The sequence below is a fragment of the Phalacrocorax carbo genome, chromosome 7 (assembly GCF_963921805.1).
Source record: "Phalacrocorax carbo chromosome 7, bPhaCar2.1, whole genome shotgun sequence".
Lineage (NCBI taxonomy): Eukaryota > Metazoa > Chordata > Aves > Suliformes > Phalacrocoracidae > Phalacrocorax > Phalacrocorax carbo.
In genome coordinates this window covers 42,464,271-42,608,449 of record NC_087519.1, presented here as the reverse complement: position 1 = coordinate 42,608,449, position 144,179 = coordinate 42,464,271, and the positions used below count along the sequence as shown (strand labels likewise).

At 38.9% G+C, this 144,179-nt stretch overlaps 1 protein-coding gene and 1 long non-coding RNA gene across 3 annotated transcripts; one reads left to right on the top strand and one right to left on the bottom strand.

Moving 5' to 3' along the window:
- Positions 1-24,633: 24,633 nt before the first annotated feature.
- Positions 24,634-45,944, top strand: DIPK2A (divergent protein kinase domain 2A). 2 transcript variants are annotated; one of them, XM_064457665.1, is made up of 4 exons: positions 25,759-25,864; positions 29,103-29,199; positions 39,940-40,243; positions 43,059-45,944. In XM_064457665.1, exons 2-4 carry the CDS (start codon positions 29,164-29,166, stop codon positions 43,388-43,390), a joined length of 672 nt encoding a protein of 223 aa, XP_064313735.1. In that variant the 5' UTR covers positions 25,759-25,864; positions 29,103-29,163; the 3' UTR covers positions 43,391-45,944. The 2 variants fall into 2 exon arrangements, with proteins under 2 accessions (XP_064313734.1, XP_064313735.1); XM_064457664.1 differs by lacking the exon at positions 29,103-29,199 and having other exon boundaries at positions 24,634-25,864.
- Positions 45,945-55,788: 9,844 nt separating this feature from the next.
- Positions 55,789-108,225, bottom strand: LOC135314384 (uncharacterized). The gene is made up of 3 exons (XR_010373884.1): positions 108,163-108,225; positions 58,035-58,094; positions 55,789-57,502 (listed from the first exon to the last, which is right to left on the bottom strand). It is a non-coding gene; the product is annotated as an uncharacterized LOC135314384 (long non-coding RNA).
- Between the last annotated feature and the right edge of the window lie 35,954 nt (positions 108,226-144,179).

The window sequence follows — 144,179 nt, the reverse complement described above, 5'->3', positions numbered from 1 at the left end:
TCCAAGGAAAGAGCCAGTGCTTTAGCAACACTGGCAATTATGCAAACATAGGAAAAGTACAGCCAAAAGTAAAAACAAACATTGAAAACAGGTGCATTTATATATGTAAATTAAAACCCAAGCAAAACCAACTCTGAAACTGAGAAATCGACCACATTGCCAGTGCACAGATAACAAATGTTCTGTCACAGTTCACTTGCCTAAAATCCCCAGACAGACTGGAACAGGATTAGTGGGATCACAACTGGTTATCCTTCTCTAATCCATTCCAGCCGAGAAGATCTGCCTTGCTAGCTCCTGTTCTGATACACAACTGCCTATGAAATACTGTGCGCTAAGGCCACTTAAGGCCACTAAGCCCACAGTGGTGGGCTAAGTGTCAGTTTATAACTGCCAGGCCTCAGTGTATTTTGAAATCTGTTCTGCTTAGAAGAGCCTTCCTATGAAATCAGTTTATTTGCTGGTTGCTGTTCATCTTGTCCTCTCTTTTTTATTGAGGTCAGACTGGTTTTATTCGGTATTGCTGATATTCTATCTACATGGCTCACAGAGTCTCTAGTGACAGAATGAAGTCCACATAATCTATATATCTAGTACGTTACAGCTATTACTCTTAGCTGAAAAATAGCTTTAAAAATAATTTCTGCTTACTAGAATACATCTTTCCATCCAGAAGGCAAAGCTGGTTCGGAGTCTGTTTTACTGACTAATCAAAATACTATACTAATTATGATGAATATACATTGAGTGGAGTGGAATTGGACTTTGAATCTCCCAAGAGAGTTGTGATATTTCTGCTCATACATCCCTGTCTCCAGACATTGAATCAACACAGGAAAAACTTTTCTCCCTTTTGAGCCCTAGTGAATTCAATGCACCCTGGGATGTAATGACCAGCTCAACACACTGTAATCATCATGCTGGAACCAACATTTACAGACCAGTTTCAATTGAGAGAGAGCTGAAATGCTTATGTGCATTTTTTTCTCTGAGAAGACAAGTGCCAGCACTTCTGGAGAAATTAATGCCCCGAAAGAGAGAACAGTTTGCTTCTATGAGTTATCAAGGTAGAGTTGATCTGCTCTGTTTTAGACAGTTTTAGCCAATAGGTTTAGCGCTAAGATGAATTCTAATGAAATTCTGAGAAACTGATATTACCTATTCGTACAGTTTAAATTAATCAACATTGTTAAATGTCAGGATCATGAAGGAGATATTTCCAAGTTTACTTCTGTGTGTTTAATGTTCATTTTCAGCTTGAACTGCTGCTCTGTGGTATTTTTTTAAAATATTTTAATAAACTAAAAAACAGTCTAGCTGGCAAGATTTAACTCAAAGATGCCAATTGTAAAGATAATTTTAAAATTATAGTTTCCTGGTGGGAGACTACTATGGGGAGCTAAAAAGGGGGCAGCGGTTCGCTATGAAATGTAACGTTCATCCACTGAAATCTCAGCATACATAAGCAGCAAATCAACCTTTATCTGAGGCAGCCCATTTTTGGAAGGACTGGAGCTCACTGACTCATGTTCAACTTGTGGAGCCATGGATTTAGGCATATCCACTGGTTTACGATTACCTATAAAGCAGGTGATGCATCAGTCCCACGACTCTGCTGCAGGCTGGGAGGTGTGAAGGCAAACCTTACCTATAAAAACTGAGGCAAAAAGGTCACTAAATACCTTTGTCTTTTCCAAGTCCTATGTCGCTGGTTTCTCTGCCCCATTGAGCCATGGGTCCACATTTTCAATAGCCACTTTTGCTGCCAATGTACTCATAGAAGCCCCTTTCCATATATCCCTAGTGAGTTTCAACTCCAATTGTTTAAGCATTTCTCAGTGTGCTCTGGCAATGTCTCCATATTCCTCCTGGAGTGCCTATTCCCGTTTCACCTTCTTTGTGCTTCCTTTTCCCATTCAAGCTCAGCCAGGTGTTCCTTCTTCATCCAGGCTGGTCTTCTGCCATGCCTCTTTGACTTCCTGCATGTTAGGACGTTCTTGTGCTTTGAGGAAGCTGTCTTTGAAGATCAACCAGCTCTACTGGGCTGTTGACATTAATAATACCCCACCCTTCCATATGAACAGTGATATCACATCACTAATTCAATTGTGCTGGGTATGCAGCAACTACAGAAATGCAGCTGAATCCATGACTGCCACACAGCAGCAAGCATCGTGACTGTGGCTGACATGTAAATTAAAAAAAAAAACCAAAAGTTGCCTGACAGTATATTGCTGCATTGTTATTTTGTTTTTCTCAGGTAAATTTTCAAATGTATGTCATTTGGTCACTTCTGTTTCAGATAAAAATTATATTACATTTTACTGTGCACAACTAAGGAAAGTGGAGAGAAATACCTGATTTAACTGGCTGTTACATGACAAGCTGTTCTTTCTCGTGAGTCGACTCTGAAAGTATATGCCACAAGAGGGCTCTCTTTACACGTGAAATGAAAATCTGACTTTTAACAGTACTGGATCTTCTATCAGTTCTTCAGGTTAAAGACGGGGGTTTGGTTTATGCAAGAAACGTACTGTAGTGCAGCAGTATACTGGATAAGACCCCATTTGGAATCTATATACTTAGTTTTGTGACTTCATTTTCAGAGGAAGCATGATGGTCCAACTGAATTATTTTTAGTTTGTGAACATGAACATTTTGGATAACTCCTAATTAAGTAAACATCTCACCAAAATTCATATCTCCCTGAGGTCAGCAGGAATCAGATTAGGCCAAAATTGTTATTTTATAGGTTCTGCCAATATAATTATTTTTTTGGCAGGGGTTTATGTTTAGATATGCTGGCCTTTCTTATGTGAATATAACCCTGTTATCTTCCTACTTGAGAGCCTAAAGCCATATTTTACTAAAATAGATATATGATGAGCAATGCTGTTTTCACCTCTATCAGTATCCAAACAGCAGCTGTTCCTTTTTTCACTTGAACACTGTTTAAAAACTTGTAAGTAAGAAACATTAAGGACAGTTAACCATTGTTTCTACATAATTGCACTGTGCTATCAGCAGCAGCATTTCAAGAACACAGGTTGTGTTCTTCCATACTGAAGAGAAAGAGGGCTATGTTTGTAAAGAAAAGCAGGCACAAGAAGTGAAAAATCCCGGTGGGTTTGAAAATCCCAGTGGATTTAAACTCCTCTTGCAGACAAGGTTTATCCTTACTTCTCTCCTGTAGTAAGCAGTCTTTCTTTAAGAGAATTATGTCCAAAACATAACTAATTTAGATCGGAGAATATCTGCCTGGAGTGCCATATTGCTTCCCTTACCCAAGGGAAAGCCTGAACCGCTCCCTCTCTCATCTCTAGGCTAGCCCTTGGCCTGTCCTCTCTCTTCCTTCGCCATTGTCTGCATAGGTTCTGGACAATCATTTTGCTACACTCTGAGCCATGTTTTGCCCTTATGTCGCTTTTGGTTCCAACCTTCTTATTCACAGACCTCTTTTCTTCCAACTGACAGTTTTCAAATATTTTTCTCTTGTTCTCTGGAAACTCCAGTTGCTATAGAGACACCTGATGATTACAGAGACAGTGACTACCTTTGTTAGACTCTCAGTTGCTATAGCAATGACTGTTGGCTATGGGTTCAATGAAATCTGCTACATGGTTCATGCCCTTTTACACAGCAATACAGCTTGTAAAAGCTTCTTTTAATTGTTATGCTCAGTAATGAGACTGTGAGCCAAATTCTGTTCTAATTGAAGTCAGTGGGAGTTTTGCCATTTACTTCAGTGAGACCATAGTTTGGTCCTAAACTCCCATGTGCATAAATAATAAAAGAAACCCCACTTTCAGCACAGCGGGAAACAGAGTTTGGTTTCATTCAGTTAGTAACATCTGAACGTGGTAACAAAACTTGGATTTTTGTGACTGTATTTTAGTGAAGACTGACTTTAATGACAGTTTCTTTTGGAATATTATAGAAATAGCCAATTTTCAGATCAAAAATATTCTGGTCCTTGGGGTGTGTGTGTATTCTTTTAGAGAAATCACGAAACAAAAATGTTATCTTTAAATTCTTACATCACTTGTTTTTCTTCAAGGAGAAATGTTTCCCTATTGTTGCTTTGTGGAAATAGTGACAAAAGAGTAAACATTTTGAAGGAAATATCTTCACATCACAGAAGGGGTATCCCTACTGAAAAGGCAGATACAATGCTGTTCTTCCAAAGGCCCTTATTTCTTGGCAGTTTCCCTGAATTATTTTTGACACTACGGGAATGACCTCTGAAGAATGCTGAAGAATGTCTTAAAGCCAACTTTGCCTATGAACTATTTCTCTTCTATTTAAGGTATCCTGGAGATAGTTTTAAAGCTGCAGGAATCCAGTTCAAGTACAAGTTGAGATTGGAAAGTGCTATATTTGATGTGTGCTTCCACTTACATTTGTTTTGTTAGGTTATACCCAAATTACGATATATTATCTCTGTTGTAGTCACTTGTTCTTTATCTGTCTCCCTTTTCAGGAACTCATTACTGTTCTCCTGTTTATCCATTGTTTTTGTGAAGCTATGTGGAAATCTGCTGTGAGTTTGTGTCAGAGGAACAGAATTTCCTCCTCTTGATCCCCTCGATAAGGTCTAAGTTATGGGCAAGATTATAAAATGTCTAATTTTCAGCATGCTCAGAATAAGAACTCTGACATGCCCACTTCAGCAGCAGGTGCAAAATTAAAACACACTTGGAAACCCTCTTACAGACTTCTACCATGCATATTTTGTATGAAAACCTGCTCATTTTAAGCGGCTAGGAATAGATGAAAGAAAATCATGAAAGTACCTGAAATAACTATTATTGATCCCTTTCTAAAGATCTAGGCCAAAATGATCACAGTAGAGCTCTTAATTTGCTAAGGGAGAAGTATGAAATGGAGAAACATTGCCATTACCACAGAAAAACTAAAGTCTTTAGTAAATCATACCTTCTATCAGCACATATTTTGTATAGATTTTCTACTACAGTCACTCCCCAGGTACTGCCAATTACATGCAGAACATTAGAACTCTGTATGTACTCCTATGGTTTTGGTGTGCTTACTGCTCTGTAACAGTTTTTTTTGGTCCAGGCCAAGATTCTGAGGGAATCCAGGCTTACTACTTTTTCCTTCCCCTTCATATAATTTCCTCAAAATCTGGCATTTCTTCTTCTTGCAGCAGTCATTTATGTTTCTTTTTCTTCTCCTGCTCTCCAAAGATAAGCTGTGGAAGACTCCTGAAATAAATAATGAAAAAAAATTGTCTCTTATGCATTCTGCTCTTCTCTGGTGATCAGTCTCATCTGATGATCAAAGTCCATATTAGGCATTTCTTTGTTTTGATACGAGCCTGTTGGGCAAACTGGTTGTTCTTGCTATTTATGCATGCTAGATTTTCTGTGAATAGAGGCTCATGAATTGTTAACTGCTGTCTATTATGAATCCTGTGCAATTATCTCTTGGAATTTCTGATTGATTTAGCATCATAAAATGAAAATGAAAGGATAATTCAGGTTTGAAGGTACTTCTGAGGGTCATCTGGTCCAAAGTCTGAGCCAGCTTAGAACAGGCTCCAAATTGCCCAATGCTTTGCCTGGGTTTTTTTGATTTTTCTTTTTTGTTTGTTGTCCCCCATCCCCACCCCAGGTCTTTAACTTGCAGGTAGAGAAGAGAGGAAGCAAACAAGGACTGCATTCAAATTAGGCTAGCAGTCTGAAGAAGTTACATATAAAAACCCATTTATACTGTAAAGCTGAAATTCAAAAGTTATACATAAATTCCATCATACTCAAAGCATCATATAGTGCCTCCTGCGTTTCATTCCATTTGGTCATGGAATAAAAATAGAACTATTGTTTTTGTTGCTGAAGTTTCACTTTTAGGCATTACATGGACATTTTCCACCAATCTGTTATGGGAGTCACAGGAGACAGAAGTGCTGAAAATTCCTGGGGACAACTAATTTTGGTGAGATTTTCCCCTACTCTGCTTTGCAGGAAAAAGCTTTATGAATTATGTACTGACTAATCTGTGCTATTTCTGAGGCACATGAAGAATTCTGTCTTGTCTTCTAAAATGCATGCCCAATGTATTTTAGATTATTCACGTACTCTGATTGGATGCCTAGTGCCATCTTGTATGATTTATGGACAAAATATATTCTGGTATTTGAAAGAGTGTATTCTTACTATAAGGATATGGCAAATAATATATCTATCTGAAATGGGCACCAAACAACTTAAAGCTGTGTCTGTTGCTATCTGAGGGAGAACAGATACAAATTCCCTGCATGAGGATACTCTTCCCATCCATGCCGGAAGTTAAAACTTACAGCAGTTCTCCAACACTGGTAGGGAGAGGAACTACAGGACCTCACCATCCCAGTTTACTAAAGGTTTGGAAAACAGATTTGTGTGTCTTCATATCATAAAAGTTCTTCTGGCAAGTGCTCCTTAAGTGCATAACAATGCGCTTCCAGGACACTGAGGCTTCTGTGGATGTTCATGTCTCTCACAGCTTAGGTGCTTCTTAGGAAAAACAGAGTATCTGCTTAACCTCCTTAAAAGTAAAAGGAAATAATTCTAGGAGAAATCAGCTAAGTATCACAAATAGAAAGTGGTAGAGTGTTACTCAATCCGAGCCCACACTTGTGGTGTTCCTGCTTTCACAGAATCACAGAATCACAGAATGGTGGGGGTTGGAAGGCACCTCTGGAGATCATCTTGTCCAAACCCCTGCTTGAGCAGGCCCACCCAGGGCAGGGGGCACAGGAATGCATCCAGGCAGGTTTTGAATGTCTCCGGGGAAGGAGATTCCACAGCCTCTCTGGGCAGCCTGTGCCACTGCTCTGGCACCCGCACAGGGAAGGAGTTTTTTCTCATATTGAGGTAGAACTTCCTGTGTTCCAACTTGTGCCCCTTGCCCCTTGTTCTGTCATTGGGCACTATTGAAAAGAGCCTAGTCCCATCCTCCTGACACCCACCCTTTAGATATTTATAGGTATTTATGAAATCCCCCCTCAGTCTTCTCTTCTCCAGGCTAAACAAACCCAGGTCTCTCAGCCTTTCCTCATAAGGGAGATGTTCCAGCCCCCTGATCATATTGGTAGCTCTCTGCTGGACTTGCTCAAGCAGTTCCCTGTCCTTCTTAAACTGGGGGGCCCAAAACTGGACACAGCACTCCAGATGTGGTCTCCCTAGGGCAGAGTACTAGGGGAGGATAACCTCTCTTGACCTGCTGGCCACACTCCTTCTAATGCACCCCAGGATACCGTTGGCCTTCTTGGCCCCAAGGGCATGGTGCTGGCTCATGGTCAACTTCCTGTCCACCAGCACTCCCAGGTCCTTCTCAACAGAGCTGCTTTCCAGTAGTTCAGCCCCCAGCCTGTACTGGTGCGTGGGGTTGTTCCTCCCCAGGTGCAGGACCTTGCACTTGCTATCATTGAATTTCATCAGGTTCCTCTCGGCCCAGCTCTCCAGCCTGTCCAGGTCTCGTTGGATGGCAGCACAGCCTTCTGGTGTATCAGCAACTCCTCCCAGCTTGGTATCATCAGCAAACTTGCTGAGGTTACACTCTATCCCATCATCCAGGTCATTGATGAATGTGTTGAACAGGACTGGACCCAGCACAGACCTCTGGGGAACACCACTAGCGACAGGCCTCCATCCAGACTCTGCTGCATTGATCACGACCCTCAGAGTTCTGTTGTTGAGCCAGTTCTCTGTCCACCTCCCTGTCCCCTCATCCAACCCACACTTACTTAGCTTGCCTGTGAGGAGGCTATGGGAGACAGCGTCGAATGCCTTACTGAGGTCGAGATAGACAACATCCACTGCTCTCCCTTCATTGACCCAGACAGTAATGCCATCATAGAAGGCTATCAGGTTGGTCAAGCATGAGCTTCCCTTGGTGAATGCATGTTGACAACTTCTGATAACCTTCTTTTCTTCTACATGCCTGGAGATGACCTCCAGGATCAACTGCTCCATCACCTTTCTGGGGACGGAGGTGAGGCTGACTGACCTATACTTTCCCAGGTCTTCCTTCTTGCCCTTTTTGAAAATTGGAGTGACATTTGCTTTCCTCCAGTCCTTGGGCACCTCTCCTGTGCTCCATGACCTTTCAAAGATGATGCTTTGTTCTCAGACTTGCTGTTAACAGTGTTGTTTATCCACCTTGTTGTCCCCTCTCTTGCCAGTCTTCTTCCATCTCCATTGGGTGCAAGCCAGGAGAAACAGTTGTTTCTTATAAGGCAACGTCAAGCAAAAAGAAAGGAAAAGGGTGTTGAACTTAGATTTATATATTTGTTGTGGCATTAATGGAGCACAGCCTGAATTCTTCCATGAAGAATGTTCTGTCCACCATGTCTGACAGTCTAAAACTGGCAATATTCTACCTGCTGAGTACAGTCCTCCAGGTGTACAGAAGTTAGCGGAATAGGTCCTCACCTACCAGAACCAAGATTCTCTAAATTGAGAAGAGACGTAAATAAGTGATTGTTAGATCAATGTCTCACAGCAGTCCTTTTCTGTTTGTTTCAGTAGCAGCAAAACCCAGAACTTGTGTGCATCTGCATGTTCTGCCACTCCAAAGTGGAGTGAATTGAACTGATCTTGGAAATGAGGAAAAGTTGCAGCTTCCTAACAAGCTGGATTTTACTGGATTTGGAGAACCAACACTCCTAAAGATTCAGTATTCCTCTTGTTGCTTCCATCTTCTTCCCACCTCCTAAATGTATAGAAAAATAGCCTTTGAATGTAGTTCTTTATATATTCCACATGGAAAAAAATAGGGTTTTTTGGGGGTGTTAAATGGGGTATATTACATCATGAAACTTGTCTCCCAGGTTGAGTTAATGTGCAGGCTTAAAGGTTTTCTTTGTGACTCTGTAAGACTCTTCCAGCGAAGCACAGGCTATTTTGTTTGAGTATTTATTAAGTCTGGTTTTGAATCTGGCCTTTAGTTGAAAGAAACATTATGGGTGAGCAAAAGGTCAGTTATTGGCTCTGAAAGAAAGTAATTTCTTGGCTTACATTTGCATCTTGCATACTAATTAATTTTTAGGGGTTTTAAAAGAAGTAAAACTGAAAATACCATTATCTGGCTTCATGAGTTGTTCCTTTATCTAGGAATTATGCATTTCAAAAAATAACATTAAATATTTGGAATGTGGATATTGTAATGTTTTATAATGATCCATATTTTTCATGTCTTAAGATAGTAGAAGAAAAGAGAGAATATGTTAACATTCTGATAATACAATGGGTTGCATTTTTCCCAAAGAAAATTCAGATTTCAAAGTCTCCTCCTAAATCCCTCACAGAAATAATTTTCATGGAATTTAATAATTCACATCTCACGTAAGAGCTAGACTTTTTAGAAAAAAGTCAGTAAAAATGTTTTAATATATTATTTAAAGTTACTGACTAATATATGTCATTCAGCATATCCCCAAAACGGAATATTGTATACGGAGCAATAGCTTTTACTGTGCTGCTTTTTAAGAAAAAAGTGGGTCACCTAAGTTTTCATGTGATATTTAAAAAGATATGTGGCATTTTAAAAGATATAAGAGCACATCTTAAGCCGAATTGTAGTCATAGGCAAATAGAGGAATACTTACATACCAAATGGGAATTGGCAAATTTCTAAGTCCTTCCTTAACATTTTTAGAATTTCTATTAAAATTACTACTTTGTGAAGGAAAATAGTATGATTTTTGATATTGAAAATACCCCTTTAAGACAATCCTTCTCAAATTTATTACTCATTTGAAATGGATAGGAGGGACCATAAGAATAGCTGGCCAGATAAACAATGTATTTTAAACAGAACTTTTGCTCTGGAATCAAATCTAGGATCGGCCTGATTAGTCACCTGCTCAGCCACAAATTATTGTTATTCTGCTTCAGCTTGGCTTTTTCTCTCTGTGCAATCTAAATCCAATGCAGACACATTTGTTTTGCAGTTCATAAAGGTGATATTGCCATAAAAAGAAGCAATTCACTACTCGTTACTTGTGTTCTGCCATTCTGCCTGGACTCATTACAAAAATGAATCCCATTTCAGATTTTTAAGTATGAATTTAGACACTTTAGGCTGCTCTTTCTGAAAATACTAAGTAAAATGATTAAATAGAGTATATACTTTGTCCTAAGGAAGCACTGAAATTACTTTAAACTGTCCAAACATCTTCATGTAACTGAGATAAAATTTTTTCAAAAGTACTGCAAAAAATGGATTTTGTTTCCAGCATTCATGTCGGTAAGCAAAAGTTGCTAGCAATACCATTCTTCGAGCTTCTGTTGAAAAGCAAATAGAAGTCAATACAGTGTTATTTAATGGGGGAAAAAGAGATTTATTTCTTAAATAATACTAAAGATGTTGGTATTTGTAAATAGAGTATGGTATTGAAGAAAAGCTGCCAATAGCTATACAGAGGATGCATCTTTTCTTTCAACTCTGCCCTCCATTTCAATCCCACTTGCCGAAAACTAATGTCTTTGCTCCCTATGCACTGAAGTATGGAGTGGAGCTCACGGGCCTCCATTTTCCACAGGGCATAGAGGTTTCCATGGGAGAATGGCATTTCTAAACTGCAGAATCACAGGAAGCTGGGATCTTGCCAGTCCTGCAGCCTAAACAGTAAAGTATTACAGTGGCATACCAAAAACTATCTGTACAGATATGGTACTTGTCACTTCTGCAAAACTATGATATATGTTTGGAATCTTCTGGGAAATTAGAAAATCCCATGCTGTAATCAGTGCTTTGGGTGATGTTTTCATTTGTCCTGTAAATCTGCAGTAACAACTGCCTTTGCTTCCAGAGTATGTAAATCAGAAACACATGAAATAGCTTTCTCTAATTTTTCAGAAGTGTTTTATATACTCCTATAGTTGGCCTGTAGGAGGACAAAATTATGGTTGTTAAATGTGAGCGTACACATTTTTTTGTGTACCTCTACAGTGTGAAATGTATATTGACTCCACTGAACAATAATATATCATAAATAGGTTGAAGGAAAACGTTCAGTTAACTTGAACACTGAATAGTGTACTGAGGAAGATGAAATCAACACCATGTAGTGCCATGCGTAAAGAAGTGCGGAAAAAATATGATAGAATTTTTGTGTTAGGAGGTATTTTTCAGAACTGCAGACCTAGGTATTCAGCATACCTGAATACATTATGCTGTTACTATAAACCCTGCAGTCTTTTTTATTTGTAGCATTAATGGCTAGGAAACAAGATTTTCATCAGTAACAGCAGCATTTAGCCAGACTTAAAAATTTCATTGAAAGAAAAAAAAAACCTGTCACAGTGAGTTGGTTTGCTGTCCTTTCCCTGCTGGACACCTAAGGTTGAATTCTGAGTTGGGTCACAAATGAAAGAGTAATTTTATGCTAGTCACCATCTGTGCAGCATCACAACATTACCACACAGTCCAGCATCATTCAGAACGCTACGAAATCAAAGTTGCAAAGACACGCATCCTTGCCTCAGTAGTGAGATGTACTGAAAGCGCTGCTTGGGAACACTTAAGCAGCACTACTGCATGATGGTTCATTCTGTTACTGCTTCACTTATTAAAAGCAGATCCTCATCCCTCTTGCATCTGAGGAAATGAGATCACAATTTGGCCCCATAACAATGAAATAACTCATTTGCAACCTAATGTGTTACTCCATTAGGCACGAATACACCAACCAGTCACACATATAATTCCCGACTTCTTGTTTTAATCCTGCTATGCTTTCAAGTGTAGTTCTAATGTTGGAGAATTTTTCTGCATGGGAGTATAATTACATCTTTAAGTTGGGCCCATGAAACATTGCATCTGGAAAGAGTGATTTTGATACCTACAGATAGATTGCTTTAAGCTAACTTTGCTACTGGAAACTGACAGGGCTTACAATTATGCCATCAGTAGATCTGCAAAGAGCAGGGAAGCAGCATTTGTAAGACTGCTTTGTGCCAGATGGCACACCATGTCAGAAAAAGCTATTTGAGCCCTTGTGTTCTTGCATTATAACCAGCAGATTGTCAGCTGGGGTAAAGTACAGAAAGTATGTAATTCAGCTGACCTTGTCTCTGCAGGAATTGATTCAGAATCAGAGGATGAAACTATTGATGTTTTGACTTGGGAAGGCAACATTTCCTTTTTTGCTTCTCCCTCTCTCATACAAGATGTATTGGTGATTGATAAGGGATGCTGCAAAACTTGCTCTGAAATGTGAATGATTTCTGAACCTCAGAGACATACCATTTTAATAAACTAACGGTCTCCCATGACCTCAGATACACAAGTAAGTTTCTTTAGATTGCAAATCACAGCTCTATTAATTTTCATGGTTACATGCTAGAAACCATGTATTTTATGATTGTGATCCTGAAGTAAAAGTTCAGACACAAAATCAGGCTGCTCTGTAATTGATCTGCAAACTTCCCCGGATAAACCACTCTGAAGACCCAAAGCGCACTGTCTCCTAACACCGTGTGGCCACTAAACACCAGCCTTTGTTACCTTCAGGTTCTTCCATTATCTTTCAGTCAATTACAAAACACCCATCGTGCACTCACAGGGGAACTGTTTGAGAACCCTCCTGACTGGATATGTAGGGAGGAGAAAAAGCAGCGCTCCCTCTCCCCACCAGCACAGCTTGTGTGGGTGCGTGCTCTTTATCTTGTAAGAGGGAAAGATGCTCAGACTGTCCATTACTATCATGGCTGCACCCTGGTAGTTCTGAGCGTGCCCTACCTTGGATTCAGTGAAAGTTCATTGAACCCAAGAGATTTAAAATTAAATACTTCAGAATCAACGAAGCAATGTTTTCTAACTATGTAACCAGCAACATATAATGGTCTTTTATGGAACGCAGTTAAAAAAATGTGGAGTCATCTGTCAAACCAGTCACTAATGTTTGTTCCTGTGAACTACTCATTTTTCGACCAAACCCAGGGAAAATAAAATTTTAAAGAAATGAAAATCTAATAAATAGTGCTACCTTGATTGTATCCCCTCATTTCTTCCAGTGCTTTACTTTAAAAGAATTAGGCAGGTTGTTGCTTTCCAGGAAACATAGGGTACCTTTTTTTTAAAATCTTACTGTTTATGACTACAGAAACATTGGAAACAATTTTAAGCTGCCTTTGAGCCTGGCAAACGTTCAAGGCTAAAGCAACTTATAAAATCAAACTGGAAGTATAGCTGTTTCCTGAACAGGAGGCAGGTAAATAGAAAAAATGCAGCCTTAAACTTACATCTTTTTGAGTGCTTTACAGTACAAACAAGAAAAAGTGTTTATTACGATAGTCAGGAACTTCAAAATAGATATTACTGGTAATGCTGACTTCATTGTTGTCCAAAGGTTTCACCTTGTCAAGCAATTTTCCTTTCATTTTTGTTTTAGTAAGCAGTTAAACAATAAGTGAATAATGGCATTTTAAAATATATTTGTTTGTCTTAGGTCTCTAGACCTTTTCCAGTTAATGAAAGTCTAGATCATGCAGTGAATTAATGAGTAGAAAAAAAAGAAACCAACCTCCACCTCTGCACATTGTTATCCTGCAGGCAAAGCCAGACTGAAGAATATTAATTTTAACTAGCTTTGGGTTAAGTTTATACTTTCTGTTTGTAATATTTAAACTGTAGTAAGTAAAATGATTTTAATGGGAGTTCTGAACATGGTGCACTTGCACGCCAAACCTTTCTTTGAACACAGGTGATCCCACTTTGCTCACCGTCATAGTGCCAAGGTGATTAATAGATATGATACCAAAATTCTGTGTATCATTTTGCGTTGCCTTTGTTTACTGTTGTCTAATTTATGTTCCGAAACTTGTATGTAAAAAGTCATTAACTTTTCTGTCTGTGATATCCCTAATCTTTTAGTTCCCATTTACTATAAGTGTGTTAAAATGAAATCGTTTTTTTCTTTTTCATTCTATCTGTGGATTTTTTTTTATCTTTAGATCTGTGTTGTGATTACTGAATCTAAGCTTACTCACTTCTCCTTCCCACTATGGTATATCTCTAATTTGATCCATATGCCGGTTTTTCCGCTTTTAGACTACTGTTTCTATTTCTATAAGAGTACATCTTAACACTCTTGCTTATTTTTGAATATGCTACTGTATCCATGTTATCCAAGAGTAAACTATGCCCATGTAGCACTTTAGAGGTCCATTTACAAAATATTTCTAGTTATACAAACCAAAACTGAGTATTGCTTCTGTAGACAAGTACATGTTGAAAGTCATAAAGGTACTGTGGGCCACTATAACAACACTTACAGGCAGAAGAGATAATTTCTAATATCACTGAATTCCAAGCTTGACCAAAATCTTGCACTGGGGTTCTACACATCCTTTCCAGATGTTAATCTCCCAAGTTTTTTCTGACCATTCCAGCTCCAACAATGGTTGTGGTTTTGCTCCATATTTTTTAAAAGTACAAATTCAATACTTTCCCCCTTTTTGGTATCTTTGCCTGTTAACTTTCTGTGATTAGAAAATCTTAATTAGCTGTCAGTTAACAGATAAATCAGTGGACTTTAATTACTGAGTGGTTAAACCCATTTCTCTCATTCTTAATGATTTTTCTGATTATTTTTAATGATTTTTTCTCTCAATTTTTTTTACTAGGTTTTTTTTTCCATTTTAATTCTCTGCTCCCTATTCATTAATTTTTATCTCACTTAGGTCTGTAGCCACCTTGCTAAGCACTGAAGCCATACCTTTTTACTTAGTTATGCTTCTTATATTAAGAGCAACATATCCTTCCAGACTATTTAAGCTGAATTTGATGTGGTTGTGATGTCTATGAACCTCAGTTGTGTGGACATAACCAACTTCCCTGAAAGTTTGGGGTATGATTAACTATGATATTCCTTATTCTAGTTGTCTTTATTATGAGCTCTGCAAACATGTAGGCCTTGTTACAGCGTTCACCTGCAAAGCAAGGTAAGCACTGTGTGTTTTTCCAAATGCAAAACTGTTGGCTGGAGCAAAAGCTAGATAGAACTGACTTTTAAGTTATGCTGACTACACAGTAACCTGTTACTTTTTATTTCTTAACAAAGCTTCTGTAGAAGTGCTAAGCAGGTGACCGTATATATCAAATGCATTTTTCTATTTTGTGGTATAGCTAACATTGTAACATTAAAAAAATGGGTTACATTTTTATGAGCTTCATAGTTTCCCAGACCAGAAAAGACAATTAAAATCATTAAGATCAATAGAAAAGACTATTAAATCATCTAGTCTGGTGTCTTACAAATTGCATACAATTAAATTTCAGTCAGTTACTCCTTTATCAAGCTAAATCCATTGCTTAATCAACCAAGAGTTTATTCTGTAATTCTGAATTGGAAGAATAACAGGAAGAACCCAGAGAGGTTGTGGAGTCTCCTTCCCCGGAGACATTCAAACCCCGCCTGGACGCGTTCCTGTGCCCCCTGCTCTGGGTGTGCCTGCTCAAGCAAGGGGGTTGGACAAGATGTTCTCCAGAGGTCCCTTCCAACTCCCGCCATTCTGTGATTCTGTGAAAGCAGGAATCACAGATTAATTTAGGTTGCAAAGGATGTCTGGAAGATCATCTAGTCCATTTCCCTGATGAAAGTATGTCCAGCTTGGGCTGCTTTCAGGGCCTCAGTCTTGTCCTTCTGGCCTTGTCACCAACTTGTTGTAAGACCTTGGGACAGTAGTGGTATGGCTCTGTGCTACTTTACCAGTAGATGGGAACAAACTATGCCTCCATGCCGAGAGCTGATACCAGACCAGTGTTTGACGAGAGTTACTAGGTGCTGACTGTGACACAGTGTATTCTTGCCTCTCAGCGAGATTTCTTCCAAAATCAGCCTGCAACATTGTTAGAGAGTTCTGCTTCCAAGACAGTTTGGTTGTTTTATTGAATTTTTAGGAACTCTCAGTTGTTGCTTGACTAAGAAGAAAGAAGAGAATGCATAAGCCAATGTAAAAATTGTTCTAGAGAATTATTTCCTTGCTGGAGATAAGAATCTCTCAACTCTCTTTAGTAGTCCTTCTCTCATTGAGGCAGTGAGCCTTCCACGCCTGTATAAAACCCTCTACTGTTTCTTGCTTTAACATACACTTCCTTGATGCTCTCACTTAATCGATATACTTGTGTTTAAAATGAGTGGTTCATTCATCATTTATACTTGAACCTGTAAGGAAATCATACTGGCGCTCTGGAACACTGTGGTAGTTCTCATAACGGAGACATCTGTGACTTCAGTTCTGACTGAAGTGGGAGAAAACAAGGTGGGAAGAGTCCTCACAGGAAAAAAAGTATCCTTAGTTATGGAGGGGCAGGTAGGCAATTAGGGGATCAGGGTAATGTTTTCAGTGTTTAATCCTTTACTTAGAAAGCCTAATCTTGACTGCAACCTTTTTCTAATTAAAAGGCAATTTCAGATCTGCACTTCCTTAGCAAAAATTCTTCAAATGGTGCAGTCCCTTGATTATAATTATTCATTCAGTCCCTTGATTATAATAATTTACAATAGTTTGCAGTGTATTACAGAAGCTCTGCTTAAAGACACAGTTATATTGGCAGCCTTATTAAAACCATTTTAAGACAAAAAGATAAGTGGTACCCTTTTTTTACCTTGTTTAAGGCTTTTAAAAATTATTATTATTTTGATAAACTTCTGGAGGTTTCAGAGATTCTTGTAGGTTAAGCCTTCATTTAGGAAACAAAGGAAAACAAAAAAAAAATGCTGGGCCAACTTCCCAGACTTTTGATAGAATCATTATGGTTGGAAACGACCTCTAAGATCATCAAGTCCAAACGTAAAATTTCAGTTTGGCAGACTGCAAAGGAAGAAGGTCTCTGGGTTGCTGTGGCTGTATTCACAAAGGGCATCGCAACAGGGAATGCTGCATACTGCTTTTGAGCTCTTGACCCTCAAAGTGGAATCCAAAATCCTTTGTTATCGCCTATACAATGCAAAGACAGAATGACAGGTAAGTAGCTTTAACGATAGATGTCATACAATTGGTAGATGTGTCCTTCATCCTATTGAATTAAGCCATTAGGTGACACTGGCAAAGGATTGCTTACTGTTGTTTTCAATTCTGAAGGGACTGAAGCTTGTAAGAGATTCTCAGCCTTCATGAGCACAGCAGAACTATTTTTGCTAGCAAAATGTGTCTCCATGGTTAGATGGCATCGGAATATTTTAAGACTTTGAGATGCTAAGGCTTGAACTTATTCCTGTGTTCTACATTTAACCTCAATTTTTAAACCTGTTTATTGCCATACAGTATGTTCTGTCTTTATTCATTATATTTATCTGTCCTTACTAAAACTTAATTTGTAACATAGTTTAGAATTTAGTTTTATATTTCTCATTACTACCATTCTCATTAGCTGTCACAAACTGTTCTAGCACATACTTTGTATGACAGTAAAATTTATTTCATTTCTCTTTTCCTTTTGAATAGTTATTTATTCATCTGCCAGGTAGAGCTTTAAGATTGTTTGGCCGGTACAGCATATTGAAAATATTTAGTTTCCTCCGAGATTCTGTATTGGGTTTATGTGGCAAGGTTTTGGAAGCAGGGGGGCTGCAGGGTTGGTATGAACATACCATAAGCTATATTCATAAAGGAATAGGAAAAAACTCAACTATTAAAAAAGTAGCGCCCTTCGTGGCAGCAGTTTCTAAGTCAAGTTCTACATTTCATTACTGTGGTAAGAACTTTCAGAGGCAGCAACTTTTTCTTTGTTTCTTCCAGTGTGACTTAATTTTAATGAGTTCAGTGATTTCATATCATGTTCCCTATTCTTGAAAGTTTGCAAAATGCAGTTAAGAGAACTCCTACATCCTTTAGAAGATTCATCCCAGTGGCAGGAAACTTTCAATTATGTTTAAAAAAATATGTCAATAAATGGACATGAAAGCAAGCGTTTGAGCCCTTCAGCTTACACTGAAGATCAAGCTTTTAAAAAAAGCAGTGTTTTAGAAACAGAATAATAATGGACCTACCATCAAACATTTGATCTGCCAAAAACTTTCAAATATTTGCATTTGTTTCATGTCTGAAAACCAAATATAGTAAGACTAAAAGTCTTATTGTTGTTTTATATTTTAAAAGGCAGTGCTGTTTACACGGTATGGACATTTAAAGACAAGCCTACTGGGCCAAATCAAATACCCATGTAGACCAATATCTTGTCATTAACTGCATCCATGAAGTGGATGCCTAAGAAGAAGTAGGAATAGGGTGAACATGTACTTCTGCCTAATAATTTTGCAGACTTTGCACCTGAGCCACCCTTTTTAGCTCAGGGACTTCCAAAGACAGATACAGTTTCTGTGTCCTCAGCCTCAATGTGCTTTCTGTTGTGAACCTGCCCTGTCTTCCTTAGAACCAATATAAACTCTGAGCGCCTGTAATGCGCTTTGGCAAGGAGCTCCACAGCTCTGGTACCCGTTGTGGTACTCATTTTATTGCTCTGAAACAGGATCCCACTAGCTTCATTTGTGGTTTTTTTAATTGGTTCTTGTTGTTCATGCAGTAGAAAAGATGATGGACATCTGAGACATACCCATCCTTTCCATCTTGTACTTTTTATCATATCCCTCCATGATATCTTTATCTCAAACTGAACAGTCCTAGTTTATTTAATTGCTCCTAGTAAGGAAGGTTTTTGATCACCTCTCAGCTCTTCTCTGAACTTTCCCAGTCTGAGTTTACATTTTTCGATATAGCAGATAGCAGGACTAGGACAGCGAACCGTAACACGGGATTTTAATTCTTTTGACCCTTTCCTACGCCAAGTAATATTCTATTTCTATAAGTAATACTAGAGATTTCAATCTGACTTGTAATCTTTCTGTGATATATTTTCCTCATCTTTAAAGCAGGGATAACAGAAAATACTTCTTTACCAAGATTGTTAAGAAGATTAACGGGATTATTTTACTCTTTCGTACTTCCTCTGCTGCTAGACCGAGACACACACTGTTTAGGAAGTATCTAAAAGGCATAGCTTAGATCTAAACACATTGCTGAAAATGTATAGTGTAGAATTGGAGGACAGAGTACAGTGTAGAACTGGAGGACAGCTGACTGGATTTTAGTTCTTAGAGTATGGTACATTTAAGAAAAAAAAGCCCCCCAAAACCCAAAACTCTACTGGAACAGAAGCCCCAATTATACATTCCTCCTGGAAAGGCTGGCAAGGAAGGAAAACGTCTTCATAACTATTGACTATAATTACTATAAGAATTAAGAAGTATTGATAATAAAGACATTTTCTGAAACTGAATTACTGGAAAATCTTCTCATCTTTTGGATTTGTCAAAACAGTATGGAAGGGACTTTGTTGTGTTACCCTTTGTGCAGTGATTTTTCACAGCACGAAATCACATTAAAGCTAAGGCTTTAGCTAATCTTCAACAACTCTAAGACTGAAACTGGAAGACTTAATAAACCTAACTCATGGATTGGCTTCATTTGACGTTAGATGTGTAGCTATTGAAATGCTGATGTCTTTTTTTTCAGGTTTAACACATTAAAATTGAAAGAAGCGACATTATAATCTTTAATGTATATATGCAACAGCAATGAAAAGCAAGCAGCTGCTGTTGTGAATCATAGTTACCATAGCAATGCATTCCCATAGTCACTTGGAGGTTCATTTATAATAATAGCGGCTTTAGTAAAGAAGAATGCGAAAGTTGCCAATAGCATTCATATGGTTTCCTGTATTAAAGATTTTCACTGTTTACAGTAAGATAAATTTATTAAGAAATGGACAGTCACCACTGAAGGAACATGACAAAGTAAATCAGAGAGTTGGTTTTCAGTTGCTTTCTTCCATTCTGAATAATTACTTGTAAATAATCATTTGAAATCAGTAACATCAGACCCAGGACAACTCACTAAAAGTCCAAGCCAATGTCCAGTCAATGATCTTCTATTGATTTTGGTGCAGTCTTATCAGGTTCATACTTATATAAAAGAATACAAAAAGAGGAATAACTTTCAGGGCCCACAATTTCCATGCCATGAAAATTCTGATTACTGTAAAATAGACTTTGCAGACTGATCATTGAGTGGTATACAGAAAGAAAGGAAAAAAAAAAACAAAACCCAAACCCTAAACCTGCCCAGCACACAAACCTGAAAATCCGTATTAAGCAATGGCATGTTTATTTAAACAGATGTATCAAATGCTCTGTAAGACTTATACAAAGAACTAATTGAACAAAATCAAGCTACACATAAAAGTAGCAAAATTCTGCACTGAAAGAAAAGATCTTATATGTTTATGGTAAAACTATTGTGTAAAGTTTGAAGATGAAAACAAATCATTGTCAAAATTTCTATGAGAAACAAACTTCACACAATAACATAAGCACTGTCACCTTATTGTTACACCAATATAAAGAACATATACACCAATATAAAGAACATACTGCATGAAATCAGAATAAAAATAGATGTTGACTTTAAAGGACAAAACCAATGATATCCTTAATCTATACTTGAAGATGTGAGGAAAGAGAAAGGAGAACTTAAACATCCTTTTGCAGATTTTGATATTCAGGTTCAGTGCTCTACTCAGCAAATGCGTATATCATGATGACAAAGCACATTTGCTAGGATGTTGATTCAGCAAAATAACTTGTAACATTATTATTCAGCTGTTCAAAGCATGTATTACTTGGACAGCAATTAAAAGGAAGAAGAAATTGAGGAAAAATGCCGAATTAGTCAAGGCAAAAATTCTAGAGAGCCAGTATTTCTATGTTATGCTGCTGCATGTACAGTATGTTATGTGCATGAAATTCAACCCAATTAAAAATTTGATGATTATTTATAAAAGATGTAGCCTTCTTGTTTTTTTTTTTTCATTTTTGCTTGCACTTTAAGCAGGAATTAGTATTGTACATAGACAATTAAAACACCAATTTACTGCAGTTGTTTATTGGTTAAAGGACACTCCCTCCCACTTCTCATATGACCTAAACCACCTTTTAGGTGTTATTTTTCCAGAACCACAATACTAATCTCATTTTGCTGTACATTAAGTGGTACAAAATAGTAAACCAGATTTTGAATCTGCAGAAGGTAGAACACAGAACAAAGGCTATGCTACACATCCTCAGACAACTGCAGACAGTGTCCCTCCCTCTTGGTCTCTAGGATGACTGGGATAGATGGTTAGCTGGGTGGATAGTTTACACAGCCCAGCCATATATCCAGATTTCTTTAGATATATTCTCTTTTCTGCCAAGAGATCGAATTTGAAAGATGTCTGAGGATATTGAACATTTTGTCCCAATCTGTGGATATCCCCCAACATAAAAAGGCAAAATATTCAGAAATCTCAGGCATGCCCACTGCAGCCATTTCTGTAACACAGGCTTCTGAACGATGTGTATGCAGTCAGTCTGATCCCTGTGAAGAGAAATATGTAAACCCTTGAGTATAAAGGTGCAGAAATCTTTCAGATATGCCTGGTTAAAACGACAATGATCCCTATTTTTAAGTGGCAAGGTGATTCTGTGATTGAATGTGGGAATGAGTCTCTAGACAATCTAAAAAAAGAAAAGAAGGATACTCCAGGCTACTTTGCAGTATCTGCAAGGATTCTGAGATAGCTGTCATTTTGGACAGCTGCTTATTCTGTAGTTTGAAATAGAAGAGCTCAGAGTGAAGTGCCCTACTAAGCCAGAGCATGTTATCAGACCTTTACATAGAGTTGCTGGATTATCTTTTCATTCTAAACTGTTTAAGTTCTCAGTGATTGTTTGCTTTCTCGTTAGGGAGACAAAAGGGCTGGATCTATTCAAGTCTTCTTTCAAATCAATATACTAGATAATTTAATGTTGTCTAAGATGTCTCTGTAGCCATACAGTCTGTGATTTTCATGAAGTCTCTTGATGTCTCTGAAAACAGTGGGAGTATATTATGTCCACTTACATTAAAGGTCTGTGCATAACTCCAACACAACTTTGTTATGGGAGATGTAAAAAATCCATATGTGGAGCCAGCAATAATAGGTGACTGTTAGAATGACACTTCATAACATACAGCAAACTGAGACCCTATTGCTGAGCTATTGCAACTAAACTAACCATCTGTAACTAAACTAACCTGCTATACATCAGAGAACTTCATGCACTTGCACTCCACTGACAGTCCGTATTTTCATTGCAGTCACTGGAATCTTTCATGAATTACATTGTCGTATATAATGAAGTCTTCACAGGGAAAGTACTGTAGTTTATTTTGAAGCTTAGTCAGAAGGCGGCAACTCTAGAAAAACAGGAAATGCATATATTATATAGTGCCTTACCTAGTTTGTTTTGCATTCCCCTTTCTCTTGAAATGGACTGTTCACAAATCATGCTTTTTAAAAGTTACAAGATATATCTGTCATTCTCACAGAATTAACCATTTTTACTCACTTGCTCTCCCTCCTTTGCTTTTACTTACCAACTCTGTCTTGACCTTTCTTTTTTTTTTTTTTACTTTCAGTCTTCCAAATGGAATCAGTTTTATCTTCCTCTCAGTCTCCTTCATTTCCTTAGGCAAAATTCGTAAATCTGTGAAACCAAGTTACAGCAACATTGTATAAAAAGGCAGCCTCCACCTTCCTTTATCCCTCAGAAACACCCCCCAGTCTCCAGTGAATACCAATGAAACTAGAAATAATAGCAACTTCTGTGTAAATCAGCGCAAGTTTTCTGATCTGTTTGGAAACAGCAGATTTATTTATTTGTTTATGGATTTGCAATGTCAAATGCTTTAAGAACACTACCTTGTTGTTGGAAAAGCGTATTAGTTAAACTATTTAAAAGATTCTTTGTACTTTAAAATTATGTTTTCATCTAGTAAAGATTATTCTGTTCATAGTCAGAAGGATCAAACTGTTTCCCTATAACTGAGCAAATGAGAATGCTTGAGAAATAAGCAATATAGAAAATAAACGTTAATATATTTGTTTATATTTGGATTCCTTAGTGACTTAATAAGTTACAGACTAAATATTGTTAGATGCAAAAAAACCTGCCAGCAGGTAAAGACAACCAAACATGCCTGGCTAGTGAGTTTGGAGCTTACATCCAGCAAACCTCCCCCCACCAGTTCAGCTTTCAGGATCTATCATTATATGAAACGTGGCATCAGTGGTTCACAAATGAAAACTTGAGTTAATGAAGACTATATGTATTTATTTTTTATGTATATATATTTATTTTCTAATAAAACCAGTGGTTTGTGGACTAGAACTTGCTGATTGGATGACTTGCTCCTATGAACAGCATTTAATGTATAGTTGGTAAGGTATAATAAGGCATGTTGAATGAGATACAGTCATGCACAACATACACCAAGAGGTGCAAGTTCACTCTACACATTCAACAGGGACAATACTAAGTATGCTGCAGTGACAATACTCAGTATGGATTCTTTAAGCTGTTTTTAGACATATAAATGTCAAAACACAGTACGTAAGGAGGTAAGTACCTGCCAATAGAAAAAAAATGTATTTCCAGTGTTGTAGATACTAAGCACTTGAATTTATATATCATGGAAATGAAATAACTGGAAATTATCCAGTCTGCTACGCTTCTTCCCCCAATGATCACACCCCTACTGCATTTTTGAGACCGAGCAGGCAGCGTGAAGGTTGCCTTTAACTTGGGAGAGTACAGGCTCACTTTAAGAAAAGCAGTTTTGAAAGGACCAAGACTTTCACCTTTTTTTTCCTTCTTACTCTCTTTTCCTCTGTTCTGCGCTAGTTTTCAGAATGGTTTTTAACCTGTGGCCAGTAACATCTACAGGGAGATTATGAAGGCAGTCTGCGTAGCGCGCTGCATCCTTCGTTCAGCTGACGAGATGGCTGCAACCTGTAGGCTCTTCCCTCCGGATTCGGGATGGGATGAGCGCATTCCAAAGGATCGGGCGTAGGGGTCCCACGAGAAACCCGAGACATGATCAAACACACCAGCTGCCCGTGCCAGCACTGGAACTTGAACTGGAAAACCTGTCCCGTGGCCCCAGCAAACCGAACTGGTTTGTGCAGCTGGGTTTACTCTATCGATTGTTTGTAAAGCAGAGTTGTATGAAGTGTTTTGCACGAAACTCAGTTCCGTGCTTCTTTCCTGATGAAAAGCACCGTAAACCGGGCAGGGAAGGCAGGGCTCCAGCCCCCGCAGGCGGCCGGGCACGGCCGGGCAGGCGGGCCGGACCGCGGGGCCGCGCCTTCCCCGAGGGCGGGCGCTCCCCGACGGGTGCGCGGCGGCCGCGGCACCGCGATGCCTGTCAGCGAGCAGCCGCTTAGCGGCAGGTCTGAGCCGCGCCGGGCGACAGCGACGGGACCGCCGCGGCGACGCCTGAGGGCGGGCGGCGGCAACGCGGAGAGGGGCGGGCGGAGCCGGGCCGTGAGGGGCGGGCGGAGCCGCGCGGGGTGGCACAAACCGCGCTGGCAGCGGCAAGGTCGGGTCCCGCCGGTCGCGTAGCGCCGCTGCCCGGCGCCAGCCTCTGGCAGGCCGCCTCCCGCCGGGTGGCCACCGGGCGCCTCCGCCCGCCGACAATATGGCGGCGGCCGCGGCGGACCCGTCCGCCCCGCAGCCAGGCGGTGCGCGAGCCCGCCAGGGGCCGGGGGCGAGGGGCGGGAAGGGCGCGGCGCCCCGCCCCCCGACTGCCCGCCCCTCACCCCGCCCCTTAGCGCGCGCGCACGGACCTACCCGCCCCGCTCCCGCCCCGCGCGCGTGGCGGCTCCTCCCTCCGGCTCCGAGGGGGCCGACCCGCACGCGTCCGCACCGCGCCTCGTGCAACCAACCGCCGCGGCCGCCGGCGGCGCTCGCGCGAGGCCCCGCCCCGGCTGGGCGGGGGGCGGCAGGAGGAGGCGACCCCTCCCGGGGTTGGGGGGCGGGCGGCTCGCGCCCACCTCGGCGGCGGCGGGAGCTGCTAGAGCGGCGGCGGCGGCCGCGGCGGCGGCGGGGCCCCTCCCCCGGGGGCGGGGCCGCCCGGGCCGGCGGGCTGCTGGCACCTCCCCCCCTCCCCTCCCCTCCCCCTCCCCGCCGTCCCCTCAGTAACTTGGCCGCCTTTTATCGGGAGAGCGGCGAGGCGCGGAGTTTATTGGTGCCGGAGCTGCGGCGCGGCCGGGGCGGGGAGCGAGCGCGGCGGAGGGCGGGGGGGGGGGGTGTCACCCCGGGCCGGCCCGGTCCGGGACGATGCTGCGGCTGGTGTCGCTGAAGTTGGGGCGGCTGTACCGCTACGTGAAGCTGGCGGTGCTGGGCAGCCTGGCGGCGGCGCTGGTGCTGAACACGCACTCGCTGCTGGCCTCGCTGCAGCGCAACGAGCTGTCGGAGCGGCGCTTCCTGCAGCTCAATAAGTGCCCGGCCTGCTGGGGCACCAGCTGGTGCCGCAAGTTCCTCAACGGGCAGCTGCGGCTGGAGAGCTGGGGCCGCCTGCGCCTCTTCGACTTCTTCAACGTCAAGAACGTCTACTTCGCGCGCTACGGGGAGCCCCGCGAGGGCAGCCGCCGCGTCGTCCTCAAGCGCCTCGGCTCCGCGCAGGAGCTCGCCGACATCGACACCAAGATCTGCCGCCGCGCCACCGGCAGGGGCCGCTGCGACCTCCTGCAGGCCCTGCACGCCACCGAGTTCGCCAGCCTCAACGGCGACGTGCGGCTCCTCACCCCCGACGCCGTGGAGGGCTGGTCGGACCTGGTGCACTGCCCCTCGCAGCGCCTGCTCGACCGCCTGGTCCGCCGCTACGCCGAGACCAAGGACTCGGGCAGCTTCCTGCTGCGCAACCTGAAGGACTCGGAGCGCATGCAGCTCCTCATCACCCTCGCCTTCAACCCCGAGCCGCTGGTGCTGCAGGTAAGCGCGCCCGACGGCGCCCGGCTGGCCGGGAGGGCCCGGGTGGCCGCCCGCCCCCGCCTGCTCTCCTTGGTGCTGCACAGCCGCCCCCGCCTGCCCGGGGAGCCCGCGGGGCCCTGGCTGGAAGCCCTGGCCCAGACCGGCGCCCTGCGCGGCCCGTTCCCTGTCCCCCCCGTTCCCCGCCGTGGCCGGGGTCTCCTTCGCCCGCCGCGCCGGGCACCCGCAGTTCTGAGGCGGGAGAGCGGGGGGGGGAAGCAGGGGGGGAGAAAGGGGAGCAGGGCTCCCGGGGAGCCGGCCTCGAACGGCGGCGAAACGCTGGGGCCATCAGTCCTCTCGGTCTTTGCGCTCACAGTGACTCCAGTGCAAAGACAGCAGCGGGGTGCGCTGAGGAGGGGGTCTCTGATTCCCAGGCTGGGCGCGAGGCGCTTCCTTATCTCACTCGGTCTCTTAGTTTTTCTTTCTCCCTCAAAGGCTTATGTGCGTTTTCCCGATTTGCCTTCCTCCTCGGTGCTACCGCGCCTGGAGTCTTTAACTCGTTCTCCATCCTGCTTGCCTTTCTCGTCTAGGCAGGGAGCTTCCCCTTCTGTTAGGTAGCGAACGGTGAAAGCAGGCAGCTATTCTGCAGGAAGCAGGCGGGGTGGCACGCTGTAAGGCAGATGTTTTCTGGTGGATTTATGCCTTTTTTACAGTTAAGTGTTAGACTTTAATCCTATGGTATCTCCCATAATACGTGTATTCCTAGGCAGCTATGGGAATCTGTCATTAGTCTCTTAGGGTCTAGTTTAATAGACAGTGGGTAGAGACTTTACTGTAGTGCTGTTGCGCTTTCCTTGTCAAAAACTGATGTGCATGATATCGTGTTCTTATGTGAATTAAATATAATTTTTGTTTTCTGCTGGTAAAAATGAGAAATAGGTACTTCTTAGCCCGTAAATGGTGCAACAAATAAATGAACAGTATTCTCTTTTCACCACCGGCTACTTATTTTATATTCTTTAGGTAGGAGGTCTATGGGTGCAGACCAGAAATTTGTGCTTTAACATGTCATGTAAATTTTAGGTGAAAAATTTGTAGGAAACCTTTTTATTCTGCGGCACTACTCAGTTGCTTCTGTTGCATATTTATTTAGATTGGGAGCTTTGCATTTTGGCTCTTAACACTGCCAAGGGAACTCCAAGTATGCCTTTAGTGTGTAAGTTTGGACTCAGAATTGTTTCATCTAACTGCTGGACTGTCCTTGCCTTTATCCAATATATGACAAAAATATTTGCAAATATGTTTGAAAGCATCGCTGCATGATTACTGTTGTAAACATCTGCTGTTTCCCTAATAAGAGGCCAAGAAATATCTAATGCTCAAAAAGCAGTGCTGCAGGCTTTACCCTCCAGCAAATTCACCTACTGATTAATTTCTAGAGAATGCATTTTTCAACTCTACTTAATTAAAAATATGTTCTTGGGTAGTATGCCTTCTGCTCTTCAGCCTCTCCATATACAGCTCTTGGGTTTTGTTTTCAAATTTTCCAGTTTGCTTCTCAGCAGTCTTAGGGTACAGTACGTCTCTTCCATTTTGCCGTAAAGTTGCTCCTGAGCATGGTGAAAAAGGAAACTCCACTGAAGTAAGAAAATCAAAACTTTGCTTTGCTGAGTGTATTTGGCTGCATTTCATACAACTGACAGTTTTGGTGTGGAACACTGGTTCCAACATGCTGAGCTTGGACCTAGATGGCCAGAAAACACCTGTGTACATTTCTTCATAATATGTGGGCCAACGTATTCTTTACAGACAAAGGGTATGGCACAGCTGCAGCATTCCCTGTTGTGGGGTGGATCAAAGGCAGTGGGCAGCACTGGTTGATTTACGAGCCTTGATTCCTGTCAGCCTCTTGATAAGCTGTGGATGAGCCTTGAGGCTGCCAAGCAAATCTGCTGAAGAGATGAAAACCTTTGGACATGAACTTAACAAGCACTTTGTTCACCATTTATCATAGCGAAGGTGCTGCTGAGAGCAGAGCAGGTCGAATTGGTGGGAAGCAAGGCAGCATTTACCAGTCCAGAGTTGTCTGTCACCTCTTGTCAGATAAAAAGTGTTTTGCAGACTGTTGTAAATTTTGAGTAATAGGTATATCCTGGAAAATATTTCTGGGGAACTTCAGGCCAGCTTTGTGTGTTGAAACATTCTTAATATATTCTCCAGAAGAGCATTCATCAACTTTGGTAATGGGTACTGAAGGTATGAATACCTTCCCTCAGCTGGGAATGAAATATCTTAAATATATGAATGTGAATGAACTCTTCTCGTTCCATAACATGTCAGATACTGCCCCATTCTCAGCCTGTACCCAAGAAACATGTAAGGAATGGATAATTCTGTGTTACGCAGCTGTTGCAACAGCAAGATGCAAGGCACTCTTTATGAGAGGGGTATAGTTACTTTCCAGAAGTGATAACTGACAGCTGAGAAGTTTGCTTGTATTTATACATCAGATATGTAAAACATCTTATGGTAGAGTTTCTGCGGTATTGATGAGGGCAGGTATTAGCTCAGGAATGAGACCTGTAGGCTTGTTCTAAAAATCAGCTGCTTCCAAGAAAGGAAACCTGCATGACGTCATGTGAAGAATCAGATTTTAATTACAAACAAATAAATAAATTAAAGCTTGATGCATTTAACTGATGCTGTCTGTTTGTGACTGGAAGGCACAAGGAGAAGTATTGCTACTTTTTGCCTTGATCTTTCCATGAAACACAACGGTACCTGTTTAAAACACTGTCATGAATATCAGTTTTGGTTTAGAAGCAGAGATAACATCTACATTCTTGGTGTTCAGTGGAGTTCTGCATTCTTTAATTAAGTTGTAGGAGCAGCCAAATGTAAATAGGCAAAAAGGTCGATCTTTGATTTATAACAGAAAATTCACTTTAATCATCTACGAGAGCTAGTAATTTGTGGATTATAAGACTTTCTGTCAGAGATTGGGATGTTAGCTTGAAGCCTGTGTGGAGTATGGATTATTCCTAAAGTGGTGTTGCTTGCAAACTGCATATTGTCACAACTGACTTATAGCTTTTGCTGTGGGAAGGTTTCAGGTGGGGCTTTAACCCATAGCATGATATCCTTCTGTTACAAGTCTCCAAACAGTAGTAAACCAGCAGAGTTTTGTGGAGATTACTTACTCTAATCCTAACTCAGTATTTGTATTTGTTATAGCTTTCTTGTTAACCTCCTTTATCCACAGTTGTTAAACAGTTGCATAGGTGTACTTGGTGAAGAGTTCAGCCCCTTTGTCATTTCACTTCATGAAGCAAATTGGAGGACAGCTGCATTATTATTCGGTACAGTGTACGCCTTTTCTGGATTTTAAAATATTATTTTTACTTTTGTAGAATTTTGCTAAACTGGTCAGTAATTTTCACATTTTTTTAATCTGAGTTCACATTTGAATGAAACAACCTGTATGCAAGGGCTGAGGAAAGAATTTTTTAAACTGAAGTGTAAATGTTTAAGATTTAACTTCTAATAGGTTTGGGTTTTTTCCCTTCCTCTTTCTAGTATTCCTCTCCTACAATAAAAGCAAATACTTTTTACTAAAAAGTAAGTTCTGATCTGTAATCAAAATGTGATACGTCTACACCAGACTTTATGTAAACATGAGCAGCTTATTCAGACAAAAGCAATAACAAAACTTGCTGCTGTTCCCTTCAACTCATTTTGTGGAAACCAGAGTATTTTAAATAGGAATTACCTGGTGGATAGGATCTACATGTGGCATCTGATTCATAATTGAATATGATGACTATGTGTGTCAAACACTTGCAAAGATAGGTTGGCCAAGGTTGCCATGTGAAGAAATAGCAAAATTTTAAAAATAAATGGGATTAGGCTGAGTGCAGTGTGAATATTCACTTCTTGCAGAATTCATAGGACCAGCATGGATGTAAGTAGATTTATCCTCACCCTATGACTTTTTATAAACCACCTACCTTCTAGTTTGTCTTTTAAAAATAACTGTAATGGAGAAGCTTTTCTTCATTTTTTTTAACCATGAGGTGCGTTCAAATAATGGATGTTATTCAACTTGATGAAGCAACATGATTAATTTTTATCTTCACTGGCAAATAGAAACATAAACTTACTGTTATACAACCAAAACCGTTTGCTGCCTATTGTTAATTTCCATAGAAGCCAAGTCTGTTGTTCAGTCTTTGACTCTTACAAAAATTCTTCTTTTTTTCCCTAATTCCTAACAAGACTTTTTCTAAAACCAAGGCAGTTCAACAGAAAGATTTGAGGAAGTAGTTAAACTTTCTCTAGACATACCTATGTTTTCCATAGAGCTCCTGCACTGAGCTCTGTCAGCCTCCAGATTTCCTATTTAGAGCCACTGTGGCTGTCATCTAACAGCTTTTGAGCTGCTGGTGTTGTGCCACCGTAGCTGCCATGCTGCGAGCCGTGCTATGCAACCATGTATTGTCCGTGGAGCAACCATGCAACCATGAAGGCCTGGGGCAAAGTTTTAAGTTTTGTACTTCAAGACATCCAAAACCAACAACGCCCAAAAGCCAGGGGCAAAGTGGAGAATCCCTCATTCTGGGAGTTGGGGAAACTACAGTATAACTCACTACTGCTGAAGTAAGAACTTGTTTCTAGATACAGAAAAAACCCACAATTTTCTTAAAGTGGTTGTATTCGTCCTAAAATCTTGTGGTTAGCTATGAAAGACAGATTATGTCTGTCCCGGTGAAAATGAAGCAAAGGTTCTCTCAACTGTTTTGGCGAAAGTGCAGCCACAGCTGGTCTTGCAATACTGAGTCTTGCCTTTGTGCTGGCTGTTGTATTGGTGTATAGTGCTGCCAGGTGCACTATTACAATGACAGTGCATTTGCCTTGTTTTCAAACCAAACTTAAAGTTTGCACACGAACTTTGCTATTAAAATAAAAATAAATAAAATGCTTGCAAGTAATGTGGGTTTTTTTCAATCTATCAAAGGTGCCTGTGAATTACATCCAGACTGCATTAATGCAACTTTGTCTTGAGCTCTAGCTTTTTACATGTTTAAAATGGAGATTCTTTAAAGAATGATGGTGAACGTTTATGTCTTGTAGGTAAATTAAAAGTCTCAAAGACTTATTTTTCTAATAAAAGTGCCAATATGTATATGGAAAATAGCAGTACTTCTGCATTTTTTTAATAGATTGTATAAATCATTGCCCTTCCCTCAGGTATGTATTTAGCTTTCAGAATACTTAAGCTTAATTACTCTATTCTTCTCACAACTTCTGATGATTGTTCCTTGGGAAAAAAAAAACCAAACAAAACAAACCAACAACAGCTGTATCTCTATTCCTAGTATAATTACTCTGCATGAACAGTCTGTTGCCATATAACCTAAAGTTTGCTTGGTTTCTCTTCATGTCATTATTGGAGTTTCTGTTTTGGTTCTGTTACAGGAAGAACAATAATTGACATCTGGTAAACAAATATTAAAACATTAACTCTGATCTCTTTGAAACAATTTCTTGCACTGAAGTCACACAAAGTAGCAATTTAGCCAAATGTTTTACAGAATTATTTTACTGATCGATACATAACTCAGTAAGAAGTAAATGGGCAACTTTACTTGCCTGGGATTTCTTTCTTTCTTCTTTTATCCTACACACTGTTCTAGTCATAGGTTATTTTCTGTAGTTCTAAATACATTGGTTGAATGCCATCCACTTTTATTACTTGGTGCCTTTTAAACTTTCTTAATTACTCAACTTGGTGTTATCGATACATAATTCCTATGTTAAATACCAAGTAGTGGATTTAAGGCAGTTATCCACACTACCTCGTGTGCCCTCCAATGGACTTTCATTAAGTCCTGGCTCATACAGATGCTGGCATTTTGACATACGAAGTACTATTTGGTGTGTAGTTTTTTAAAATGTTGAATATTTTCCTCTGATCTTTATAAAAATGTTAAAACATAGTTGTTTGAGATCAGTTGTTAATAACGTTACCTCCAGTTGATCTGAGGCTTTTTAATAAAAAATTGGTTATCTGCAATTTGATATATTAATCAGTTTTAAAGATTCACCATAGTCTGCTGCAGATGATTATAAATCATGACTTTTCCCCCCTACCCTGCCAAATTACTCCCATGCAGTTGGACTATTTTTTTTAAACCTATATTTCCTTTTTGTGGTAAACATAAACTAGGCTAAAGGAATGTCTAGTGCTGCTTTTTGGGTAAATTTGTTTTTTTCTTTTCTTTTAAGTTTTCTTAAAATTCCTTTTTTGCATACAACTGTTGACTGACACCTATAGAAAAGATAATTCAGAAAGCAAGGGTTTTAAATTTCAGATGTTAAAGTGAGGCTTTAGTCTTTCTTGATTCCTGTTTTACATACTTGTAAGTGTTGCGGAGAAAAGAGATGAATGTGTTGTCCAATCCTGAATTGCCATTATGTGTAATAAAAAAAGAAATAAAAAAATATTGTTTTGTTGAATTAAAATTGAGTTGCCTCATGTTACAAGAATATTCCACTGATTTGATTGTATTAAAAATTGAAGAGTTATTTTTTGCAGTGACATATAGTATATGTATTAGGCCAGAACCGGCTCGTAGTTGTCTTGTTACCGTACTTAAGTATGGTCCTTAAATGATTAAAACTATTTTCATCTTTATGGTGAAACTTCCCTAAAGTGATGACATGTAAGTAAAGTAAAAGGAATGTTTTAGAATAGTGTAGAAATTCTTCAAGTTATTGTGGGGTATGTATTAAGATGAATGTCTGTCTTAATCTAGAGGCTGCTGAGAAATCACTGTACAGACTTAAATAGAAATTCTCCTGATCAAGATGTAACTCTGAGCAGTTTTCAGTAACACACAAAGAGTGTCACCCCGTATTCCAAACCTTGAAATACCAACGTTGTCCATTTGCTTCTGGTATGTCTGATGTAGACAGGCAGCTGTATTTTACTTTCCTAAGTTCAGTAATTGATTAGTCTCTTTGATTTTGCAAATTAACTTTCAGAAATAAGAGTAGGCCACCTCTGCTAGGACTTCTTCATAGTCATATATTCCAAACCCATAACCGATGAGGAGTAGATAGCGGTCGTTTTCATCTGTTGCAAATCTAATTTTAATGAACTTTTGTGAACTATAAACTAATTTGACCAGGTAACAACTAATAGAACATGAAATTTTCTATACTATGGTTCTTGCATTTAATCATTATTCATTAATTTGTTTGGAGACATGCCATACCTCTGCTAAAATTATGAAATATAACTTTTACAGTCCAAGTGTTCAGCTTAAACATTGGGCAACTTCTGAGTGGGTTTGTACTTAGAGTTGACTCTAATTTTGTCCTAGAATGTGTCATTTAAGCCTGATATGCACCTCTTGTTGGCATGAATTGTATGTAGTGACTGCTTGAAATGTAATAAAACTGAATAAAAGTCAAATAAATGCAAGAAACATAGTTTCAATGGGAATACCAATATTTGGGATATTCAATGAAATCCACTCTCCAGTGTGTGTGTAGGCTATATATATGTATATGCTTAACTTCTGTGGGAGTTTTAGTTGAATGTCAAATGATTTAGCACGTAGTTGAGAATTAAATTGTTTTTGTTACGCTCACTAGCATTCACAAGTACATTTGAATACATATCTTCTGGAATGCAGATCAATTCCTGACAAAAGAAGGCATCTGCATTTAGACTCTGCTTTTTAACCTCCTTTGATTTGAAAAGTTTCATTGTAAAATCTGATCTTCAGGTCTGCGTGGTTCCAGAGCTTTACTTACTTGCCTTGGTGACTAATGCAAGTGCTACTTCTGTTTACACTGCAGAACCAACAGTACTCTGTGAGAGCAAACTGGTTTTTTTCCTTTTGAGGAAGAATATATTATTTAAATTCTGCTTGCCATGGCAGTTTTTGCCTGGGCAAACACAATTTAGTTGGGTGACTTCAGCAAAGGCATCACAAAGAGAGTAATTTTGCCTTGAAGGTCTTCAGAATCATAAGGAATAAACGTAGAAGTCCTCTGTTTTCAATAGGTTTTTTAGTTCCATCATATTTGAGTTGTAGCTCTTTGGTTTTTTGGGTGTTTTTTTTTTTTTCAGATGGAACTCACTTTATACAAAAATTGGTAGTGATACGTAGCATCTTCCATACTAGTTTTGAAAATGACAAGCATATTATTTTAATGGTATAGTGGAACATTAGCTCAAAGATATCAGTTGTCACTTAGACTGTTCTGCTGTTTTTGGACTTGATTATTAGGATGAATTATATGCTTGATTATGATAAACTAATATTCTTTTACGTGTTTAATTCAAAGGGGATTTGTGTTATTGCAGACTACAATAGGCCTTATCAGCTTCAAGCTGGTGAGTCTTTACTGCATGATCTAATTCACAGCTCTGAACATTGAAAACCAGTGGCAGATTTGTATATCGTCTCATATTTAGACAGATGGAAGCGAGGAAGATGCGTGCATGGATAGTGTGTTTTATGTTTCAGTGAAATGATAGATTCACCCTATTAATTCTCTATTTATTTTGAGTCTGGTTTTTTTTTTTTTTTAAGACAGAAGTGCAGTGTTATTCTTTCAGGCACAAAGTGTCCTTTGTCCATTTGACAGCATTGGCTTTGGTTTTTAACCCTTGCTTAGAGAGATATCGTGAGATATGCTAATAAGGGCAACTAAAATATTTTTTTTGATTTATGTGTCACTGGGAATGGAAGTAGCAGGAGTTTTTGTCATATTTATTGTTTTCCATCTTTCCGTTAGAAGATTATACAGACTTCTCTGTGAACAGAGAAAGATAACAACTTTAATGAGGGAAAACTTACTAAGCTACCTGTTTGTAGTTTTTCATATGCATTACTGTATTTTAAAACACTTTTAAAAGCTTAATTGTCTGTGGTTTCCATGGCATTTTTGGGTCTATTCACAGATAAAATGTGAGTGGGTGCATCAGAATTGCAGATTCTTTTGTCAGATAGCTGTTTCTGGTTTTGAACAAGAGCTTAGTTTTTATCTTAATTGTCACATGCACATTTTAAAGTCTCCGTATAGCATATTCAAGTACAAAATTATCTAATTAAATATTTATACTACTAATAATTTGAAAATTAAAATAAAAACTATGTTATGTGTTACTGTACGGAAATCTGAGATTTTTGACATCTATCTACTAAGCCTTTTGTTTCTAAATGCAAGTTATTAATGGAAAACATGTTTAATGACGGTATGAATTTGTGTTCATGTCTTACTGGCTTTCAGAATTTTAATCCATGAAGGAAGAAAAATCCCCATGTTAAGTTAGCTGCAATTTCATCTAGAAAAAATGCTTTCAAAATAGAATAGTACAAAAAGTTACAAATCTCTGCTTGTAAAGACAACAGATCTTCACTTCAATTAATATTCTTGGCAGACTCACCAAGTGAATATAAAACTCCTGAATAGGGCACTTGCACATATTTTTATCCCCTTCTTCTGCTACTCACTTGAGTAATGAAACATAGATGTGGCTGTTACATGCTAGTTGGAAGGGAGCCAAAATGGAAATGCTGTTTGTACATGTGCAGATGTTGGCAGGATTCCCTGCACTCCTGTTATCAAAAGATCTTTTTATTGCCACAGAGCTGTAAATATCTGTGTTACAGTATGGCATGCAGGTATTTTACTAGTACTGTTTGGGTTGTTCACTTCTTAATAAACCAAACTGCTCCTAGAATTTCTTGTGTGAAATGAAATTCAGTGTACACAATGCAGGAAGCATAATAGATGTGTTTTGAAGATCAGTGTGCTGTTGTGACTAATGCTGTACTTTCAAAATCAGTTTAATCCATTGCATAAATCCCTGCTCCTGCTGGAAAGGAAAGGTCCTCTGAGCTCCTTTCCTCTCTTCTGCGCCTGGCTATTCAGGCATTCTCCCTTCCTTTTGTCAGTACTAGCATGATGTGGTGGTGTGATGAGCTGGATCAGGCCACTGATCCAACTGAACACCAGCCCAGTAAGTACCAGCTGCATTACTTTGCTAATGACATGAAGGATAGGATTGAAATGAGTGTGCTTGATGGTTTGGGAGGGACGGACAACTTCGCTTCAAATGGTAGCGTGACCTTTGCCAGGTTCAACTGTTTGTGGTTGAATTTGTGTTTGGAAAGGGAGGCAAAGGCATAAGCAGAGCAGGACTGGAATATAGGAAAGGAGAGAGGTGCAAAAGAAAACGAGTGCAGTGGTCCAAAGTCATACTTACATAAAAATGTTTAGGTATCATTGCTGCAGCAATTGAATTGAATATATTGCATCGAGTGCTGGTAAAATGCAGCAATATGAAAAGGCTATGCACAGCTGGTGAGATCAGTAAAACCTGTGTTTATCAGAAAATGTAATCAGGTAAACTTTCTCCAATTTAACATATAAGTTTGGTTTTATAAGATATGCATAAAGTAGACTTGCATGGGTACCGAACTGATAGATACACCCATTCGGACTTCCTCAATACTAAGGTGTATGACCTCTCGATGCCACTCACTGGAATGAAAGATTTTTGCTTGCCCAGAGTTTTCTGGAGGTTATGCCTCAACACCATCTCCTGCTTGCTTCTTTTAGCATGAAATGAGTTGTTCCTTTGTAAATAACTAATTTCATTTGATGGACAATGGCTATTTGCTTATTGGTTTGTTTTGATCCAAGACTGAATATAGTAATGATAAATGTGAATTAAATTTCATTTTGGTGGTGTGTGGTGCCACAGGCATGTTTGCAGAATAAGTAAGGAACACTGAATAAGCACACACCTCAGTTGTTGGATGGTTATTTTGCTAACCACAAAACAAGCAAAAAAAATCCCAGCCAACTTCTTAATTGTGGAATGTATCACTTGACTTACCCTGAACTAGTGGATATTTACCCCTAGTTACCATCTTCATAAATTGCCTTGAAGCCTACAGATAAAAACTGAAAGCTGGATAACGTCATCCTTATTGCATAGTAGATTCAGGCAGTGAGAGAGGTTTAGTTCTCAATTATATGGTACCACAGCTTGAAAATGCTGGTCTCAGAACTATCAAATTAGTTCTGTATCATCCTTAAGGATTTTTCATGATCAGATTCACCTATGTGGGTAGATCAAAATAGAAGTCACCCCCAAAACTTTGAGCTTATTCTGTTACTGATATGGGTCTTATGCTCTTTTGACCAGCCAAGAAAGTTTCTTCTCTGCAATGGTAAACAGTTATTTTCCCTAAAATTGTCTTCTATGCTCACCATGTTAGAGGTTAGCTTAATGGCTTTTACCATAAAGATGGCAAACTTAGGCAACAGTATACATTCATTTTCTTCACATGTATCATAAAGACAAGATTGGCTATGTAGAAACTTTGAACAGTCCTTGAAAATTCCACAGAGGACATCTTGAGCCAGAATAGGCTGGGATGGCTGCTCAGTTTCCAGTAGGATCCAATTATCAAATAGTGTTAACACACAAATGCATATTTTTACTGTCTCAAAATTATATTTAAAATATGCAATAATTTAAAAACTGTAGATGAACAAATTGCAATGCTCTTAGGTGTTCTAAGCAAGGACTGCTGGATGCTAGGTAGAAGGCAGCCTGGTACTCAGCCTTCATTTTAGATATGGGTTCAATTAGGGCCTCCATAACATTTTATTAAATGCTCCTATGACAAGGAGTGTGGTTCCAGAGCATCAACTTTGACCCTGAATCTTCTTTCCCTGGCTGAAAGGCCTTTAGAAGAAGGATGGAAGTGAGCATGCTGTAGGTAGGTGAATTGGTTTGCTGGGCTGGAGGTTCTCCAGTTCTGTTCTGGAGATTTAAAGTGAGAGCCATATGGAGCATTAGAGTGACTCTCTCCAGTATCAGCAGCACAGCAATGAAAAGGAATGCCCAAACCTTTTCTTTACCTTGTTGGTTTTTTTTTTTCTGGGAGTGGAGAAAGTATGGTCTGGACTCTCAGTACAGTAATACAGTAATAACTGTTCCTTCTGTATAGTTCTGTACTTCTTCAGATAATGATTCAGAGCGGGTGAGAAAGGAATTATAGCTGCCTATGAATTGCTGGGAGAAGTTGCACCATGGAAGCACTTGTGTTGCCCATCTACAAGAGGGGCTTTAATGTGCTTCAGTAAACCTTTTCATCAGTAGCATTTGTACTTAAAAATTATGTAACTGAGATTCCATTTTTGTACTGAAGTAACTTAGTAGATGGAGGCAACCTGTCCTCAGGATTTTGTTTTTTACCTCCTGAAATCTGCAGCCATAGTGGAATCCTGAAAATTTTATATAATCCAGAGAAACTATTGTTGCAGTGCCAAGCAAGTGTTCCTGTTTTGGATATTGCTAGAGGATTCACTGATCAAATGATCATTTGGGTCAGAGACCAGTCTTTTTATGAAACTTGGTTCCTGCCATGGAAGCATGCTTACACAGAAAACGACTAGTGAAATATGCAAGCAAGTTTTGTGGGTAAAGATTGGAGTATCTATTGGTAATTTATATTATTGCATTGACTATCATGATCTAAGCAAATCTATTTTCTTTTTTTCAGGGCCCTTTTAATACTAAATTTGAAGTCTTAGTGTGTGAATTGAGTATAGCTTTAACTCAGCTGTTTGCATTTCAAGAATAAGGATTAATTCTTGGGGGTGGGTGTGGCTTGCAGTTCCTTGTATATTACAGCGCTTCTAGTGTTCCTGACCAACATCAGTATTCTAACCTTGGCTTAGCGTCAGCTGATGCCTGGTGGTTAAGATAAAATGATCAAAACTTTGTTATCAAAGGAAGCAAAAAACATAGGTAAAATTAAGGATTGTTGTAGGGGAGGTATGGGTTCTAAGGCACTCTTAAATTTTCTAAATTTTTTAAGTTGGTGAGTGCTGGGCACCTCTTCCCTGACTGGTCTTGTAGTTCAGATCTGTTCTACACGATCTATTTCCTTCCAGTGTCTCTTTTCTCAATTTACCATAAACATTGTCTGCCGTCATGGATTCCAGGAGGTGTAAAGCTTCCATTCAGACTGAAACCCATCATGCCATTCAACCCAAGTTTGGTAAAACCTTTGCTGCATCATCCTTGCAGAATTGATTACGATTCACTTCTGGTGACATGATAGCAAGGTGGTGTACAAGGAAGGAGCATGTGCACACAGTGGTATCTCCTAATTGTTAAAATTAGTGTACATTATATTCTTAGAGAGTGCTAACTTCTACACATTTGGGACTTCTTAATTTAACATCTTAATGGCTTCTTCCTGATACATAGTATGGAGGATATCTTTTAAATGCTTGTCTGTTCATATTGAAGTCTTAGGGCAAATTCAGCACAACTGAAGTAGGAAAAATATGCTGCTGGGTTTTTTTTTTTGTAATTGCTTGTAGTATGTTATTACTATTCAGTCTCTTATGTTAACTCCCATGAAAGCAAGTATTGTAGACAGACTTTACTTTTGATAAAAATGTTATGTGGCTGTGTGTAATAAACAGAGTATGTGCGTAGTAATTAATCAGGAGGTAGACAGGGAGTACTAGATGCATAAGAAAGTCTAAGCTTTCTTTTATACCTTAATCTGTTCTGTAAACCCTTCTGTGAGAGATCTTCAAGTGAGAGGATCCTCAAAGGAATCCAGTCAACTGGGGAAAATGGGAAGGGGGGTTGGTGGGAAGAAGGAGGTGTCACTTTTTGAAGGTTTTTCCTTTAGGTTATCAAAAAAATTGGTTTTAGTTAAAAACTTCAAATGCAAAATTATCTTGGTGGGAAGTACACTTGTGTTAGTACAGCAGATGTGTATAAAACACCAATAGAAAAAGATAGTTGATGGAATTGTGCATGTGTATGTGAAAATATGTATTTTCCCTTAAGTAGTTCAGCAGTGCCTCTTCCTCACATAAATATATTTTGTGTTGTTTTTTTCTTTCCCTTCAAAACTTAGAAGTATATAGAAATGTCATGTTGATGGGTATTTACAGTTGTCTCTCCTGAATTTTATTGAACAGCCTTTTAAGATCTGTCTTTTATTAATAAAAGTTTAAAAAATTCTTTTCATATACAGAGTTTTCCGTCTGATGAGGGTTGGCCGTTCGCAAAGTACTTAGGAGCATGTGGAAGAATGGTGGCTGTCAATTACGTTGGAGAAGAGCTGTGGAGTTACTTTAATGCACCATGGGAGAAACGAGTGGATCTGGCCTGGCAATTAATGGAAATAGCTGAGCAGCTGACAAATAATGACTTTGAATTTGCACTCTACCTCCTTGATGTTAGCTTTGACAACTTTGCAGTTGGACCGAGAGATGGGAAAGTTATCATTGTAGATGCAGAAAACGTTCTGGTAGCAGACAAAAGGTTAATCAGACAGAGTAAGTCTCTTCTTTCTCTCTCCTCCCCTCACCCCTTGTCTCTTGCTTCTTTCTTTGCAAGCACAATATTTAAAGTATGTGTAATTGCTAAATACCCATTTTGTTGGCTTTATAACTAGACTACTAATTAACAAACTAATTAGCTTTCTTCTGCAATTAGACTACTAATTAACTTGACCAATTTGTCAACTTTATGAAGCGTTGATCTTACCTGAACTTAATTTACATATAATTTTGATCTCCGTAATCCTGCTTAAATGGAGAGATGGAAGTGGGAGGAGAGGGTTTGGTTGTTTGATGAGTTTGTACGAATGGATGGACAGATGGGCTGGCTGACTGACTGGTCTACCTTAGCTAAAAGAGAGAGGTTCCTTTTGTCTTTCCCAGACATCTGTAGGGATGGAAATCTTGGCATTCTATTTTCTGTGAATGACAAGACAGTCTTACTGCCTGCTTTGCCTTAGTTACACAGCCTGCCTCTGGTTCAGTTGTTCACGTAGATGCTCTGTAATAATGGAACTGAAGGAATGAGTAATTTTAGTGCTGTTTCCAAATGGGAATAGTGAAAATTCATTCATCTTTCTGTCAACTGTGAAAGCTCAAAGCAGTGGCAGCAGGAGAGATGTCTGACAAAGTGGCATTACATGGGTTTATATTCCTTTTGAGCTTATAAGGAAAACTTCATAGACCTAAGGGTTAGAGACATTGAACTTGAGAACCTAGATTCTGCAGAAGTTTGTGGCAGTAGGCCAAGTGATTCCAGTTTGCTTTGGGTGAAGGGATTTATTTAAGCTGTGCAAATAGACTTCATATGCTCTGCTGCTGAATTAACTTTGAGACTATATTTTCTATCCGCACACTTTTCTACGAAGAAGTATGGTTTTCTGGGGCCTTTTTTTGGTTTGGGGCCTTTTTTTGGTTTGGGGCCATTTTTTGTGTTTATTAGATTTATATACATTCTCAGGGAGCTTAGATTAAAATTGTTGTGTTGGATATCCAGTACATTTACTTTAATACTTACGGGCCACACAAATAAACTTTATTTTTCTTCTATTTTTTTCTTTTTCTACCCTCCTGAAAGAATATTACTCAAGATTTTGACTTTTGGAGCATGTCTGAATTGCTTAGTCACAAAGATGACCAAATGAACTCTGAAAAAGTGATGGAATAGAAGCAAGTAGCATCTTGCAGAAGCTGAATGCTGAAAGTGTCATGCTTACATCTGTTATCTATAGTTCTCAGACTAATTTGTATCTAACTAGGATTTTGCTGCACGATTTTTAACGTAACAATTGATCAAGAGCACAGAACAAATGAGGACACAAGCAAGTTCTCAGTCTTTGCATAAATTTGACATTTAATACTGATTTCATTAATCTTCTGGAAAGTTCCATTAAACAATCTCTGTCTAGAGTGATTAATATGCCTGTTGAGATATTTGGATATGTACGTTCTGTCCAATTGCACTGTACAGTAATACCCAGTTTTACACTATGTGGGATATCATAGTTGAGTTTGCTGAAGTGTTTTTTTCCCATTCCCCGTTGCTGGCTTTTTTTCCATTTTGAGTTCATTGTCCAAATTTTACATCATATCTTTATAGGTGTAACAGTCATCCTTCAGTACACTTTTGTTTCTAGTCCAGCTTGCAGTGTACCACACACGAGTAGACTGGTAGTCAGCTCAGAGAATACCAAACAAAGAAAAATTTTTCTTCGTACACCATGGTGCTAAGAGAGATCTGCAAAACTATGAGACTCCATGATAAGAAGCTCTTCTCAAAGCTGGCAGTAATCTAGAAACTTAAGATGAAAGTTTTCTAAGAAGTAGTAAGAACTCAGGAGATCTCACACTTAGCAACCTTTTATGTATTATTGTATAAGGTATTTTCTGTAAATTAGGTTTTAAGTTAAACAAAGCTTTGTGACAAGGCCACTACTTATGCCTTCAAATTTTTGATAACTTTATATATATATATAAAAAGAAGGGTTTATACATGTACATAAATGCCATTTGTTGAATTTTTTCTTTCTTCAGATATAACACATCTGCTTTTCCATATGCACTTCTTAGTTACTACCGTGTCTCAAGTAAGAGGCTGGAAGATAATGTTTCAGAAGTTTATCGCAATTACTTTGCAATGGCTTTTTTTGTTCTTTGGTAGACCACTTGACAGTGTTAGTTCTCAGGGCAACTGGAGAAGCGTAATCTACATTGCTAAAAGAAATCACTTTGATTTTCCCTGAACTTCACCTGTGAATCATTCTCTCGTACTTGTTTGTGCTACGGTTTTTCCTCTCGGTATGTGCATGAATGTAGATGTCATATGTTTAATGTGCTATTTTTTCTGCTTCCCTCCCGTTGCTATCTATTTTAGCCCTTTTCCCTCTCCCCTCTCCCCTCTCCCCTCTCCCCTCTCCCCTCTCCCCTCTCCCCTCTCCCCTCTCCCCTCTCCCCTCTCCCCTCTCCCCTCTCCCCTCTCCCCTCTCCCCTCTCCCCTCTCCCCTCTCCCCTCTCCCCTCTCCCCTCTCCCCTCTCCCCTCTCCCCTCTCCCCTCTCCCCTCTCCCCTCTCCCCTCTCCCCTCTCCCCTTTCCTTTCCATTTTTTGTATTGCCAGGACCATTTCAGCAGAAGGGTATATCAAACTGTCAGATGCAATCTTAGACTAGAACATTTAAGAGTTCATCTAAACTGAGTTGGTTTATAGTTTAAATAATAGCAGTTTGCAATTTATTGAGCTTCTGATTGTATTCACATGCACATGTGCTCTTTCCTCCTCTCACTTTTTTTTTTACTGTCTCCTTATATTTCGTAGATAAACCTGAAAACTGGGATGTATGGTATGAAAGCAAATTTGATGACTGTGATAAAGAAGCTTGTTTGTCTTTCTCAAAAGAGATTCTTTGTGCTCGTGTCACTGTGGACCACAATTATTATGCTATTTGTCAGAACCTTTTATCAAGACACGCCACATGGCGTGGCACTTCTGGAGGACTACTTCATGACCCACCAGCTGAAATTGCCAAAGATGGTCGACTTGAGGCCTTGCTGGATGAGTGTGCCAACCCAAAGAAGCGATATGGTAGATTCCAAGCTGCAAAAGAACTGCGTGAATACCTTGCACAATTGAGTAACAATGTGAGGTAGTCCACGGTGAAAATCTTTTTGGAACACTGGCTAAAACACTATTACAAAGACACACAGAAAATGAAGTTTTGAACTTATGTATTAAAAAGAGAAAAAAAAAAAGAAACTAGTTCATCGATTTTCTAAATACCATAAAAATATTATTTTATGGTGTTATAATGTTCCTTTGCAAACAGAGAAGGTACTTACTGAATTAAAACTTGAGCTACTATTGACTCTTCTCCCTAACTACTTAAAAGGGAGTAGGTCAAAAAAGACTGTGATAGCTTAATTGACAGCTCGTGTGTCAAAGGGTACTTTACATAAAACTGCATTAGTGTCACAGTTTTGTGAAGCTGATGTTTTTACTTGGAAAGTCAAGTTAGACTGATGGCCTGTTTTAAAGGCCTTTTTTCCTGGCATCATTGTCTCATTTTTGTGTTTGTTTAAACACCTTGAAGTGGCATTTACATACAGGTAAATCTAGCTGTCTGCATCGTTTCAAATTTAACGGGCTTTCATGTTAATGCTGTGCAGTACATTCCTACTGTGAGTGCAGGATTCCCACATTTACTGTCTAATTTTAGGGGGTTTTACACTGTATTTTACTATGCTTAGACATTGTGTTTGTTTTTTTTAAGATCATCATAAACTCAAATGTCATTTGAACTAACATTCATTTGATGTCTTTTGTAGTTCTGCCATTAGAAATATCACTTGATGTAATTACTGTACAAAAGTTTTACCCTTCATGCCAGTATATACACATGACTGTTTAGCAAGAAATCATGGTATGAGCAAACTCTTATTTTTTATAGAGATAATTTGAGAATTGGAGAGAGACTACAATAAAAAGATCTGTAATCTCAATTGGGGATAGAAGCTTGACTAAAAATAAAAATTCTGTAGTCCACTGTAGTTAAGTATAAACCAAAGAAAATGGTTTTGTTCATTAGTTTCTAAAAAAGTAGTAAAGAAAAAATGCTATACTGCAGTGAAGCTAATAATTCTCAAAATTCAAATTTCAGTGGTCCTTGGTTACTCTTTGAAGAACTTCTAAAACTATGTGCTTATACAAAAAGAAAACCCTGTTATGAATAATAATGTCTAGAAAGTTAGCAGTTTGTTTTAGATCATTCCCGATTCTGTTGAATTCAAGTGTAATGGAGTTTACTGAATATTTGTCTTTTGGTTTACCAGCTAAACTGATTAAGCTGTATTCACTCTGGATACCTTTTCTTGAGCTAAGTTTGACTATTCCCAGTGCAGTTAAAATTGACTTGTTGAGGTTTGTGTAAATCTAGGGTTGTTCTCATAAATTACATTTTTTATAAAAACCTCAGTTCTGCTACAAAAGCTCACTTCAAAGCTTGCTCCTCTTTTTTTTTTTTTTTTTTAAAAACAACTACTATCATGTTTCATTTTCCTAAAGTCTTATTCATAAAAAGATACTCTTAGGAAATGTATACATATTACTTCTTGTGACAGTAATGAAGGAAACTAATATTACTTAAAGGCGTGTATGAAACAATATTTTGTACAAGCTAAAAAGAATTCTGAGCAAGGAAGTATGTGCTACTTTCAAGAGCAGAATTGGTATGCCTCTCATACTGCATCAAAAGACTGATGGAAACTGTTGCTTTACCGAATTGCTGCAAATGCAAGGTGAGGAAAATAGTAAACTCACTTACTGACCCATCTGTCTCAAAACTCAAAAAGTGGAGTCATATAAAGATGTAGCGTGCTTTTTGATTTCTCAGATGACTTTATTAAGGATATTTTAGTATTTGAAGTTCTCACTTTGTCATCTTTGCCTACGTAGTCCTAATTTGCTCCCAATCCCTTGTCTCATTTTCTGAAGTTAGAATGCCCAGTGCAGCTTTTAATTTGCACTTCTCCCGTCCCCTTATTTGAAAACTGCTTTACATGCTTGCTCTGGCACAAGCTGTCAGACAAGGTTTGTGTTATTTTTGATCATAAAATCAACTTATTTGAAGAAAATAGACTGACTTTCAGACTAGGTAATACTAGCCTACCATAAAAGCATTGATTTATCACTAAAATTGATTTTTAAACATCTACCACATTTCCCGGTGAGAGAGTGGAGTATGTTTGTTAAAGTTGTAAAAGCAACAAACACTGCCAGTTCTGGTTGCTACTCGAGACAGTTCTGTGACTGTCAGAATGTCCTTTCAGATTTGGTTTGGGGTTTAGTTCCCTCAGAAATAATTTACTAAAGCCGATTATAAAAGGAATTTGGAACTTTAAGAAAAACCCAACACTACAGGGAGAACATTGTGGAGAGCAATAAACCTTGTTCCGTTTGCACCTATCAGATATTTATTGTACAATAACAATTTATATTTTTAGTCATTGCCCATTATTATTGATGAACACGGTGAACTATTTTTGAATGAGATGTTTGGGGTTTGTATGTGCATTACGATTGTCCTTTTGTACTGTAAGTTACTGTTTGATTGGAATATTTTATCAAAACTGTCTCCCTGTGCCTTTATATTACAAGAAGGTTGTTTCTGCAACTTCTAATGATATTAATAAAGAATACTTTAAGAACCTCATCTCAGATACTTATTTTCAGATCAGTCAGTCTTTTGGCTTAGTCTGGGATGCATTTAAATAGACGTAGAACTGGTTTTTGTGATATTGCAGAATGCACTGTTGTCAAAAGTGACAGATAGGAACTTTGTTTTCCCCTCCTTCTTTCTAGTAGACTGTGAGATCCAAAGTGTGAATGATCTGTCAGGAATCTCTCTTTTTTGCATATTATAAGTAAGACTCATGTTAAAAACAACTTGATCAAGCCATATCTTTCTGTACTATTAACTGAAAGAAAATATTTTCAAATTAAGTTGATATTTTCTCTCTTTATTGTTTGAGAAACTTATTTTTCTGTGTATTTAGAGTCATTTTTATTGCTAGTACCACTGTCTCTTTAGTACAATATTCTAGCAGTTAATGTAATATAAATACATAATGACTTTTGGTATTTCTCCTTTACTCTGGGTTTTTCAGTGAGCGTTTGCATTTGAAGCTAAGTGCTGCAGTTATACTAGGACATACATTCCCTCCTAACTTTCTGAGCCTGTGAAAATAATAGGAACAACATGACTCAAAAACACTTGGATTTTTTTAGTTGCACTCCTGCTGCCTCAACTTACATCTCCAGGAACTGCAAACGTGCATACTGAAACTTGTAAACTTTCCCGCGTGCCTTAGAAGTCAAGTTTATTTGGTCTTAAGAAGAAACTAGCATGAATCACTGCCGCATCTTTTCTTTGAACAGTTTCCAGAGTATAGCATAGTCTGATCTGGGCTGCCTTGAACTTCAAGACATGGTGTATCTGTTACTTTCTTACCAGGTACTTTTTCATTGCGAGATATTCTCTCATGAGACACTTCAAATATGTTAAACTGTATGCTACCCTAATTTGCCACAAAGACTAGGTTAAATATGATTTTTTTCACATTTATTAGAACGGAGACCTTGGCTACCCTTAAAAGGCAGTTGAATGTTTTGGTTCTCTACAGTCTGTCTAATGTTTTTGCTGAAACCACCCATGGTGCTTTCATGGATTCCTGTTTTTCCATATGACATGTCTGAGTTCAGTACTAACTTCTAAGCTCTTTTGTTAGTTATCGATGTTGTTTGAAAACTGTGATTTGGAGGTTAGGACAGGTTGGACTGCGAAACCTCTGTCAGATGCACGTGTCTAGTGAGTATCAGAGAAAAGTGCCATTAAGGAAGTATATTGCTCAGTTTGAATATTTGGTGTGCAGCCTGCTTAAACTGCTCTTGAAATTCCTCCTGGTTTCTTTCTGTTTCACAGTCCTCCCAAGCCTTTCAAAATCCATCAGATGGAAACTTCCTTAGTGTTGATTTCACCTTTTTTTTTTTTTTTTTGAAGTTGCAATATACAGACCTGCTAATTTATTTGATAGCCTTCAGCTGACCAGTTCACTCATTATTAGCATTGCTGTTATTTCTACTTTAAAATTCTGCCAGTTTTTTGTTTTCTGTTTTGTTACATCCAGATCATGTTCAAAGATGTAAAACTAGTTTAAATGGACCTTTGTCTCCTTCTAGTTTCATTTTAGGGTGTTTTAAAGAAGTTTTTCCTGTGCTGATTTGCCTTTTTTTTTTTTTTTTTTATGTGACTCCCCAGGTCTGACAAGTGTCAGTTTGCCTGGGGTACTTTGAAGCATCAAATTCTTTTTCTATTTCTTCCTGAGCTTTATGAATACATCTCCCTGTTCTCCCAGGCAAAAGTCTTTGGGACTCTGACTTGTATGGTACACCACAGTAATGAGCTTTTGCTAGATGCAGAAAGGGCCTGTGGCTGCTCGATGTCTTCGCAGAGTGTGCATGTGATGTGAGGACACTGAGGAGTCTGTTGTTTTGGCAGCAAGATGAGTCTTGTTGCCATGCTGGGAGTATGAGAATATACCTGTTTTGTGTGGTTCAAAAGCTAGACAAATTTCAGGAGCATTAGTAATGAACATTTGCCATGAATACCGACTTGCATGTTCAGGTCAGAGCAGGAAAGTTGTGACTTTAAAAGAAAAAATATCTAAGCCTGATTTTACTATTTGGTGGGTTCACAGAAATGTGAAAGCAGAATATACTTCAAAGCAAAACAGACTGTTTAATATACAGCTTGTATTCAGATATTTTTTTAGGTCAGAGTTTTAAATAGCTTGTCTATTAGTCAAATAATTTTAATACAAATCTTTTTATTCTGAACATGGTGCTTTTGTATATGTTTAACTTTTACTATGGATTCGAGTTTTTGATATTACTAATGGAGGCTTAGTGCATCCATTTAATGTGCCCTTGGTATAACTGCAGATTCCCAAAGAGATGTCCTATATCTTTTTAACGGAATGGGGTTTTCAAAATTTAGTACCTTTTTATTTTTTGCTTTTATTCCTCCAAAAATAATTCTGAAACTCCTAAAAAGAGTCGAGCAGCTGATTTCATTGCTGCCAACCATTAATGCAGTTTAATTTTGAATTGAAAGTTCTCATCCGCTTTGGTTGTTCAGGCTGGGGTAGTAACATCTGGTTTTCTGTAAAATCTAGCATTTCTTGGTGTGCAGCTACATCACCTGGACCTTAGCAGAGGTTTTTTCCTTACAAGAAAACTTAGTTTTCTTATTTTGTGGGGATTTTTGGCAGTTTCGTATATTAAAAATTTTTCTTAGTGTTGCAGATCAACTTAAGGGTTCGCTGTGGGAAGAAGGACCTACCTCCATCTGGAGAGAGCTCAAAGAAATAATGATCAGAATTCTGAGGAAATAAAAAAAATTGTGAATATTTTGAACTTGCTGACTTCAGTGCCTCACAGTAGAAAATTAGGATACCAGTAATGGGCCTAATTATTTAACTTCTTGTAGAATATCAGGAGCAGTTCCAGTTGTTTATTTAGATACATTTTAGAAACTATATGTTGAGATGGTTGAGCTTAACATGCTCATGCTTGCTTTCCTACGGGTAAATTTAGAGCTCTGGCAGAAAGCAGATGTAGTTGTCAACAACTTTGAAGAACTGCTCTCTTTAAGGGAGCTCTTTCTTTATCAACAGCCAGCACACTCAGTGAATGAGCAGAGAATATTTGTACAGTGAGTGCACAAAGTTACATGAATATACAAAGCATGCTTTGGGTTTTACTTTCTTGAAACTCATCTCCTGCTTGTTATCTAGTTCTAATATGGAGCATTAATCAACATACTTCTTTAAAAATATGTAGATTTCCCTTTTTAATTTGCTTACTGTTTTATTAAAGCATGCATGTGAACACCTGACTTCTTTTTTAAAGTCTGGCAGCTGTCACTTCATTTGTTTTAGCGGAACATCAGACTTGACCCAGGGTGGAAAAACATGTTTCTTTCTCAGACTGCAGCCTTACATTCCTTGACTTAGATGTTGTTGGTTGTGTTTGTTTTTGTTGGTGGTGATGTTTTGTTTAAAAACTTCCTAGTTTACAAAGGAGGAGAACTTGACAGGGAGGATAAAACCAGTTTAATAGCTATCCCTGCAGCTGTTCACCTTCCAGTCCTCAGCTGTACACGTTGTTACAGTTCTCCCCAGTCGTTTTTGCAGCTACTGTCAGGCATTCCATTACAATATTTTTCTAATTCCTTCGAACACTGTAGGTTTTTTCCAAAGGTGCTATGCAAAACTTTATTATTAGAGTTTTTGTTAATATCTTTGTTAGAAGCGGTATTTTTGTCCCTGCCAAATAGTAAAATTATGTATACATATGATATTAAATGATGTTTCTTCTTTTTTTAACCTGCTTATTTTCAGCATAATCATTAAGCACAACTGTAGTATAAACAGATCGGATTTGCTTTCTTCTAATGTTATTTTTTTTTCCTTAATAATTAATTGGCAGTCGAACCAAAGGGTCATCTCATTCTGCATTCGTTTCAGGAAGGTGGGGATTGGGTAAAAAGAAACTGGCTAATAGAAGCATGGTGGTGTTTAAAACATGAAAAATTGTGTTATGCTACAAAAGTGTGGACCAATATCTAGTTTTATAGGGCATCATGTACTGGCTATGATGTACGCCTACCCCCCCACCAAATACATACGCTGTCAGAAACCGTTTTTATCAGTTTTGTAGAAATTCTTTGCTTCTAGAAACAGCTGTCTGAATTTACAAATGTTGATTGTGTATATGACTGCAATATCTAGATACTTTAACAGCACATACAATAGGAAGAAAATGAAAACTTGGGAGGTCTTTGTTCCCTGAGCATAGCCATTCTTTCCCTAGTGCTTCTGTGTCTGGTAGCACGGGGTTATGTCTCTCCTACCGAGTAGTTCAGTGCAGTAGGAGCTGAGCAGCCACTGCAGCATCAGTGCCAAAGCCCCTACATCTTTGCTGTGCATATGTCTGAGGTTTTGCTTCAGCCTAAATTGAGACTTGTCTCCTTGACTGAACAGCTTCAGTACGTTTATGCTCAATTAGCAGTTTGAAGTTGTATGTATCTGCTAGGGCTTGGAAGACATTTGGTGTGCACGTGGATGAGAGCTTCTGGCTTAATTTTCTCTGCCGGGAACCTGGTTCACGTGCATCAGCACCGCTCTGCCACCAAACCAACACCTGGAAGTGGGAAGGTGATTGAGAGATTCAATTCAAATCTTCCTTACTTCTCTGAAACACAATGTTAATGTAAACCCAGACTCTAATAGCTAAATGTGTTCTTCACCAGACAGAACGAGGATGCTGCAATGACAGAACTTCCTCTGAGTTCTTAGTTTTATATGTCAGTTACCTATTATTTTTTACAAACGTCACATTTGGCTTTTACCTATATATTCAAATGTATATACATGTTTGTACACATATAAACAAATTTTACTTATATAAATATATAATGAAATTTGTATCTATCTACACACATACAGCACGTGTATACACACACGTAGCATAAGCTGCTGTTACAAAATTCTGTTTGGACTCCAAGCTGTCAGCTAAGGCTGATGTTTAACTTAATGGAGGTGTTTTACTCGTTAAAAGGCTGATAACCTCGTTTCCCTGCTTTGTTTCTTTTTTTAATCTAAGTCACTTTGATCAACAGATCTGATGTCATAAATACCTAAAAACTGATCTTATACCGGTGTTAATCTATAACCAGCTACTGTTTGGAACAGACTAATGATCTTCCTATTCACATTTTAAATCATTCTTAAGTAATTTTTTTTGATTTCTAATGTGATAACTGAGCTTACATGCCACTTATGTTTATATTTTAGTGCCTTACTGATAAGGAACTGTGGTTAATGATTGTTTTGATAATTATGAAGTGGTTTATGTTGTCTTTATTTGGAATACTAGTTCATACACTTTTAGATGTTTTCTCAGTAATTTCAGAGAAGGATTGCAACTCTGACTGTTAGATGTCCAGTGCTCCTCAACAGAGCCCGTCGTAGGAATTCTGGAATGCACCCACAAGGACCCCATCTCTTGTCATTCACTACGTGCAGAATTGAGGCAGACTGTTTCTTCTAATGCCTGTATTTTGGAAACAGGAGAATATTCCTGTGTGTTGGAGCAACTGTACTCGCCCCTTAAAGCTATAACCTTGTGAAAATATATTCTTGTAGAGGATTTTTTTTCCTTCTGCATTCCATAGCTGTCTGGAGTTTTATCTGATTACACTTCATGAGATTATCTTATTATGCTGTCTTTATAATGTTAAAATCTTGCAAGGGTCACCTTTAGAAATTTATATTGGTGCTTTTTAAAGTAGAATTTTGTATTTTTAATGTGATTTATTTCCACAAATAAGCAGTAATTGCAAACACTTTGCCAAGTGTAACCACATTTTTGTATTATGAGTATTTTGAGACACTTTTTTCTGTATTTGGGCTAGCAGTCTATTTTGTACATCAAACTTTGGCTGCCCGCTAGAACCATCCCTAGTATCGGGCTTGGATTTACCCAGGAGGCACTGTCTTTCCTGTCTGTTATCACTAAAATTAGTGTGTGGGATGTATACAATTGCAGTTACATTTTTCCTATCCTGGCTGGAGTAACACCTGTCCTTGGTCTCTAGCACCACACTTTATTAGTAGATTATCAGAACTTCTCTATTGTGCAAACAAATACACAGAAGTGTTCTATTACTTAGGTACCATTACATTAGCCACAATATGAGGTGTATTTGTGTGAATTAAAATTTCCTGGGACTGCAAACAGTAGCTGTGTTAGAAGTTTCCATAGATGCATTGCCATCAGTCTCGTTTTTAGCAAATATTAAAATTCATATGCTAGCTGATTTGGAGAGACTTCAGTTCACCAGCCTTAGACTACAATGTAGCAGAAGTCCAGAAATTAGAGGTTTGAGGACTGAAACAAAGAATCCCATCACTGCGTGGAAGAAGCAAGCACAACTTGGCTAAAGCATCATAAATTACATCGGAATTCACCGAGTACACAGTTTTTTCCTTACTGAAAAAAAAATGCTGTGATTGGGATTTCTGTGTCTCAGCAGAAAAGGAGCATTGCAGGAGTTCAGGCACCGAACAGCAGTGCTATAACCTGGCCCTGGCTCAGCAGAAGAGAAGCCATCACCACCAGGGCTCCTATGGACTTCATTGCTAGTCCAGATTTATTACTATTCCTGCGAGATACCAAGCCCCAACCGTGCTAGAGTTTGTATCTAAGCAATGAGCCATTCTGTTGCTAAATCTGCTGTTGATGTACAGCAAACTGCTTGGGTGTGTTTTAGCTGTGATGGATGGTTTTCTGTTAGCAGAATCATATAGGTCACTGAAGTAATATTAATAGTGGACTTCTGAGTCAAGGAGGATAACTTGCAAAATAAATATGGACTGTTTTCACTTGAAGACCATCCCTAACAAGATTTCAGTTTTGTAGTGGTTAAAGAGTCATTCCAGCAAGAGACAGACCTTGCTGTTCTTTGGCTTACAATTAATCTTTCTTAATTTGTAAGTCTACATTTTGAAAAATGAGGTACCTGTAAGCAGGGAGTTCAGATGATGGAAGCATAGCCTTAAATGGCCATTTATGCCATTAGTTTTTAAAGCAGCTTTTAAAGCTTTTTTTTTTTTTAAAAAAGCTGGCTCAGATTGCTGTTTTACTTATTTTTCTTTGGAGCCCACGTGGACAACTGAATTAGATTACCAGATGCACTAGTCTGTAGCATTTCACAATAATTTTAAACACAGGATTTAAGCACAGGATTTAAAACATGCTTTTGGTCTCATCATGTGATTTGCCTTACCTTTTTATGTGTTTTAGAATGAACAAATGTATTGAAACAGCTCTAAATTTTGCTTTTGATGGCTAAAATGAAGTGTTAGGAGAGAACATTTGATTTTGAAGAGAAAAGAAAGTGTGTCTTTCCTTCCTACTTAATATTCTTAAGGAAAGCCTCTGATAAAAATACATGAAGGACACAGGATCTCATTAGCAATATTTTCCTTTTCCTATGTTTTTTTGTTAAGAATATATAAAAATCCTACCTAATACTTGGAGATGTAGGAGATAAGGGTTTAAAGGGGAACTGTAGATGACTACAAATGCTGGTACAAGCACACTGGGGACACTATGAGCAGCTCTGATCAGGACTGTGACAGTTACAGTCTCTGAGTGCCTAAAGTCTAAGGCTTCGCATATTTTTAAAAGTTGCCATGATAAAAATTTAAATCGGGCATGGGCGAGTTGCTCACAGGATAGAGGTGCCTTCTGCAGAAGCACTTTGCCTTGCTAATGATGTCCCTTTCAAAGGGCAGGGAAAAGAGCCTCAGAAACCATTTTGCGTCTGCTTACATTTGGTGGTCTTAGATATTTAAAGTTTTTATTTTCTGTTATCATTTCCCATCTTCCCTTCCAGAGAAAGTAAAACCTTCAAAATACATATATGATTAATGCAAGGCTATTTCTTGACTTTACATTGGGTTTGGCAAGGTAAAGGAGGGAACCTATGTTACTGCTTAGACACCAGATCAGTCACAGAGTGGGCAGGAAAACTTGGGCTGCATAAAAACTGCAATTAAATCAATTACCTATGACAATGTCTTAATCATCAATAATTCAGAAGTAGTCATAATTCATAGTCTTCCAGGTAGAGAGGTTTTTATTAGAATTTAACATTCTTTGGCCAGTTCTAACTTGTAGGATGAAATGTCAAGGCATGTGGGGAACTGTACTCCAACTCCAGGGGTATAGGCAAGTGACTGGAAGATGTGTGAAAAAACAGGACTTGACTGTCTGCTAAAGACATCTAGGAGATTTACATACTTAAAAAAGACCTTTTGGTAATTCATTATGACCATGTTATGGTGAGCTTAAGCGTCTTTTCATGTACCAGAGGTATGTGTTACAGTAAGTAGCTATTAAAAACCTCATTCCTGATGTAGTTTTATATTAATATTGAAAACATTTCTCAAGTCATTTCTCCTTTTACAGCTCTCTGGTGGATTCCCTACAGGCAGTGTGCGTGGGGAAGAAGGTGCTGCACAGTCCAAACACGGTACCGTCTTAAATCCACCCATTTCTGTGATGTGTTCTGTCTCTATAAAAATGCTGGGAATAAGTTGAAATGGTATTAATAGTATGGTATCTGAGTGATAAATGGTTTCTAAGTGCATATGGTGATTTAGGAAGTATTACAATAAGCTAAATGTAGTTGCTTAGGACAGAGAAAGTGGGATGATTGTAAACAAACCATAGCAGTGGGCTTGTAAGTCAAACTGTTCTTACTTCATAAGCATTGTAGGGAGAGTGAACCATGTCTAAAAAAAACCCCACACTGGGAAGTCCTCCAGAGAGAAAAGATTACATTTAGGAGAGCTTTTGTTCCCAGTGAGCTACAAGTGGTAATTTGCTTCTGGTATACAATTATATCAGCATACTGAATCACAGGAAAAGCAGGTATTGGAGGGGTGAGGATCTGTTTTTAAGGTTTACTTGTGCTCAATATTTCACAAGAAGGAAAGAAATATAATTAGAAGACCATGAACCAGGGTAAGAGTTGTTTCTTCCAAAGAAGAAACAATGAGGGGAGGATGTCTGCTGAAATAGACCCTCACTCCAGGCAGCTGAGAGATGTCCACGGAAGGAAGTCTGTTCAGCAGCCCATAATATTTCCAGGTAGATGTTGATCTTTTGTTCTGCTGATTTCCTTTTGGTAACTGTTTTCTGCTTCCCAATCAGGAGACAGAATAAATTTGACCTATGCTTTTCCTTACCTAGTGACAAAGGAGTCTAAGGCCAAGTGTTGGTGGACACTGCTCTTCAGGGAACAAAAATGTTAGTGCAGCAGCATGCAGGTAGAGGCGGAATGCTTCACCTCCACAGTGTTTCAGTTCAAAGGGCTTGGGATATATTATTTCCTGGTTCAGTTTGCTGCAAAGTGGCAGCTTGCAAAAGGAAGCCTACAGTGGCAGGTATTAGCCAGTGAGCCTTTGCCCGGTTCCAGCTGAAAACATTGTTTAACTCTGGGAATAGCCATATATTCAAAAGGGCTGAAATGTATGGTCAGATGAAGGGATTGGGAGCAGCCCTGTGGAGAAGGACTTGGGGGCACTGGTGGACAAAAAGCTGGGCATGAGCCAACAATGTGTGCTTGCAGCCCAGAAAGCCAACCATATCCTGGCGTGCGTCAAAAGCAGCGCGGCCAGCAGGTCGAGGGAGGTGATTCTGCCCCTCTACTCTGCTCTGGTGAGACCCCACCTACAGTGCTGCGTCCAGCTCTGGAGCCCTCAGCATGAGAAGGACTTGTTGGAGCGGGTCCAGAGGAGGCCACAAAAATGATCCGAGGCTGAAGCACCTCTCCTGTGAGGACAGGCTGAGAGAGTTGGGGTTGTTCAGCCTGGAGAAGAGAAGGCTGCAGGGAGACCTTATTGTGGCCTTTCAGTACTTAAAGGGGGACTATAGGAAGGATGGGGGCAACCTTTTTAGCAAGGCCTCTTGTGACAGGACAAGGGGTGATGGCTTTAAACTAAAGGACGGTAGATTTAGACTGGATATAAGGAAAAAATTTTTTAAAAATGAGGGTGGTGACACACTGGCACAGGTTGCCCAGAGAGGTGGTAGATGCCCCATCCCTGGAAACATTCCAGGTCAGGCTGGACGGGGCTCTGAGCAACCTGATCTAGTTGAAGATGTCCCTGTTATTGCTGGGAGGGGTTGGACTAGATGAACCTTTAAAGGTTCCTTCCAACCTAAACCATTCTATGATTCTATGATTCCCCTACAAGAAACCTACTTAACAGAGTATTCAGATCATAAGTTTGCAATTCTAAGATCTATGTTATTTAATGATATATTTAGTTGAGGCCTATTCTTCTCTAGGCTTTGCTAAGGCCTCTATGTCCTTGCTAGTTGTCTTATTTACAGATAACTGTAAGCAGCCCTTGATGTTTGTAGCACTTTGACAAACCATGGAGGGAAATGAGAGAACAGTCTACAAATGCCTTCTGGCTTCTGTAATTTTGAATAGATGTCCAAGATGTCAGAAATGCTTTGAAGTAATTTGGTCTATTAAGAAAAATGTTGCATGCATTTAAGGGCATAAAAATCAGGCAGTGGTGCTAAAATGTGCATATTTTATATATCGGGTAAAATTTTGCAGTCAAAATACAGGTATTCTTTTGATTCATCCCAGTATGTACATCTGCAGGTTTTTTTCCCAGTGTGTTTGGAAATGTTTTAACACTTACAGACCACATTTTCAAAGCTGAGTGTGGAAAGTGGAAAGCATTTATCTTGCTAAATATGCTAAAACCCAGTAATATTTAACCATTTTAATAGTGTAAATTCTAGACTATAACCTCTTAACTGCCAACTTGTTTTCCTAGTGAAAAAAGAAGGAATAAAATAATAAGTGTGTTAATTGCCAGTTAAATAGTACAGCAGACTATGGCAACCCTCTCACTTCCCCTGTTTGCTGTGCATAAGGTGTCCTCTAAAAGATGGAGGATCTTTTCATTACAGTTAATGAATGTGTAACAGTAAGATTTCTGTAAAAAATGATATTTTGATGGCACCTTGGTTTTCAGTAGAACAAAACAATGCCTGGAGAAATTAAAAAGGAAAAAAGAAAAAAGAAAGAAAATACTCTGAGACCCTCTCACCAACCCACCCTCATGGACAGTTAGTAACATGTAGAATATTTAAAGGTTTTGCCCTGTTATAGGAACCTGGGGGACATTCTTGCTCTGAGTCAAGTTGAGCATTGACGTGACCATGAATCCTTGAAAATCCTTGAAGAGATCTCTCAGAATAAGTATTGAATTAATTCACTTCCTGACCTGCTATTCCACTCTGTCCCAGAGAAGTCCTTCCTCCAAAAGTCCTTGGAAGATAATGCTGTGCTTTGAAGACAGATAGTCCAGAAAAGCAGGGGAAGGGTTCTGTGAACTCTTCTACCAAAAATATGGTAAACATACCTAGTTCCTGTCACCTTTCCCCTAGGCAGCGCTTTCCTTTTGCTACTAGCATGTACCACGTTGAAGTGCGGTGCAGGTCACCATGGCTTAGCTGGAGACAGGCGAGTCTGTCACATGTTTATCTCCACTGAAACGACATCTACAGCTGGGCTCTCTGTGAAGTAATGTTTGAGCACTAGAACAAAACTGAAGGCATATGGTGTGTCAAGGTTTGTGCAAAGTTTTAAAATCAGAGGATTGGCTTTCCCTTACTGTTGTACTACCATTAGGAGCAGTATGTTACCAGAGACTCTACCAGTTTTTGAAGACTGGTATTTGTAGAGAGCTGTTTCAGAAAGGGGAATATTGATTGCCTCTGCACTGAGATCATAAATAGAGGATGCATATAATGTTTAAGTGCTAAGGTTGTACTTTAGTATTGTTATTCAAGAACAGGCTCACATACATCAAAGAAAAGCCTGGACTTGTTTATGATGCTGTTAGAAATCTTTCTCTGTATGACATATGTGGTAGCATTAATAATGATATAACTGTTAGTAGAAGTAATTTATATTATGGTAATGGCTAGGCACTGCAAGGACCGACCCCCTCCATGAAAGATCTCTGTGAAACAGAGAAGCAAGGAGACAATCTTGACCCAGAAAGTAACAATTTAGGCATTAGTTTACATGTAGATGGATCAGCAAAAAGTGCGGGAGGAGGTAACAGTAAAACAAACCTGGTCAGCACTGTAAGCTCCTGTCAGAGTTCACCAGCCTAACTGGTTTCTGGTTCTGTCCTGGAAAGAAGAAAAAGATTTCTTTATGCTCTTGATTCTGTTTACTCTGATGCTTTCCTGTCAGCTTGAAAGGATCAGAACAAGTCTGTTGTAATAAAAACTGTTTTTGAAAGATCAGCATTTAAACACTCTAATCTTCTCCATATCACAATGCTGAATGGATTCAGCAAAGCACTTAAACACTCACTTTAAACTGAAGTTTAAGTGAAATTGCACAGAATCAAGTTTATATTTGTGTTATTTTAAAACATGTTTGAGGACTATTAAGTGCATGCATCCTTTCAGGAAACCTTTATTAGACACCAGAGGAAATTAATTGTGTCTAGATTTGATGTAACCTTAATATGGACTGAGTTTGCTGTCCATTAGTTTTTGTTTTTAATGACCGGAATAGAAAATTAAAAACAAATGAAATATTTAGGAAACTATTATGATGACTACATCAAGCTGATCATACAACTAAAAGGCTGTAATAACAGTGAAAAGAATACGTTCTGTAAATTTTAGACGTATGTCTGTATATGTTTCATTTCCAGCTGTTGAATAACAAGTGTGGAAACTGATGGTTCCATTTAATTTTGCTTCTCTGCTAACTTACAGCTATAATCAGACAAACATTTTAAAAGCAGGTTGATCTCTTCAACTTCCTCTTACACTTGGAATAATATTTGACTGAAGAAGGGCAGTAAATTGAGTAGACTGATTTAATAAAACACATTATCCTTTTCACATATCTCTAGTACTTTTTCAGTTAGGAAAAAGCTAATGTATGTATTAAATATACTTGCAAAGGAGGAAAATACCTCCTTAGTGGGCAGTGTAGCACTGTTTTTCCTTGGTTTGCAAAAGGGACACAAAGGTAGTCAGTTTTGCTACTTCGAATATTTGAAACTGTCTTTTGAGTAGGTATTTTAAAATTTTAACCTTAGTGAAACCAAAATTTGTTTTAACATGGTGTGATAACAGAGGAAATTTTGTTTAAGTATTGGCTTCATTGAGAGGGAGTCTGAATATCACCTCTTAAGTGCCTAAGTTCTTATACTTTTGTCCTTCTATAATTAATGGAGAGGCTTTTTCAGACAGTGATTTAAAACCTACTTTTAGAAATATGAATTTTACAATATTACCTAAAAAGAGGCAACAAAAAAGAAAAATATAATATTCAGGAACTTCTGCTAAAGAAACAGACAAAGGAAAATGCTCGTATCAGATTTATTGGAATAGATTTTCTAATACAAGAGGCATATATGAATGTTGGACTGTCATTTAGTATTTCCCAAATGAGATTAAAAGGTAAAAATTAAAGTTGTTGTTCCAGTAGTGTGTGCATAGGAGAGCTGGTTAAAACTGTAAAAGGTTCTTCTTCAGTATTTTGAACCTGAGAGATGAATGTTTCCTGAAATGTCACACTCCCATTACATATGGCTCATAACCTTTAAATGTGGTTACAGTAAAACAAAACGTATTTCAGATTCCACACATTAATCCTTGATGAGAGATGTGCAGAGCTGTCATCTTCACCAAGCATTCATATACGGTCACTGGGGTTTCCCTTGGGTCTATTCCACAGAGACACTTTGCCTTTTAGCAGGGCAACACAGATTTTTTTCCTAGGAAAACTGGGAAGATCTATCCTCAAGAAAAGCAGCTCTATACAATCTGTAGTACTAGCCTCTTTTTTCTGTAAAATCTTGAAGAGCTAAGAAAACCATTTTCACAATGCTGCCATAACGCTGTCCTTTTATTTGCAATTTCTTTTAAAACATCTCTAGTAACATTGTCAATGAAGCTGCATATTATCACCTGCGTGCCATCTGGAACAATTAGTCTTTAAACCTGACTATTTAAAAATCAGGTGATTAAGCCAATAACGCTGAATAATATATGGTTTCTCTATTTTCTGTTTTGTTTTGCAAATCCATTAATAATATGTGCTAGCACGGGTACCCCCAGCTGTATTCGGTCTTTTGGAAGAGTGGCTTTTCTCATTAGTTTATTTTTTATTTGCCAAACATTATATGTGCAAAGGGTCGTTAAGTAACATGGCACTGAAGGTGTATTGTTTATGGCGGATAGAGCATTTCCAGAAATATTTTTAAAAGAACAAAGGCAAATTGTTCAGAGACAGAAAGTCAATGGTGGTTGGACGCCTCTGCCCCTCTGACTTTTATTCCATATATTATGACAGAGTCATTTCTGAGGGAGGAAGGAAGTTGACTGCAGAAACATCTGTGCTAAATGTGTGGTAACTTTGGCACCTGAACAGTGAATGCTCGTAACGTCGAACAGGCCCAGGCTAGCGGCTGGTGGGATGGGGGAGAAAACATGAAGAGCAAAAGTGAGAAAACTCCTGGGTCGACATAAAGACTTTTAATAAGCAAAGGGAAAAAACCCCTAAGTGATGAAAAAGCAATCACTCACCACCTCCCACCAGCAGAGCAATGCCCAGCCAGTCTCTGAGCAACAGCCACCTTGGCAAGACAACCTGCTACTTCTTCCTCTACCACCAGTTTTACTGCTGAGCATGGCGCTAGGTGCCATGGGGTGGCCCTTTGGGGTCCCGACTGTGTCCCGTCCCAGCCTCTTGCCCACCACCAGCATGCTCCTGGGGGGCAGAGTGGGAAACAGGGACCACCTTGGCAGGGTGCAAGCACTGTCCAGCAATAGTCAGAACACTGGTGCGTGGTCAAGCCTGTTTTAGCCACAAATCCGAACCTCAGCACTATACAGGCTGCTGGAAGTTTACCCATACCCGGCCAGAGCCAGTACAAAAACAATCTAGGTGAAACCACGAAAGAGAGACTCACAAAGGCTGCTGTTATAAAGAAAAATATGTAAGGATGGTATTTCAACTGTTTATTTCAACAATTTATATTTAGTTCAGGTCTCTTGGATTTTGGGGGTTATATTGTCTTGTTAGGAGAGATGATAAACTGATCTCAAATGACTAGTGGTTCATTGAACATGACCTAATTATAATGAGGTAAATGGGAAATATTTTCTGACTGGCTGAGAAAAGCTCTGTGGGAAAGAGCTATGCAAGGTTGTCTTAACTGTGGCAGGAGGGGATGAATGGAAGTTAACTCTTGAGAGACTGCTCCAGGCACTTAGCTAATTGGATGAGAGGAGCTATACTGGAACCCATATAAAATAATTCAGATTTGTTTGAAGTTATTAAAAGGACTAAATCCACTTCAGAGCAGCAGTATGATTTTTGAGTACAGTTTCTTTGGAGAGCCCTGCAGTGAGTGATCTTATGTCTCTCAAAGACAGACAAATTAGTGCCCACAGTACTTTTCTCAAATGGATTTGAATTTTTAGCAGTTAAAATTCTCCCCGTAGAAATTAATGATTAACTGTTACCTCAGCAGCACCACAGGACTGGGCTATTTTTTTGAACGTGAGGTTCTGTGGGCTGCACAGCTTAACATATATTTCAAATTGTCTGAAATATGTCTGTAAACACTGGTGGAAACGGTAATCTCATACTTCAAGTCCCACAGATGATACAGATTTCCAACTAGTTGAATGGTAATAAAAATGACGGCAAATGGCCCCAAAGATCTGGAAGCTGGACCAAGAGAACAGTGAAGAGCAGTGACTGTGGTGGGCTGTGTTTGCTGCCAAGTCTGCGTGTTGTTGCGAGAGATAACACAGCAGAGGAGCTGCAGGAACGGGGCACAAATGAGTTTCAGTAAAAGCGTTGCTTGATTTTTCTGGCCTGTATTGTTTATCAGTTAAAGTTGAAAAATGTATTATCGCCCAAAGGAATTACAGTCTTTGTCTGAAGCTCTTGAGATCTCTCATCTTAGAAGTTTTTAAATTGATTTCAAGAACGTGGCCTGGGAGAAATAATATAATGCATGAGAGCAGCATCATTTTGGAGTCATTGGAGGGAGAGAATATAGAGAAATTGGTTGCAAATGCTCACCCCCTCCTTTTTGTTAAGAATACAACGTTCATAATACTTAGACATTTAACCTGTAAAATTACTATTACCGTAAACATCACTAACATGGCAAACAAATTATTTTTTTCTCTTTTTGTTCTGGTTTTATAATAATGGTATAGATACAAAGATAAAAGTCAATAGTGCAGAATAACTGCACTTTCTGGAAAGAATTTTGATCATTATTAATATTTTGAAAAACAAAAATTGGAATTGCTGGAAAAAATGAATGTGCACTGTAAATTCTCACAAAAATGAGTTTAGTTTAGCAATTATGGATAACTTAAAGCATCTATATACTTATATTTGAATGATCTGCTAGAACCTATTGTATTACCATTATCATTATAATTTTGTTGTGGTGGTTTGATTTCAGTGTCATAAAACTTTGGTTTCAATTGTTATGCATGTAAGGTCATATTAAATTAAATGGTAATCTAAAAATAAATTCCCATCATTTCAAATATGGATATGAAAAAGTAAGGCTGGAAGAGGTGCTAGATACAGAATTTTGAAAGCATTCTTATTGTGATTTACAACATTTTCTCTTTTTCAAATTTTTTTATATGGTATTTGCAGAGTGGAAAATATATTTTCTTTTCTTTAGCTAAGAGAAACAGGTGGTTTCTTAAGGTATTAAGTGAATTAAACTTGTTTGCTGTGGACTTTGTGTGCAATAAGTCCCCAGAAGAAGCTGTTTTCCCTGGCTCTCCATCCCACTGCAGGACAGGGACAGCAGTGCTATGGTTCGGAGAGAAAAGTGCTGAAGAGTCCAATAGCTGCTGACAAGCAAAAATCTTTAATACTTGAATTCTGCTAATCTTCCCTCTTGGGCTGTATTAATTTGGGTCTCTCTTCTCAATAAACGCAAGTTGACAAGAAACCTTGAGGAGTACAATTATGTTTGAAGCCACAGCTCCTTTTTCAGAATTTCCTGAAATCAGCCTAAGGATTAAAACCTGTCTTGACAGGCAGCGTGGCTGTGTAAGCACTGCCTTTGCAGGAAAACAGGTAAACCCTAACCCCTCCACAGGCCTCCTTCCTGAACCACCCGCTGCCAATCAAAACCTTGTTTTCTCTGTGATTTTTGTTTCCTAATTATTTTTTTTACATATACATGTCATACACAAGTCTTTAAGTCTTTGCCAGGTCTGAAGCCAGGTGTGATAGCTTGCTCTTTTATGAAATGAAAATAAAAATAAAAAATCACTGTTCTCCCACAAAGTGCTGATTGAAGATACAATGGCTCAGTACTCTATGTGGTTGATAGTTTATATTTGGTTTGAGTTTTAGATGTCTTATGGCATCTGGGGAAGGAAACGTGATCCTATGTTATTTTAGTGAACTGACTTAAAATGTATCTTTTTAGCCTCATGAAGATATATAAAGCTAAGTGTGTTTTATAAACTGGACATTGTTTCTAGTCAAAAGAACGAAAGCCCTAATACTCTAGTTAGCATTCAGGACAATATTTTTGCCTTTTCTTGCTTTACTTTGATTTCTTTCTCACCGTAGATCTGTAAATATTTTTTTGCTCTGAACAGGAAAGTTGTTTCTGGTAATGTGTTGGAATATATTTGTCTCCCCTAGCGTCTAAAATGAGCGCTCCCTTATCCTGTATTAGAAGTATTACAACCTCTCCTCTGCAAAAAGCACATTCTGTAAGAAGTTAAAACCAGTAGGAAATCAAGCTAAGAAGCAGGTGCCAAATAACCTGACTGTACTTTTCACAGTTATGAGTAATCTGCACTTCTCTTTCCTAATGCCTTGGCTAAAAAGGCTTATTTAGTGTGTGTGCTTCAAACTGTAATATAGTGCTTCATTTCCCTCATAATTTCTGAAGCTGGGAGCTAAAATAATGTTTTTCTGGGCCTTAGCACATTGCTTGATCTTGCAAAGTCTATTTCATGGTCTGCTAGATCCTAATGGAGATTGTTGGTAATGAGATAACATTTATTTCTATAAAAGTAAATTTACTGCCAGCTGCCTAAAACTTACAAGCAATTGAAGTAACAGGTTATTTTAAGTTTTTGGTTCATTTTATCGGTATGTAAGAAAGTACACAGAGGTCAGAATTTCAACTCCCTAAAAACATCCCCCAAAATACTATGTTTATATGTCGTGGTGTCAAGATGTGTTGTCTTTGCAGACTTTTAAGTGAGGCTGTATATTAATGTTTCTGTTGGAGATGCATTTATGTTTGGAACTTCTGCTTCTCAAGCCATTACAATAATTTGGCAATAAGAGTTACACCTCATTCAGTGAAGTCGGATCTTATGTGCATCTGTTAATGTAATTAACCAAAAGCTTAACCATATGCAAAAAGATGGGGTACTTCTATAGGTGCTCTTGACAGGCTTTGAGAATGACCTTGATATTAGCTGCGTTAATAGCATTTCTAACAGAGACGCTGCAATAGGCTTTTTGCCTAGAGCCACATTTTAAATTATTGCTGCAGTGCAGATTACAGTTTAATTGTTCAAGGGAAGTGGGGGAAGAAATTACCATTCTAAATTCCCAAGTGGGATCTACAGCACATCGGTGAAGGCCAGGCTGAAAAGTCTAGTATGACAATATAGGTGCTGTACAAACCAAAGAGAATCAAAAGATTTTTCTTCCCCCAAGAGCTCATTGTGCTGTATACACCATCTAGGCTTTAACTTACAGGATGTGTCCTTTCAGTACGCACATGGCTCTATTTTCAAGTGGTGGTGGTGATGTGAATGCCCCATTTCTGATGTTCTGAGGATGTTTTGTTTGCTGTTGCCAGTGTTTGGGTGGTGAGTGGTTTCTAAAATGGGATTTCTTATTTGAGGTCATCAAAATCACATTCCTTTTGAAAATGTGAAATACATTATAAAGCACTAGATGTCCAAAAATCTTTATATCAGCCCATGTATGCATTTACAGTAGGGGGAAAACGAAGATTGGGAAAGACCGCTCTGTTGTTCACAAGGTTTGTAATTGGATTATATATTGATTTTAAGTTCAATTCTGTATCTATAGAACAGAGTGATAATGTAATGAGTTCAAAGGTTTCATGAGTTCAAGCCTGAAATAGTGAAGCTATGGCTTAATTTGTAGGTCATCAAATCTGTGCCAATAATTCTTTAGGTGATGGCACATTATGTGTGCACCAACCACTTTTAAAGGGGTAGAGACTCTTAAAAATGTCTATTAGCTCTGTTTTATTAAAACCTTCATATGCAGAGTGCAGGGCGCACTGATGATTAAGTAGTGGCCTCAGGCAAAAGGAACATTTGTACCTAACTTTCAGAAACCTTTCCAAGTCATCTAATATAATAACTTTTCCACTTATTTTATTTTTTAAAGAATCAGGATCACAGGGCTTTCCAAGGCTATGAAGCTGGCAGTCTTTGCTGCACAGGAAGGTTTACTGAGAGATTTAAGTTTTACAATCAAAGCATATTAGATGGCTTAAAATAGGTATGCTACCTTTTCATGTGAATTTATACAAAGCACAAGTAATGTGGAAAAAAATATTTTTGAAGGGTTGCAAGAGAAAGTTTATAACAATAAGGCAGTGGAGGTAGAAAAGGCAAGCTTTGCCAACACTGTGGGAGGTGGGATTTTAGGTTTTGCAGTGGCATGCTTCATCTTCTTTTCTTGCTCTTTTAAATGGTGTCAGGTTGAAATTATACAATTTTTGCTAGTGTTTTTTTTTTTTTTTTTTTCCTGGAGAGAGCATGTGTTACTTTTTTCCTGCTTGATTAGTTAAGATATAGCATTTGAGAGAAATTGTGCTTTCATTTATACCACTCTGAATCTGGAATAAGTAATCTGGAATTTGGAATAACAAATTGCATTCATATGCAGTTAGTCTAGAACTAGATGGTCAGAAAAAAAGAACCTAGCTACAGTATTCATTAATGAGCAGGGTAGAGATGAGACTTTAAAGAGGGAGATTTTAATTTGTCCAAATTAAATATAATAATAATTAATGTCCAAATACTTGTATTAAATTCAGGTTTATTTTTTAGGAAAAGGCTTAAAATATAGGTTCAGGAAATAAGTTTAAGGGAAAACTTCTCTTTGATTTGCACGTATACTGCTGGGGAGATACCTTGTGCTCTTTTCCTGCCTTTCTAGTAGTGAGAGGCCAACATAATACACAAGAAAGTTTCAAGAGAGCAGCTGAGCCTGCAGTTCAACTGTTCACTGCTGCACCCGCAGATCTGTATTCCTGCCATTGGCCTCATTTCAGTACTGGCAAACCTGCAGTTGTTTGCTTAGCCTGTTCATGCAGATGAACTAAAAACTCATGAGAACAAACCCATGCTTTTCAGCTCCTGGATTTCTGAATCGGCTCTGTGAACTTTGCAGTCGCATTCTAGTTCACTCTCCATCACTGGGGAAAAAGATAGGAGGGGTTGGGTGAGACACCGGTCCTGCACTCCCGGAGCCAGCCTGAGGGAGCACAGATGGTTGGCTAGGAGTTATAATTAGGTCTCTTCTGGCCAGTGAGTTTTATGTTATCTGTGATTGAGGAGATGCTAGTCATTCCTGAAATAAGTAGCAGCGTGTGCCTCTGTGCTCAGAACGGCTGGCTGCCTCGCCTAGGATGGCAGGGCGGGTCTTGAAACAACATGTGGTTGGCGCTCTGCCTGTTCCCCAGAGTGGCTTCTTCCACCAAGGATAAGATTTTGTCCTGCATCAGGAAAAGCACAGTTAAAGCTGCAAATCAGCTAAATAGTTCACTTTTCTTGAATATATGTTAATGCTAGAGCAGATTTATTTTGTATTATTTTTGTATTTTTCTTCTGAATTTATGAAAGGACCAGAACTATCTGTTCTCCAGGCACTTCAGTCAACCAAATTAAAGCACAGAAAACTGGTGTATAAACACTATAATCAGTGTAGAAAGAAATCAACAATTTAATCACAAAACACCTAACTGAGTAGCTCTGCAGAGCCAGTGATTAATAATAATACCACTGCATCTGTGGCATGGCTGCCCTTCAGCACTTCTAAAACACAATACCAAAAAGCCTCACAGCACATCCTAGGGGTCGGGCAACTGCCTATTTCAAGTCAGTAAGGCAGGAGCATAGTAAAGGTGCTGAAGTAGCTTTTTTTTTTTTCAGAGTAGGGCTGGCCTTAGAGCATTAGCTGATTTCAGCTGCCACATTGCATTTGGGGGCCAGCAGCAGTCTTCTCAGCTAGACAGGTAGCAGATCTGACAGGGCTTAGGCCACAAATTGGACCTTGGAAAACTGCAGGTTACTTCTACATGCTATGAAACACTCACTGAATGTGTTCATGGTCACTTGCTCTACTTCAGACTTTACATAAATTCCTTCCGAGCTGCCATCTTGTCTTATTTCTTTCTTAAGATGACTATATGTCCTGCCTTGAGGCTTGTAGCAAGCTGACCAAACACTGACTGAAGAAGATAATGTGGGCAGGAGTTAATAAGAAATATGAAGAAGAGATGTCACTGTGCTTACCAAAAACATGCATAACAGACTAAGCATCTGGGATCATAATTAGAAGAAATACCACGTATACTGTCTAAGAGGTATAGCAGTACCACTGACATCATGAAATCATTTAGGCTGTGTCATTTCCTGAGTTGAAGCCCAGCCTGGCATTATATCAGCCAAGGCTCTCATCCATGGTTGTGGTTTTTGGAACAAGAAATGACATTTCAGATTTTGAGTTTGTTTTTCAGTAGAGCCATCATCACCATGATAGCCAGCTCCAAATAGCAGCACAAACCTGTCAATAGCAGCAGAGACTGTGCAGACACAATTTGGTATGCCTGAGGGTGAGTGCTTTCCCAGAGGTTAGTTGTGAGGCTCTCCCCATCCCAGTATCAGCCAGTGCCCCAGTGTGGATATACGGTACTACCCTGACATTAAATTATTGAATTTCTAACTTCAGCTGGATAAATTACTCTTTACTTTCTGTGGAAGGTTGCTATCTATTATTAAATGATTCAACATCTGAAGCGCTGCTTTGCAGTACTGCTTTGCAGTAACACGCAAACTAGCTCCTGTACAATCTATAAAATTCTTAATTTTTCTGGATGAAAGGTATTAAAAAATGTAAATGATTAATGATTTCTCAGCATATAACTGGATCTTTTTTTATTTTATGCAAGTGGCTTAAATATTTAGAGTGTGAAATTAATATGTCAGATCATAGTGAAATGTTAGACTGACAGTTCTAGAAATAAAGAATTTGCTGCATTGTTTAAAATGTTAAGTATATATTTTATATCTGAAATAGGTGCTTTTCAAAGTAACAGAAGTTCATATTTTAATTGAAAGGAAAGAAGATGACCTTTATCTGAAAAGAGTATATTCTAGGAACTGCAGTACTTTACTCTGACCATTAAATCTTTTACTAAAATATTGTGTAATTCAAGATTCTTTAAAAAGATAATGCAATTTTTAAAATAGTTTAATCAGTTTAGGTTGATTTTTGAGCTCAGAAAAACACATCAATGCCGAGAGGCAGGTGGAATAACAGAGCTGTATTAGAATAGAGCTAGTATGGTAAAATATTAATAGGAATGATTTTAATCCACTATGCATTGCCAAGAACCATCAGCTTGAGAGAAAGCTGTCACAAAGATGTGATGTAGTACAAGTGGTAGGTGGAACTGAGAATGCTAAACAAAATTATATGCAAAGCAGAACTGAAATGACAATTCTACAATCGTATCTATGTGTGTGAAACCCAAATTGAAGGTTATGGCTGAAATTCAAAACAACAGATCTGCGACTGCTGTAATTATTGTGCTGAGCTATTATTGTAAACTCTTCTTTCAGCTGATCCTTCCAGGGTACCACATATAATGAAGTTTAGATGTTCTTACTTAATTTAAAACTGCTTGTTCATATAGGTCAATTCCTCTTGGCAATGCTGCCCAGTCTTGTCAAATTTTAAACAGGAGCAGCAGACTTCAGGAAGGTGAGGTGTTAGGTGTGAGTAACTTCTGTGGATCTTGATGGGTTTAGAGGGTTTTTGTGAAGTGTAGAAGGAAGGCAGAGAACACTGTGTCTCATGATTCCTGGGAATGGGAGAGGATGAGGTATGCACAGCCCTCAGATGTGTAAAGAAATTTGAAAGTGTGTGCATCTGAGTACAGCACCTGGCCAGGATGCAGCCAGATGAGACATCCCTCCATAGCTACTTGGATTCAGCGCTCCACTGCAATTCCCTAAAGTATCTACCATGGACTTTGAAGCGTTTGATAACTTGGGAATGTTTGGGCTTTTTATGATTCTTGTACTGTTAAACCTTGGCAGATACTGGGTTAAACTTTACTCTGTTCCATGCCACTGTGTCCACCACCACCTTATACATTTGTTTTATAATTCCTAGATTTGTCAACTGATTTTGAGGCCTTTCCACCCAGGAGACTGCACTTCTGTCCAGTAGCTTGCAGAGCTGGGCTCTGTTTTAATGATATAATAAATTCCAATTTAGTACTCAGTACTGAAAAATTGCTGTGGGCACATGGCAAAAATGCTGACTGTGTAAAACCCTTTGCAGGTTCTGATAAGTTTTTAAATTATTGACAAGTAAGCTTTGTACCAGTTCATTTATGCTGAACAGGTATTATTTGTCGTTTGTAGCCAGAATAATGTTCATAAAAGTGTAAGCCTGAATTTCCGAATTTCTGCTTTGGTTAACTTGAAAAATGCAACCATATGAATCCAGGTTCAGATCCACACACTTCTGCATAATGACATTGACTATGAGAAAACACTTTCAGCGCTGTGTATGTCAAGATCTGTAAGCAATGCTGTGAACAACGGATACATTGGAAGCTTAAATTCCTATCTTGTACTCTTACAACAATAATTTTGACATAAAACTATGATATCATTTAATAAGTAATTATTGCTTGCCCCTCAAGTGACATGGGAAATGACAGAACTAAATTTAAAGTATTTTGAAGCAGAACACCAAAACAGTGATGAAGGGAAAAAACAGGTGTTTAGGAACGGTTGGCAAAGCAGTTTGCAAAGGTCACCAGTACATTTTGGTTTAAAGGTAACTTGCCTTTTCTGAGCGCAAGGAGGAAGGCAGGCAGTGAGAATGCAGGTTATGTCACTGGTTTGGTATGGTCACAGACAGCTATATCAGTGCAACCTGTGCTGCAGCAGCCTGCAGTGTGTCGCATGAGAGGCCTGGGCTGGCGCTTCTGGGGAGAGCACTGCTGTTAATGCCAGCGTATGGTGTAATTACTCTCATAGATCCTGCAAGAATGTTTTAAGGTGATTGAATCCCAAATGTGGAATTGTGACTAGTGTTTAAGTAAGATCTCAGTTTACCTTTGACAATTGTATAGCTGCAGCTGGCTGGGAATTGGCTCACTTTGAGAATCCGTGTGTTTTTAAATAATAGGAAAACAATTTGGACTGTTCATTTTTAGGCCACTGTAAAATACTGATGCTTACAGCAGACAGTAATTTCTAGAGGCATTGTATTTTCCTTCAGTACTAATATACTTATCCTATAAAACTTACACCTTGAAGAATTGGTCCTGTTCTTACTGCCCTTGTCACATTTTCTTCCTTGGTATAATTTAGCTACGTAGCCTAGCTGCAGTAGGCTATTCTTCCATTTCATGGATAAGTGTGAATGTCCTCCAAAATGTGACTGAGTGGGACTCCCATGCAGATAAGAGGCCTGGTTACATCCACGTTGTTTGGAGGAAGAAGTAATCTTAGCAAATAAAATAAGTCTTCCTAAATAAGATCTTGTAAAACAAGACAGAGCAAGTTGCTAGACCTCATGTTTGGCTACAGTAATATGAGAACTCTACAGGGCAAGGAAGTTCAGGTACTGTTGCCTTTGGCTCCTCCTAATTGTTAAATTCCCTTATGTTCATCAGAATTCACTAGTAGTGAGAGGTTGCCAGTTCTGATAGAAATAACCAGAAACCTGAAGTGAAGGGTGAGAAGGCTGTAACATGGAGTTGTTGTAATGACGAATGAAATCAGGATGAAGGCTGAGTGACACTGATGCCTATGTAATAATCACTACTGGCTCAAAATCTGAGCACTGCTGTACCCCAGGAAATTGCAGTTGTATTTAGGAGAAAGAAAAGAAAAAGCAAAAATAAAGCCTGAAACTTGCCTGTCAAGTTGCATTTCTCTTACTTATTTTTACTTTTTCACTGTTGTCTCTTCAGTTTTTCCTTTTCTATGTGTTTCTTTCCTAGCCTTGACAAGATAGGCAATATTTTTATGTTGACGCATTAGGATAGAATGAGAAATTTAGAAAAGTATTATATGAAAATGGTTGTCAGCACAACTTTTCTCCTGTTCTTCTAGACTTTTAGTTAAAATATTAGGTACTAGAAACTCCTTTCTAGCTCTCACCTCATAATTTAATCTACCAGTTTACCCTCTGGCCCACAGCACCAGTATTTTGTAGCTGCTCTTTTCTCATTTCCGATGAATTCTCTTTCACATTTGGACTATTTCAGGAAAGAAGAATCAGCAGAGCTCTTCTGCCCATAAGCGGTTGTCCCAGGTTGTCCTCCACGTGCCTATCTTGGGTGACATGTGTCATTCTTTTGGTTGTGGCGATCCCTGTTATTTCAGCAATCCAGTTCTAAATGAAATGCTTGGATAAAATTCTTGGAAATAGAAAGCAAAGCACTGATGCAACAGAGGATAAGATGTGGGGCTCCCAAATCAATAAGTGAATTTGCTAAAAGTTGCTTCTTCATGCCACTGCCTGCTCATGTGCTCAGCTCAGTTTTAGGAAAAGACATCTATTCACAGTGGCATTCAAGCACATATTTCAGTGCTTTACTAAGTCAGAGTTTCAGTGATCTGTTTTTCAAATTATACTAAATTATATAAATTGCTCACACATGGCTTTGGAGCATAAGTCACCTTTTTGAGATGTTAGCCTTGCAAAATAAACAAGACTAAACCCCAGAGGGAAGAAAACTCACATTCCTTTTCGACATTTTAGGCACAGGATTCTACTGCAGCCAAGCCGCCTTCTTCCAATAAAAATCCCTGCAGTGAGTTCAAGTATATATATATATTTTGTTTTTCTCTGATACGATCTTGGTGATTTGGAGAACTTGGAATCTACGCTCCTATCTCATCAAAAGCTTTTATAGATATTACTTACCTGTGGCAGAATGGCACAGGCCTGCAGGCCAGGAGACCTGAACACATCTCTTTGCCTCTGGTAGGCAAAAGAAATGTACTTTCACATCAAACTTTTTCTCTAGGATGGAAGTGGATCTGAAATCAAAATGACACTCTTGGAGATTTCTTTCCTTGAAACAATCCCTTGAGGCTTTCTTTGCTTGTCTGAGTAATGAACCATGAGTTGCACTGGAGTCTTAAGCACAACCCTCAGTGTTTCTCTGAAAAGGTGTGGGATTAATCACGTTTACAATTGAACAGGTGTTTACTTGCTTTGCAGGGTTGCCTATCAAGGATCATCCCATCCCAATACTTGCCTTTTATGCTAAAACACAACTACAATACAGTTCTGCTTCTCTGACTGACTTTTCCCAGTTAGCCAAAATGAACACTTTAAAATCCTTATCAACATAATGAATCTCATTCTCATATAATGCAGGATTTTATTAGAAAACTGTAGTCATATGTCTTTCCTTACTCAAGGCTGATGATTCTGCAAGTATAGACAAGATGAATGTGCGTCATTCTCTGGGATTCTGCGCATTCCTTATTTCTCACAGCTCCTACACTTTTAGGATGGACATTCGTTTAATCAAAGCAGTCCTGCCAGTCATACTTAGTCATTCTTAGAGACATAACCTTGGCTAGTAATTAATTATGCTCTAAGTTTGTTAATGAATTCAGGTTCAGGACATCTTAATATATATTCCTCTCTTATATCACATACTGTACCTATACCCTAGTCAAACATAATTTATTGTCTTTAGTAGGCTGATATTCACAGTGTGCTTGAAAAGAATTCTTTGAAGCTCTGATCCTGTGAGGTTAGGATCCCTAATAGCTCCTGGACTAATGGCAAATTACATCTGATAGAACTGCTCGGCATCTTATAATGTTGATGCTTTCTGTACTTCTTAATCATCAAATCCCTACATATTGCACAAGGTAAATATTATTGTCATTTTTTCAGAAGAGCAAACTGAAGAACAGCAGTGAGCCATTTGCAACAGAGCACAGGGACTGGAGTAGCACCTTTCTGGCAGTCTCAAGCCAGGAAGTCACACTTCAGTCCTTGTTCCCCCTTGATTAACCGGAGAGACTCACTGTGCTAACTGGCACATTGGTGCAGAAGCAGCAGCACTAAAACTGTCCTTGTTTTCTGACCGCCATCTACTCAGGGAGCAGGTAGTCTGGCAAGAGATGCTTTCCTTCTAACTGCAAGCAGACTGCAGCCTTCACACAGTGTTAATGCCTTTTTATTCTTCTGTGGGAGTTTATCTCAGTTTCCAACCTATGAATATAAACATTAGTTGGGAAAATGAGAGATTTTCTTATTGATAAGCATGAAATTAAATTATTCTTTGATCTTTGCTGGAAATGATCATATACATAGGTGTTGTGGTTTAATGCTAGCCGGCAACTAAGCTTCACACAGCCGCTTGCTCACTCCCTCTCCCCCAGTGGGATGGCAGAGAGAATCAGAGGAGTAGAAGTGAGAAACCTCGTGGGCTGAGATAAAGAGAGTTTAATAAGTAAAGCAAAAGCCACACACACAAGGAAAGCAAAACAAGGAATTCATTCACTGTTTCCCATGGGCAGGCAGGTGTTCGGCCATCTCCAGGAAAGCAGGGCTCCATCATGTGTAACGGTTACTTGGGAGGACAAATGGCATCACTCCAAATGTTCCTCCCCCTTCCTCCTCCTTCCCCCAGCTCTATATGCTGACCATGACACCATATAATGTGGAATATCCCTTTGGTCAGTTGGGGTCAGCTGTCCCGGCTGTGTCCCCTCCCAACCCCTTGTGCCCCCCCAGCCCACTTGCTGGTGGGGTGGGGTGAGAGGCAGGAAAGGCCTTGACTCTGTGTAAGCCCTGCTCAGCAGGAACTAAAACACCCCTGTGTTATCAATACTGTTTCCAGCACAGGTCCAAAACATATCCTCATATTAGCTACTGTGAAGAAATTAACTCTTTTCCAGCCAGAACCAGCACAATAAGTTTCTCTGTTCAGGGAAAATGGAGGATTCTTTTCGTTAAACATCTAGAAAATAAAAGAGAAGCCATGACCATTTTCCTAGGCAATGGTGGTATTATGTTATGTTTTATCAGTATAATTTATCTGTGCATTGTGTAGACAATAAATCCTTTTAAAGGCTATTGTGAGGAATAATTAAATAGATGAAAAGGGCCACTACGAAAAGTAATCAACAGGGTTTTTTTTGTCAGTTGTGGCCAGATCCAAAATCTGTTCAAGTCAATGAAACACCTTAAACTGGTTTCAGCTGGCTTTCACATAGCTCCATATAATCATGAGTATGCGGCATGAAGCCTCTTGTATTGTTTTTCTCTACCATGTCATATAGTAGGTAAAATATTCAGAGGTGTTAGAGCAAGAATCAAAGACGCTTATAAACCAAGTCTCACTATCAGTCATGATTTTTGAATGCATTTAGATGCCTAAAGATCAGCTAAAGAACCTGCTGGGCTTTTCAAAATCATGCAAGTGCTTTCCTGCACGATCAAAAGGACTGCAGGTCTGTGCAGTGAAAGCTGGCTGTACACTCAAAATCTGGCTCCTAGATAAGTGCCTATTTGATTTTGAAAGGGATATTTAGTCATTAAGGCACTGAGGTACTTTTGCAAATGCTACCCAGAAAAACAACTTCTCCTTTTAGAGTATCTTTTAGATTATCAGTAACTGCAATATGCAAACTTCAAACTAAGAGCCCTGTCTCAGCTGTGAGTGGTCAGCAATGATTCTGGAATATATGGCTATAAAGTAATATGACTTATGAGTTATCAAAACCAGAAATTATTTGTTCTATTTTGTTAAATACAATTATTATGCTGAATGAATTATGTTTTAAGAAAAAGATAAACAAAATATTTTAAAAGGTCTTGGAAAAAGTCTGTGAAAACATATTAACAAGAAAGATGTTAGTGTCATGATATAATAGAAAACTTGCTAGCTGATACATGAAGCAAAATAAATTGTTTTCCTTCACAATAGTTTTGACTCATGATACTGATGGTGACAGAAACATATCTACAAGGTCAGTGCAACTTAGAGGTTATGTAAATCCAAATTTTAACTTGTCTTGGAAAATATCCTGGGAAAAATCTATATCAACTTTAAGAAGCAAGCAAAAACGACAGTGTTGCTTATACATCTGGGGTGGCTTTGGAAGGTTTCTAGAAGTGCTTCGTTGGCTGAGAGTTGAAAATTTGGAATCTGTGAAGCCAGTGTGTGTATTACAATGCTACCATTTATGGAAACTCTGTTTGTGTGTTATCAGATATTCCCAAAGGGCTCCTGGGTATAAACTTTAAAGTTAAATAGTGAGTCAATGTAAAAGCAATTTAGTGTTTAAAACTGTGGAATGAAGAACAAAAGCTGTCAAATGGCCAAGATAAATGCAGCTCCCTTTTGGTAGTTGTTTTCAGGCATATTCTAGGATTTTGTATACTGTCTTCAACCCATAATTTATGAGACGCAGTTTAATTGTCTTTATCTTCCATTGTGGACCTATGCAACTAAAAGATCTTTGCTTCCAGGCGGTGTATAGAATTTACTACAGTCAAATTAATGACTCAGGCAACATTAAAGACTCTATAGCATTACAATGCTTTGTATATCAAGAACACTCTATTATTAGCGCAGTTTGTATTTAAGCTTTCTGAAATTATTCTCAGGAGAAACTGTATTACAATGGAAGCCTGATTTTTCAGGAACCAGGTATACCTGTGCATACCTAGTAAACCTAGCGTAATTAATGCAAAGTAGTTTACAAAGATGATACCCATTCAGTGTCAGGCATATGGTGAAGGTATGAGATTATATACACACATTTTATTGTACTCAGACATTTCTGAAAGTACAGTCCTTCACTGCAAATCCTGATCAATGGCTCTCTCGACATCATCTCAAACGTATAATCTTAAACATAAGCAGGCACTAGGAACACCACTGCAACCCCCAGCTGCCCACAAGTGGCAGCTTGTCTACTTGAAGGGCTAGTTAAAAGGGTTGAATTCTGTTCAGAGTCTTGATGTTACCTGTTAGCATTCATCAGCGATAACTGTGGATAAGCACAGCAAAGTTACTGAGAAAGTGAATACACACCACCTCTGCTAAGGAAGGCTAGTCAGTAGACCTCAGAGGTAAGGAACAGAACTACTTTTATCCTGATTTTTCTTTTATCTTTTTTCTTTCCTTTGAGGAAGAAAAAATGAGAGAAGACCACATTCAGTAAATGTGGAACTATATTTGCAGTGACTGTTGGCTGTAAAAAAGCAACCAGCTTTAGTCCCGTGCTGTCAAATGTCTATAGTATGTTTTACTGTTGTCAGTATAAACAACTACCTGGTCAAGTTCATCAAAGATAGGTTTAAAGCCTCACATAAACCTTCTGTTTCTCACATGCAGAACCTTAAATGTATCTTAAAGGATCCTGCTGAAATCTTGATCATTCATTTCTCAGCAGCTGAACAGCTGGTGACTGACGGCTGCTGGAAGCTCTGTGATGAATGGTAAATGGCTTGGATTAAGAACTGGCTAAAAAATTACAAGGTATAAGGAAAAATAAACAGCCAAGTCTTTATTAACACCAAGGGAAACCGTGCAGATTGCCCAGAGACAGCCGTGGAGGTTGCCAGAGTCCCATATAGCTACCAGTATCCTCTGTGGGTTTTTCCACTTGAGGGACGGCAAAATGGTGAAAGTTACTCATAGTTTGAGAGCTTTTTGGCTGGGTTTTACTCCCACAGAATGTGAGCACCAAATCTGTAATTTAAATCTGTAATTTAATCTGAGATGTATCTGATTTTTGTCCATAACCAGGCAAGAGAAATGGAAGGGCCTTTTGTCTCCTCTGTATCCATTATCCATAAGGAAACTGAGAAGGGCCAATCTTATGAAAACTTATTTTGCAAACTATGGAGATGGACTTGTAATTAAAGCATGGTAATCTCCACAGTCTCTTATTCAGCCCAGGCCAGAGGATATAGCTCCTCTGATGCACTGCTTTCCTACCTAGGGCACAAGAACAAACATAATATTTACATTTAGCAGTGGCTGACAGTATTGATGCTCATGGCTGCACTGCAGTTATCTTTAGACTTTGTAGCAGAAATGACCTACCTAATATCTCAGACATCCTTTCCTTAAGGGTAGGGTAGACATGGATGTCTCTGAAATAAAATAATCACATGTATTATCTAATTCTGCAGGCAGCTGAAGGCAGTAAATTTGTACCTCCCAGAATGTTCTCCTCTATGTAGACTGAACTATGTTGACAGGAACCACTAAAAGCTACAATGTGATGCAGTCATTGCTCAGCTGTGTGAAATAACATCACAAAACACTTTAGAATAGCAAGTGAAATACCTAGTTAAAATTTTAGAGGAAGTGCTTACTACAAATGTAACGTACTTAAGAGACTTAGCTAAACTTTGATTCTTCATTGTAAAAAAAAAAAAAATGCTCTAAAATCTTTAATAACTTCAAAGGTTGAGGACTTCAGTTTTATAGCAGCAAAATGCTGACCGAGCCTTTTCTCAGGACAAGTTCAAAGGCAAGAGCACAACTAGCTCTGATCAGAGGCATTTCATAATTATATTATGGTTCTAGTGAAGTCTGCATTGCCTTGATAACTACAACTGCAAATTTTACCCTTCCATTCCTCCATCATACTATACAAAATAATCACTTTCCACATGTAACTCATGAGGCAATAAACTATCTCCTCCATTGCATGGCCTTGCCTCTGATCTTTGATTAGAAAATCAAGGTTTTCAGTATAATGGTGGAAAGCCTTTCATTCCTACACATTCTGACAAAAAACAGGAAAGGAAAACAGCCTTTCCAAGGTGTTGCGTACCTGAGTCTGTTACTTCAAATTTCTGAAACCTGTAAATTATAGAAGATATTTTTGTTTTATTTAGTATCTGACAACTATGCTCAAGTCTAGCAGGTCATGGCCTTATTCACTAACAGACAATTAATTACATCTACTTGAGAAGGGAGAAACTGAAGCCTGATGAGAACAAGAGAACAAAAGACTACTATTATGCAATTTAATGTCCCTTACTGGGACTAAATATCTGCCAAGGGGCTGCCTGCTTTTATAATCCTTACAAAAAAAACCACAAAATACTCCACCTTTTATGATTGTGGGTTAGGAAAAAGGAGATGCTGCTGAACTATTCTCTCTTCCTTACTACAGGTTTCTGCAGGTGAGACCGAACACAATGAAAGGCTTTAGACAAATTAGATTGGGCCCAAATCTTGCCAGCTGTGCCAGAGGAGAATGGATGCAAAGCATCACAGATCCTCACATTTAGCCTGGAGAAAAGGAGGCTAGGAAAAAAGGAGGCTAAGAGAAAAAGGAAGATAAGAGACTTTATCGCTCTCTACAGCTACCTGGAAGGAGGTTGTAGCGAGGCAGGGGTCAGTCTCTTCTCCCAAGTAACAAGTGATAGGACAAGAGGAAATGGACTCAAGTTGTGCTGGAGGAGGTTTAGATTGGATATTAGGAAAAATTTCCTCACTGAAAGAGCTGTCAAGCACTGGACCAGGCTGCCCAGGGAAGCGATGGAGTCACCATCCCTGGAGGTATTTGAAAGATGCGTAGATGTGGCGCTTAGGGACATGGTTTAATGGTGGGCTTGGTAGTGCTGGGTTAACGGTTGGACTTGATGATCTGAAAGATCTTTTCCAACCTAATCAATTCTATGATTCTAAACATCCAATAATTTGCATGTATTAGTGCACATGTGTGTCTTGGATGGCCTCTGTTCTGATGACAATTGCCTGAACTGTCTGCATGGGACCTTGTCACTACCTTCCCTGCCCTACCCTGTTACTCTGTTTCTACCTACCCTGTCTCCAGTCCATTCCCCCCTTGTTTTCATTCCTTCCCTTCTAAATTCTATTCTATTTTTCTATTTTCTTCAGTCTTTTGTTACTATACTTTTTTCCTTCTCCCTTGGTCTGTCAAGTCTTTCTGACTTGCTGTTTCTCAATTCTTCTGAGCTCTTTTCTTCTGAATTTCACAGTCCACTCTCTTCTTCAGTGCCAAAGCTACAGAAAACACAGGAGTAGTTTCTCTTTTCTTGTTTCTCAAGCGTGGTGTTAAATTACTCAAGGCAATTGTGCAATTACAGAAAAAAAGTTTCTCTAGTCTAGGCTAGAAATTGCATATTCAAAGCATTTCACTGTCAGGCTGTACTAAAAGCCTCTGCAGTTCACGTGGGAACTGAAATTTTGGAGGCTTATATCTTATCCTAATTTGGGAGGATTTTCACACCATGACATCACAGTGATACTTTCGCTCTGCCAAATTTCAATTTCTTACTCTCTAGCCTGAAGTTGTTAAAAATTTTAAATGACTTTTTTTTTCTTTTTTCTTTCTTTTTTTTTTTAAATAGTAAATCATTATTCACTTTCATCTTTCTTGAAAGTGGCTAATTTGTTTAAGCTGATACTCTCCAGAATTGGTCAGCCTGAGATGAGCACTCAGCAGCACAGGAAATTCCTAGGAATGGTCAACACTGGCAAAGTTATAAACAACTAAAAATAGGTCTTATTGTGGAAGGCTTTGAATGTACTAACTGTAAGAGGTACTGTCAGCTCCATGTGTATGAGACATAACAGAGAGCCTGGCTTTCTTTAGAGGTACCTTGGCAAAGACCTGCTCATCTCCTGAGGCAGTTCACATGCACACCATTTCTGGGCACATTTCCAAAGAGAGATTGGAGAAAATGCTACTCCACAAGTCAGGACAGATTGAAAACTTGCTCTGTAGCCCCTGTGCTCTCGGAGCAATAAGCAAAAATGGGAGGGTAAGACTGTGGTTTTCATCCTCTTTAGAGATCCCAGAGATTACTGTCCCCAGTTGCTCATCACCACCTCTTTTGGAGGTCATAATCTCTGTTCATTTGTCATTGGTGGGCTAGATCAGTTGGCTCACTGATATGTCAAATATGAAGGGAAAAAAAATATCAAGAAGCTGGAGAAAGTTAGTTTGTTAGAATCATAGAATGGTTTGGGTTGGAAGAGACCTTTAAAGATTCATCTAGTCCAATCCCTCCCAGCAATAACAGGGACATCTTCAACTAGATCAGGTTGCTCAGAGCCCCGTGCAACCTGACCTGGAATGTTTCCAGGGATGGGGCATCTACCACCTCTCTGGGCAACCTGTGTCAGTGTGTCACCACCCCCACTGTAAAAAATTTCTTCCTTATGTCTAGTTTAAATCTACCCACTTTCAGTTGAAAACATGAGCCCTTGTCCTATCACAACAGGTCCTACTAAAAAGTTTGTTCCCATCTTTCTTATAAGCCCCCTTTAGGTACTCAAAGGCTGCAATAAGGTGTCTCAGGAGGCTGAAAAACCCCAACTCTCTCACCCTGTCCTCACAGGAGACATGTTCCATGTCTCAGATAATTTTTGTGGTCCTCCTCTGGACCTGCTCCAACAGATCCATGCCCTTCTTGTGCTGAGGGCTCCAGAGCTGGATGCAGCACTGCAGGTGGGGTCTCACCAGAGTGGAGTAGAGGGGCAGAATCACCTCCCTCAACCTGCTGGCCACACTTTTTTTGATGCAGCCCAGGATACTGTTGTCTTTCTGGGCTGCAAACTCACACTGCCAGCCCATGTCCAGCTTTTCATCCACCAGTACCCCCAGGACCTCTTCATCCCCCAGCCTGTATTGATGATGGGGGTTGCTCTGACCCAGGTGTAGGACCTTGCACTTGGCCTTGTTGAACCTCATGTAGCTCACATGGGCCCACTTCTTGAGCTTGTCCAGGTCCCTCTAGATGGCATCCTGTCCCTGAGGCATGTCAACTGCACCACTCAGCTTGGTGTTGTCTGCAAACTTGCTTGTGGATTGTTATTTTTTCTGGAAGGACACTAGCATTGTTACGATACTTTGGTGTAAAGGTCAATTTACTACTAGTTTGCATTATAGAGTTTATGCCTACAGAAATGTTAATGTTACTCAGTTCATCCTTGAGTGCTGGTAGATTAAGCACTACAGTGCTTAATTTACACAGGCTAAATTACACCATAATTTAAATTTTTTGCTCCCATTTATTCCTTTTTTAAAAGACAGCTTTGGATAAACTTGCCCAAATCTATTAGTTTTCAGTAGGATTTGCACAGGTGTAACCAAGGACAGTCTGGCTTGCAGCAGTTTACACTACTGCAGGTGACAGCACATAAAATCATGCATAATCAACACATGACCTGTTTTTTACCATTCTTTACTGAATAGAAGTTAATTTTCAGTATCACAAAATGATGTGCTTGTCACTGCTTCAATACAACTGAATAGGCTTAATACAAATGGAATGAATATTTAGTCACTGTAACCAGAAAGATTCTGTTCTTCTTCTAGGTCAATTCTCTGCAGTAGAAGATGGCTATATACTGACTCTGGTGTTTTGGCTAGTCCAGTTTTAAATTGTCCAAGCAGCAAGGCATCCATTGTTCCCATTTAAAGACTATTTCATTTTAACATCTTCTACTGGGGGAATTTGCAGCTTCCCTATTTTTTAACTACATTAGCTAGACGTATGCATGTCACAGGGAGTAACTAAAGAAACTTCATTCTCTATTCTCAGCCCAAATTACTGTTAAAGTACAGCAGTTTGGTATCCCTGGGTACTTACAGGAATCAAACTTCTTTAAGAGGTAGGAACACCTAAAAACTGTGTTGGGCTATGTTTTATTCTCTTTAATTCCATTTAGCATATTCACTTAAAATACATCTTGCTGAGAAAATGGCTTTTGATCCAAGACTGGCTTAGCAACTTTTGGGACTGCCTAATCAGGCAGCTTCAGATGTGTTTGGAGTTAAACCCAAGCGATGAAATTATGCTGTGGATGCCGGAATACATACCTGGGAAATAACAACTATTTCAAATACAATTACCATTCAGGGGCTGGTTTATGCCCTGCAGATTTTGATGGGAGGAGAAGAAGGTGGTAATTTGTGCTTGCAGAATCAGTTTGTTAGAGGAGGGTTTAACACCTTTGTGACTCTAGCAGCTGTGTAGCTAATTTCTGTGAGAGGATTTTTTTGGGGAGATTTAAATTCTGCCTGCCTAATTAAGAAGATCTTCTGGTAGTGGCTGCCTGAAGGGAGGGGGCGTTTGTCTTGTCCTGGCTGTACTTCTTTTTAGTTGTTTAGGAATAATAAATTAGATAAATCACAATATAGAGTTGCAGGTAAGACTGAGAGTGATTTAGCCTTTTTCATTTGTGAGAAGTGATATGTATGTGTACATATTTAATGTTTTGGGGTGAAATCCCTGGAGGCATTATCAGCTGGTAGAGGCTGCTGGCAGCAAGCTGGCCTGGGCTCCCCCAGTTGCCCTGGGGTTTACCAGTTGGTATCTGCCTGGGGCCTTCTCCCAGTCATCTGAAGTTCACCTGAGGGGTAGGCAAGTATTTTTGTCATTGCCTCCTCTCCTCAGTTTTACATAGCTGAGTAGTCCTGACAGCATTTTAGAGGTGTTGCCTAAACCTTGGCAGAGATAACTAATGGGGTTACCCAAGGGACTAACCGGTTTTGTCTGAGCTGTGTGCTTCTTTTAGCTTTTGCTGGCCTTAGTACAGGGAAATGTTGTGAGAGCGCTCTGCTGCTGCAGCTTTCTTGGTTTGCCTACAGTAAGGGTGAGCTAGAGCTTAACCCTCGAGTTGAGGTGAATCTTATTACTAAGGTCTACATTAATCTCTCTGACAAGTGCGCTGTATGCCTCAGTGTGTTTCTACTGGATCCAAATGAGTTATTTTTCCTATGGACAATAATACACTTTAAATATAGCGAGCACCTACACAGCACATGAAGAGACAAAAGGGAACCTATGCCAGCATGCTGCAGCTATATATTAGTGGGATAGTTCTTACAAAAAAGCCAGCTCAGCAAATAGGAAAGAAATGATGTTCTGTCAATCCTGTACTGGATCTGTCTACCCTTATTATACATATAAGGTTGTGTAAGTAATAAATCGAGAGCAAGTATATTGTCTGATGGCAGAAAGCCAGTCAGTCATTTCTAATCATCACATTATGCTTGACAATATCTTTAGAAACAGCTTCTTTTACGATGGGGATGAAGGGACGCTTCCTAGCACAGTATCTACCAGCTGCTGTGTTTTGAGATGTCTAAGAAGATGATACTAGGTTTGAAAGATAAACATCTGGGTTTTTTGTTTTTGCTTTTCTTTAAAAAAAACCAAAACAAGTAAATCTGACAAGCATGGTAGTTGGTTTGAGAGTGATTTTGGGAACAAAACACATGATAGAAACCCATTTGTTAGGCTTCATGGAAGCAGAAAATCAATTTGCCTCCTGCAAGGGTGGCTGTTATCGCTGGTGTGCATACTTACTGCCCATGTCAGTCCATCATTTCTGTGGCCTCTTGCTTAAAGATATTATCATCTTTAATGAAATTTAGTTCATTTTCCCAAATGATCTCAAAGTCAATTACTATTTAAAGTACACACTAAATGCAGTTCTGTTTTATGTTGAAGAAGATTGATCTCATTCCACTAGTGTAAAGGGTCTACCAGTGAGCATTTTATGGACTGCATAGAGAAACAAAGATCAGTAAAGTCAAAAGGCATATGTTCCTTTTGCCTTTCCTCTCTACTTCTTCCATCACCTACTTTCTCACAGTGACCATCCCATTTGGAATAATATTCTTTTTAACAAACACCGTCTCCTGTTTCTTGTCAAAAACAATCTGAAAACCTGCCAGCACTGCAAATGTTTCCAGTATTAATAATGATATACCTTTTCTCAAATAGTTGTTTCATTAGGCTTCTGGTTCATTACCTAAGGTTATATATGTAATTTTACCTTTAGTAAAATCCTGTAAATTTTTTTTTACACAGTGAGGAAAAAGTATAATTTGCCTTCCTACTGAACTGAAATGACTTCAAGGAATAGACTACAACTATTTAACAGAGGTCAGCAGTACTGAAAATCTGTAGATCAGATCAAGGTTAAACTGGGAAAGAGGCTTAGATACAGTAAAATTTCTAAAGCTTATATTTTACTAGTGACTGGATGAACATTCCTATTATTAGGATATATAACAGTGGATTTTAACCAAATAAGTCTAAATGTAAAGGTAGGTGAAATTCTAGTGTCTTTGAAGCTAATTGCTCTATTTTTAATGGCTTTGCTATGGTCAGGGTCTCACCCAGCTCTTAAGTATCATCAAGCTTGGGGGTGGGGGAGAGGTGCTTCAAACTGACTGTTGGTACGTGATTTACATAAATGAAATAGTAGGTTCAGTTGCAGAATATCATGACTTGAATTCTCCAGCAGAAAGTTCCTATCTGGTTTTCCTTCCTGATATCTGATCTCAGCTGGTTATTGTTCTGCCTGTGATACTGGGGCCTTGCTTGTATGTTGGTTGTTCAACTGGATGGAGACATTGGCTATGGAACTATTTAGAAGTTGAACTATGAAATATAAGGAAAAGTCAGTCTGTATACAGAGCTCTTCTTCATCAGTATTGCAGGGATTTTGTACTGTTATATGAGACTGAGGTCAAATCAAAGTGCCATATGAATATAGAATTTTTAATATGAAAGGAGAAAGAAATTAATCATGACAATTTTACTGGAATGTTTATCATTATTAAGTTGGAAAAAGAGATAACTACATTCTGCCTTGCTTTTGTCTATTGATCCTACTGAAATGAGCTGCACATTTTCCTATTAATCCACCTTCTTTTCAAGAGCATGCCTAATGAAGCTTACAGGAATCCCATGGGATGGTTTATTGGAGAATACAATCATGTTTTGTTACAGGCTTTGGATTTGTTTTGTATCAGATACCAAGTTTCTGGCTTATTTTCGGTGAACACAGAATAGACACAGGAAATGGGGAAATGGCCCTCTTGCATATCAAACTGAATTAACAAAATACAACAGGGTAAATATGTATTTATGTACTTTGGTGATTAACCCTCTCTAAAATCTGTGTTAACTTAATCTCACAAGCTAATTGTGCAATGACTTCACTAGTTTCTAGATTGGCAAATTTACCCTGAAGACACAACACACTTAAAATTTACAGTAAAAGCTGAGTCAGCAGCTGCTCAGCTTGAAAGGCAGAGTGAACAGTTCAGCATATTTTTATCAATACAAACTAACTGGTTGAAGAAACATCATTATATTCTCAGAATTATTTATTTGTCCAAATCAATTAGCTCTTTTTGCATTGCTCTTTCCTCTGTCACACTTCTTGGCATAGATTAGCAGATGTGGAGACAGGCACTGCATGCCAACTCTGTGTTTGTGCTGCACTGGTATGGCTCCATACCAGAAAGGGATGCTCCTTGACATCATTCCAATAAAAAAATGCTGCTAGTTATATAAACAGTCAGATTCTGGAGATTGCTGGTGAGTTTTCTAGTTTTAATTTTGACTTCTCAGAATTCGATAACTCAGTGGCTGAGAAAGAAAAATGAATATTGCAAAACATCCTTGGTTAAGCGTATGTTTGTGTAAAACTGTGGTTCATGAATCCATTCGGTTGTCAGTCACCTCTAGGAATAACTATTTTTAAAACAAGGTGGCTAACTCTTTATACAGTTTTGTCTTTCTTCAGCTTTTTGGCCTATCCCTAAAGGGTATCACTTATTTTCTCTACACCACTACTTGCACTAAACTGTGGCCAACACTTACTAAAAGTGCTTTTAAACAAACACAGCATAGGCATGTTTTCTCACTCTATCTGTTAAAACCTTGCTTTTCACACCCTTCTCCTTCATTTATCTTTGTTTCTGGTTTTGTTGCTGCTGTGTGTTCCTCCTTGGGCTCCTGCAGTACCACCTTTCTCCTTGTCCTGCTGAATGAGGTTCCAAGCTGTGGTGGTGCTGTGTTGCTCTTCCCCTAAAAAAGTCTAGTTCCAGGCACAGATGCACACAGATATTGCGGTGACGAGCATTGGATGAAAACACAGAAAACTGCTAAAACCAATGGTCTAAAACAATCGGTGACAAAGTTAGCAGGAGCGTTGAGGGACGTCTCTGTGGCCTGGTTGGGTCTAGCAGCAGCAGGGCTGCCTCCAGCCTGAGGCAGGCGCAGGGGAAACACTGAGGGAAGGAGCAGGGGCTGGAATGGCCTGGAGAAGGCAGGACGGGAGAGTCTGGGGAAGTGTCCCTGCTGGTGTTTGGCAGCGCTTTCACACTTGTCTGTCTCAGCCAGAGAACTGTGCACTCCAGGGAGGGGGTCATTCGCTGCCTTCCCCTGTGCTGCTTTTTAAGATAGCTGTTGCTGTGGAAACTGCCTGCCAGCCCATGGGTTCCATGGCTGCTTAAACTGGCTGCTGGTGACATGTCTCACAGTGAGTGGAGCGCGATCTGGCAGCATGGCTCCCAAGGGGACATGTGCTGTGAGTAGGTGTGAGGCCTGGGATGGAGGGCATGTCTCCTGAGCAGGATCTTCCTTGTCACCACCGTGACAGCCTCAACAGCATGCCATGGCTGAGGAGGAAAGCTGAGGCGGCCCTGGGGAGGGCCGTGAGCTGAACTCCTGTGAGAGTGCTGATGGCAGAAGCTGGGAGTCTAAGTTCATCTTGGCTCTCCTTTTGGAGATGTCCTTTAGATATATATTTTTTAAAGCATACGGAATACACACACTGTACAGGTGAAAGCAGCACTGAAATCCCGACCTTGCTACCCAGGCGCCTGAAGGCCCGCAAGCATGCCCAGGGCCTGCTGCCTGAGCGTGACCATAGGGGTCCTGGAGACTAGGCACAAACTGCCTCAGTACCCCACTGGTGTGGCTAACCTTTCTTTAAAATTATAAGGTTTTTTGTTGCCTTTTGACTACCATCTTGCTAAAAAAAAAAAAAAAAAAAGTCTTAAAGCAACATACTGAAAAACATGTAAAAGTAAATGGTGAAGTGGTGCTGTAGTTTAAGCTCATGAATATTTCATCATCTGTGTATTCAGTGTACAGCTTGGTAACTTAAGGAGCTGTCAGAAAACAAAAATATTCTGGAGAGCAATATAGTCTTCAGGCATCTTTTCAGATTATATAGGTAATTTAAACTTAACCCCTCAATACTTTAATAAGCTTCACTTAGTATATCTAACAAACTATATCTACCTGTTTTGTTCAGGCGTCATGTATGCATGTGGTATTTCTAGTCTGGATTTTGTTTCCAAACTTATCTCTCTATTTTTTTTAGTATCAAAACATATAATATGTTGAATTAGATTACATTTAAATTATTGTTTGTACCCTGGTAAAACTGTTTGAGACATAGTTTGGGTGTAACTGAACGACCTAAAAAATTAGGATTATAGTGTGTAAAACTGTATGACTCCACCAGCTAAAATAAAAAAGAATAAAAGATGCTTAATTATTTTATTTCTGAATGATAATACTGCTGGGATTACTAGAGAGATAATATATTTTAATACTTTGTGTTAACTCCAGCCACCTTATGGTCCTTCTGTTTTGATTGTGGGTGCTGGTTTGCAAGTAAGACACCTTTTGTACTTGATATCCCTTGCATGTCTTGTTAGTAATCTATTCAGACGCTAGTCTTGGGTTTTTGTTGCTTTTTCCTTAAGGCAATCTTGGATAGAATTTGTCCAAAGAATATTGAGATAGCAACAAATCACTCTCTCCTTCTGTTGAAAAATGTCATAGAGTTCTGAGCAGCCAAAACACACATGGCAGTCTTCTTCCTTGGAAGTCTGTAAAACAGTGTGGGTGTAATTGAAGCTCGTTCTATTATTGCAGGCTGATAATCTTGTCTATATGTTTTAGGAGGAATCTTACTGCCTGACCTCATATATCACGTGGGAAGATTTCACAGGTAGCTCCAGCGTCATGTCCAGTAGCTAAAACAATCACTGATCTCTAATCTTCAGTTTTTTATTTGATTTTGATTTGACATGGTAAGTGTTGGAAGCCTGCCATGTATCTTGATAAGCTATTATAAAGGTTAATTACGTATTACTTTACTTTCTTGAAAAGCTGTTTCATTTTCTGGTCTGTAATTTCCAGCTGCTATGGCAAGAGGGCATGTTACTGTACAAAACATGGTCCAGTGGGAACATTCTTGGGGCCAGAGTTCATTATATTAATGCATTTCTTCTGGGGTGAAGTCAAGCAGGAGACCTGTGAGAGGCTTGCAGAGGGTAATGTGAATCTGATGAGAAAGGCCACAAGGAGGTGAGAGACAAGAGGGGGGAGAATAAGAGGCAGGGAGTGCTAAATTCAGAATGAGCCCTTTTTAGGATATTTCTCCATTTTAATTTTATTTGAATTTGTACCATGTTTCTGTGGAAACCCATTTGATCAAGAAATCTAACATACAATCTAAGACTGGAACTGTGAACTCTGCTGTTCAGACTAGCAGTGCAGATCTGAACAGCTTGAATAGTGCATGAGCTAGAACCTGCTTTGAATTGACAGCGGTGACAACCATCTTTTAGTGACTTTTTGCAGTGTGATAGGACATAATCTCCTCTGCCAAATGACACATTATCCTGTTCACAGATAGACTGGAAAAGGAGTTCCTAGTTAGCAGAATTAAGAAACTACAGGTAAAAAAGAAAACCTATTGTATTCAGTCCAGTAACTTGAAAATTACTCTGAAAGTGCAGCCCTCATTTGAGATGGTGGCAGAGTTACAGCAGCTGAGAAATGCTGCCCAAGTGCTTTGCCTGTGCAGGCCAGACATAGGTTGAATACATCAGGGACAACTGAGGGTGGCATCACCTTCAACAGGTTAACATGTAGTGTCCCTCTTTCCTCCAACCACCCTCCTGGGTGGTTGGTCCACCCAGAGCCTGTGCTGCTTCTTGTGCAGGGCAGTATCAGCTTACCCAGGAGCAGCTCTTCAACTTAGAAGCCAGAACCTGGCTTGTGCTGCACAGGAACCTGCAGTAGCAGCCTGCTCGTGGAGTTGTCTGAGCAAATGTTGTTTTTATCTACATGGCTAGTGTTAAAGAGCTTTCCTCTCTTGCAGTCCCCATCCTATATGAATGGAACTGCAGTATATACAAGTACTTCGATATATCTTCTACATTTTTGCATAGGTGAGATAGTGAGCATAGTGGTATATTGGTGTAAGTCTGACAATGGTTCTGACAGTGGTGTGACTCTTTTGGTGGTAAGGAAATTCTAAACTATCATGATTGCTGAGTTGCAGACTTTCAAATGTAGAGCAGACCTAAATGTTGTATTTATAAAGGGGAGTAGATTTAAAGGCTGTGCTCAGATTAATTCAAAATGACTTTAAAATATCTTTTACTTTTGCACAAATATTGTTTTAGTGTTTTCAACACTGAGATATGGATGCTGTGCAAAAGAAAGCATGGGTTTTGGAAAAAGTCCGTGTGCTGTTATGTACTATTTGGTTGAAACTAAACTGGGAATGTGGTCAAGAGTGTGAAGCTCTTCTGTGGAGACTGGAAGCTTGCTGAAGTGTACTTCATCTGTGATCGGCACCCAGAAATTGTTTACTGAATTGCTAGAAAAAGCCACTTTTTTTGAAAATATTTGCATTTAAGCAAACACTGCTGCTGCTTTGAGCATGCACCATCTGATTATTGCCCTACTCCCTGTGATCAGGTATCTTCTGCTCTGCTTGTGCTAATGTACGACAGTTCTCCCTCTAAAGTGGTAGTTACTTTGTTGTGATTTAAAAGACTGTGTAAGATGCAGTGCAATGGTTGTTAAGGCCTTGTGCATCCAAATCTAGAAACACTTTCTAACAGTGGGTTTCAAAGTCTTACAACTATTTTTTGCTTTAGAAAGAAATCACTAAATCCTGTGAAAACAACCTGCCAAGGCATGGAAAATTTGAGGCAAACTTTAAAATAGAAAGCAAAATGCCTCCTGGCGTTTTACTATATAATAGCTCCTATTCCGTTTGTATGCAGTTGCAACTCTTGTTGACTCTAACAAGAGCTGGATTTATGTCAGGACTTGCATAGTTCCATAGTTTCTAAGATATCAAAGCATATGAAACAATTGAATGCGTTTTGAACTTATGTGAGGTTTGAAAACTTATTTTCTTCATAGTGCTGCATTTCCATCCAGAAGATTTAAACTTTCAGCAAATGAAATTTACAGTCTAGAGATAAGCTTCTGTTTTCCTCCTATCTGTTTAAATAAATATTACTACTCGTTCTCTTGTGAGTATGTGGTTTGGGTTTCTATGAAAGAAAAATATCTAGCCTCACTATGTGCATACCGAGGTTGATGGCATTTTGAAACTTAAGTTTGAACAGGTACAAGGATATAGCTACAAGGTGCAGGCACTTGTGCCATTTCATTTCTTTATATGGAAGGTTTCTGAATCTTAAGGTCATATACCAAAATTTTCCCATGTTCCAATGCAAAACCTGTTTCTTCCACATGTCATGTCCTTTGCACAGCTTGACAGGTATTGGGCCAGACATTTATTGATGTAAGCAATGTTGCATTCAAATTTAGCAGAGCTATTTTGATTTTAACTGAGAAAGGAATTGGCTTTTAGTTTCTTGGAGGTCTTCTCCCATTTGATCTTTCAAATCTTGAGGCAAAGAATATAAATACAAAACACAGAAGTCTACAACTTTCTCCAGTTTTCTGGAGTACAAGTGAAATGGCAGAATTTTGTGCTGAAGTTGAAAGTAAAGGTGTCTCGCTTTGAACGCCCTTGAAGTCATGTGCTTATCAAATGTACTAGGTGGAACTCTATAGGCAGGTATTACATAAGTGACTATGTTTTGTGGCAACTCATGTGGGGATGGAAGCAATCCATCTTTAAAGTTAAATACAAAATGTATACAACTTTTGAAACATTTGTTAAGATATAGAAGCAACGCTGGTCTCCTTTGAAACAAAGACTAGAAGAGGGTAACTGTAAAGAGCACTATAGTGCAACATGCTTCAACCTGTGGTCTCTAATCTGACTGAACTGCAAGTGATCACAGAGGCGTCAAAATATTATCTGTGAAATGTTTGCCAAAAACTGAAGTGCTGACAGGCTTAGCTGGAGTCTGACTTCTGGTGATTGTTAGTGCTTGCTGGCAGCACAGCTGCAAATTTCTAGAAATGGGCAGCAAGCAATTTGAATGCCAAAATTACAATTCTGTGAACTGAACATGACTGTTTAGCTCAATGATAAGTACTGTACTGGCCATCTTTCCAACAAAGAATGAGGACCACAACTCTTCTAAGGCAAGTCAAAGCAACTAGACTCATCCCTCCCTCCCCTCTTTTCCCTTTCCCTTCTCTAATTTTGAGGTTTCAACATAAGTGTCCTGAATAGAGAACTCATTACTTGCCTGTGCTATTTGAGAATGCCTTTAATTTCCCATTTGCTTTGGAAGCTTGTTGGTACAGGAATGGGCAATGGTGATTTTAAATATGTTTAGGGTTTTTACTTGAAAGGGAGATCATGCTGTAATTCTACCACCTTTTCAAACTAATAGAAAACTATCAATGAGTGTGGGCAAAAATTAGGAATATGCATGAGATGAATGGCTTTAGACACTTATGTATATCTTCAGACATCACATTCTATCTCAGGAAATAAATACCGTCTCCTTCTGGTCAGAATCTAATATAAAGGTTATAGCACAATACAGTATTATTTGCATGAATCTTATTATTCACATATGATGATGATATTTTTCTTCTTTGATGTACCTCTCTAGGCACTGCAGTTAATACAGTTCTTAAAGTGGTCCTCATCTTTGCTGTGTTCCTTCTTCACTCTTGGTTGTACTTGAATTCTGTAGTTTAATGATAGTTCTACCTTCAGTGATTTGTAGCTGCTACAAGGAAAAAGTACTTAATCTTTTGTTAAGCATAACTGTAGCACATAGGATATGTTTCTGTCTGTGTGTAGTTCCTTGATACCTTAACTGCGCCTGCACTTTCAAGAATTTTGTGAAAATACAGAATGTGTAGTCTTCATCTTTATAAAGTAGATTTGTATATACCCTCATTGTTCCCTTTGCCTTCCTGGTTATCCATCCCCTGTCATGATCCTCTTTCCCAGCTGCTTCTCCTGTTTCTTTCACATCCCTCCCTCCTCCCAGCCCCCCTCCCCCTCCAATCCTTCTTGTAGCAGCAGTGCCTCTGGCAATATTTCTCCTGTTGTCTTGCTTTAATAACATCACAACTTCCCTGGAGCGCAGTCTTGCAATGCTGACTTGACTAGCTCAGTGTATCAAGGTCACTCAGCCCCCCCTGCCTACGCCCTTTCCTCCTTGGGGAGATGAAGCGTTGTCAAGGACTGGAAATCTGCCACTCACTCTGATTGTGATTTCTGACCCAAACAGATGTGCTTTCAGATCAGTGTGTTCTATACGTCACCTACACTGATATATTTTGCAGGCATCATTTAGGGCTGGCTCCCCACATCCTATAGTACTCTTTAGAGGAAGGCAGACCCTGTTAGAGTGCGGAATGGTTTAGTAATTGGAATTGTCCTTAACTCCAAAAGTTCCTCACAGGTCATGAGAGCCATCAATAATATAAATTTGCTTCATTTAAGCACTGTTTTATCAGTGATTTTAGGCCCACATGGACTGCTTCTGTAACAGGATTGAGAGTTCTAATTCTTTTAGGAAGGAATTTGATTTGATCCTAGAGGCCTTTTCCAACCTTAATGATTCTATGATTCTAAAAGGGAGACTGAAATTCTGTTACATAATGATACTCCTTTTTCTTAATGGGTGTTAAATGGACAAAGATGCATAATGTTAAATTAATGCTTGTGTGTTTATGCGTGTGAAAAATTTTTTTATACTGCATGCTTTTGCCTTTTCATCCAGAAACTAGTGCTGTATCTTGATCCAGGAAGCATTTAAATAATGCCTAATGTTAAAAACACGTATAGCTAGTTGAGATCAGCAGGGACTACCTCAAGTTGAAATGCTATTCTGGACTTGGTCCAGAGGGGCAGACAGTGGGAGGTGTTTAACTCCTGATGTATTCCTAAGAAGTAAAAATGCCTCACTTGCCCTGATGTAATTACATCCCCCTCCCTTCCCTTGTCAAGCCTTGTCATCTGTAAGTGTGGGATATGGTATTGTAATGATAGTAGCATGCTCCTTGTAATTCTTTAACTCTTGTGGGTGGGAGGAGATTTTTTAAAAATTGCTTAAGAGTGTTCATTGCAGTTCTTCCAATGGGAGCCAGTTATTCAAAACTACAGATACTGTTATGCAGTTGACAAAATCATTTGACCACACTGATGATTAATTTATCAAGGGCTTAAAGGCATTAAACCAGTGACCTGGGAAAAATCATTGGTGTCAAATAAAGTGATGCCTACACTAACAGAGCTGAGGCCTTTTAGCACACACTTTTCATCTAAAAGCTGTTAAAAGAATAGTAAAAATGACAGTGTTCAGAGAACAGGGTAGCCAAAGTCATTTGCAAAGAGAAATAGTGTGATATCTTTGCATGCAGATCTTGATTGTTGCCTATACTAATCTAGGGCCACAGCAGCAATGAGAGATGAAGTCTGCAGAAAATTTATTCCCAACCTCTTTTTTTTTTTTCTTAAAGAAAAATTAAGATTATTTCTATATTATTAAATGCTTGGGTAATAGGAAACCCATCTCATCTGGAAGTTTTGGATACGTGCATCCATCTAAAGCCTGCTTAAGCTATTCCCAGCAAAAGTATCTACCTGAGAACTGTACATTTTGATAAAGGGGCCTCATTCTGGAATCTATGCATATTCCCTAAGATTATTTGGTGCTCTGATACTGTTGGTTGTCTCCTGGCTCATATTTGTTCATAACATTTATGTAAAGCATTTCTATAAACTCTTCACCATTTAATATAGATAGTACTGTTAATACTTAAGTCCTTCTGATTCTTGATTAAGTAGAAACTGGGCTTTTATATGCTAAATTCTGTAATTCAGAAGACATTGTGGGAAGGTAAACTTTTATTTTTTGAATGAAAATCTGATCTCTTTTGCTAAACAGTCCAAGAAACTCATAATTGTGAAACATGTCTGCCTCAATATGTCAACATGACTTCTGAAATAGTTTGGTATGCATATTTTGAACTGGGCCTCAAGGATCATCTGGTCCAACCTTTCATTGGCAAAGACATGGCCTAGACAAGATGGCCCAGCACCCCATCCAGATGAATCTTAAGAGTGTCCAGTGTGGGGGAATCTACTGCTTCCATGGGGAGATTATTCCAAAGGCCGATTGTTCTCACTGTGAAAAATTTTCCTCTTGTGTCCAATCGGAATCATAGGATTGTTAAGGTTGGAAAAGACCCTTAAGATCATTGAGTCCAACCGCTAACCTATCACTGCCAAGTCCACTAAACCATATCCTCAAGCACCATGTCTACCCTTCTTTTAAGTACCTCCAGGAATGGAGACTCAACAACCTCCCTGGGCAGCCTGTTCCAATGCCTGATAACCCTTTCGGTGAAGAAGTTATTCCTAATATCCAATCTAAACTTCCCCTGGCACAGCTTGAGGCCATTTCCTCTCGTCCTATCTCTTGTTACTAGGAAGAAGAGTCCAACCCCCACTTCGCTACAACCTCCTTTCAGGTAGTTGTAGAGAGTGATAATGTCTCCCCTCAGCCTCCTCTTCTCCAGGCTAAACAACCCCAGCTCCCTCAGCCGCTCCTCATCAGACTTGTTTTCCAGACCATTTGCCAACTTCGTTGCCCTTCTTTGGACACGCTCCAGCACCTCAATGTCCTTCTTGTAGTGAGGGACCCAAAACTGAACACAGCATTTGAGGTGCGGCCTCACCAGTGCCAAGTACAGGGGCACTATCACCTCCCTGCTCCTGCTGGCCACACTATTCCTGATACAAACCAGGATGCTGTTGGCCTTCTTGGCCACCTGATCACACTGCTGGCTCATGTTCAGCTGGCTGTCAACCAACACACCCAGGTCCTTTTCCTCCAGGCAGCTCTCCAGCCACTCCTCCCCAAGCCTGTGGCGTTTCATGGGGTGGTTGTGACCGAAGTGTAAGGCTCGGCACTTGGCCTTGTTGAATCTCATACCATCGGCTCTAGCCCAACGATCCAGCCTGTCCAGGTCCCTCTGCAGAATCTTCCTACTCTCCAGCAGATCGACACTTCCACCCAGCTTGGTGTCATCTGCAAACTACCGGAGGGTGCACTCAATCCCCTCATCCAGATCATCAATGAAGATATTGAACAGGTCTGGCACAGTACTGAGCCCTGGGGAACATCACTCGTGACTGGCTGCCAACTGGATTTGACTCCCTTCACCACAACTCTCTGGGCTCGGCTGTCCAGCCAGTTTTTAACTCAGCGCAGAGAGCACTTGTCCAAGCCGTGAGCAGCCAGCTTCTCCAGGAGAATGCTGTGGGAGACAGTGTCAAAGGCCTTACTAAAGTCCAAGCAGACAACGTCTACAGCCTTCCCCTCATCCACTAAGTGGATCGCCTTATCATAGAAGGAGACCAGGTTAGTGAGGCAGGACCTCCCTTTCATAAACCCATGGTGGCTGAGCCCAATCCCCTGGGTGTCCCACATGTGCTGCGTAATGGCATTCAAGATGATCTGCTCCATGACCTTTCCCGGCACTGAGGTTAGGCTGACAGGCCTGTAGTTCCCCGGATCCTCCTTCCAACCCTTCTTGTAGAGTGGCATCACATTTGCTAGTTTCGAGACATCTGGGACCTCCCTGGTTGACCCGGACTGCTGATAAATGATGGAGAGTGGCTTGGTGAGCTTCTCTGCCAGCTCCCTCAGTATCCTTGGGTGGATCCCATCTGGTCCCATGGACTTGTGAACATCGAGGTGAGGGAGCAGGTTGGTGACTGCCACCTCTTCAACAACTGGGACTTCATTCTGTATACTATCTCCATCTCCCAGCACAGGGGCCTGACAACCCTGAGGATGACCAGTCTGAATATTAAAGACTGAGGCAAAGAAAGGATTAAGTACCTCAGCCTTCTCCTCATCTTTCGTGGCAAGGTTACCTTCCACATCCAACAAAGGAGGGAGATTCTCCCTGGCCCTCCTTTTGTCACTGATATATTCGTAAAAACTTTTTTTGTGTTCTTTAATGGTGGTGGCCAGTTTAAGTTCCAACTGGGCCTTTGCCTTTCTAATCTTTTCCCTGCATAACCTCACAACATCCTTGTAGTCCTCCTGAGTCACCTGCCCCTTCTTCCAAAGGCAGTAACCTCTTCTTTTCTAGCCAAAGTTCACTATTCAGCCAAGCCGGTCTTCTCCCCCACCTGCTTGACTTATGGCACATGGGGACGGCCTGCTCCTGCGCCTTTGAGGCTTCCTTCTTTAATAACATCCAGCCTTCCTGGACTCCTTTGCCCTTCAGGACTGCCTCCCAAGGGACTCTGTTAACCAGACTCCTTAACAATCTAAAGTGTGCCCTTCTAAAGTTCAGGGTAGAGGTTTTGCTGACCCCCTTCCTTACTTCTCCAAGAACTGAAAACTGTCATGTCATGGTTTCTGAGCCCAAGACAGCCTCCGACCACCACATCACCCACCAGGCCTTCTCTGTTTGTAAACAGCAGGTCCATCAGGGCACCTCCCCTGGTTGGCTCGCTTACCAGCTGCATCAGGAAGTTATCTCCCACACACGCCAGGAACCTCTGAGACTGCTTTCTCTCTGCTGTGTTGTATTTCCAGCAGATATCTGGTAAGTTGAAGTCTCCCATGAGAACAAGGGCTAGAGATTGTGAGACTTCAGCCAACTGCTTGTAGAGTACTTCATCTGTCTCCTCATCCTGGTTGGGTGGTCTATAACAGACTCCCACCAGGATGTCTCCCTTATTGGCCTTCCCCCTGATCCTTACCCATAGACACCTAACCTTGTCATTACCGTCGTTGAGTTCTAGACCGTCAAAACACTCTCTAACATACAAGGCTACCCCTCCACCTCTCCTTCCTTGCTTGTCCCTTCTAAAGAGCTTGTAGCCATCATTGCAGTGCTTCAGTTGTGTGAGTCATCCCACCATGTTTCTGTGATGGCGACCACATCATAGTTTCTCTGACGCGTGATGGCTTCCAGTACCTGTTTATTGCCCAAGCTGCGTGCATTGGTGTAAATGCACTTCAGCTGAGCTATTGATCTCTTCTCCAACACAGGCATGCCACCCCTAGGCTCATTCCTACCAAGCCTGGTTTCATCCCCTTCCCCCTTTGTATCTACTTTAAAACTTTCTCAATGAGGCCTGCTAACTCCTGAGCCGGAATCCTTTTCCCCCTTTGTGACAGGTGAACCCCATCTGTCTCCAGCAGGCCTGGTGCCATGTAAACTGCCCCATGATCAAAAAAATCCAAAATTCCACTGCTGGCACCAGCCTCTGAGCCACGTGTTAATGTCCCTAGGAGTAAATTGTACCCATTACCCCTTGTCTTTTACATATTGTAAAAGACTCCCCTTGTAAAAAGGGAGTCTCCATCTTCTTTGTAATCACCCTTTAAGTACAGGAACATAGTGATAAGGTCTCCCTTAAGATAGCCTTCTTTTCAGCCTTCTTTTCTCAAGGCTGAACAAACCCAGTTCCCAGTATATTTTAAGATTGTGACTGTCATAACACTACTTCTTCCCTTATATTTAAAATAGCCTGGAATAATGTAAGTTCTAAGCAGTAATTACTACTATATTAGACATCTTGTCTGCTCCAAGGAAAGTTCAAACCAATTAGATTTAATGATTTGCCATTGTTTAACCCCAGCTGGCAACTAAGCCCCACACAGCCACTCACTCACTTCCCCCCCAGTGGGATGGGGGAGAGAACTAGAAGACTACAAATGAGATAACTCGTGGGTTACGATAAAGAGAGTTTAATAGGTAAATCAGAAGCCATGCACACAAGCAAAGCAAAACAAGGAATTCATTCACTCCTTCCCAAGGGCTGGCAGGTGTTCTGCTGTCTCCAGGAAAGCAGGGCTCCATCATGTGTAACAGTTACTTGGGAAGACAAACACCACCACTCCAAACGTCCCCGCTTCCTCCTTCTTCCCCCAGCTCTGTATGCTGAGCATGACGCCATGTGGTGTGGGACATCCCTTTGGTCAGTTGGGGTCAGCTGTCCCGGCTGTGTCCCCTCCCAACCCCTTGTGCCCCCCCAGCCCACTCGCTGGTGGGGTGGGGTGAGAGGCAGAAAAGGCCTTGACTCTGTGTAAGCCCTGCTCAGCAGGAACTAAAACATGCCTGCGTTATCAGCACTGTTTTGGTCAGAAATGTAAAACAGAGCCCCATAATGGCTACTATGAAGAAAATTAACTCTTTTCCAGCCAAAACCAGACTATGATTATATGTAAAATTATAGCCACTAGTGTGCATCTAGAAAATGCCTACTGTGAGAAGTCTATTATTGCAAGCAGATAAGAAACAGCAATTTGCATTTGTGGTGGTTAAATGACAACATTGTATGCCTGAACCTTTGTCCAATATCTACTATTGAACAATGCTGTAATAGAATATGAAGTCTGGGGCAACCCATGCAATAAACAATAGGGGCAATTGTTGTGGTGCTGCAGTTAATGAATGACCCTGCTGACAGAAACAGGCATTACAAAAAACAAACAAAAAGCGCCTTTGGTTTAAGGAAGGAAAAATAAATCATCAGATTGCAGCTGGATTGTAAATGAAATAGCACAGCTCCTTTACCTTCAAACATCACTACTGGTTTATGTTTATTAGCAGACAATATGCATCTGCTGATGTGTTCTCTAAAGTATTTTTAGCCCGTACTTAGCCAGCAAATTTAGAATTTATTTACTAACAAAATCTTTCCCGGGGCACTGACACTGAAGATACAGCTCCAGGAGTTATTTCTCAATGGTGGTATGGGCTTAGGCAGCTCTCTCAGCCTTGTCTTCTCAGTTCTTAACATTTTTTGAGCAGAGCAGCTTGATGAACAAGAGTGAAGAACTCATTTGAACTAAAACCAATCACTTGTTTCCTTGCTAGGAAGACGGTTGTATTAGTCCAAAGGGCTCTGTAAACAAAGGATACTTTTGCTTAAACATGCGTGTGTTGCAATAGATAATTTGCACTGTCTTCCTATGGATGGGAAACTGAGTCTGCAAGTCCAGTGACATTGCCTAGATTTAAAAACAGGGTAGATTTAGCTCCTTTTTTTTCTGTTATTTCACTTCTTTAAACCATCCTGTCTCCAAAACACTCTAAGTGAGAAGCAGATCTCCAAAGAAATATTAATAGCGTGGAGTATAGAAAAACAATTGAATGATTTTTTTTTTAAAATGTCAGTATTGCAGTGTTCTACTTAGTTCACTGGATCCAAGTTAAATAGAAGAGTAGTGGTATTGGGAATTTCTGAAGAAAACTTCTTTTTTACATTGCGCTTGAGTGAAACTGACTTTTCTAAACTTTTTATTATGTACTCTTGTATATATTGTGTGCCTTTTATATTTCAAAATTAGTTTATTTAGAAATGTAAGCTTATAAAATCTAAAAGTTTATATTGACTAGGGACACTGTAGTTGGGACAGATAAGAGGTTTTTTTGAGAGAGTTTTTGCCCATGAAACTTTGAAACTGACTCTATCCTCATTCAAAATATGACTTTCTTTTCTTGGGTTGTTCTACTTGTTGGTAAAGTTATTTTTGTTGTTGAGGCTGAGCAAAGTAAAATTGCAACCAGATGCATTAATTAATGAAAAGAGGAAAAATATTTTAAAATTATACCTTTACTATCACAAGAAAAGCTGGTGATTTTTTTTTAAACTGGGAGTCCCTTAATATAAAATTCCTATTGTGTAAATTCTTTCCTGTACTATCCTGGTAAAAGATTGCCCTGCTTATTATGTGACAGGCTGTCTTACTAGTCAATAACTTGGCATCTGCATGTTGTCTCTACATGAGGTTTTGTGTAATGCGTTCTTTCAGAGAACATTGCAATTGGAGCTTGGGTTACAGTTTACCATGGTAATCCTTCAGAGGAACTTACTGTCAAGAGGATATGTGGTTTTTGTTTGTGGTTTTGGTTTTCTTTTTTTAAAAAAACCTGAGCATTTTGAAATGTTTGTGTTTGTCACTGATGTGCTGAACAAGCACTATTCTGAGTTTAGTTTTAAAGGTAAAACTTGTCATTTCATATTCCTCCTTTAATGTTACAATAAAAGTGAGAGAATGATAATTCATTCAGAATCTCTTCCAAACACCTTGTTAAATTTGACTCTCTTCTTTCCTGTTTTTTTTTTCCCCCCCTCCTTCTCCTGTCATTCAAGGTGAGCTTTAGAGATTTCTCTCAGTCTGCATCTGAAGTGGAATCTGAAGAGTAAGAGGCAAGAAATGATTCTCACAGTATGCTAGTGCTTTTGTAGGCCCTAAAAAAGAAGTAAACCAAAGTAAACCAAAACAGGAAGCAACCACATAAGATAGTTTAGCTTTCTATAAAAATTGCTGTGTAAACATTTTTCCGAGATCCTAAATTAGCCAAGTACTGATTGCTCTTTAACATACTGTGTAGTAAAGTAATTTAGTTGTTCTCTTGAACCATCTTTTTCTATTGCTATAATAGTATATGTTGTATCTTTTGAAGAGAGATGTATTAGCGTTTATGAATAGTAGTTGTCATAGGAAAACTCTCAGTGAGATATCACCTCTAGAGTAAATCTGGAACAGAATGTTACAGAAAAGACACTGTGTTACGTGTATCTGGTTTTGCTTGGTTGTTCCCCTTTAGCCATCTGCCACAAATGGTTTAAAGTTAAATTCAAAGATTGCCATCCCCATATTCTTAAATGAATATTTGCAGTTTATATTTTAGTTTCTTACAGTTTTATAAGTTCCACTAGTTTTCACTGATTGTCTTATGGCTCTCGTTCTGCACAGTTTATTGCACAGAAGTACATGCTGATGTCAGGACTTATGACTTGTAGCTCCAGAGTTTTAGAGCTCCTTGAATAAGGCACCAGATGCACAAGTAAGATAACCCTGTTACTCAGAGAGCCCCCGGGATTCTTCCTCCACCTCTCTCACACCACCTTCTCTGCATTAATGGTTTAGATTCAGTTTGTTCAGATTGAAGCTGAGCACACAGACTGAATTTTTATTTGCCTTGAACGTTTTGTTAAAAATGTGGCAGAAATTATTTAACAAATAGGGCAAACTGAATTAAAGTTGCAAAATTTATTTCATTTTAAAAAATATTCTAGTGATATTAGGCAAGGAATTTCAATAAAACATTGAATCACTTGTGCAAATAGTATAGCTGCTTTTAACTATGCAGATAAAATTCCAGTAAATCAAAGAACAATTTTAATATACTGCAGCATATATTAATTGTATTTAAGCATACTTGAGACAGCTCAGCAGTAAGGTACCTTCTTCTGCAATACTACTCTCATTTACTCTTCTTCACCTCACATAGAATGCACGCTTCTGTAAAATAGCTAATTTACTGTGGCAGGGCTGGCTTCGTGGTATGTCTGTTTTGGTGGTAGGAGCCAGGTTTCTTTGGTCAGAGGACAGGACAGGATAATGGGATACAGGGATTCACTTTCCAGCTTGGCTTCCTTGTTTCAGAGTGGGCATGCACAGGAGACACTATTATGGGCTGCTGAAAATGGAGCACTTCTGCAAATGTGGATCCTTAGTTTACGTGATTAAGTGGGAGCTGAGCTCTTCAGAATTTCACCTTTGGGATTTGCTGCCTTCCTTGTTCTACAGATGAGCAGCATTTTCAGCATTTCTCTCTGCATCTCTCTAACAGTGATGTCCTCGAGGGCAGGCCTGTCTCTTGCTACTTTTACACCAGCATGCTCTGTATATGGCAGTATCTTTAATCTCAAGTGGGGCCTCTAGTGAGTCTTTTGGTGCAAATCACAAATGGTGAAGCTCACTGGCAGCAGAATGCTTGGCTCAAAATGCTTCCAGTCCAGTGTCACTGAAGTGCACTTTTAAGTTATACCTGTATTGCACTTGCCTTAGAAGTGGAGCTTTGTTACTTCAACAATATATGCTTCATGTAATTTTTAATGGGAAAAGGACTGAGACACAGGAGGCTGCTTGATGTAACGTTTCCGGTTTCTCTTTTCGCTATGCACCATTGTTTAAACTTAGCCATTACTTTAAATAGTGCTTGGTTGCAATCTCTTTCTCATTTTTCTTTCTTTCTTTTCTTTTTCTGTTTTTTTTTTTTTTTTTTTTTTTAAGACATAATAAAAGCATATTCAGGTACTTGTCTTCTTTGGAGAGCTGAATGATTTGTGAAAAATTCTTGCAATTTATGACAGCCACTTGCTCTCATGGTCATAGATTAATAACACCTGGTCAAGCATGAAAACATGCTGAGGCCATCTGCCTCTCCCCCTACCAGGGGGCATTGTAGCGCTGTCTTATTAACTCCACAGCACAGCATCGCATTCAGAAACATATCAGTTCTGTGCAACCCAGCTCATTTGAGAGAATGTGGGGTCTGTTCACATAGGATTTTGGTAAACAGTGTTTCCATCTGGGCTTCTTTTGCCATAGTGTTGCAAAGTCCTCTGTGTGTGAATTTTTTCAGAAGAGGGTTTATTTGTTAGTTAATATTCCATAGGGATTCTTATGGAACCTCTTGGAACAAACCATAGGGATGCTGCTTGTGTCTGTCTGTGACCATGTCCCACAGGAATGCCTCTGGATTATATGTTCTTGTTTAATTCTGCAAAGTGCTAAAATGTGTTTTCAACTTCAAGCACAAAAATGGTCCTATTGAAATAAGTGCCAGGATATGGAACAAAAAAGATCACTAAATTGAATTTTTATCATTATTTCAAAACAAACAAAAAACCAAACCAAAACAAACAAGCAAACAAAAAAAAAACCCAAACAAAAAAAGAAAAATCTTTCGTGGAGGCCAAATTCCACAAAGATACCCATACCAAGAAAACTACATGAACAAATGGTGGCTTATAACCACACTGAAGATATTGCTTAAAATAGTAATGATAATTAGTACCTTCAGGAGCCACCAGCCTGTATTTATATAATACCCAGCTATATCATTAAGTGATCTTATTTTCAGTTTAGTCCTTTCTTTTTCCACAACTATCTGTTCAGATCTTGCGATTCAGTCTGTGAAGCCTGAGACTTGTGTTTGCACTGCAGTCAGCGATGGCTTGAGCCTTTATCCTACAGGTAGATCAGCATGTGCAGAACAGCTTATAGCATTAGTCCAAAAGTTTAGGCTCCTTGGGCCAAAGGCACCTACCAAAGTACCTTGTTATTTCTAGACCAGATCTTGACCATGATCTTATGTGCTATAACAATGCTAATGCTCTGTGTTCTATAAAGCAATTCCAAATCTGAGCAGAAAACAAACAGGTAGATTTTACAGGAGCTATTAGAAATAATGAAGGATGTAAGCAAAAGTCAGATTCTGTGGACGTTAAAGTTGAGCTATAACATTGAAAGAACACATGAGCTATTTTGGAATGAAGTGATGCCTGCCCTTTTTTAGAAGACTGTAGCCCCCTACACCCATTTTTTCCCCTCATATCTATACTGAAATTCCTTTTTGGTGAAAAGAAATATATAACTTCTTTTAAATGAAAATATAAATTACAGTAATACAGTGGGAGTCAGAAGGACATATGCTGAAGTTTCCTTATCTATCTGGTGTAGTTGTGGATATTAGAGGGACTGTGAAGGGCTTTGCTAGTTCTTCCCACTGTGCAACTCAGCTTTTCAAATTGTTGCTGTCTGGAACTTGTAGAAAAACTTGTGGAAAAATGAACATGTGGGCACAGCACTATATGTGGTTGTATCCCACATTAACTACTTACATCCAAAGATTTTGCTGCTGGACTTTAAATCCTAGGAAGGGAGAAAAATAATTTGCAGGGAGAAAATGAAATATTTTCTTGACTTAAATCGATTGCTTGACCTTATTTATGGAAACAAAATTAGAAAGCACTCATTCCTCTGCAACAAACATTTTGTTTTGCTTCATCTCTGATCAGAAAAGAAAACTGATATTAATTGTACTGGTTTTGTCTGGGATAGACTCCAAATTAGCTGAAGTGCCTTATATAGGCACAGGAAAAGTTAGTAAAGAAATGTTTGTGGCCTATTCATGTCTACTCTAATTTACATTTGCTACACAGCTTCCTTTATAGACAGTGGAGAAAAGAGATGGTTCACTTATAGGGAGCTTCATTTGGGGGAAAAGAAAGTGATTGAAAGAGAAGTGCAATTACAAGTAATATGCATTTAAGTCCATTTTTAGACAAGTGCCATTGTTCAATTTAGAATGCAATATAAAAAAAAATTTTCACCACATCCTAAGCAAGCATTTTGTACTGAAAATTTGGAAAATGTAATTCTTTTGATGATGGATTTAACTTAATTATAAAAATTTAAACTGGTTGCTATAAGGGTTATATTATGCACTGTATTTTTATGCTTTGATAAATACTTTTGTGATATTTAGTCCCAGTTATGTGATAGCTTGTCAAAACACATGAGTCATTCTGAAATGTTTACGTTCTAGAAAGATAGGAATTGCTCTTCCTTTGGAAAACAGAATCAAAAGAGAACATTGATCCGTTTGTGAAGGTAAGAATTATCCAGTGTATTCTGCCAAAATAGTTTTCAAATTCTGGAAACTCATTCTTATTCAGCAATGGAAATGAAAAATATATGGAAATGATTTTACTGTCACCCATTTTCTGCTGGCTTCTTCTCGTGAGCGTCCCCCCCACCTCCCAGGCTGGGATCTCATTTCACCACTAAACGCAGGCAGCAACTTGGTTCAGACCGATCCCAGTTTTGATAGTCTTTTGTGTTTCTTATTGTTTCTTTCTTAACTTTCACAACAAAAAACATTCATACAGGTCAAAGGAAACAGGTTAAATGCACGACAGAACTAGCTGAAGGTTGGTCTGATGAAATAGATTTCTGCTGGTAACAAGACTCTAATGAAATTTGAATATCTTAAAATAAAAACAAGGTAATTAATTAGCAAATTTGAGTTTAAATTTACATTCTAAGAAAAATTAAAATATTCGTTAGTCCTTAAAATGGAGCACTGAAATTACAGTGGAAATACTATAACCTTAATGAAATAAGTGATCGGTTTAAACATAATAAAGAATCAGTATTGTATCGTTTGGGATTAAATTGTATTTCAGTCTCAGAAATTTTCACTGGATGAAAATTATTGGTGGCTTTTTTCTTTTATGAGCACAGCTAAAGCAGATAAAAGGCTGGGTAGATAGGAAAAATATTAGTAGTAGTATGCTGACTGTTCATATATATTAAGCTACGTTTCTCCCTTCCTTCCCAACACACTCTCTAGTCTCTTTCGAAGTGAAAAGTTAAAAGGATATTCTTAATCAAACAGTGTGGCAGAGTAGACAGGGTATAGGACTTAAAGTTTTGTTAACCGAGTCCTGTGCGGGCCCTGCCACTGACCAAGAATTACAGAGAAATAACTCTCTTGCCTCCCATAGACACAGCTATTCCTTCTGTCTCCAAACTCTGACTTCTCATCTCTTTTGCCTTTTGTTTTATGGACCGCTCCTTCATCTAAAACAGGTGACACCTGTATCTGACAGCAAAATGCCTTCTTAGCAGTCCATAAGACCATGTATGTTTTGGGTTTGCTTTCAAACTTCATACATTTGATTCTCTGGGGCTAATAAAACTGTAAGTAGAAATTAGATTTAGTTTTGAGTAACTTTCAGCTGCCTTGCAACACTGAAAGATTATTTTATCCCCCACACAGGCTAAAATATCCTTATTTGAACTAATTTGCACTATTTGTCAGATCACAGGGGAAGCTGCTTGTTCAGTCTCAAACTGCTATAATTCTCTGGCTGAGAGGAGCTATCTACCACACCTCCTTCAAGGTGGGAATTAGGTTTACAGCCTCAGTCCTAGTGTCTCTACAAACATACACTGAATGGCCAACTTTTGTTGTCATGATCAGTCAAACACTGCAAATATTTCTTTTTATAGGCTTGCAGGGTGCAGATACTATTAATTTCAGAGGGTGTTTGCATCTGCCCTTTATTTGGAGAACGTTGTACATCTTTAACTTGCTAACTATATAGATCATCTATTATGCCTGGGTTTTAATTATTGTGAGTTACTGAAATTAAGGCTTTTAAGTTACATGTCAAGTATTCTCTGCTTAGAGGCTTATATTTTACAAAAGGGCTCTAGTGTGTTGACATTTCAGTTTAGGATCTCACCGGCTACCCTTGGGTGAGTCTGCAGGCATCTGCAAGCTTTCCTCCAAACACATAGTCTGTCAGATTCATCAGACTTCCATTCTTGCTCTGTCTTCTTGGCCCACATGTTTTTTATCAGTGCAAACTCACTACGAATCTTTAGCTTCTAGTCTATTTAGTTTTGAACCAATACTGCTTTGCAGTCTTTTCACTGTGTATAGGAGCCTCTTTGCTACTAGGTGAAGACCTTGTGTTCTTTTACTTTAAAATTAATGCTCTTCCAGTCTAATTTCATACGCTTTCTTGTTGCTGAACTGTAGTCAGTTGACAATTCCCCATGCAGTTTCCCACTGCAAGATTTTTCTACATAGAAGCAGCTCTCTGCTTTGTTTTGCAGTAATATTTTTCCACAGAGATTTCTCATCTCAGTGTTGGCCAATGTTGTGATACATATATTGTGATTTTTGTTTTGCTCTTACTACCCATGGCATTTTCAAAAACGTTCTTGTTTGTATAACCAGAACTTAACCTTAGCCATCGACTTAGCACTGTTTACCTATTGTGCTCCTACACGCAATGTGTTAAGGTGCCACAAAAATAGATGTGTATAATCATAAAGGGATAATTCATCCAGAGTTTGATGTAAAGAACACTTCAGTTACTGTAGTTGGTGTAGAATTACTGTAAAAATTAAAGGTTTGAAAGAATGATATATGCTTACTTTAGAAAGTGTAATGTGGAATTAATACTAGAATAAATTAAAAAGTATTCTGAAATCTCAGCCTGAGAGCCAGGATCTGGTATTCCTAATAACACTGATTATGAGCTGCCTTTAGGGAAACTGTAGAATGAAGTATTATTCACTGTAAGGAAGAATTGTAGAGCATTTCTCCAAGATAGTAAATGTAAGCTAGAATTGCACATGTATTAATCTGACATAGAGTTATATTGTTTTAGGGAAATCTGTCTATCTTGCAGTTTATAGATGGATGAGAAGGCCAGCAAAGCACTCAGTAGACTCTCTGCCATTTTCTGCATAGTTGCCAATAATTATGTGTCTCTTTTGAAATGATCTACAAGTAATTCAAATTGATGAGTATATAAGATGTGCCAAATGATTTGGCAAAATATCAGGTATCTCTGAACATGGCAGTTCCTGCTGACCTGCTATATAAAATGACATAATGTGGTGTGACTGATACTGCATAACATTAAGCAGCACGTAGGAAATTGGAAAATACAGAGTTTTCAAGGCCAAGGTAGTGAGAAAACTAAATTTTTGATGGATGCCTACTTAAAAAGAATTCTTGCTGTTTGTGGAATGTCTTTCTGGTCTCGTATTGGAGGACAGAGAATGGATTTTATGTCTGGATATTAGCCTTGGCTCTGATCAGTTAAAAATGCTGTTAAAGATATTGGGAAAGGTGATAAATTATAGGGTAAACATTTTGATCTACTTAAGGTCTGTTTGCTTCTGGATAGAGAGGGAGAAGGAAGTGAAATTTCCTTTAATTAACTGAATAAAAAGCTTAAAAGAAAACATTTTAGCTACTATCAGAGACAGGGGTTCTCTTCTGGACTGAGTTTCATGGTTTAACTTCAAACAATAAGTTCCAAGCAATGACATTTAAATATATTTTTTCTCTTGTCTGTTAGTACCTTGTCCGATGCACTGATCTCACTGACATGAAATAAGCTTCTCTCAGAGCAAGGGCACAAAGGGTGACAGTCTGGTCTGCATGGAAGTACATGTGCTGGCTCTAAACTGAAGAGAATTTACCGGTTATGAATAGGCAAAGGCTTACCTGTGAAAATACGCTGATGCAGATGCTTTACCAGCTTGCCAAAACGCCCTAAAAATGGTTGTCTTTGTAAAACAAATGGTGCATCTTTTTTCACATTTTCATTCTTATTGTGGTTAGAGTAAAGAAAAGGGATGAGCAGAAGCTGCAAAGCTAACAGTATCTTGCAGACTTACGTTCAGACTAACAGCCTATGGAAATGGGAGGAAATCATTGACCTAAAGCTTATGAAGCCAGTTTAAACTTTTAAGACTAATAACCTTGTTGTACAAGGAACTAAAAGGATTCTGTGTAGTATGCAAATACTACTGCTAATGTAATTAGTGTTTCTAAAAACTTCGATTTTTTTAGTAGTGCAAAGAAACACATTTTTTGGTGTGGTGGGCTATTTTTGTATTTTTGTTTTTGTTGAAGCAAAACTCTGAGCAAGTTGCAAGTACTACAGGAGGAATTCAGGAAGCATTAATTCAGAAAGTAATGATTGTTGCCTTTTCTACCTTTGTTTGAGGGCCATAGTAATTTATAAGCCAGTGATATTTCAGTCTGACTTCAGTGCTGATTCAGCTGCCCTTTCTGAGAAGCAAGAGTGGAGCCAAGCCTCTCCAGTGCTTACGTGACTCTTCCAGTACTTACATAGGTATGCTGCTGAATTTTGTGTGTTACCCCTTGAGGTCTGAGTAGAGCAACAAATGAAAGGGAAACTGTACCTTGTTCTTATTCTCTAGGAAGGGAGCATAGTCTACATTTGAGTTCAGCTCAGTGAGATTAGTGTGTTGCACAAGAGAATCCTTAGGGGAATGGGAGCAGCTGAAAGAGTATAAATGAGGTGGGAAATGATATTGTCATCTACATAAAAAAATGCCCTACATTGACAGTGAGAACAGAAGTGAACTATGTGATACTGATTCACTGATATTATCCACCTCTCATTTATCTTATCAGATACCCTGGCTAGAAACACTGCAATAACTATAACACCATCTAAACTGTGTCATTTACCTACTTAGACTAACACAGGCCTATACTTGAGCATAGGCTTTCTCATCACTCATGCTTGTATACCATAAACTTTTCCATTCTTTTTTTTTTTTCTAATGGCTGAAGCTCTGGAAATCTTTTTGCTGATATATAGGATGTAACGATTGTTGTTATTAGCTTAAAATGAAACTGCTATGGATATGAATGATCTGATATGAAAACATGATGAGGTGGAAGGAAGTTAGGATGACTCCACTGTTTTACCAGAAATATATATTCTGATAAGGCCTTTAAGGCATTCACCATGTGCATGTATAGGCTGATCAGGATTAAAGTTTAGGTGCATAGTATTCGTGTTATAGAAGATTACAGCTGCTCACTTCAAGAGGAGAGACAGAACTATCAGTCAGGTTCTCTCCACTGAAGAGGACAACAGTGACCAGTTGTTTTGGGGTAACCCTGGTAGGCAGCTAAGCCTCACACGGCCACTCACTCACTCTGCACTGGTGGGGTGGGGGAGAGAACTGGAAGACTACAAATGAGAAAACTCGTGGGTTGAGATAAACAGGTGGATTGAGTTTAACAGGTAAAGCAAAATCTCCTCACACAAGCAAAACAAGCCAAGGAATACATTCACTCCTTCCCAAGGGCTGGCAGGTGATCAGCCATCCCCAGGAAAGCAGGGCTCCATCATGTGTAACAGTTACTTGGGAAGACAAACACCACCACTCCAAACGTCCCCGCTTCCTCCTTCTTCCCCCAGCTCTGTATGCTGAGCATGACGCCATGTGGTGTGGAATATCTCTTTGGTCAGTTGGGGTCAGCTGTCCCGGCTGTGTCCCCTCCCAACCCCTTGTGCCCCCCCAGCCCACTCGCTGGTGGGGTGGGGTGAGAGGCAGAAAAGGCCTTGACTCTGTGTAAGCCCTGCTCAGCAGGAACTAAAACGTGCCTGTGTTATCAGCACTGTTTTGGTCAGAAATGTAAAACAGAGCCCCATAATGGCTACTATGAAGAAAATTAACTCTTTTCCAGCCAAAACTAGTACTCCAGTGATTTGCTAAGCTTCTGTCATTCAGCAAGTGACCAACGAATCAGCAATGCAATTACAGCTTATTATGGTTTGCTATACTTTTTATATAATAGGAAAGATTTCTAGTGTCCTGCCACTGCCTTCCATGACTGCCTTGACCCCATAGAACAACTGTTGTAGTAACACCTTCATTTCTATAAACTAAAACTTTTAAACCACTTCACAAAAAATCTGTCAAAGGTGATAACATCAAAGTCCCGCTGAATCTTCTTTTTTCAAATTTTGTGTGTTGTTTTGATGTACAGAAGCATGTGTATAGTGGAGCATATGAAGCCAAATAAATAGGAAAAAAATCATATGTATTACTATGAGCAATCTTCCGAAATACAATACTAATAGTTGATGAAAGTTAATCTGTGTTAATGTGATTTATGTGTTTGTCTGCTCTCCACTGTTATTACCAATTTTTCAACACTGTTTTCCTCTCCAATTTGATTTTAAACTCACAAATTTATGTGACCATTCCCATCTTTTATCATTGGCCCAAATTTAGCCAAGGAGTTGCTCATAATTCTGCTCTTTTACTAGCACGTCACTTTTAATGAATTATGATTCCCCATTTTCCAAGCATATTTTCTAACCATATGTTTCTGTATAGATATCATAACTTTCAAAACTATAAATATAGTTTTATTATTTTCCCCCATGACTTTTCTGTGCAGTTTGTATGCCTTTAAGCCAATGCTAGTTATTGTGTATTTGTAGAATCTCCTTAGGTGTATGTAAGGTGTGTATAGGTAAAATATGACATGTTATTTTGACTCTGCATATATTGAAGTCAATAGGGATAATTCTTGGATGCAGAATTACTCATCTGCTTGATTTTTTGCATCATTGAAACCTAAGATCACAGCAATTGTTTTAAGCTTTTCTTTCTGTGTCAGTTAAGGTTGAACAGGCTGAAGTTATTTATTTTTTAGGATGAATAAGCAGTTACCCTCTAAGAGGTGGAATGGGTGTGGGAAGAGATAATTTTGTGACCCAGATTTTGAAAGATTTTTTTTAGAGGAACTGGGAACCTTACGCGATAAATATTTATTTTACTTTTAGTTTATATTTTTAATGTAGCTGCAGTGGAATTTACTGTTTGATTGTAAGGAGATACCCATGATAGGATGCTGTTTGCCAGACCTTGCCAGAGAACTCGCTCATCAGGTTTCCTGTCCAGTTGGCATGGTTTCAAGTGTCACAAGTGCCAGGAAGCATGTTAGCTCAGACTAAGTTTGTAAGAAATACAAATCACTATAAAGCCTTCTATTTTCTGACATGAGTAAATGCAAAAGTTCCATTTAGTCCACAGTTTGTAGCTTCAGTCATTGAGTGGGAAGGCAACAGCTCTGAGCTGCACAGTTCTCAGTGGGGCATAGATAGATAGAGAAAAGTTGCCTTTGACATCTAGCTTTGAGTACTTGCCTGATAGGGTTGTGGGTAAGAGCTGCCATCACCATGGTGGTGACTATTGATGCTGCTCTTCACTATCCTGAAGGAAGAACTAGATTAATAATTTCTTCACCTCAATATTACTGTGGGGCAGGGTCATTAATATGGAAAAACTTGCTTTAGCTATACCATCATCCTTCCTACTCATTCATTCAGCATCCTGGTAAAGGTATATGTAGGCTATGTTTATCCTAGCATGGCACTAGCAGAAACTGGAGATATTATGAATGCAGATGAAGTATGAGATGCACAAAGTATAATAATGTTAGCTTACAAAAACTAAGGCATAACCTACGGTATACATGGGTATAAACAACTAATTTATTTTTCAATTTGGGCTACACAGAATTTACTACTTTTTATTGTCCTGGCTGGTACAACACTCGGGTAAATTTTCTTTCTTTTGAGTTTTCATTAGCCCATAGCAATGATGGAGTCATGCCAAACAATAAACAGTGCCATTCCCAATTACTTTTCAGGGTTTTTTTACACTGACATAAAGTGTGAAGGTAGTTTTAGTATTAATTTTTGTTCACGCTTAGTGATCTTGGCCAGCCAAAGCCTTATGTCCCATTTAATTCTAAGTCAAGGACTGGGCTCAGTCATGCCTGCGAAAACATGTCAGTTTTCCAACCATTCATCTTCACAGCCAAGGAATAGCAAAAATGTCTGCAGCTGAATGCTGCTTCTCCCCCAGATTGCTTTTGTCTCTTGTTTTACAAAACTATCCCTATGCAACGCACTTAGGCTGTGACGTAGTGATAGCTCCAGTGAGGCTTTCTTGGTTCTAAGTCATTATTGCCTATTATATTCTTCCTGCCTCAAGAGCTGTTCTAATTATATAAAGAGAACTGGCTTTTCATAAAAATAGACATACAAATCACAGCATGCATAAACTTTCATAAGGAAAAAAACAAGCTTTTGTCACTTGCTATTAATTTCCACCGTATGCTTTCAGTATAAAGGGATTCATGGTTTTATTTTCATACAGTTAGATTCTTTTAATAGTTATAGTTCTGTTTTTCCCATTCATAGTGATAGATATGAAATGGTCATGCTCAAATGCCAAAATAGTCATTGCTGTTTTATAGTTGTTGCAGGCTTTGTTCTTTGAATGATATTTTAGTTTTCTTAAAAGTTCAAGGAATGCTTTAGGTAGTAGTCTTTATTAAAGAAAAGGAATAAATAGAAAATTTAAATGGTCATTAAATGCCAGCAGAAGAATAGGCATCTCTGAACAACATATTATTTCAGCTGCAGTGTAGAAGTGCATTCTTTCCAGCTGGGAAGAATGTTAATGATGCCAATTACCCACTTTATCATAATGAATGGGGAAGGCTGGAATGCAGGATTCTTCCTCTGATGATGATATGACTGAATGAGTGATGTTCAAATAACTTTCAGTGAGATACATATTTTATGTCTGATTTTTAAACAATGCAATTCATTCCCCTTCGTTCTGCCTTTCAACTGAAAGTGTTGGAAGGTCAGATAGTGTATCTGTTGTTGAGGAGAGGGAGAATCCCTAAATGATGAGTATTCACCAGGAAATACTGGCACAAAGGATATTCTGCAGAAGCAGCATTGGTTTGTGGTATTGGCAGTAATGCCTACGGTTGGCAGCAGGACTGTGCCAGAAGTTCCCAGCAATGGAGCAGGGTGCATACTTCTCTCTCAGGTGACCAGAAGGCTCTAGGCTGGATGAATCGTTGTGGCAGTCAATGAACTCTTCAAAGGCTGCAGTGTTGGTATTGCTGAGGTAGCCTTTCAAGTGCATACCTTCTTATCTCGCAGCAGCCTATCCTTCGGTAAGGCAGAGGAATCAAACACTCGGTAGTTAGGAGGCTGCAAAGCTTAATGTCCTCCCAGGAATAAGTTAACAGATCTTGAGACTTCTAACACATAGAAAAGCTCTGCTGAATGACACAAAAGTTTTACTTATGGAAACTGGTGAAACTCTATTGCATTAAACTATACTAACTTTAAACTTAAATTATACCTGTGTCCCTCATGAGGTTGTAGACTAGTTTGTAGTCTCCTGCCCGCTGAGAGGAAAGTGAAAACCCTCTGCAGAAAGTGTCAGGGGGTTGGGGAAAGGCAACGAAAGGAGAAATTGGTTTTTCATGTGGGATGAGCAGTTTGAGAGAAGCTTGAACACAAATAGAAGGAGGAAGCAGCGTATTTGTCACTGCTATCGTGGTGGTTATGCACAAAACACTGCGTTGCAAATTTAGGAAGAGTATGTTAGCGTGGGCTGCACTGGTCAAATTAAAAACAGAAACCATAGAGATGTAATGTAAAACTTGTGCTTGATTAAGCATTGTCTCTTATTCCCCAGCCTGCTTACTGCCAGGACAGTGTGTTATAAATTGAGTGCTTGAAAACACCCATACGTTGTTCCTCTGCTGAAAACCTCCCTGACAAATTCTTCCCAAGTGAGAGTTCACTAGCAAATTCTAGTAATGCTCTGGGTAGTTGTGTGCCGTGTAAACTTGTCTCTTAACCCCTGAACTGCTGTTTCTAATTTCAGCTGAACTGTGTGACAGACCAGGGCTGTGGTTTGTGAAACCAGCTGTTCTGTGCTAACACTGCAGCTGTGCTAGGCCACCAGGCACTGTGTCTCATTCCTTTTGACAAAGAAAATATTTATTAATGTACTCTAGTCTTGATGTCAGTGTTCATGATGGAGACACGGTACTACTTGTGTAAGCTTTTCTTTCTTGCATTCCTGTGTTTGTTAGAAATGTATAGCACAACTCAGACAAATGGTTCAGTAAAAAAATGTTTGACTTTATAGCCAGAATCCTGCTGGCTATTGTTTATGTCTAGCTGCAGCTGAAACTTATCTCTTAAGAAAAAAAAAAAGGACAGAAGTGTTGCTTTTTTGTCCAGAGCTGGTCAAATGACTCCAGTTTCACAATATCTTTTTCCAGATAGAAGTTTCTATTATTGGCACAGCTTTGCTGACAGAGACACTTGTCTAGGGTAGGAAATGACTTAAAATAATGGCTGAACTTTCTGTTTAAAATCTAGCAGAATCCCATGCTTGTTATTTAGATTTAATAACAAGAGGTATTAAGTTGTATTTGTGCATCGTAACACAATTAATTTCTACAATTATTTAGATTTCCTTCTATTCTAGTTATCTGTAGCTTTGCCTCTTTCTAGGCAAAGAAAAGAGGAGAATTGAATTTTTTTCAGCCTTTTTTTTTTTTTTATTTCTCTTGGCATTTGGTGAATTGAATTTAATAAGTAGCTGTATTCTTCTGCAGATCAACTTCTTTCAGCTCATGACTCAGCTGTATTTCCAAAGACTGCATCTGGTGTGCATACTCCCCCGAACTCCCGGAGTGAAGAATATTTATAAAGAGAGATCATTTTTTGAAATACATTTTTAGTTCAGTCGCTTGAATTCTGAGCTTTAATTGGCATGGCCAAATTCAAGTTCATAGCATCCAAGCATACAGCAGTGACTCACTCTTAGTTAAAATTGCACATACCAAATCTGGCATGTCTAGCTGCTATTTAATATGCCAGTTACCAAAGTACTATATGCTGCCTATTGCTAGTATAATAGTCATACTGCCGTAGCTGTTTAATTATGCTGCTGCTTATTTATTTTTACTGGAGAGAGATGACTACCTCTGTTGTGGTTCAGCCCCAGTCAGCAACCAAGCACCACGCAGCCACTGATTCACCCTCCCTCCCTTTCCCCGGTGGGATGGGGAGAGAATCTGAAGAGCAAAAGTAAGAAAACTCGTGGGTTGAGATAAGAACAGTTTAATAACTATGATAATAATAATAATAATAAATTGTAATGAAAAGGAAAACAAGAGGGAGAGGGAGAAAGGGCGCAATGAAGCCCAGGAAAAACTAGTGCTGCAACCACTCACCACATGCTGACAGATGTCCAGCCAGTCCCTGAGTTGCAATCGCTGCCCCCCAGCCAACAACCCCCAGCTTTATATGCTGAGCATGACGTCATATGGTGTGGATCCCTTTGGCCAGTTGGGGTCAGCTGTCCTGGCTGTGCCCCCTCCCAGCTTCTGGTGCACCTGGCAGAGCATGGGAAGCTGAACAGTCCTTGACTAGTGTAAGCACTACTTAGCAACAACTAAAACAGCAGTGTGTTATCAACATTATTCTCATACCGAATCCAAAACACAGCACTGTTACAGCTACTAGAAAGAAAATTAACTCTATCCCAGCTGAAACCAGGACAACTTCTTTTCCTACCCTGTGCATAGATGTATTTTTTTATGCATGGAGGCAGGTGGTGGGGCAGGCCTCTCTTCGTGGGAACCTACAAATACTTGAAGAACACTGGTGCTTTTTTACTTTTATGCAAAGTCAGGTGTTTTTGTGGTTTTGTTTATGGGCAATCTTGGGGATGAAAACTGTTACAGGCTTAGGAAGAAGACTGTCATTTCGCTTTCTAGCTCTATTTTCTCTCAGCTCTTCATTTTACAGTACACACTACTTGCAGAAGAAAATAAAATACCACCAACCCAGCCTTATAGAGATCAAGTACTTTCTAATGCACATGCTGCTGGTAGTTTGATTTGTGTGCTGCATGTTTTCCTAGCTCTTCAGATGCCTGTTAAGGTCATACGAAGTAGAGAGAATGAATAAACAACAGACAGAAAGGAAAAGGCTGTACTGAAGCTGTTTCAGCTTTCCTTCCTGTAGATGAATGAAGAATAGAAATTGAACAGAAGGGCATAATGGTGGAAGTGGAAAATAATGCTAAAAGGATTTCAGTACTAGTATAAAAAAGAGAAACAAACCATAATGAGGCTGTCATGCCATTGTGTAACTGTAGCTAATTGTGCTACATGCAAGAAAGGTATGAGGATCTAGTGACCTCAGAATCCTGACTTGCATTTGGAGTAGAGAATTAACAGTTAAGCCATAGTGTGATATCTGCCCCTGATGCTAGCAAATCAGTTCCCTTCTGCTTCTACAACTACCTGAAAGGAGGTTGTAGTGAGGTGGGGGTCAGTCTCTTTTCCCAAGTAACAAGTGGTAGGACAAGAGGAAATGGACTCAAGTTGTGCCGGAGGAGGTTTAGATTGGATATTAGGAAAAATTTCCTCACTGAAAGAGCTGTCAAGCACTGGACCAGGCTGCCCAGGGAAGCGGTGGAGTCACCATCCCTGGAGGTATTTGAAAGATTCGTAGATGTGGCGCTTAGGGACGTGGTTTAATGGTGGGCTTGGTAGTACTGGGTTAACGGTTGGACTTGATGATCTTAAAGGTCTTTTCCAACCTAAGCAATTCTGATTCTTACACATTCACCTTCTTTTCTGCAAACAACTTCTGTCTTCTGCTTTCCTTGCACTCAATCTCTGCCCTAGGTGGCTGATGATTTTCTATGGAAATGCTTAAAGCCACACTGCTTGAGCAAGTCCGGCGGAGAGCTACCAAGATGATCAGGGGGCTGGAGCACCTCCCTTATGAGGAAAGGCTGAGAGACCTGGGTTTGTTCAGCCTGGAGAAGAGAAGGCTGAGGGGAATCTTATAAATATCTAAAGGGTGGGTGTCAGGATGATGGGACTAAGCTCTTTTCATTAGTGCCAATGACAAGGCAAGGGGCAATGGGCACAAGTTGGAACACAGGAAGTTCCAGCTATACATGAGAAAAACTCTTCTTTCCTGTGCAGGTGCCAGAGCAGTGGCACAGGCTGCCCAGGGAGGTTGTGGAGTCTCCTTCCCTGGAGACATTCAAAACCTGACTGGATGAGTTCCTGTGCCCCCTGCTCTGGGTGTGCCTGCTCAAGCAGGGGTTTGGACAAGATGATCTCCAGAGGTGCCTTCCAACCCCTACCGTTCTGTGATTCTGTGAAATGTGTAGCATTAACCTATGAAGTTTTCTGTTTTAAAATACAAGCCTCCCTTGAAAGTTTTCCTGATTGTAGACCAAGTGTTTTTAAAACCTTGTGCTAAATCAGTTACCTCTTTCTTTGTCCGTTTAATGGCAACTTTAAAAAAATAATATGCTGTGACATCTTTATTATCCTTTAGTGATAAGGACAGTGAACGCAATAATAATTTTAAGCTTCAGTAGGTTAATGGAGTTAGGCATGTCACCAGACATTATAAAAGCAATCAAAAGTGGTTTTAATGAACTTCAGTTGAGCACAAATCCCACCTTTATACAGCTCAAACTAGAGAGCCTTACTGCTCTTACTGCTTACTGCATGTCTTACTGCTTTGGAAACCCACTAAAGAAATTTCATCTTCTGTCACCAAACACAGGCAGTTTGACTGTACCAGTGAGTCTAAGGCTTGTATAGAGAAAATAGAAATTGAATGAAGTTGAATGATATTTGCAGACATATTTTAATTGGCTACCTTCTTTACTCTCCCTATATTGGTCACGGCTGAAAACTATGGTTGAAAAGAAACAAATAATGTAAAATCTAGGTTTGGGTTTTGCTTGCCAGAAGTTGGGTTTTATGTGGGCAATTCGAGTCAAAGAGAATCTATTAACACTGTTAAATACTAGTGACAATAGTCCTTTTCCCAGAGTACTCATAATACTGTAAGAAAGTCCTGCTGCTTTAAGTTGTGACATACTCCTGCATAGGATCCTGTTAATTTTGGTTGCTTTACATTAAGTCCCATTCTGGTCTCTTAGGATAGTTATCTCATAAGTGATCCTGCAGGAATGGCACTGCTTACATGCCTCCACAATATTTAATGTATTACTTTTGCATTGTAGCTATCATAGTGCTGTTGTATACAACTTATTGCTGAAGTCTGTGGGAGAAATACACGATTCCTGTTGTGCCTGGGAATCTAAAGATTTTGAAGTTCTATTCTTGTGACTTCCCCAAGGTAATTCATTTGGACCTATTTATAATCGAAGCTAGGCTCATGCCCCAACACACTAGACACTTTTTCCTAGTTCAGGATGAGACATCTTTCTGTTTTCCTGAGCTTTGTCACTGGACTTGATAATGTGCGCACCTTGCCAGTTCATCATTCCCTACGAGGTCTTATAATGACCCAGCTTCCTTTTTTAATCCTTCTAACCTAAAATATAAAATTACTCCGTCTGTGGAGAGGAAGAGCTTGCTGCTTACTGAAATAACATGCCTTATGTAGTGGTAAGTAATGAAACCTCTAGGACAAAGTGTCACCATTGGGTAGATATTCTTTGCTACTTGCCTCTGCCCTTAAGGCATTAATCCTGCCTGTTTGTTCTGTGCATGTTGTCTCTGAATAATTTTCTGACTAATTTCACACGCTTTGATTCTAGCTTTGAAATTATAGCATTGCAGCTGCATACAGATGTGGTGATGGCTGAATTGTTATTCTCCTGTAATTGGGGTGATAAAGTCGCTTTCTTTCAAAGCCCTTTTCTGAGATGGTTATAGTTTTCTGAATAACTTATTTGTCCTGAAAACTTGTATTAATTGTGTTCCACAAAATGAGATTTAAAAAATGAATTCTATCAAACTCGTTATGCTATTTAGGATTTCCTGACTGTGAAAATTTTTGCATTGAGAAAATTATTCAGAAGATCTCTTTATACTTCATGAATGTCATAACCTTTATAACAGTTCAAATTTTACATGTATATAGTAGATTTGTTTTGATGCTCAAATTTCATGTGACTGGTGCAGAGGAAGATGTATAGGTTTAAAGCTCAGGTTTGGACCATGAGGTTTGGAGCTCAGCAGATTTAAAATGATGTCAAGTGAGAATCTTTCTTAATAGAAATGATGCCTTACTGTGATATTCCTGGGAAATGGTGTGCTCTTCCTATTTGTTTAAATGTGAAGTCCAGTAGAGTTCACTAGCAACGTGTTCTGTACATAATTGCTGACTTCATTTCCTGTTGTGGCTACATGATAGATGAGATGGCTTTTCTGCGTATTTAATTTCTAATTCAATTTGGGTGAACACATGTGCTTGTCAATCAGGTCCCTGAGAAATTTTCAGATCTTACTGTTTACAGTGTTATTCTCTGTTCTGCAGATGATTTGTTATCCACACTCCTGCTAACAGCCCCCTCTGCTCCACTTCCTCCCCCCCCCCCCCCCCAAATGCCAGCTACTCTTTCTGTCAAATTTTCCAGTTAATTAACTTAATTAAGTTAAACCATGGTCTTGGAGGCTGTGATACTCAGGAACCTTTTCTTGGCAGTTCTTTTTCTCTTGAGCAGTTCTTGTGCTTGTTCCTCCTGCTTCCCACCACTTTTCACTGTTGCAGCACATTGTAACCAGATTAATGTAAGTCAGAGAATCTGACTTACCCCAAGCAATTCACTGTTCAGGTTCACAGAGCAGCCTCACAAAAGGTTGTTTGACACAACTAGAAGGTGACAGCAAACTGGTGAGTAGACAGGGACTCAAGGCTAGCAGCAGGAAGAGGAAAAAGTCTAGGCTACCAATGCTGCTAGAGGTCCTTATGTATATGAGATCTGTGGTTATTTTGTCAGAACTTCTGAAGGGAGGCATTCCAAAGCCTGGTGCTTTTTCACAAGATTTCAGTAGGTTTCATGCTACTCCCTCCCCTGCCCTGCCCCCCCCCAAAAAAAAACCCCAGACAAACAACAAACCAAAAGCCCCAATAACCCACCAAACAAACCAACAAAAAAACCCTAAACCAAAAGAAACAAATCTTGCTTTACACACCTTGCAGACTCCATTACTTTCATCAGCACCGTGTTCTAGTCTGAGTGGAATATTACCTTAAATATTACCACTGAATTGTACCTTGACTTGCTGGTTGTTATGCTGTACAATCAAACTCACAAATATTTCCATCAGTGCCACTGTTGATTAAGCATCCCCTTCCCTGTGCTGATGGCACCAGGGAATCGTCATGGCCTGTGATGTTACTTTTGTTCATATGGTTGCACAGTGAACAAGTGCAAGTTAATCTCTTTAACGCATGGCACAACTGAGGGGGTAATAAGAAGGTAGAAAGGAACTACTCAAACTGGCATTGCCACTACACCTGTAGTTATTTCTTGCTGAGGGTATTTGTCCTTCCCAGTAATCACATTTTTCAGTTCTTTCAAATAAATAGCTACATATAATGCTTAATTTAAAATTTAAAATAACAAAGTTGACCACTTTTGACTAGTGAAGTTTGGAAGGGCTTGACTTTGTCTTAAAGCTGATCTACCTTTGAATTTTGCTAGTATAATAATGCTATTTGGGAGTATGGACATGTGTGTGTTACAAGGTAAAGCCTCCACTCCTCACCTGAGTAACAGCCCTAGCACGTACAGCTGTTCCAGTCAATGCTCTAGTGTATGCCTAAATATACCAACAGTGTTTTGAGACTTGTGTTTTGTTTAGAAGCTTGTATAAGCTATTCTAATGAGGGTTGATGAGAAACACTCTTCCTTGAAAGTAGCTGGGGGAAATTTTAAGAAAATAAAAGGGAGTTATCACCCACAAGAAAGGCACAGGTAACATAGGTGGCAAGTTTTCCTGAGGGTTTTTTTTGTGGTGATATGACTTGCTGTACAGCACAGCAGTGAAGTTGATGATAATGAGAAAAAAGAGAGCAAATAACTGGTATGGAAGACATGAACAAAAATTTATGCCTACAGTTCTTCTCCCAGTGTTGGCTAGAGCAAGTTTATTCCAGTCTCTATAAATCCCTACAATATAGGTAGAACTGAAGTTAAAAAACATATTGCTTAACAACACTATTACAGGGGTATTTACCCTCATTACCTGGGCCCTGTCAATGCTGCTGGGTCACCAAATCTTCAGTGTGTTTGATTATATTGCGCTGAGACTAATTATGTTGTTGTACAGAGCAATTGGAGGCTATAAAAGGGAGCAGTTTCTTAGAGCTACTCTGTTTGTATATACACAAACCTGAAGGCAGAAAAGTGTGCTTTGTGACTTGCTGGATGAGCACCACTCTGTGGTCTCTGAAATGCAGGCTTGACTAGGTAGAATATATGCTTGTCTGCAGATGCAAAGCCACGAATGTTTGTTCATATCTTATGTTTCATGATGGGGTGGGGGAAGTGTGTTTTTTCTTTTTTTTTCCTCCTTCCACTTCTCTAATGCTAACTCTGAAGTCACTCTAGTTTTGCAAAAAATTAAACATCCAGTTCTGGAGGGCAATTTAGAACCTAAATATTTCTTCTGCCAGCGTTCAAATTCTTAAGCTTTGGTTTACTTTAGCTGTGGCCTTCATATATATGATTTTGTCTGAAATAATGGCTTTGTCACATAATTGCACTTAATTAAAAAAAAGGCTATATGTGGAAGAGTTATTGGGGAATTTTCTTTGTACTTCTTCTCTTCCTTTGCTTATGGTTAATATCTTTTTATGCATAACTGTGGCCTTGGCATAGCTGAAAGATTCCTCTGATGCCTTTGCACTTGCACCTGTTTTCACCAAGGCTGAATTCAACTTTGAGTTTTGTGATTTGGGTGTTCTTTGTGAGAAAGAAATTAAAGGACTTGGGCCAATAAACTACAACACATTTAGCAACGAGAGGTTAAGACAGTATTCTCTCCAGCTGCCTACCCATCCCGTCAGCTGAGGTTACAGCCAGGACAAGAAAGCTGGCAGCGTAAAACATGTCTCCAGGCAAAGCACCCGGTCGCTCTGGTGTCCTTTGCTGACATTTTGTGAGCATGTGCCAGACTCTGACTGACAGTGGCCGACACTGACATGCATGAGATGCAATGGGGGCAGCAACTCCTGGCAGAGGAGCTGAAGATAGTAGTGTCTGCAATACCTCAGTAACACCTGATTTTATCTTTGGAAATTCTGTCTCTGTTTGCTTTAACATTACATCTTTCAGCCTGCCCTTGAAAACAGGATGCAGCAAAGTCCCTGACAAAGAAAGCAATCTTCTATCTTCATATTTTTACAGGAAGAAATAGTGTCCAGCGTTTCTCATTAATTCTTTTAGTCATAATTCTAATGTCTTGGAATTGCTCTTTCTTTTTCTTAATTGAAGAATTTAGTGTAATTTTTATTACATATAATGATTTTTCTTTATCAATGACAGTGATGAACAAAGATTATTTTCTATTTTCTCTTTATAAAAAACCTCTTTCTTTTCCTGTTTATGTGAAGCTTTGTTTAAAATCATTCTTATTTACATCTTATTGTGAATGTCATACTTTATTTTCATTGGATGTATTTCGAAAGGTTTTTCAGTCTTCCCAACAATCTCCTGAGTCTCCTATTCCTGAAGCATTTTTCCTTTCTCATCTGCATCTTTGCTTAATATGCACTGACATCCTAATCCTGCCAGGTCAGAGTTTTATAATTTTGCTCTTGCAGAGCGTTTAAGTATGAATGACTTCATAATAGTGGAACTGAAGAGCTGGCACCTTTTTACTTCTGATTTGTACAGAGCTGAGCAAATTTCTCCTGTCAAGGGATAGGTAAGAGTAGTGCTGGTTTATAACTAGAGTAACTAACCATGGATCAGTCCTTTAAAATCTGTTAGTTTGCCCTGTTATATAGTATGTTTACACTGGCAAATCATCCCACAGCAAACCTCAAGACTGCTCACCCCAACTGGACTTGTGTTTCTGTCCTCCTTTCCCATTGCTATTGTCTTACAGTCAGCTACAGACTGGAGGCTACATGCATCTTCTCTCTGGGCAAAGAAACAGTGCAAGATATTTAATTATTTTTTATTTTTAATACTTTAATTCTGAAACGTGTGTGAGTTTTAACACCTTATTCATTCTGGCAATATCTATAGTCAATGAATTTTGAGGTTTCGGTACAAGATTGTCTCGTCTTGATCCTAGCAATGTAATTGTTTTTGTCTGCATTACTAGGGTTCCTCAAGGTAGTTCTAGAAACCGTCTCAAAATTAGTATGCATTCTCTCTTTTTTCCTCTTTTGCTTTTTTCTTTCCTCTTTTTTTGCTCTCTTTATATGTATCCTACATGCCTGCTTGTATGTGCAGGAAATCACATCAGTAATTGGTGTATAAGATGGTGGTACATCTTAGATCAACACATTTTCACCAGATGTATAAAGAATTTCATTGAATCCATTTGAAAAGGTGATGACTTATCACTAGTAGAGGGCAGTGTCTTCAGGTATATATTTATTACAAATTTTCACATCCTGTATAATTGAAATAATATACTGTGCTAAACATGAATACTTAATTCCAAATCATTTGACACATATTCAAATACATTGTGTAACTAAAGACAAAGGTATGTGCGTGAATATTATTTAATATATCATAGTTTCTTTTGTTTGTGTACTCTGAGATCAGAACTACAAATGTTTCTTCCTATGGCTGAGCAGTTAAATCCACAACATCTAATTTATGTGGCTGAGTGAATTTAGCAGTCTAGTATCAAGCATGTGCTTTTGGCTGTACTGATCTTTAGCATTCTGTTCTTATTTTAATGCAGAATTTAACCTTTTAGTTGCTGCTTCTTTTCAGTTTGGACATTTCAAAAAAGAATGGTTAGCATGAACATTGGTGTGAACAATTCTTGTTCATATCCTCACTGAGACCAAAGTAATATTGTCATGTGAATGTGCGGCTCCCCCTGCCCCCCGCGACCCCCAGCATCAGGTAGGAAGTAGTCAAAACCTATGTTAATATTATTTTGTTCAGCTTTAAGTAGTTTTCCTGTCTCCTTTGCACTCAGCAAATAAACCGGACCCATCTGACCCAGATCCAAGAATAACAGTAATGCCTCCTCTTTCTTCTTCTCCCTTCTCCTCCTTCTTCTCTCACAGAAAGAAAAAAAAATATTTTTCTTTATTATTTGGTTAGCCCAAACAAGCTAAGGCCCCCTGCATCAAATATTTTTTGAAACTTTTGACATTTCTGAAGTATGATAACATATTTTTCATTGATGATGTGACAAATATTTTACTTGTTATGCTTGTAAAAATTTCTGTTGCCTGCATTGGTAGTTAGAAATGCTGCCAGTATGCATGAGTAATCACAAAACCAGCCATCAGTCTTTAGATTAAGTCAATATTTGCTTGTGCTTCAAGTTGTGGATGTTTGTGTGGGAGCTTAAAGTCTCAATGAACGGTATGAAGCCATCTTTATCTGGAACATAATACTAGCTAAGGTGGTGTTAGAAGCACAATGTTATAATTCTGCACAAGAACTGTGCTCCTTACTCAGTGTTCTTCTAAAACATGACACTGAATTAAATGTGAATTTACATTATTTCACTTTAATAGTTCATGTTAGTAGAGTCTCAAGGGCTTAGAGAGTAAAGAAAAAAAATCTCAAAAAATGCCTATGTGTTAATACAAGAACTAAAATTTACTAGTCTAGCTTAATAAATCTGGCGACAGAATCTTTCTGGTGATGTTTCAGATCCTTTTTTATTGTTTTCTCCTTGTTTTTGCATTAGAAATACAATTAGAAATCATGGTGGAGTGCAACAAAAGAAAAACTCTTGAAGCATATCTGGATTTGAGCTTCAAGTCTTCTAGATTTCACTTTTGGAGGGGATTTGAGGGATGAGGTGAGACTGGAAGGTTCATGCCTTCAATGTTCATTCCTGCTTCTAGCAAGAGGCAATAAGCAGGTCTTTTCAACATTTTAATTGTACTTTGAAGTAAGAAAGGAGGGTTGGGGTGGGTGAACAACTCTAACAGGATATAGTGCAACACAAATTTGCATACATATGAGATTTCTGGCACATGAACAGCAGCTTTCACAGCCATCTGTTCTTTTGTTGGGGTTGCAGCAACTTGCATCAGTTCCAAATGTTCACTGACGTGGGCTAAACATGTTTAATAAGCACCTATTGAAAGCATAGTTACAGGAAGCAAATCCAGCATGGTTTCTAGACAAATCTTGATGATTATTGTGGTATACATCCAGTCAGCTAACTTTTGCCCATGCTGTTTTGTTTTCCTTTGGGAAGATTATGGCTGTTCTGACATGTTTATCTGCTGGTATTGGTATATTCAGAGATCAGGGAGTTTTACTGCGGTGAGATAAGGAGCTCTAGCTGGGGTCAAGAGCTCTGCCTTTCTAGGTGGGCAAAAATCTAGTGAGAAAGGAGAGGATGGCAACCTCATATGATCTGTCTTTACAAAGGAAAAGTGTGTTTGGGGAAGGGCACAAACCAAGCATGTCTCAGTCTCAACCTCTAAAACTCCTGTGGTACCTAATAGCTGACTTGGACTGTCCAGCCTTTAAAGTAGGAGTCTCCACTTGTCTCTCATCTAACTACCAGTCAGCCCTATGGCAAGAGGAGTTTTGGTACAAACATCTGTTGAAATTATGCACTCAGGACCCCTTCGGCTAAAATCCATCTCTTTTGTTGTTCCTATAAATTAACTTTAGGAAAGGATTCTTCCCAGATCCTGTCCTGTTGAATTTTGCTAAGTCCATCAAGCAAAACATTCAAAACAAAAAAGGCTGCTGGAGCGCTTGAAGGTAATTTGTGTTCTCTATTGATTATTCTAGGACGTGTGAGAAGGATGAACTATTTGGCTTGCATTATAATTATACACCCTCCTTTGTTTCGTTGTTCTCCTCTCCCTTCTTCCCTCCCCAAGTTTCCTGTTGAATTTCTCATTCTGGAAATGTAAAATATTCAGGCAGACAATGTAAACTGAATGTTACTTACTGGGGAATACTGACTTCAACTTATTTTCTATTCAGATCTTTACTGTGGTCTAACAAAGGAATGGAAAGTAAGATAATAATACTATATTTAGTTGGTGTTGCTAACTTTCTCCCAATTCCTGATTTTCAGTAGTTACCTCACAGATTTCAGAATATCTGTCTGTAACTGTGAATGTGTCAGAAGTTGCTAACAAGCACTTGTAAGTGTGAAAACTAAAGTATAAATATTTTTAATCAAAATAATTTCTAAATTATCATAGTGAGTGAAAGAATAAACATCTAGTTTGTCATTACAATTTTTCCAATTACATCCGTGCTGGAGAGAGCTATGGCCACCCTGTGACCCAGTGACCAAGATCTGGCAACTGCAGGTGTTTAAATGTATGAAGTGTCTAAAATATAGCAACAAGAATGAACTGCAGAAACTCAAACAAGAAAAGAATGCTTCAGAGCTGAAGAATTTCAGGCTTATTTTTACTGGAATTATATTTATAAATTACTAACTACAACATTGTCTTTTAAACCTCCTACCATAATTTCCTTAAAGGTACTTAATCTAAGGAATATAAAGTATTGATCAAGGACTGGATGTCCATTTAAGACAGATCTGAAGAGGGTATAAACATAGTCGCCATAGTTTCGGACATATCAACAATACATGGCACCTTAAAACACAGGAAGCTGCTTATCAAAATACATGGCATGGTGAAAATTCGTTTCATACTAAAATCAACACCTATGAAAGGACTAATAAATCCATGATTGAACAAGAGATTTTTTCACTGTAGAGCCTTGTGAGGCTGCTGTGATGTACAGCATGTACATGGTAAAATCTAAACTGTTTTGACTATTTGTGCTCTTCAGGGTTCAGTTACGATAACAAAATTAATACCATGCCAATCCAGTTAAAGACAAATGAATGTCTCCCATTTCTGGAATTATGAAAGTAATAGTTTGGTATAGTTTGGAGAAAAGTGCAGGTCATGACCGCTTTCAATGAGAGTGACTTTATCTCTGTGTACTTTTTCCAGGAACCCATTAGAGTAGAAGGTAGTTTCTGGACTAAGTATAGAAGTTCACAGATTTGAGGTTGAATAATTAATTTAAACTATCGTAAGTAAAGTCAGTTATTCAGCAGCTGAATAGGCATATCCAGTGTAGTAAAGATTTTCACACAAGTGTGTTGAAAGACTTTTTTCATTTATTATTGGGTGCCATAGATTATTGTAGACTTGCTGTCCCCATTCTGCTGAGCAGACCTCAGGTGAGTCCTTTTGCTGTGTAACTCTTCAGAAAATCAATCAAAAACTAAATAGCTGGAGTTGTTGCATTGGCAGGTCATTCTATTTAATGAGGGGATAAAAAGGAAAGCTGGTGCTCTCAAACACCTGCCTGAAGTACCTGGACTAGACTGGTGAATCCAGAGCTGTTTGACTAGTCTTTGAATGGAAATTGGAAGAGTAAGTCTTTACAATAAATATTTTTATTTTTAATACAGGTAACATCTAAGTACATAGAAAAATTACGTGTGTGGCTGGTTTATAGTTAATCATGAAGCAAGCCAAAATCATAGTGATGAACAAGCGGTCATACTTGCACAGTTTAAGCCTGTAGGTCAGGATAGCTGGAGATTTTAGACTCTGGGATCAATCAGATTTTATGTTCTTATTTGCATATATACTGAATATGCATTAGCGCTTGCATATATGACATGATCCCTAACATCAGGTCTTAGCCTAACAGCATATTTCCTCAGCAAGAAGCCAAATGACTGTGCTTTAATCTCACAACTGCTGCAATCCAATGCACGAGAATTAGATACAATCTCTGTACTGTGAGTAACTGGAGGAAAGTGACCCTGCCACCTTTCAGTCTGCAAAGCTGTTTGTAATTTCTTGGAACAACTCCCTTCCCACAGAGATAATATTTAGAGATAATAATGAAGGTTAACACTCCTACATATCTTAGGTCACTGCTCTGCCTTGGGTTGCTGGATGTCCTTCTCCTGGCTTCTTTGTAGCTCAAATCCTGGAGCAAAGTAGACCAATAACTGAATTCAGCAGTTCTTTAGACAGGAGTGTGTTTGGCTCCCTTTGGGAATAGGCTGAGTCACTCCCAACAGGTGTCATATTATGGAGCTTCTTGTAGAGCTATGCCAAATCTTGAGATTTTAATTTTGCTAGTTCTGATTTTTGGCTGAACACTCAAGTTCATTTAGTTATGAAATTGTGATTTTGTGGTTTCAGTTTTCATTTAAAACTAAAAGCAACTTTTAACCCTTATAGAAATGTAGAAATCTGAACCTGTGAAACAGTACAAACTACGCTCTATGATGTTCTAAAATTTTTGAAGATCTAGAAAAAAAACCAACCCCAAACAACCCCCCAAACCCCAGAAAAAGAAAAAAAAGAAAAAAGTAGTGTGTTTGTATATGATCATTTCTCTTTTCTCACACACCCCCACTCCTCATTCCCATTCCCCCACTCCCCAGCTGCCCCCCTCCCTAGCTCCACAACCCTCTGCTTTCAGAGGTCGTTGTGGACAGATTTTAGAAAGGGCAGCCTGTGAAGAAGGGATAAAATGAGAGATGATGATCTGGAGTAATAATTGTGGGGACTGTATGCTGTGAGGAGCTCTGTGTCTGAGGCAATTGGGAGGCACAATCCCACCAGTACACATCTAGACTTCTGTATGGGATTCATGGTTTGGGAATACTGAAGAAGTGGCTGTGCTACACTTTACTTTTCCCTTACCTCCTTTTCCAAAAACGTCTTGCTTGTTTTCTTCAGTCACTGTGGAGTTTCTTCACTTTTCACAAACTATTATAACTCAAAAATTCAGTCCTCCTGTTTCAATCTAGTCTCTGTATGTCTTAGTTTACCTGGGCTCCTACCATTCTTCCCGTGTATCTTGCAAAAGTGAATCCCAGCCTCTGCTTCAGTAGGTTTTAAGAGATGCTGAATGGAGGATGACCATACCACAGACTTCCCAGGGCTCAGAAAACAGTGTGTGCGGAGTTAAAAAACCGTCATTATAATAGAATTATTCCAACTAAACCAGGACTTATTGTATTTTTATGCTGTTCCAATTTACCTGAAATAGAAGGCTAAGCAGTGGCTGCTACCCTGCTTCTAGAAGAGGAGCCGGAAAGGAAAAGCACATTCAGTCCTTTGGTTTAAATGATGAGAAGTTTAAATGGAAATAAAGACTTTCTTGGTAACAGTTACCGGATACAGGAAGAAATGTAAGACTCAAAAAAACGGTATGCAAAATATTTACTTATATTGTTTGGCTACAGTTGTGATGTAGAAGGTAGCTCTATTTTTTTGTTTGTTTGTTTTTTGTCCATTTGTTTTCTTTTTGTTATTGTGTCAAGGAATGCTACTGTTTTCTCTTAGATAACCAACAGCTGCTTAAGGCTCATTTCCTTGCTTTTCTAATGAGATTATTGTTTTGTTAGATCTTTTAGGCTGTGTGGAGCTGACAAGAGGTGAGTCTTCTTTGTTACATTTTGTTTAGGAGCCCTATGCATGACCTATGATTCTACTTCTTCATGTACGCCAAGAAGCAAAAGCACAGTTCCTACATCCCCTCCTACTCACCTCTTTTATCAAAGGTCTTAATGAACTGAAATGTTTTGCATGTAAATAATACCCCCCCACACCCTGATACTAGAACTCTGGTTGTAGTTCTAGTAATTTCTGGTTGGGATTGATTGCTACATCTCTTTTCTGTACAGGCAAGTTCATACATAATCCTGGCATGACTCTTTATATCAGAAGTTTCTGCTTCTGTTTTGGGTATTATTCAGCTGGTTTAGATAAGTTCTTACTGTTGGACACTATGTCCAACAGATCAAGCCCAAATATTAAGGTCTGGTTTTGGTTTTTTGGTGGTGTTTTTCTTCCCTTCTTCCCTTCTTTCCTCCTTTCCTTCTTTCCTCCTTTCCTTCTTTCCTCCTTCCCTTCTTTCCCCCTTCCCTTCCCTTCCCTTCCCTTCCCTTCCCTTCCCTTCCCTTCCCTTCCCTTCCCTTCCCTTCCCTTCCCTTCCCTTCCCTTCCCTTCCCTTCCCTTCCCTTCCCTTCCCTTCCCTTCCCTTCCCTTCCCTTCCCTTCCCTTCCCTTCCCTTCCCTTCCCTTCCCTTCCCTTCCCTTCCCTTCCCTTCCCTTCCCTTCCCTTCCCTTCCCTTCCTCCACTCCATCCACTCCCTTTTTGTTGGAAAGTACTTCCCAGCTTCTGGCTTTACTCATTCTCTGACAGCAATGGAGAGCTGAGCCTTCTCAGAGCCAGAGGAATGATGGGTAGTAGGCTGATCCTACTTACTGGAACTTTATTTACTATAACAAATATATTTTTGTCCCCTTCAGATTTGTCTTTTATTTATCGCCAACTTAATCCCAACCACCAGGTCAAAAGAAACCTAGAGGACTGGGCCTGAACTTGATAAAATTTGGCCAGAAGAATGTTATTTTTGAAGTTGCTGCAAGCTTTAGGATTCTGGCACATCCTAATGTCTCAAGTTTATTTTAATATTTTAATGAACACTGACAATATAAAATGCCCACAATTAGTGGTTAACAATAGGAAATAAATCTTTATTGTTGTCAGATAGATGTGTTCCAAGTGAAAACCAAATATTCTTCCTAGCCTATTGATACATTTAATAATAAAATGCTTCCTAGGTATGCTTCTTTATATTAGTTCTTATTTTGCTTTGTGATCCCGCTGCTGAGGATCCAGCCATAAAGGGAAAAAATAGAAATGCATCACATTTAGAGTATTTTGTTTTCTTCATTATCTAAGGTGCTGAACTGTCTTCTTTCAGTAGAATTTGTAATAGCGTTCCATCAGGCTAGCCTTTTTTGGAAACTACTGAAAGTTTGTTAGATGGGATTGTGCCTTTTTCCCATGGCAGCAGAGTGCCTTAAAGTTAATGGCCACATTATACTTCAGAAGAGGATTGGTACAATTTTTTAAGGTAGGGTATTCTGCTTGGCTGAATAGACCCACCTAGTGTTCCTTGTAATTTAAGTAATGGGATTGCCTCCTACCTCATTACAGACTTTCGGTAGTGAAAGATGGGGGGAAGTGGCAGCAAATGTAGTTTTTGCAAGCAGCATATGAAATTACATAGGCATTGCTGGATATGACGATTTTCTAGAATGCTTGAAAATTGGGCTAAATGCACTGTCTATATGAAGGACAGTCTTGTTGCAATGGGCAATGTCAGAAATAGGCTGAGAGTGATGGGACCTGAACTGACAGATGCACTGAAAGATATAATATACTTGTTGTTTAATCATGCAGATAGAGTAGAAGATGGAAACATTGAGAATAAGAAGCTTACAGTAAGAGCTACTGCTTAATCTGAGCAATAGCCTCTGAGGCTTCTTAATCTACTAGGGGAATTGTATAGATGCAATAAGTCTGACAAGAGAAATAAAAGAAAAAAGAATCTTGTAAATCAGCAAAAGTCTAGGTTTTAACTTGTGCTATTCTATAAGGGACTGGGGAAAGGGAAATAAAGAGAGACAGGCAAAAAAATAAAAGTGCCCTACATTAGTTCTGTTCATGATTTAGGAAACAGAAATGAGTCTGATGTGCCCTTTATTCTTTTGGAAGCATATTAACTGCAGGCTTGGAATCCCCAGCCTTGACTGAGGAGTCAAGATGTCTGTGTTGCTGATTGACGTAGTTTGTGGTTAAATATTGCCATGGTGTCAAAACGCCTCAGCTAGGACTGTCCCTGTCCCACAGGGCTTGTGGTTTAAAAGTTTGCAAGAAATTAAAGGATGTAAAGATCTGCCTGATGCTGCCCATAATGATATGTTGGGTAGGCAGGATTGAAGTAGCTTGGTTTTGATCAATGGGAATGTTGTGGGATGGGTGGGAGTGCAATGAGGGAAAAATAGTAGGTCCTAACATGACCATATTAATACTTTAAAAATGTAAACACACTTACGAAGCTGGGCTTTTCAACAAGCATGCTTGTGTGGGAGTATATCAGTGTTACACTTGTGGCCACAGAAGGCAAGGTGATGCAAATAAATGCCAGTAATCTACTGGTAGTTAGAGGGACCACAGATAAAGCTTTCCCTTATGTACTGCAGGAATACACTGCGTATTGCAACATGGATTTGGAGAGCCATCAATTAGTATAATTTTTCCAAGCTAGAGAATCATAAGCTATTTAGCATATTTATTATAGCCAACATAAGTCGTTAATGTTGGAAGCCATGTAATGTAAACAAACTGCTTTCCCTGACCTGTCTGTCATGCCAGTTGTTGAACAGCACATTAACTTGGACAACTGCAGAAACTTTTAAATGTTCTATGAAACATCCAGATTACATCCGTAGGAAAGGTATTTTAGGAAATTTAATTAGATACCAAAGCATGCAGGTGCTTGAAATTTAATTGCTCAAAAAGGATGGGTTGCTAAACATTTCATAACTTTTTGTTCATTGTCTTTTGCTTAATGCACGCTGGTTCCACAAATGCTAAGCACTAGAATTTTTAGCAGATATTTTAATAAACACTACAACAGACAGTTAAACTACAAACACTTAAAATTCTACTAAAGCCTGTAGTAGGTATATGATGCAATAATTTAAGTTGTTCTCTACGTTATTACAAGGATTAAAAAAAATTTCTATTCCTTCCAAATTCAGCAAATCTTGTGCAAGAAAGAAATGCCTAGGTGGGTTACTGAAGTGTTGAAGATTGTTGTTAGCCATAAGCATTCAAACAATATAAATCAGAAGCTTAAAAAAAACCCCAACCTTCACTACCCTTTCTTTGGTACATATGGCTCTCTTGCTCCCTTAAAGCTGTGCTATATACTTAACTTGCTTTCAGCTTTAACTTCTCTTTTGTTGTTAATTCCTCTCTCTCTTGTGTTCTTGTCTTCTCAGCTCTTCATCTTCCTGTCATCTCTCACTCACTCTGTGCCTCTGCATTCTTCTGAATTCCTAACCACAAAAGCCTTGCCTAGAGCTTTAGCGGAGTCTGGGGGCAGTGGTGGATAGGAAGCGTGACTGGCATGAGGAACTGGCTGTCAACTACAGAAACTTGGGAAGTAGCATCCTTCTGTGGCTTCATGCTTGTTGAAAGAGATGGCCAGAAATCATCTTTGTAATTACAATAAACATTCATAAGAGTTAGCAATTTAAGATAAGGTTTATTTCTCCTAGATGTCTTCTCTGCTTGTAAAGTGTGGACCTCAGTGTTTTTGCTCTGAGCACATTGCTTTCCAGACTGTATCTGCTTCCCTACCAAGAATGACTTCAGGACTCATTCTTTAAAGCCTAAGGAATGAAACTAAAATATGTTTTAATTAAAGCTCATATGACTAATGATTTAATCTCCCCTTTCCCCTCCTCCTTATTATCACAAACAGGGATGGAATGTCTTTCCCAGCAGGCCTAACACTAGTTTCTGTCAGTCTACTTGCTGCTCTTCTACCTCACCTGAATTTGGTGCTTTCACTACAGATCTGTTAGCTCTGCCAGGGAATGTCCCAGGAATATGTGGAAAGCAATAGGACAGGAATATTGCTGTATTTCACAGTTAAGTGTAGTAAGTATCATTTAATCCCAAGAGGAGCTGTTCTGATTGCAGTATTTGGATGGTGGTTTTATAACATTTATAACATTTATAACATTTATAGCATTTCTGTGTTGAAAGATGAGAGGAAGATTATGAAAAGGTAGTTTCAACAATGTTAGTTAGTTACCCAAGCTGTTTTGAAGGCAAAGTCACACATCTTAATGCAATTTGTGCCACTGGAGTTCACATGTCTGGATGGCTCTGTGGGTGTTTGCACTTGGCCAGCTTCTCAAATAAATACTTACAGTTCCTTTAAAAAAAATCACCTATCTTCTGTAAGCGTCAACTTGATCCCAAGTTTCACACCAATAGTGATCTCTCTTCCATTTCCACTTCCCTCCCAATAATCCTATAATGTTCCAGTGAATTTTTTGGTAAGAAGTAACTTTAAGAAAATACCAGAGGAAAAGCTTTCTGTTTCAAAGCTATGGTACAGAGGAAAAAATGTAGATTATGTAACTTATATTATTTATTTTCATATTATTTTCTTCTTTTAATTTGGTTATGCCTGTTTAAAATTAGAAGTATGATGAGGAACGAATTAATAAGGAATGATAAACTAATAAGTACCTATAATACTAAACTGTTTTGTTGTCTATATGAAACTTATTGCATTAAAATACACAAAATATTTAAATGTCAGGGCAAATGTGGTAAAGGAACAATAGCTAATTTGTCAAAAAAATTACTCAATTATTGGGACACAAGATACTGAATAATTATCTATGCAAGCACTAACGAAACAATTCTCTGGTTTGGATTGTCAATGTTTTCGATGTTTATACAAGTTCAGAAAAATATAAAAAAATCAATGAGATTGTAATAATTCAAAACAGTCAGGCTTTGAAACTCTGATGATAAAGGTTTTTAAATGCTTGTTTGCAAGTAATAGGAGTAAATATCTCGCAGGTAAGCCTTTGGTCTATAGTACAAGCAGAGTCAAGTCTTCTGTGATTGTTAGCATTATTACCTAAATTAGATATGAATAATCATGTGCCTAAGACTTATCTTAGCAGGGGCAAAATGAAGCCAGATGATTTAAATTGTGTTTTCATGTGTTAAGAGGTGTTGAGATTATTGGAAACTCTAAAAAATGTTCTACATACATTTATATTTAAAAATCTTATATACAAATAATTCTATATAAGTTTATTTTATTTCAGTATATTATTGTTCTTTCCAAAAGAGAGTTAGACAGAGGATTTGGAAGGGCAGATGTCTTTCCTAAGCCATATCTACACTTTTGCTAGGATCCTAAATGACTTGTGTACAACTGCGCCTGATAATATTTCATTGTTAAGGAACAATCCCCACCCTTACCTTGTGCCCCTTCCCTAATGTATTGCAATACAGAGATCCCAAACCCTTGGTTTTCTTCAGTTTGCTTTTGAATTGCTTTCAAAAATAAATGAACAGTGAATAAGGAATAAGTACTTGCCAGTTTTTGTTCGGATACGATCTGCTTTGAATTCCTATCCAAATACTGATGCAATGTAGAGTCCCGTCCATTAGCTGTGCAAGAACTTTACAGTTGTAAAATGCACCTGTTACACTCATTCTGTTTCCTCTGCATTGGTGGAAAAAATCATTGCTTGAATGAGTGTTTCCACTGAAACACTGTACAGCTGGGAAGGTCAATCTTTCCTGTCAACTGTTTAGTTTTTACATCTTTGTGCCTTTTAGGGTTGAATAGTTTAGCTTAACTCCACTGCTTTTTTGTTTCTGCTGGGGACTTTTTTTGTTTGGTTTGGTTTTGATGGGATATTTTGGTGGGTTTTTTGTTTTGTTTTGTTTTTGAGGCTTGAGTTTTTGGGGAAGGTATGGTGATGATACTGCTGTGAAAAAAAGAGATCCTAAACCAAATATATCATGTTATGTTTAAACACAAGTAAGTATCTGTCAGTGGAATCCACACTGTGTACTTTGTAAACACAAAGCCTCAGGATGTGGAAATTGGCAAAAAACCATTTCCTTAGATGATGGAGAATTATATCAGTGAAGATTCAGATCATTTATGTCTTAGATAAAGCCAGTGGAATATTTCCCACATATAGGGAGCTGGTATTCTGAAGAAGGAAGGTGAGGAAGACCTTATCAGTAGATAAGATTTGATCATCACTAAGCAAAATGCATGTAATAAGCTTCCAGGAACTGTTATTCCATTCACTTAATGCCCCTGATCAGGTTTTCTGGTTCAGTGAGATGAGCATAAAGGTTGTTAAAGTCATTGTGAAATAATGAGAAATAGAGATAGTTAAAGCAGATTTGTAGTCATTTGTGATACCTAGTTTTGCAATTAACATGTGCTATTTTCTATTTATGATCACAAATAACCCACTACCTTCTGTAATATTGATTGGCACATAGCAAATTGAATCTATTTACCTAATCTTCTTAATATGTCTCTGCATTAAATGAGGGGCAGGACAGCTGAATATAAGAAAGTAAATCAAAGCAGCCATCTGCTTCCATTTGTGATGGTGTAGAATTCTAGACCACAAGGGGTATTTCCCTGGTGGACAACTTATTTCATAAGGCAACCTAAGAAGCGGCTTTATGAGAAAAAAATCTCTTCATTAGGAAACAGCTTTAAAAATATTGTCAAAAATAAATCCCTAGAAATCACTGGTTGGAGTAACATGAATTATGATTTAAATCATGGTTAAGTCTAAGATATTTCATTATGTTATTTATATTGTTACTGAAGATTTATAAGAACCATTAACTTACATGCTGCAATGCTATGAAGTTGCATCCTTCTGAAAAGAAAAAAGGTTATTTTGGGGGTCTGTTTAATGCCAATTTATCACTCTGTGCATATACAAGCACATATACAAGCACACAGGCACATACTCAAGGCTTTTATAATTGTTTGTGCTCTAGTCATCTCCCAAGCTATACGCCTTACTGAATAGTTAAGCTGATAAAATTGTTCTTAAGATGTTTCTAGCTAAGATACTTCTAGCCGATTAAAATGAATAAGCAGGATGAACATCCATTTAAGTGCATAAAGAACACTGTATTCAGCAGGCACCTCCTGCAGCCACCTTGGTATGTTTCCGCTCTGTGAGTTTTAACAAATCTAGTTTTAGAGGATACTTGTTAGCATCATCATATCAGTTATCCTAAGGTCATTATCTATAGGAGTTCTCATACATGTAGAAGTGTCAGTGTAAAAGGAAGAGCACATGGCCTTGTACTCTAATTCCTCCAAATTAGGAAAAGAAACATGAATATTCTGAGAAATGTACCAGTATCAAGAGAATTTGATAAGACAAAACTTCAGTATTTATTATGGGATCATCTGTGTATTTTCAGGCAATGATCATAACCAAGGCATGTCCCAAAACCTCAGCTGGGGTAAGATTTTTCCGTTGAAGATGCACAAAGATTTCCAGAATGCCTTGGGGGCTGAGGAATTTATGAACACTAGAATTTTGGGATTGACTGAAACAAGAGTTATTGAGCTGCTTTTTTTATTTTGTGAAGAATTTTTTTTTTTGTGGAAGTGATAATTACAGTTCAGAATATTCACAGGTTATAGAATGTATTTTGCTTTTTTCAGCCTGTAATAACTGACTTAATCTCTTTTTTTATTTCGCCTAATTCCTAATGGAACACCTATACGTTACTTATGTTTAGGAAAAGGTAATTGTTCACAGAAACAGAGATCTGCTTCTTCTAAAGGTGATTAGGAATCATTTGAGTGCTGATGTGCAGGACTGTCCTGTACCTGAAATATCCCAGTTTGCAAAGTTGGTTAAACACGTCTAATTCATTATTACCAAGGACAATACAAAATCTGTTAGGAAAGATCTCAAAGAAAGAAAAGATTCTATGTATCATCTTCATTTCCTCTGAAAATTATACTGTTAGGATATGTTTAAGTAGGATTGAAGATCAGAAAGCTTGACAGCTGAAGCTAATCACTTTCTTAGGTAAAATTTTGTTTAGAAACTGAAGCTGAAAACTGGGTTCAGTGAGTGGTTCCTCAGAACTGAGACAGCTGCAATAACAGTAAGTGTCAGTTTGATGTTGTTTATGACTTTCATCTCAGAGCAGATGTGAAAAAGGAGGTCAGGATCACCTAAGTGGTCAGTAAGGGATACTTCTGAGTTTAGAGCTGTACAAGAGTTGTGAACTTCAGAGTACTGACTGTTTATAACTGGGGAAGGAAAGTCTGAGAAGAAGGATGAGAGAAAGATGTGACCTTCTCTACTGCTTCTATTTCTTTTTCCAGTTGACCAGTTTCAGAAACTTTAGGAATGTTATTTCAAGCATGAGTAAGAGATCTATTAATATTTGGGTTGTGCAGAACTACGCTGCTGCAGAAGCCACAGCTGTAGTCTGCATTGGCATATCTAAAGTAGCTGAATAACAGTATGGTGATCAGTAACGATGACCAGGCGACCAGGCTGACCAGGCGACTGGGTAATGGTTCTATGCTAAAACCTATGCCAATCTTTTGGCTAAGTCAACCTGCACTTTCCTAAGGCTGTGCAGCTGTACTAAAAAGGCTGAGGGAAGATGACAAAATAATCAAATTTAGAAATGCTGTGTGGATGCTTTTAGGTAAGAATCTCTGTGCTTCTGTGTTGCTTAATGCTGGGAGAGAACCAGGCACTTCTTGGGTAGTTAGGCTGACTGTGTTACCTTCTTTCTCTGGGATTTCCAAAAAGAAGTGCATGGTGTGTGTTTCTCTGACACAGGGCTGCAGAAGGGATTGTTTTCTATGCTTTTTGAAGACATTAAAATGCACCAAACCACTTTTAAATCTGCACTTTTTTTCTGTCTGCTTTTAGTCAGTGCATAATATCCACTGGCTGATTTACTACTGCTTGGAAAAAGTATGGGTCTCATTCAAACCACCATCAAGCATTTGGAGCAATTGCTTGTTTTATCTGCATTTTGTGATGCTCTCTGGTCAGACTGTAGGTATGAGAGTAAGGAAATTGATGAGAGGGGAGGGGGGGAATTTTAATGCATTCTGAGGTTAAGCAGTTGAATAGCTATCGCTGGAAAAGCTGATCCATGCCCAGAACATTAAGCAGTATAAAAAGGTCAATCCTATTCAGCAGGTTTTCCAGTTACTTACAGAGAAGACCGCCCTGCCCTGTGCTAGCAAGAATTGACACAACCCCTTTCGCTCTCTTGAGACTAATCAGTCATTCTCCAATCATTCAGTTTCCTCTTGAAACTACTTTCAGAAATTGCTTGAGGGGAGAGGACACTCTAAGAGCAGCAGTAGGAAGAATATATTTTATTATAAGATGCATTTCAGAATTTAAATGAAAATAAACAATTTTTTAGAATTCCATTAAAATTTACTTTCTCAGCAAAACTGAGACCTTAACTTTGGTTAGCTGCTTTAGACTTGGGGTTATTTCTACCTATGTCTTTTATAGCACTCTGACTTTTTGTATTTATTCACTTTAAAATACCTGGGTTTTTTACTTTTTAAATTGTTTTACTGCAATTTACAGTCCTTAAGTATGAAAAAACAATTCTGAATAAATAATTTTCCATAACTGTAGAAAAATGCTTCTAAATTCTGCTTATTGGTGTTCACTCAGACTACAAACAAGAACATCGATTCTGCTAATGTAAATTTGGTGTAGCTCCATTGCCTGATGTAGTGTGCCAGCCTGACTTATACCAGCAGAGGAAGTTGCTCAATTCAGTGTATTATACTGCTTAATAGTACCTGTTATAGGTGCTGAAACCTCTGTGCCATCGTCAGGAGTTTTATTCTTGGGGCTAAATTTTACTGTTCTCCAAAAAGATTTGAAAATAACTCCAACTTGTAATAACTGTCTCTCCCAGCTTGGTGTCAATTACATTTAATTTAATAAATGTAACAAGTATATCATCATCCAAAGAGGCAAAGTTTGCCAAGAGATAAATCTTTTCTTAGACCAGCTGATATAACCAGGAAAGCAGCAGAGAAGTTTTCAAGGACCTAAGCCCTTCCTGAACCCTCAAATGTTATTAACATAAGCATATCACCCTTTAGCTCTGACAGAAGTGCTTCAATAGTTGTCTAGTTTTCCCATATTTTATCAGTCAGCCTACTAAAAGATACTGTTTCTTCCAGGAAATCTTGCTTTTCTTGTACTCATGGACCAATATAGATGAAACAACTTTCTGTGACTTTCACCTAGGTCACAAACGAAGGTATTGAATGTCTCTGAGCAGACATGTGTTTAACCTACTTTGTATAACTTCCACCTTAATAATGAACCATCATTAAATCTGTTTTTCCAATATATGCACATCCATCTTTATAACATTTATCTACATCACGTATTCCTAGTTACTTATGAGACTGTCGTGGAAGGTAGTCTCAAAACTCTTACTATACTGAATACGTACATTTACTGCTTTTCCACAGATCCTGTTATCCTGCTGTTTGTTTCTGACAAATCAGTATTAGCTGTTATTGCTGTTGTTTAAATACAGACAGCAAACTGGTATGTTTTCTGATTATAGACCTTTTGTAGCTTCATTGTCTTAAGCTTTAAATTTTGGCAACAATACACTATAAATATTATACTCATAAATCCTTACAAATTGTCATAGGTTTGCTGAAATAGGTGGAGATTGTCAGTTTTCACCTGAAGGTCCAACTCCAAATTACTGAGTCTTGTGATTCTGTGACTGCTATACTTCAAAATCTCTTGAGATTCCTGGGGAGCCAAGTGTGGGATACTGGATGAGTAGATGCAGATCCTGGAAAGGGAAAGGGTACCATGTTAAGTGAAAAGCAAGGAGAGTAACAAACTCTGAAACTGCAATGGGTATTTAATGTAGTATCTACTTCAAACCCCCAAGAAGAAATTTTCTGGCTAAAATTTAATTTTCTTAGAATCATTCATATTATTTCAAGTTCACAATATTAGGTAAAAATATGCCAACTCCTTCATTCTGGCTCTGTGATACAAGCTTACCATCTTGACTCACTGCATTCAGTTTCTTTGTAGGCTCCATATTATGCTGCAGAATTCTGTATTTTGCATCAGAAACTGGTTTTATAGAAAGGTCTTTTCCAAGTAAAAATTACTGAAGAAGGCTAGAACTGAGATACAACACTTTATTGAGTCACAAGAAGAGCAAAAGGAGTTGTTGCAGTTCAACTTCCATTAGAAATTCTCTGACAATTATGTGGAAGTGACATTTCCAACACCACCAATGTCAAATTCTTTGCCTTCGCGGTTGATGGTATGAGCCATACTGCACTAGGAGTTTGCCAGTTTCTACTCCTGCCTCCTCTTCAGCAATATAATCTACATTTAAATTGTTGACTTCAGAATAATATGTTGTGAAATAGGAAAAAGAACATCAAGGTAATTTAGACCATGACTGGTTATGGAGAGCCTAGTTGTCCTACAGTCCTGGTATTAAGCAAACATTTTTCAGAAGTGTATGTGATTTATCTTTTAAGTGAATGAAACTTGGGGAAGTTGCTGAGAATATAGATCTCAGTAACTAGTCTAAAACTAACAGAAACTAACTAGAGTCTAAAAATTAGATTATTTTTTTTTTACTTCGGGAATTATTTAACTTCTTGGCTTCAAATGTCCTGTAGACCATATTTTTTTTTAATTCATGTGCCATATTTTTTGTTTGTGTGGTAGAATAAAGTGAAAAAGGAGCCAGTACTTGAAGAAACAGAGAAATTTTGAAACAATGCATGAAAAATACAGCTCTCTCTGCAATGGTCTCTTGTTTAAGCATGATTACTTTATGTATCTAATAATTTTTTCTGCATAGTGGCAAATGCCTTCACATAACTGTAGAAATCTGAGCTGCTTTGCTGCAGTAGATCTGTACCTGCAGAATATATTTATTTAAATGGTACCCTAGGTTTGATGTGTTCCTCAAATATCATATTGTAACTACAGCTGAGGTGGAGTGTGTACTTTGCATAGTCTGACAAATAGCATGATGTGGGGGTGGAAATATAAAAGTGTGTGTGATCTATAAATAACTAGTCAAAGAAGAAAAAGAAGATCCCCATGGTAAGGGCAGACTGTGATTTCCATAACCGTAATAGCGAGTGACAGTAGGGGTACTCAAGTAAGTTGTCCTAGTGGGGCAAAAAAATGGGGATATTGTATAAGAAATTATTTATCTATTTATCTCTAGATTTGAGATTGGGTTGTCTGCAGCTTTTACTCTAGAAAAATAATTCTGGAACCTGTAAAAGAATACATTGGTAGCACAAATCACTACATATGACATGAAATACTGCTTTGTAACATCTGTGAATAGCCTTGTTCTTCTGGAGGTGCCCGACATGGCTATTAGCTTACAGCGCAGTGTATTTATCCATTCATGGAAATGTACAGGATAATTTGAGGGAAAATGAACATGTCAGCTTGAACCAGTACAGGAATGCTTTTATTCAAAGAGTATAGAAGTTCTCAAGTGTAAATAAATACCTGCTGGTATTTTAGGTTAGCAAGAGTTGTGTATTTGCTGCTCCCTGAATTAATAGGTATAATTTTGTACAATTTTCTTTGAGGTTTAAAGAGTGAAGGTATTTTAGCTTTCAGAACTTTAGGTCTTTCTGACTTTTGCTTGTCCTCTTTTCTGACCATAAAAAAAAAAAAAAAGTTGGTCTGGAAATTACTTAAGTATTTGCTCCGAGTTTGCAAAAAGAGGAAAGTAAACATGGCCAGAAAGAGAGTTATTTCAATTTGTTGTGATGCTGTTTCTTCACACTAACTTAGAAGAGTTTCCTGGTGGGGTAGGTTTCTTCAAGCCCCTGCCTCCCCCATGACTGACTATATCCTAATACCTCCCTGCAGCTCATTAGCCTGAATAACCATGTTGTAGTTACACATTTTTGAAGTAATGTTTTTAAAAAGCACACGTGAGCATGCACAGTACCTCCCACATCCATGAGATAGGTGTTATCAAGAAAAACTAACTAAACATTTTTTTTCTGTGGGCTGGAGACAAACACATATGTAAGGTAAGTCTGAAGGGGGTGGTACAGTGAGGGAGAGGAAGGATTTTACATAGGTTAATTTTAGCCCAGGGACTCTAGTTTCCCTACACTCTTTTATGTTGATGATGATGATGGCAGACACTCCTTCAAGAAAGTATAATCTGAATCTCAACTGTACTCAAGAGGATCCTGTCTCTCTAACCATTGAGTATATAGAAAACATATGGCTGTTAACCTCCTTGGATTAAAGTAGGACTTTGTAAATACTGCCGTGCTGCTCCTTCCATTTTAGGAAACATAAGTAGCACTCTATTCTGCGATACGAGATCAAACAAAAGCTTAGATGTATAGAGAAAACATATGGGCCTGCTTACCTCTTTGGACAGCTTTAGAAGAGTCTGGAGCTGGTTGTCAGGATCTGATATCAGTTGTGCAGAAAAAGAGGGGGGAAAAATGAATTACACTTTTTTATCTCTGGTGGCTAGAAAACACCGTATTCGTGTTTTATAGACATGCTTTGTTTTTAGTGATAACTAAGTATCCAGAACCCAAGTAGTTGTACCTTTATTTGTGTAAACAAATCAAAATTGGATTTGTATAAAATAATTTTCCCTATATGTCTGGATTAAGATTACCCTACCTCACAGAGCTACTGCCTGTACAGAGCTGCACTGCATATATTACTATTTGCAGGATCTTCACTGGATTGTAACACTGGGTATACAGCCCACAGAAAATTTAGATTATACCAATGTTTTTATTAGAACCTAATGTTATACTGTCACTTTTTAATGCACAATCATTAAAATGACAGAAATTAACTGAAATAATTTCAATTTTCATGTCATTATAAAAAAAATTACACATCCTTATTCTGCATAAAAACTTTATATTCCACTGGGCAGGGGTGAAATCGCAGAAACATTCTTTGATGAGGCATAGAATAAGTACATCTATCTTTGTATTTGCCTCTTGCATCTTTCCCCCCCCCCATATATGTCAGCCTTGATTTTGTAGACCTTTCCTAAATGACCCACACCCATAAAATCCAGAATTTGGTCCTGTTGTTGTGAGTGTATTGACAGTTATCTAAGTTGACACTGTAATTTTAACCCAGCCAAACATGCAGCTGTCACCTGAGCTGGTCCCAGTTTACTTAAGCATTTTGGTATACATGGGAAATAATGGGATCCCATCTGCACTACAATAGTCAACTGTGTAACAGGGAATAACAATGTTCTAATCAGCATCCTGTGTTAATTATAACCGTGATAATGATGAAACTCAAGGGAGACTGGGGGAGGGAGGGCAGGATGACTGGTGTTGTTAGTTTGGCATAGAGGCTTTTCTTCCAGAAAGTTGTTTGATGTC

Coding starts and splice junctions, on each gene's coding strand:
- DIPK2A (XM_064457664.1), top strand. CDS start 25,211: ATGCTGCGGCTGGTGTCGCTGAAGTTGGGGCGGCTGTACCGCTACGTG. Junction 25,865..39,939: donor CCGAGCCGCTGGTGCTGCAG/GTAAGCGCGCCC, acceptor TTTCATATACAG/AGTTTTCCGTCTGATGAGGG. Junction 40,244..43,058: donor CAAAAGGTTAATCAGACAGA/GTAAGTCTCTTC, acceptor TATATTTCGTAG/ATAAACCTGAAAACTGGGAT.